Source organism: Phoenix dactylifera, chromosome 13 (genome assembly GCF_009389715.1).
Source record: "Phoenix dactylifera cultivar Barhee BC4 chromosome 13, palm_55x_up_171113_PBpolish2nd_filt_p, whole genome shotgun sequence".
In the NCBI taxonomy this organism is placed as follows: Eukaryota; Viridiplantae; Streptophyta; class Magnoliopsida; order Arecales; family Arecaceae; genus Phoenix; species Phoenix dactylifera.
Window position 1 is genome coordinate 3,341,577 of NC_052404.1, and position 143,316 is coordinate 3,484,892.

Consider the following 143,316-nt stretch of genomic DNA (forward strand, 5'->3'; position numbering starts at 1 on the left):
AGAAACTCTAGTCAAGTCACCTGTCCCATCAACTGATTGATACTTTGAACGACAAAAAACTTTTGTTTCCTCGGTATTATCGTTCATCGAATGCATATTATATTAGTTAAAATATAAGTGCTTAGCAACTAGTCAATATTAATACAAATGGTGTAGAAAATAGATGGTAGAATAATTCAGAGAAGGACCCAGCGTGCTGGAACCCAGCAGGCTGATGTTAATATTCGTGCATTGCTTGAGCTAACCAAAGAGAAGCGTGCTCCTCAAATCTGCTCCTCAAATCTGCTTGCAGAATGCTCAAAGTTATGAAATTTTCTTTCAGGCATTGCTTACAAGCAATCCATCGATCTAGGTCCAGATTGTCTAGCTCACATGGTACCCCAGCATCAACTTTAGTTAATGACTTATACCTTTGGTGCTAGAAATAGCAAAGAGTTTTGTACATAAATACTCTTCTAAAAACTCAAATCTATGTAGATATTCTCTTAAAATTTATATTTATTTTTGTACTCACATAAAATACTGTTTTTCACAAATGCTCTTAATATAATGATTTTTCTAACACCATTAATAAAAATCATATTTATTTTAATTAAAAATAAAATAGAATTTTGAAATTACTTTTTTGTTTTCTATCGCGATCGCCTTATAAATATTTCTTTTTGCATATCTACCCATTGAGGGTATTTTAGTCATTTTAATTTGAAATCGTTAATTTTTTTAACGGGCATTAGTACATATGCAAAAATAAGGAAAAAAAGAGTAGAATAATAAAATAAGTGTTTTATAAGTATATATATATAAATATCAATTTGGAAAGGGTATTCATGCAAAATTTGATATTGAGGAGGGTATTCATACCCAAAACACACAATAACAAAGAAGGCTTTTTTTTAAATTTATACCTATATGGCTCTATGTTGTACTAACCTAGCCAAGAACAAGACTGTGGCTCAAATTAGAAGGATCTGGCCCTGCAGCAGGGCACCCTCTTTTTGTTGGAGAAACCATAGGTTTGCATCTTGCTTGGATGCTCAAAAGTTGTACTTGATGCAAGAAGAGGGATATTAGAGGCATTTATGACATGACCATATGAATGGAGAGCCTTGTGACTTTAGAATAGACTAAGCAACGTCTACAAATTGCCTTTGGATGCAGTTATCTGCCCAGCCACAGCTTTACTACCTATACAAGCATCATCACCACATCAAGCAGCATTCTGTATTGGAGGGATAAAAATTGTTCTCTAGAAAGTGTTAATTAATTATGAAGGCAACTTGAAATTGACATAGTGATTGATTTAAGTATCATAATGGACCCTTTCCTCATCTTGTCTCCTTTTGATGACCCCTACTCCACTTGCATTCTTAATTTTTCACAACATGATTGATACTGTGAACGACAAAAAAATTTTGTTTCCTCAGTATTATCGTTCATCGAATGCATATTATATTAGTTAAAATATAAATGCTTGGCAGCTAGCCAATATTTAATAGAACAATTCAGAGAAGGACCCAGCGTGCTGGAACCCAGCAGGCTGACGTTAATATTCGTGCATTGCTTGGGCTAACTTCGTCTTGTCACTGGGGTGGCAGCCCAGTGGAACGGAACGTTACTTTCAATTAGTTCCAAATTCGAAACACGCAGGCATCGATTAAATTATGAAGACCGGTTGCTTCCTACTCGGACGCGAGGTTTGGAAGGATTACTAGTCCGCTGGTAGTCTCGGTGGCACCAGATGTGACGTACTCACACGGAGAATTCGTATCAGAGCTTAGAGGGGTCACCTAGCCGGGCCCACGGATGAGGAGGATATGAGTAAAATCGGCCGAGGTGCACAACACACGGTCATTTCTGCCTGTATCGAACATTCTCCTGGCATGGTGGAGGCTGCTATCCGGGGGTGGACTTATCCCTTCCTCCCCCTTCCCCTTTTTTTTAAGCAAAAAAAAAAGGCAGTTTTGAAATGTGCTCCTCAAATCTGCTTGCAGAATGCTAGAAGTTATGAAATTTTCTTTCGGGCATTTTTTACAAGCAATCCATCGATCTAGATCCAGATTTTCTAGCTCACATGGTACTCCAGCATCAACTTTAGTTAATGGCTGATGGGGGGCGAAATGGATCGTCCAGCCTACAGCTAAAAGGCCGCCCAGTTTTGGCCCAAAAAACGCCAACCCCGATCGGTTGAATCCTTGGTTCGGCCCAGAATTAGCTCGGCCTCGGACTCCGCCAAAAGCTCCATCGGCTTGGATATTCGCCGACTCTCCCAACCAAGCTCGGAGTGCCTACTTCAGTAGTACGCCCTGACCCTCGAGCTTGGGGCGCTCCACCGAGCACACTTCGAAACCTGGAAAGCCGAGCTATCCTCAACACTCGTCTAGCCAACCTCCCCAAACGCATGATGCGACCTCTCAACGGGCTCGGTCTCGCCAACAACCGCCCCAATGTGCGTGCTTACGCCTTCCTATATGCCCGTACATTACAACACCACCGCACCACGTTTCGATAGCTAGCCCTCGACAGTCAAAAGACGACACCATGACTACTCCGGCCATACCCTGCTGTGACTGTCAACACCTTACCGTTCTCAAGAATGGACAGCACCACATGCCACCAACCAACCTTAGCTGCACGCCATTCGGCTCAGAGCCATTCCCCATCTCATGATGAGGGCGAACAGTGCCTCTGCCACTTGGGCCTTTCCACCGAGACTATAAATAACCCGGTCAGGTAATTTCTAAGAGACTTTTTGGCTGGACCAAATTTACCCCACTCTAACTTGATCGTCGGAGGGCCCTCACCGGAAACACAGGTGAGATTTTGTGCAGGTTTTCCGCCGCCGCTGTGCAGGAGATGGCCCCCATCTTCTTCCTCCCATCATCGATGGCTCCCTCGACTCTTCCGGCGTGGTCACCCTCAGGCCAAATTTGAACCACAACAATGGCTTATACCTTTGGTGCTAGAAATAGCAAAGAATGTTTTATATGAATGTTCTTTTAAAATTTTAAATTTATATAAATATTTTTTTAAAATTTATATTTATTTCTGTACCTCCATAAAATACTATTTTTTTCACAAATGCCTTTAATATAACGATTTTTCTAACACCATTAATAAAAATTATATTTATTTTAATTAAAAATAAAATAAAATTTTGAAATTACTTTTTTGTCTCCTATCGCGATCGCCTTATAAATATTTTTTTTTTTTTTGCATATCTACCCATTAAGAGTCTTTTAGTCATTTTAATTTGAAATCGTTAATTTTTTTAACGGACATTGGTACATATGCAAAAACAAAAATAAAAAAGGATAAAATAGTAAAATAAGTATTTTACGATAATATATATGCAAATATTAATTTTGAAAGAATATTTATGCAAAATTTGATATTTAGGAGGAAATTCGTGCAAAAAAACTCAATAGCAAAGAGGCTTTTTTTTTTTTTTTTCCATGTAGAAACATCTTGGAAGTGACCATATTAAGGGCTGAAAAAACATTTGGAAGAATTAAGATCCAACCTGAAACGAGCCTAAATAGTCCTTATTTGCTATACCAACCTAGCCAAGAACGAGGCTCTGGCTCAAATTAGAAGGATCTGGCCCTGCAGCAGGGCACCCTCTTTTTGTTGGAGAAACCATAGGTCTGCATCTTGCTTAGATGCTCAAAAGTTGTACTTGATGCAAGACGAGGGATATTAGAGGCTTTATGACATGACCGTATGAATGGAGAGCCTTGTGACTTTAGAATGGACAAAGCAACCTCTACAAATTGCCTTTGGATGCGGTTATTTGCCCAGCCACAGCTTTACAACCTATTCAAGCATCATCACCACATCAATCAGCATTCTGCATTGGAGGGATAAAAGATGTTCTCTAGAAAGTGTTAATTAATTATGAAGGCAACTTGAAATTGACATGGTGATTGAATTAAGTATCATAATGGACCCTTTCCTCATCTTGTCTCCTTTTGATGACCCCAACTCCACTTGCATTCTTAATTTTTCACAAGATACTTGATGAGCCAACTTATAAGAGTTTTAAATGGAGTAGCTGATGCGTCATTATTTCTAAAACAACATGCCATTAATACTGTTGCAGCTGAGAATGGACTAGGCCCAAGCACGACGACACTCGGTGGTCAGTTTCTCTAGTTAAAATTGGGGGAGGCAAGGTGCACTCGGTTGCTGCAGCCGAAATTCTGGTCGAATGACAGTTTTTCGACCTAAAACAGAACAGAGCAAAGAAGTCTTCTGGTCGGAATGTATTCGGCAGAAAACTCTCTGATGCCTAAGTCAGTGTGGTAATCAAAAAATAGAAGAAGATTGTCTTTCAGTGCGTTTTTTTTTTCTTATCTCTTCTATCCCTCTTTTTTGTGCATGCCTAATGAAGGAGCCTACCTGCCATCAAAAAATTAAGATATGTACGTGGACTAGAAATAACTGACTTGAGTATAGCTTGAACATCAGACGTGGTCTATATGAATGCTTTGCATGCGGATGATATTCTGTCTGTTATTCGAACGTCGTTGAGTTATTTTTGTTAGAATGCAGCCAACTATAAAAAGCTTCTGATATATAAACTCATCGATACGTTGCCGAGCTTGTCTACATGTTAGCCAAATTAAACTTTTTTATGAATTGTGGCTGATTTGGCAGCGGATCAAATACCAACTGAGATCCATACGTAATGATGCTAAAATATAAATGCAACGTATCAGGCTTACAGTCCGTCCTGCCCGACTCAAACCCCATGACACGACCTGCTCTGGTCCTCGAGCCTTCCGTTCTGGTCCTCTCCAACCTTCCATCTTGACGCGTTGAAGCAGTCCGATTTGTTTGCGGTTGACACGCGGTATCATCGTCGTTTTCATGAGTCCGAGCCGCTCCGCCGAGCCTTCCCCCGCCCAAAAGAAAGAGACAAGCGTGAGAGAGAGAGAGAGAGAGAGAGAGAGAGAGGCGAGAGAGAAGGGAAGAAAAGAAGACAATAACGTCGTCATCATGCAACGCTCCATGTCGCAGTCGGAAGTCTTCTCTCCCTCCTCTCCTCGCGCAAGCATGCCTTCTTGACTCCGTCTTCTCCTCATCTCTCCACCCCACCACTCGCTCCTCCTCTGTATCGTTATCTCTCTTCTCTCCCCTCCAAACCTTCCTCGTAAAATTCCAACCCAAGAAAAGCATGCAGCAGCCCAATTCCGACGCCGCTGAGCTCCTTTCCAACCTTCTGGACTCAGTCGAAGAGACGGTCTGCCTCGCGACGGACCCCGAAGCCGAGACTCTCAACTTGACCTCCGCCCTCCCCGTCTTCGCCGCTTTTGTCGAACGGTTGGCACCAATTCTCCATGGCCTTCCACAGACCGAGGATTCGGCGACGCCGGCGATCCGGAAGGCCGTGGAGGCCCTCGGCACCGAGCTCCGGCGTGCCCGGGCACTGGTCCGGAGCTCCGCCGGCTCGCCGGTGGCCGTGCGGCTGATGGAGGGCTGCGCTCGGGACCTCGGGAGATGCCTCGGCCTTTTTCTTGATGCCTGGGGGGATGCTTTGGATGAGGTTAAGAAGGAGGAGATTGGGGGGCTGCAGAGGGAGATGATGGGTGTGCGATTTGGGGGGTCGAAGGGTCGCGAAGTGGTGGATGTCGAAGATTTGGTGGTGCGGGTAAAGAGCGGCGATGAGGATGAGCTTGGGGTTGTGCTTCTGGAGCTGGGGATTTTGATTACCGATGGATTGGTGACAGAGGAAGGAGTGTGTTTGATTCCAGTTTTGTTGATTCGGTTGGCTTCGGCCAAGAGTGACAATAGGTTGAAGATAATCCTCTTGCTGAGGAGCCTCGCCTTTCACAGTGATGAGAATAAGGTAAAATTTTAGAATCAATTTAAGATCTTGTGCTGTTATTCTTCATTCAATTATGTTTCAGCTAGATTAACACGTATGAAAAAAAAGATATCTTGGATGGCAGTGTTTCCTCATCTGCTAGTATTCATCTTCTTTCCCCATTTACCAATTTAATGTGCACTACACCACAGTCAGATAAATTGTCCTAAATCTCTGCTGCTTTTGTTATTTAATTGGCTTGTTAGGATAGTTGTGATTTAGCTAATGTGATCTTTCAGAATTTTTATTGAATTCTGTTTCTTTTTGGCTTTCTCTGTTTATGTTGTTACTGGTTTTTGCAGGAGAGGATGGCAGGTATCGAGGCTCTTTCGAGTGTTGTGAAGTCTTTGTCGAGGGATGTCGATGAGAGCAGGCAAGCAGTAGGACTGCTTTTGGATCTTTCAGTTGTTGTTAAAGTTCGGCAAAGGCTTGGTAGAATCCAGGGTTGTATCGTGATGCTGGTTGCATTGCTTAATGGAGATGATCCTTCTGCTTCATGTGATGCTAGGAAGTTGTTGTGTGCTTTGTCGAGCAACTCGCAGAATGTGCTTCTCATGGCTGAGGCTGGTTACTTCATGCCATTACTACGCTATTTAAAAGAAGGTACTCCCAAGATGCTCTTAGAGATTTTAGTACGAGGATGGCTATTGTGATCTGTATTCTTTCACCTCACTCTGGCATCAAAACTTCACGTTATTAGTGATTTTGTCTTTGAGGCTATGATATCTTGGTTTACCATCTGAATATATTATGATATTTTGATTATCATACTGACCATAGATGTGTTGAGAAATTCTTTTTCAGACCAATAGGTTGTGATTCTATCTTATACCGGGCAGCTTTGCTTGTATACCCTAATAGGTGTTCATGTTTGAATTTGTTATTCATTAGTGTACATGATGTATCAATAAGATTAAGGTTAGCTATTGCTCATATGGGACCTTAGACCTTATGTTTGGATATTGTTGGAAAGCACTACCTTGTGAGTGATTGCAAATTTTATTTTGTTTCCGATGGTTTGATTACATTCTAAAGGCTTTTTTCGTTGGAGTGAGACCGAATTTATTTCGAACAAGCCCCTAGTCGGTATGAAGTTCCAGATAGTATATATTATCCAGGTAATTCTCCAAACTGTTTTTTTAAGAAACATGAGTATATTGACAAGTTATATTTGCTACCCAAAAATCAGGGTTATAACCAAGGGAAGGGGACATCCCATCATACATATCAAAAGACCCTAATGCTGTAAGATCATGTATAGACCTTTGCACTTAACAATCACAAACTGGTTATGTCACCAGCCTAAACATCAAGCTGGCATTTTGGAGCAATTGAATTTCAGAATTCTTAACCAAAAAATGGCTAAAAAATCACAGGAAATACTCTCCGAGCCATAATCACCTTTTTGCTTAGTTCTAGCATAACAAGAGAAAATAAAACAGAAAAGAAAAGGTGAGCTCTGTCATCAGTCTCTTTAAACCAATTGTTTTGCAGGTGTCTTTACTCTATCTTTGCATGAGAAATATCCATTATTACCAACAACTGCTAAGTTAATTATCTCCATTGCTCATGTATTCTACCTTTCAAAGATGCTATCATCTCTTTCCTTCTGCAAGTTTTCAACTATGATGTGTACTGCTATCTGCAAATCTTATCCTTTTATATATCTGTGAAAAAGTGGCCTCTTCAATGTGTAAAATTGGTCATGAATCATTCCATGATAGGCATCCCATGTCTATAGTAACAATCATCTACATCACACTGTAATGTTATTTCATGGCTTGGTCTACACGTCTACACAGCCTAATAGTTAAATATTTAGGGGTTAATACTAGGGCACATGGATCCCTCAACTCAGGGATATGCAAAGATTATCAAATAATAACATGATATCTCTTGAAAGCAGGTTTAACCGAACTTGTTTTCAGGTAACCCTGCATCCATGTGTTGATGTACAATCACCACTTTAGAAACCAACAAATGTTGCCATCGTTTTACAGTCACCATGTACAGTTGACAACACATGAATGAGTCACCCGCACCTAACCCTCGCTGTGATTGATTCGAGGAACAACGAACAGGACTCTTATTTCTCCCCAGATGCTTGAAGAAATTGACTGAGTTTCTGACAATGTCTTTATGGATTTTAAAGGCGTAATACAACAAATGTACCGAAAAAAAAGACCTCATACAACATAGGTTCTTTCTAGTGTTGCCTCACAACCAATATGCATGGGAAAAAAGTCATCTCCTTAATTCCTCATAAAGCATCCTATAGTTAACAGAGATGGCTTTGTTATGAAGACACTTCCAACACTACAGTTTAACTTTATGTGGAATCAAAGAACTTGGATATCTATAACATAGTTGGTGTTCTTGATTGAAAATTCTTACATGCTTCATGACTTAATCTATGCAATTCTTTAGATATATGCATATTAAGAATGTACAGAAGGCCATCTTTCTACATAGTGAGCAACTTGTCTTGCATGTCACATGTGGTAATTTTGGGCATAAAGAGGCTTTGCATCCCCTATACTGTTTAATAGATCTCATGAAATATTTCTGTGGTTTGACCTAGAATTTGATGCCTTTTTCTTTCTCTTTGTTGTAGTATAACATAATCTGCTCTCTCATTTCGTAGTCTAATTGATGTTCCTCTGCAGGTTCTGATATGCACAAGATTCTCATGGCAACAGCAATTTCAAGGATGGAACTTACAGACCAAATGAAAGCTGTGCTTGGGGAAGAGGGCTCAATTGAACCACTTGTGAAAATGTTCATTTCAGGGAATCTTGAAGCTAAGTTGTCTGCACTGGGAGCCTTGCGTAACCTTTCTAGCTTGGCAGAAAATATTCCACTCTTGATTAGTTCTGGCATTGTAGCACCTCTGCTTCAACTTCTGTTCTCTGTTACATCTGTCCTCATGACTCTTCGAGAACCTGCCTCAGCTATACTTGCAAGCCTAGCTCAATCTGAACTAATTCTTACAAATAAAGATGTGGCTCAGCAAATGCTCTCACTTCTTAATTTATCCAGCCCAACAATCCAGTCTCACCTTTTACATGCTCTTAATAGCATAGCTAGCCATTCAAAAGCTAAAAGAGCCAGAGCTAAAATGAAAGAAAATGGTGCAGTGCAGCTTCTCTTACCATTTCTGACTGAGAGCAATGTTGAAATCAGAAACATTGCCCTGAAACTGCTCTTCAATCTTTCTAAAGATTTTGCAGGAGAGTTAACCGAGCAGCTAGGAGAAACCCAGCTCAACATCTTAGTAAACATCATTTCCGCATCAGCATCAGATAGTGAAAAGGCTGGTGCTGTTGGCATACTAAGTAGCCTACCTGTGAATGACAAAAAGGCAACAGAGATTCTAACAAGGCTGAAATTACTCCCTGTTTTGATCTCTTTACTCGGAGTAAGCATCTCAGCCTCTTCAACTCCTACAAGGAGATGGTTACTCGAGAGCATTGCTGGTGTAATGATTCGGTTTACTGTTCCTTGGGATAAGAAACTCCAAAAAGTGTCAGCAGCCCATGGAGTAATTCCTTGCCTTGTGAAGCTACTTTCAAGTGGATCAGTGATTGCCAAGTCTAGAGCAGCAACATCATTGGCTCAACTATCACAGAATTCACTTGCTTTATGCAAGGTTAAATCATCAAGATGGTTCTGCATTCCTCCTTCCTCTGAAACACTCTGTGAGGTTCATAGAGGTAATTGCATTGTCAAAAACACATTCTGCCTAGTGAAGGCAGGTGCTCTATCACCTTTGGTACAAATTCTGGAAGGCAAAGAGCGTGAAGCTGATGAAGCAGTTCTCAGTGCTCTGGCAACTCTTATGCAGGACGAGCTATGGGAAAATGGAAGCAACACTCTAGATAAAGCAGGAGGAATTCAGGCTCTCATAAGAATTCTTGGAGTGGGTAGTTTAAAATCTCAAGAAAAAGCAATTTGGATGCTAGAGAGGATATTTAGGCTTCCAACTTACAGAGAGCAATATGGCGAAACCGCTCAGAATATGCTTATTGATCTTGCACAAAAGGGTGATCCAACTCTGAAACCAATGATTGCTAAGATATTGGCACACCTCCAGCTCTTGCTGATGCAATCGAGCTACTTCTGAGAGGGTTCAGTTTTGATATTCTGTGGAATCATCTAAATACAATGTAGAGAAAGCTTGAAGCTGTTTGGCGGGCAAAGGTTATGCCAACTAATGGTGTACCATACTTCTTTCATTTGTATATATTTGCAGATGATAGCACAGAGTTGCTTGCCTAATGCTTATCGGTCGTGCCCAAAAGTGATGCAGACTGAAATCAGTCGGAAGAAAGCCCATATTTGGCTCCGGGCAGACTTCAAAAGATTCCTAGTGATCTGCTTATGACACAAGGGAAAAGAAAGCAAAAATGTTTGCCTCTATCAAGCTATCATCAGGAGATTGTTTTCTTTAATTTGTTCTTGTTGGGGGAATGCGGTTTTCCCCCAGAACATAATAACCTCGCCGCTAGAAGACTGCATGTCTGCCGACCTTGGACGACCAAGGTCGGCGCCCGACCTCGGAACGTCCGACCTCAGAACGTCCGACCTAGAGAGTTCCCGACCTCGGAGGTCCATCCTTGTCGCCCACCTACCATAGCCGTACCCTTCCGAGGTCCGGCCGAGGGCCATATCCTGCCACTGCCCCAGCATTTATTACGCATGATCTCCGCAAACCCAAGGTTCACTCAACAATTAATGCGCATCTTCGGCTTATGCGCATGGCTCCTATTATCTACGGATCCTCAGCTCTCCACGGAAAATTAGCTCAGCAGGGTCCTATCAGCCGTGATAAGTCTCTGACCCCGGCCTCACCTCCGACATCAATGCAATGATTCATCCGATCGCGCGCCAGCTCAAGTCGTACGACGGCCTCACCTCCGACATCAATGCAATGATTCACCTGATCGTGTGCCAGTCCAAGCAACATGCCGAGCCGTACGACGGTCTCGCCCAATCACATCACAGATAATCCAACCCCCCTATAAAAAGGGGACCCTTGTTTCTCAAGGGGGTTGAACACAGGAAACTCTGAAAAACTTCTCTCCTTTCTCCTTTAAACACAGTTTTCCCTCTCTGACTTAAGCATTGGAGGGCCGACGCCGGAAAACCCGGCCACCGGCTTTTCTGCAGGCACCCCGATGGAGGACGCCGCTCGCCAACGGACCGCCACTCTCCTGTGTCCACCGACTGCTCCCCCTCCTCAACCGACGACCGTCTCCGGGTCCAATTTCCAGCAACAGTTGGCGCTAGAGGAAGGGCCCGAGTCGCGATCATGAAGTTGAGAAGTAAGGGAGTCTCCAACATCTCTCGGCGTCTCCCGCAGAGTCTTGGACACTCCGTCCAGAATTCGCCTACTCCGGCTGACCCGGTTCCTCAGGTCCAACCGGAGCAATTCAATGCCCTGGTGCAGCAAGTACAGGCCCTGGCCGCTGCCGTCCAAGGCCTGCGGCGCGAGGAGGCCTTACCAACGCTCCCCCCGCAGGCCCAGATCTTGCCGGAGTTTCCTCCCAACGGCCCGATTCTCCAAGGCCAGAATTTTCATGGCTCCTCCAGGGCCAACAACGAAGGGCGGGCCTCCCCCCAGAGAGAGCTGCCGGGGGAAGGTCTCAACAGAAGACCCCAACCCTCTGAAGCCGAGTCAGCCCCAGACCACCGTGAGCCGGAGCAAACCACGGTGACGATTCCTCGGGTTGGGGAGCTCGACAGGAAAGTCGAGCACTTGGAGCGCCAGATCGAAGCGCTCCACAGCAAGAAGGCAAGACAAGAGGGGGATTTTGAATTTACCATCAAGTCCTCCTTCTCCCGCCAGATCGAGGATGAGCCGGTCCCCGCGAGGTTCAAGATGCCTCAAGTGAAGCCCTACAGCGGAGTCACCGACCCCCTCGACCATTTGGAGAGCTACCGGGCTCTCATGGCCCTGTAAGGATCCTCGGAGGTCGTACTTTGTAAGGCCTTTCCGGCGACTCTTCGAGGGACAGCTCGGCTTTGGTTTTCTAGGCTAAAGCCGAGCACGGTATCTTCCTTCGAGCAACTCGGCAGGCAGTTTGCTACCAATTTTGCTGCCAGCCGACGCCAACGGCGGACGTCGGACTCCCTCCTGGATATCAAGCAGAAGGATGGGGAATCCCTCAAGGAGTATCTAGACCGCTTTACCGCCGCCACGTGGGAAGTCCGCGAGCTGGACCAGTCAATAGCCATGTCGGCTCTAAAGACTGGGGCTCGCTCTTATCGATTCCTCTTCTCTATCGAGAAGAGCTTCCCGGCCGACTTCACCGAGATGCTGGCCCGAGCTCGGAAGTACGCTAAGGCCGAGGAGGCTATCGCCTCCAGGCGGGGTGCGATTGAACCTGCCTCAAGGAAGCAGAAGAAACGCCGCGAGGAGCGCGGCCGGCACGACACAGAGGATTGCTTTCAGCTCCGGGACGAGATAGAGGCGCTTATTCGCTGCGGAGTATTCAATCGGTTCGTAAGGAACCGACGTGAGGAAAGGAGGCCAGCGGAAAACGCCACATCGTCCGAAAATCCGGATGACAACAGGCCTATCGCCGGCACCATCAATGTAATTGGAGGAGCCTCGGCAGGAGGATCAGCCCGAGAAGGAATCTTCCCGAAGCGCCCGCGTACTGCTGAAGTCATTTCGTTCTCGGACGAGGACTTGGAAGGGGTTGAGACCCCCCACGATGACGCTGTGGTCATCTCCATGATCGTAAACAAATTTGATGTAAAACGTATCCTAGTTAACAATGAAAGTTTAGCCAACGTTTTGTACTACTATGCCTACTAAAAAATGGGGTTACCAGAAGGATAGCTCCGGAAAATTAATACCCCATTGGTCGGGTTTACCGGAGACTCGGTCCCAGTCGAGGGTGAGGTCAGTCTTCTTGTTACGGTCGGCCTCGCTCCCCAGGAAAGCACTGTGAGGACGGACTTTCTTGTGGTCCGTCTACCCTCAGCCTACAACGCTATCCTTGGGCGGCCAGGGCTAAATGCCCTCCGAGCCGTGGTCTCAACCCGCCACCTACTCATGCGATTCCCCACCGCCCAAGGAGTAGGCGAGGTCCGCGGGGATCAGCTGGTTGCCAAGCAATGCTACATGGCGACTCGCAGAGTGAAGCAACCAACCGAGGCGCCGATTCAGGCAACGGGCCCCTCGCTACCCATAGAAACCCTGGACGCAAGGGACGACCTCTGGAAGAAGCAAGTAAAGCCCGGTGAGCTTCTCGTTCAAGTTTCTCTACGAGAAAAATTTTTCGAGCTAACTGTGCAGGTCGGCTCCGCCTTAGCATCCGCGAGAGGAATCACCTCATCTGCTTCCTGCGGGACAACGCTGATGTCTTCGCCTGGTCGCCCGCCGACGTACCAGGAATTGACCCTGAGGTCATGGTCCATCGACTCCAGGTGAAGCCGACCAGCAGACCTGTAAAGCAGAAAAAAAGGGGTTCTGCCCCGGAACGACAACGAGCTGCAGCCGAGGAAGTGGATAAACTCCTTGAAGCTGGCTTCATTCGGAAGGTCTCCTACCCAGACTGGCTCGCCAACATAGTCCTCGTGAAGAAGGCTAATGGGAAATGGCGCATGTGCGTGGACTACACTGACCTGAACAAGGCCTGCCCGAAGGATAGTTTTCCCCTTCCGAGCATTGACCAGCTCGTCGATTCTACCTCAGGACATCAATTGCTGACCTTCATGGACGCCTTCTCAGGATACAATCAAATCCGAATGGCGCCAGAAGACGAGGAGAAGACGTCCTTCATCACCAACAAGGGCACCTATTGCTACAAGGTGATGCCTTTCGGTCTGAAGAACGCTGGAGCCACATATCAGAGGCTGGTCAGCCAAATTTTTGAGGACCAGATCGGCCGAAATATGGAAGTCTATGTGGATGGCATGCTGGTAAAGAGCCGAGCGGCGGAGCACCATGTAGCTGACCTTAACGAAACATTCTCCAAGCTCAGGAGGTATCGAATGAAGTTCAACCCAGCAAAGTGCGCGTTTGGAGTTACCTCAGGCAAATTCCTGGGTTTCATAGTGACCCAGCGCGGAGTTGAAGCCAACCTCGAGAAAATCCGAGCGCTGCAAGAGATGACGCCTCCAAAGACCGTCAAAGAAGTGCAGCGGCTTACCGGACGGGTTGCCGCCTTAGGGAGATTTGTCTCCCGATCGGCTGAGCGCTGCCTCTCATTCTTCAAGATCCTTAAGCGGCCAAAGGACTTCCTATGGTCAGAAGAATGCCAGCAGGTCTTTGAAGAGCTCAGGCGCCTTCTGGCCTCTCCCCGCTACTCACCAAGCCTCAGCGGAACGAAGTTCTTTACTTATACCTGGCCATCTCCCCGATCGCAGTAAGCTCAGTCCTGGTCCGGGAAGAGGACAAGCTCCAAAAGCCGGTCTACTACATCAGCCGGGTTCTCAGGGATGCTGAGACCCGATATTCTAAACTTGAGAAGACAATTTTTGCCCTTATCATCTCAGCTCGGAGACTCCGACCTTATTTTCAAGCACATACAATAGTCGTACTGACCGACCAACCTATGAAGTAAATATTGCAAAGATCAGATCGTGCGGGGAGGATCGCCAAGTGGGCGGTCGAGCTCAAGGAGTTCGACCTCGAATATCGGCCCAGGCCGGCCATTAAAGCTCAAATACTCGCAGACTTCCTCATGGAATGTACTTTGCCAGACGACCCCGAGCTACCGTCTGCATCTATGGAGGGAACCCCGAGGCTACCATGGGTCCTATATTCGGACGGGTCCTCAACTTCGGGGGGTAGCGGAGCTGGACTCATCCTCACCAGCCCGGATGGAGTGGTGGCCGCAAGCCTTACGCCTCGAGTTCCCGGCCTCAAACAACGAGGCAGAGTATGAGGCGCTCATTGCTGGGCTCAAATTGGCGAAGGAACTGAAAGTGGAAGATCTGAAGGCCTTCAGCGACTCTCAGCTGATAGTGAGCCAGGTCCAGGAAGACTTTGAAGCAAAAGAACCATCGATGCGGAAATATCTCCAAAAAGTGCGGGAACTCACGTCCGCCTTAGGCTCTTTCAGCATCCAGTACATTTCCAGAGCGGAAAATCTCAGAGCGGACCAATTGTCTAAACTGGCGACCTCCCGCATGAGCAAGCTTTCCAAGGAGACAACGCTCGAGTATCTTCGGACACCCAGCATGGAGGAACCCGAACCAACCATGTGTATCGACTTCGAGCCGAGCTGGATCGACGGGTTCGTCCGCTATCTCCAGGACGGAACCCTCCCTCATGATGAGATAGAGGCTCGCCGGATCAGGCGCCAAGCTTCCCGGTATGTCCTATATGAAAACAGGCTCTATCGTCGATCATTCACTTCTCCTCTCCTCATATGTCTCCGCCCCTCGGAGGCGAACTATGCCCTCCGAGAGGTCCATGAAGAAATTTGCGGAAATCACCTGAGAGGTCGGGCGCTAGCCCATAAAATCCTGTGGCAAGGATATTTCTGGCCCACGCTCCAGAAGGATGCGACGGACTTTGTTCGGAAGTGTGACTGGCGCCAACGGAACGCCAACATCCAACGCCGACCTTCGGCCCTGCTAACTTCAATCATCGCCCCCTGGCCGTTTGCCCAGTGGGGGATCGACATTCTGGGGCCCTTTCCTCTGGCCACCGGGCAAAGAAAATTTTTGGTCGTGTTCATCGACTACTTCACCAAATGGGTTGAAGCTGAACCTGTAGCCTGAATTACCGAGCAAACGATGCAGGATTTTGTGTGAAAGTCCATAATCTGCAGATTTGGACTCCCCCGTATCCTTATATCTGACAATAGCCGGCAGTTCGACAACGTCCACTTCAGAGAATTTTGCTCCGAGCTCGGCATGGACCACCGCTTCACCTCGGTCGCCCATCCCCAGACAAACGGAGAAACTGAGGTAACTAATCGTACCATTTTGCAGGGACTCAAGGCTAGGCTTGATCGATCCAAAAGACAGTGGGTCGAGGACTTGTACAACGTCCTCTGGGCATACCGGACTACGTTCCGATTACCCACAGGAGAGACCCCCTTCAACCTAGCATATGGCACAGAGACTGTCATCCCGCTGGAAATTGGCCTCCCTTCTTCAAGGGTGGAGCACTACGACCCCGACTCCAACTCTTCCCGACTCAGAAATAATCTAGATCTCGTTGAAGAGACACGAGAGGTCGCCCGGGTCCGCATGGCAAGGTACCAACAGAAAACGGCCCAATACTACAACACCAGAGTCAAGCCCAAGCTCTTCAAAGTGGGGGACCTCGTCCTCAGGAGAGCCGAGGCTTCTCAGCCAACGGAGCAGGGAAAGCTCGCCCCCAAACTGGGAAGGGCCATATCAAATCGCCCGAGTACAACGACCCGGAGCATACAAGTTGAAATCTCTCGAAGGGACTCCAATTCCGCGAAGCTGGAACTCCGAGAATCTACGGATGTATTACCAATGAAACCCCTAGGGGTCCTAGGCAATCAAAAACATGGACTCAGTCTCCTCTTTATAATGATTCGTCCCTTTTCAATGATTATGATTATCTCTTCTAATGTCGGGTCGTTTGTGATTCTCAGATTCCTCGACTAAGGTCGGGATGCCTCGAGGCTCAACCGTAGAGTCCCAAACTCCCTCGACCTCGGAAAGTGTCGCAGGACGATAAAGCATCGACTTGACGCAAGATTCCTCGACTAAGGTCGGGATTCCCTGAGGTTTGACTGTAGAGTCCCAAACTCCCTCGACCTCGGAAAGCGTCGCAGGTCGATAGAGTGTTCCCAGACCCATCGACCTGGCGCACGATTCCTCGACTAAGGTCGGAATGCCCCGAGGTTCGACCGTAGAGTCCCAAACTCCCTCGATCTCGGGAAGCGTCGCAGGTCGATAGAGCGTTCCCAGACCCATCGACCTGGCGCACGATTCCTCGACTAAGGTCGGGATGCCCCGAGGTTCGACCGTAGAGTCCCAAACTCCCTCGACCTCGGAAAGCGTCGCAGGTCGATAGAGCATTCCCAGACCCATCGACCTGGCGCACGATTCCTCGACTAAGGTCGGGATGCCTCGAGGTTCGACCGTCGAGTTCCAAACTTCCTCGACCTCGGGAAGCATCGCAGGTCGATAGAGCGTTCCCAGACCCATCGATCTGATGCAAGATTCCTCGGCTGAGGTCGGGATGCCCCGAGGTTCGACCGTAGAGTTCCAAACTCCCTCGACCTCGGGAAGCATTGCGGGTCGATAAAGCGTCCCCAGACCCGTCAACCTGGCACACGATTCCTCGACTAAGGTCGGGATGCCCCGAGGGTCGACCGTAGAGTCCCAAACTCCCTCGACCCTGGGAAGTGTCGCAGATTGATGGAGCATCCCCAAACCCCCTCAACCTCGGCGGGCGCCATCGGGTTCATAAGAAGCCCAAGCTCTCCAAAAGTCAAAAAATGACTTCGAAAGCCGGCGAGGAAATAAGGCAACCCACTCCGCTACGAGGTGCGCAATTTCGGAAATGCAAAAGGTACATCCCACTTGATGCTCGCCTTGTTATATTTATCTACGTACTGCCAGCGAAATCCCGATTGAAATTGGGACCTTATTCCGGCCGAAGTCGGATTGCTCCTACAAGTCAGTTTAAGACTAATCTCCCACCGACCTCATGCATGCTCCGTCCACCAATAACCTCCACGACAACTCATGTAAACCCTCATGCATAAGGGCCCAATTCGGCCCCCATACACAGAGACTCCAACGTCGACCTATGAAGATGACCTCGACCGCGGGCGTACTGATCGAGCTCAAGAAGGCCGAGGTATTCTCTACAGATTCCGACCTCGCTCGCCGAAACCTCGGCAGGGTCCGAGGGCGATAACTATGAAAGCCCTGGCGACGATTTGATTATTGGCTCATGCTCCCCTTCGGGGGACAGCACTAACCTTTTTATAGACCTACGGTCCGAAAGCCGAACTCGAAAGCTCGGCTAAACCCCCAGATAGCGGCCTACGCAAGTCTAGCACGGCCCCGCTCGGAGGTCTGAGGCCCGAGCCCGGTGCCTCAAAAATCTAAAAGCCAAACACGGCGACCTCCGCGATCTTCAAGCCCGAGCTACAGGACTTAGAAAAGTTTTCTAGAATCTAAGCTCGGAGCTCCCTCTAGTTAGCGTAATCAGAACTCAGGAAAGCAAAACATAGCCAAAAAACATGCCTCTATTAAGCGGCTCGAAAGCTAGGATACAAAGTTGAAGGTCGGTAAAACAATAAGTTAAAGTTCCGGCCTTGTTTACAACAAAGGAAGATAAAGAGAAAGGTAAATGCAGGATGGCAAAAAGAATTTTTTCATTAATGAAATGCCAAGAGGCTAAGTACAGAGTGGGAGGTCGACCATTCAAAAATTTGAAGGCCGACCTCGATTACAATAAAAAGAAGAAATAAATCTAAGTCCTAAGGGGCGGCGGTCGCGTCGGCGTCACCCTCGGGTCATCTATGGCGATGACCGGAGGGTCTTCAGCGGACGCGGGCTCGGGGTCTGCGGCAGGGGCCTCGGCGGGCGCCATGGAAACGCCCTCGTTGATTTCACGAGGGAGGGGCTCCGCCACCGCCGGCTCGGCTGCATCTAGCTCGGCCGAATCCCCCTCGGACACCAGGGCGGCGGGAACATCGGCGGAGTCGGAGTTATAGCCCAGCCTCAACCTCGGACGAACCGTTGAAAGATCGAGCTGGGGGCAGAACCGGGCCATCTGCCTCCGGAAGTTCCCGAAGCCCCGAAGGAACCCATCAACGATTTCCTCCTCCAGCATGTCGCGAAACTCCTCCGATTCCTTGAAGGAGTCCACGGCATGTTCGGCTCGCTCGAGCGCCCTCCTTTCCCGGGCCTCCAGTTGCTCAACCTTGAGGCGCAAGACCCCACCCTCGTACTTGAGGCCCGCGACCTCGGACTGAACCTCCCCCAGGCGCGCCTCCGAAGCGCGCAGGGCTGACTTGGCCAGGGAATAGGCAGCCCTTTCTTCCTTGAGCACCTCGACCATTGCTAGTCGCCCGGCCTCCGTCGCCTCCCTCCGCGCCTCGGCCTCGGCCAGCGCCAACTCCAACTCGGCAATTCTCTTCTTAGCCGGCTCTAATTGCCGGCTGAGCTGCCACGTCTCTTCTTGACATCCTTGGGCAATGAATACCAGGGTGTCGACTTCGTGGATGTGCTGTAAGAGAAAAAGAGTAAAGTGCGATTACGAGTTGAAAAGCATATAACATATTCGCCAGTAGCCTAAGGAAAATTGGGAAAGTAGCTTACCCGAGCGGTATTGCGGTAGGTACCGTCGACAATTTCTTCCAGCGGCAAGTTCCGGAACTCGGCCCGGTCCGCTGGAAGCATCGCACGCCGGAACACAGCGCGTGCGACATCGGCATCGTGGATGGCCGAGCTCCCCTCGAGGAGTGGGGACCCTGGCTTGGCCGACTCCTCCCTCTGGACCCTTGAAGAGCTCGGCTCGTCCGAGCTAGGGACCTCGGGGCCTCTGACTTCGGGGCCTCTACTCGGCTCAGGCCTCGGGCGCCGCAAGCGGATCACGATCGGCCCCCCCGCTGGGCGACGGGGGCAGGACAGAGAGGGGCCACCGAGCCCGCGTCACCGGCGGCCCGTGTCCGCCCCTGGTCAGCTGCGGAGGCCCCCGCCTCCGGGCCTCCCGTCCCGGCCGACGTGGAAGCGCCGCCCGACCTCGACTTCTTCCGAGGCTGGGGAATAGCCCCCCCGGCCTCGGCCTCCCGTCTCTTTAATCGGGAGAAGAGGGACGTGTTGCTGGTCGGCATGTGAGGAATGTCTGAAACCAAATTTTTTCTTAAGTGTCAGACCAACATTAGTATGAAGAGGAAACAGGTAAAGTCAAAACAAAACAATGCGACTACTCTTACCCTCGGGGCGCGCCGAACTCAAGCCCACGCTCGCCAAGGCGTCCTCCTTTAGGAGCTCGGTCAGGTTGAATTCCTTCCCGAGGCTCCGCAGGAAATCCAAGACCCTCAGCTCCCTCCCCGAAGGCTCGGAGAGTCTGTTGAGAGCTTTCAACCGAGGGTGCCCCCACCTCGGGTTAAACCCCCACGGCACCTCGGACGCAAGAAAGAAAAATTTTTCCTTCCACTCATGAATAGAGGAAGGGGCATCCTGAAAGAGTGACATACCGCCCTGAAAGGCGAAGTATAGCCACCCCGCATCCGCCGGGTTTTTCTTTAACAAAAAACACCGGCAGAAAACACTCACCGAAGTCGGGATCCCATGTGTGAGACACAAGGATAAGAACCCGACTATAGTCCTCCACGAGTTCGGAGCAAGCTGTGCTGGGACGAGTTGATACTCCACCAGTAAGTTGTTCACAAACTCGTGTAGGGGGAACCGCTGACCGGCCCAGAGCGTCTCGCGGTGAATCGCGATTCGACCTGGGGGCGGCCGCGTCGCCCTATCTTCCGGCCCCACAGTTTCGAGACGAAACCCGAGCTGGAAGAAGAACCGGGAGCGGATTAACTCCAACTCCTCCCCCGACAAACTCGACCCCACTTCATCTGGACCAAGACCCATTTTGCAGAAAAATGAAACAAACCAAAGATAAAAGGAGTGAGAAGAAGGAGGAAGAGGAACCCTAGCTAACACAGGGTGGAAACTTACGGAGGAGTCGCCGGAAATCGCTCCGGGTATCGTCGGCAAGATTTTGTCGAGAGGTAGAATGAAGGTGGAAGCAGCGAAAATGAAAGGCAACCCAATAAAACTCCTCTTAGGGCAGATTCGTGGGGTTTATATAGACCCCCTGACGGCCCAGATCGGCGGGTTCGGTTTCCACCCCTCGTCTAGATCGCGCCACGTGTCGGCCTCGGAAGCCGAAGCACCGCATTCATTCCAGATCAATATGTCGGGTACAAAATCGAAGCGCCGTCCCATCGGATCTCACGGCCTCATCATGGGTCCGCAAAACCGGACCGCCTTAAAAGACGAGCGAACGTCACCCACGCTTCCTTCATTTAATAAGCCTCAGGGACGCGTGGAGTGCCGATATAACCTCAGCCTCCCCAGACCGCTATTCCGCCAATACGAGATCAGAAACGTCCGACCTCGGATCATGCCACGTGTCCACTTTGAAGTGCGAAACGGCGTACCTATTTAAGAAGAGGGGCCTCAACCACGAGATCGAGGCGCCGCCCCATCGGGCCCAGGGACCCCATCACGAGTTCGCCGTACGAAGTGATCTCGGAGATCCAAAGGGCGCAATCTCCATTGTAGCTGCTTCAGGATGCGTAAAGACGCGGACCCCGTCATAAGTTCGCCATGTAAAGTGACCTCGAAGGGCCAAAGGGCGCAGTCTCCGTTATAAAAACTTCAAGATACGTAAGGATGCAGACGTGATCCCCCTCGGCCTCAATAACCGCAATAACAACTTCTACTTCCCGCGTCCGAGCTCGCAAGCAGCTCGAACTCGGAAGTCGGGGGTAGTGTTGGGGGAATGCGGTTTTCCCCCAGAACATAGTAACCTCGCCGCTAGAAGACTGTATGTCTGCCGACCTTGGACGACCAAGGTCGGCGCCCGACCTCGGAATGTCCGACCTCAGAACGTCCGACCTAGAGAGTTCTCGACCTCGGAGGTCCATCCTTGTCGCCCACCTACCATAGCCGTACCCTTCCGAGGTCCGGCCGAGGGCCATATCCTGCCACTGCCCCAGCATTTATTACGCATGATCTCCGCAAACCCATGGTTCACTCAACAATTAATGCGCATCTCCGGCTTACTCAACAATTAATGCGCATGGCTCCTATTATCTACAGATCCTCAGCTCTCCATGGCAAATTAGCTCAGCAGGGTCCTGTCAGCCGTGATAAGTCTCTGACCCCGGCCTCACCTCCGACATCAATGCAATGATTCACCCGATCGCGCGCCAGCTCGAGTCGTACGACGGCCTCACCTCCGACATCAATGCAATGATTCACCTGATCGTGTGCCGTACGACGGTCTCGCCCAATCACATCACAGGTAATCCAACCCCCCTATAAAAAGGGGACCCTTGTTTCTCAAGGGGGGTTGAACACAGGAAACTCTGAAAAACTTCTCTCCTTTCTCCTTTAAACACAGTTTTCCCCCTCTGACTTAAGCATCGAAGGGCCGGCGCCGGAAAACCCGGCCACCGGCTTTTTTGCAGGCACCCCGACGGAGGACGCCGCTCGCCGACGGACCGCCACTCTCCTGTGTCCACCGACCGCTCCCCCTCCTCAACCGACGACCGCCCCCGGGTCCAATTTCCAGCAACAGTTCTTTTTGTTTTTTTTATTGTGAAGTATATAGAGATGGAGTGGTTTCTAATTCTTTATGGAGAAAAATGATGCAATTAGTGGGAATACCCAGTTTACAGGTTACTGTTGTTCACTGTTTTTACATGTTATTGTGAATAAGTTTACTTACTAGTAGACCATTACATGTAGATGATATCCAACATCCTTTTATGTTGTGTGGGTGTGTCTGAATATAGTAAGAAGTTTTGAGTTATCATTTTTGTGGAAATTATGGAGTACAATGGCTGATGGAGCCCATTAAACCCCGCGTAGAAGCGATATGTTGTCTAAGTTAACATTTTATCGGATCTTTCATTTTTCCGCATCAATTGGAATTGGAATTCTCATGCATTGTTTCTAACAATAAAAAAATAGACCGACAACTGGCCATCGTGCAATTGCTGGCTCATTTTTCAGAGTGCTTTTTTCTTCATTTTTTCTTTTGGTTGCAACCTGTGCACTTATTAAGCACTTGAGAGTATTCAGAATAATCAAAACGCTCACCACCTTTTGGCAGTTTGAAAAATTAGCTCAATGCATGGATTCCCATATGATAAAGCTGAGACTTTAGATAGGTTTGAGGAAGGAAAAGATGGTTATTTTGGTGCGGTAAAAGGTCACTGTTTGCTAAATAAACTGTAAAAACGTTCTTTCATCTGCTCCACTTAATTAAGATCCAATACATGGTGTGTGGAGAAAGAAAAATCAAAAAAAAAAAAAATGATGGTGATGCACCATTCTGAGAGGTTCATGTCCACCTAATGGCTGGTTGTTGGATGATGGATACTGAGAAAATGATCACATTTTAACACGAAATTCAAAGTCTTGCGTCTGTGGCATTCCCCCATGTAAAAATCATTGTCAATCAACTTGATAGACAGACATAAAGTCCACCCTGTTTTCACTCTTTTTTCTTTTATTTTAGGGTTGTTTCTCGAAATAATATTGTTTTTTAAAATAATCAAATGAATGTGCTTTTTTTTCTTTTCTTTTCTTACTCCACTGTTTGTTGTTGATCTCCAGGCTGTTTCTATATAGACTTGAGTCATGCTCTAATTTCGCACAACCAATGGATCAAGAATGCCAACTTGAACCCAACTCATACATACATACATACATACATACATACATATATATATATATATATATATATATATATATATTGAGAGAGAGGGAGACTCCACATCTTGCATAGGAGAAAGATGAGCCGTTCAGAATTAATAATAAATTATTTAAATTTAAAATACAAACTGTATCATTGTATATGATCTATATCATAAAAACTATTTATAAATATTTATATATTTTAATAATCTCTAACTTAATCAGAAATAATTTTAATAGCATTATGCTATATTTTATTATAATGTCATCATCAAAATCTAATAAATTTAGATTGACACATATTTTAAAATATAAAAATCATGATATATTTTAATTTATTTATTCTATTATGTATTTTATTATATTAGTACTATTGATATTCATTTATGTTGGTACTAACTGGCTAAATAGATTAGTTATTACCAAAATATATGAATTTTAATTTTTAAATATTAATTTCATATAAATTGTATTTAATAATTTAGATCGTCAATTTAAACGACCTATTATTGATTTAAAAATTCCAATCTCGGCACACAGTCAACTTGACAACAAATTCCTTGATCAAGCAATGAACTCCGAGGTGTTGGTCTAATAAGCTATAAATTGGGTCAACCGGGTAGGGTCCGTTTCTATCGGATCCTGCCGGTCTCACCGGGACGCCTGAAATAAATAATAAATAAAAAATATTAAACAAATCATCGGTTACCCGGACAAGAGAAGAATCTTCGCCTATAAACCTCGGAGAAAAACCCTAGTGGCCGGCGTTCTTGGCCATGGCAGCGGTCGCGGCACCGGACGCGTTCAGGCTCGGGTTCGTCGGCGGCGGAAACATGGCGGAGAGCATCGCCAGAGGGGTGGCCAAGTCCGGCGTCCTGCCCCCGTCGAGCATCCGCACCACCCACCGCCGCACCGAGCGCCGGCTGGTATTCCAGTCCTTCGGCGTCAAGATCTTGGAGACCAATGCCCAGGTAACCCGTCCTTCTCATTTCAAAGCCACTCCATTGCCCTTTTCACCGATTGAAGATGTTGGATTGATGGGCGGATTCTTGGGTTGTTTGCTTCCCAGGAATTTTATTGATTTATGAGCTCATAACTTTTGATCGATGGAGTTTCGTTCCGTTGATCGAGAGTTCTCGTTTATATTATCATTTGATAAGGATTTATCATTAGAATTTTGCTTCTTTATTCAGCTAATTGTCTCTTTTTTTGCATCAATTCATGTCTTTCTATGCTTTACTCTTGAATGATGAGGCGGTTTAGGATGAAATTTGATTATTTGTTGAGCCTCTTGTTTTATTTGTGCATCAAGAATGTCATATGATGATTATTATGTGCATTTAATTGAGGATAGTGTGTTATTTACGAATAAATGAATTTTGGTTCAGTGTCAGAATCTAATATTGGACTGACTGACGATTATTGTTAGCTAATGAGGTCAGATAGCTACATTTGTTGATCCAAATTCTAGTGTTTACGTTTTTCCCGAATATTTTTATCTTTTTGATTAAATTAGCATTTGTATGAACGCTCATTCTGGAACCTTTACTCCTTCAGATATTACCCTTACTTTCCATCGGATTCATCTACTTCACATTGCAACTAATCTCATAATGTCTCCTGAAACAGTTCTCGTGATTAACACAGCTTGTAGTAGTAATCAAGGTTCGCTGTACCGATGCATACTACGTTGTACTAGGGTGTACCATATCATATCGATACCAAACCGAGACTCAGCATGGGAGGCGTATCAAGTCTTGGTACGCCGAAGCGACCCCATACTAGGCTTACCAATATTCTAGTGCAATTTTTTTGAAATGAAATCAAACATTAGAACTTTATGTCCTAACTTTTAGGCCATTTTCAAATTCTGAAACCATGCAATGAGTTATATTCTTCATAAAATATAGAAAGGCAAACACAATGATGTGCTCTTCATCAGCCAATTCTCGATGCTTTGAGCCAATATCTTAACTTTTCTTTCTTACATTAAGCATTTTAAGAACCTACAAACCTACATATGACCTGTAAAATGACCAACTAGAATTATGCATTGCAACTGATAACAGTTGTTGAATATGTTTTCAGATCTTCTCTATCAAATATAGCTCTATTAGAATAAAAATGAACATTATTATCATCTGTGTCATAGTGCTAATTATTTTAAAAGTTTCCATTATTATTTTCAACCTATTTTTCTTTTGTTATGTTACTAATTCCCTGTCGTCTTCATGGCTTGGTGTTTTGACACATTCAGAAGGAAAACAAAACATTTTCTTTTGCCAACTAGGATTTCCCTTTCTCATTTTACGTTTATAAATATTAGAATGTATACAAAATTCATATTTGTTTGTTTTAGTTGAATTTTTTTCTCTGTAGTGGTGATATTAAACCTATAATGCATACAATGTTTCTTATAAGCAGGTAGTCGATGACAGCGACATCATTATTCTCTCTGTGAAACCTCAAATTGGTATTTTACTATTCCATAACCTGTACAATAGAGTCTTGCTTTATCATACATGCATTATGAAACAAAAAGCTACTAATGGAAAGCTTTTTGCATTGATATTACCAAATGCGTTGGTATCTCCACTTGGATATTTTCCTTTATGCATGTGAAAACATTGTGTTGCAATGGTTTAAATTATAATGTTGAAATTTCTTGGGTGAATTCAACAGGTAACTTGTACAGTTGGGTTGAATTAAATTTTCAACTTTGTTATGATAATGATTATTTCATGGTTGTCTTCGCTGAACTATGACTTGCTCATTCCTTATGCGAGATCAATTGCATGAGCTATCTTGCATTAATTGGTCCACACACATGGCCTTCCACCTGGGATATGATAAATTATTTAATATAAAGTGTTAAATGCTAGTTAACTTTTCTGGACAAGAGCATTGACATAAGGAGCCTAAGTCATGAGCGCAGTGAGAATTTTAAAGTTCTATAATTGCCTAAACGACTGTGAAGTGTTTGAATTTGTGTTTTGGTCATGTCAAATATTTGATTTGTTTTGATCGTTCATTCATACAAAGTCACACCTTAAATATCTTCATAGTCAGCTTAAATAATCAAATATAATCCTTACCACCAACATTCAATCACTTGCAGAAAGAGTAATCACTTGTCCAATACCTATTCTGCAACAAGAAAGCAATCTGATTTGTGTCTGCAGTAATGCTGCAAGAAAGGACCTCTTACCTTGGGATTTTATTAATAACAAATAGGAATCACACACTTTTGGGGCCATTGTTTTGGTATTTGTTAATTACATTGTTGAAATATTTCTCAGATTATAGGTTGGAACCCCAGTGGCAATATCACATTCTGAATAAAGAATATCCGACAGAAGATGAACAAGTGGGGATGATAAATAATAATGAAAAGGGGTATTGGGTCCTTACATTCAAAGTCTGGTGCTGTCACTTTTAATAAGTATCAAATTTTTTACTCTATTTTTTTGCCACAAGACTCATACAAAATCAAAGCTTTAAGGAGAGGATTGAAAAAGAACTTCCGGAGTATGTATGCATTGGAATGCATGTGCAAGCCAGCCCCTTCAGAGTGATTCCATTGACCTAACATCTGCTGGTTATGAATCTGCATTCAAGACACTTGATGATACACAATTAGTCAGAAAAGTGGTTCTTTTCGAACTTCTTGGGGGTGGTTAGGCTTAACAAAACAATTGCATCAATATAAGGATTGTGGATGGTATCTTTGGTACCGAAGCTGTTCCATGAAAGTCTAAAGTCCCTAGAGGACTGCCGTCTGTTAAGAATCCCGTTCTCATAACCATGGTTTTCAGTACAGGGCCATATTGGTCCATACTGGGTATATCGGCTCATACTGTTAGGAAATTGTTACTCAGTATGCCCCTTTACCGAGTTTTGGTACCAAGAATCAGACTATACCGACACTGTACCAGTTGAGTATTGTTATGGATATCGAAACAGATACTGAAAAACTTTTCATAAGCACAAGTATAATTGTCCAACAGAATTGAAATGTCCACACATCAAACAAAAGTTCTGTGGCCATAAACATTAACCACCTTTGCCATTTATTATCTTGAAAAGTTTGGATCAGTAAATTTATAATTTACATGCTCTAGGCGCCTAATTGCCTATGCCATTTCAATCCTTGATCAATTCATATTTTGAAACATAGACATAGAGATGCAAGGACATAATCTAAGACATAGCGTCTTGTTCTTTCCATGTACTGCTTGACCATTCCAACTTTGCCAATATGGTTTCTCAGCATACCCTATAACTGGTACTTAAATTGCTGCCTAGATACTTCAGTTTTGTTTCAACTATCAACTCTCCATAATGTTTAGTCAAGAAAATATGGAAGATGTCTGCTTTTCTTTTTTTTATCTGAATGTTTTGTTTAATCTCCGTTACATGTTTTGAGTTGATAATGTGATGTATACAGTTAAAAAGGTGCTTTTGGAGCTGAAGCCTTTTTTCTCAGAGGAGAAAGTTCTAGTGTCCATTGCTGCAGGAATCAAGTTAAAGGATCTTCAGGTCCGTACGAAATGCAATCTTCCTTGTACTCTACATTTTTTGTAAAGTAGAATGATTCACTTTTGCATGATCTAATGTTCCTTGCTTCATGTTCTACCATTGTTCTTGTCTACTCTTTTTCCGGAGTTGTACTGCAATGATTGAAATTTAGTTTTTTGGGGGTATAATTGTATTTGAGATAGACTTCTTAGTTTGCAGCTACAATATGAATTAAGTATGAAACTTCAAGGCATATAATCTTTTGCCTTGCAAATCATGTACAACTTATGCTGCATCAATAGATTTAGATTGAAAATAAGTGGTAAGTATTAAAGGGTTACTTTTTGCGATTTAGAAGCCAGAATCGAGGCCAATATCCCATCCAATTCAATAAATTATGCCCTTCTAGTGTTGCATGTGTATGATATGTAGACAAATACTAATAATATATGTATCACCAATATGAACATTTGATATTGCAAGGTGGAAGGCTAAACAAGTAGTATCCACAATTCTAAAGATGCCCATGGTGAAAAGGTTTTCATGCTTCTGAATGATGATTCCTGCTGACTGCAGATTTATGGGATATGGCTTGTATGCTTTTGTGAAAATTAATCAAGACTAACTGCTACAAATGAGCTGAGCTCTTATGAACCTTGACTTCAATTTGATAATATACCTGTTCATTTGGTAAAGGAGTCAAGCTCCAGTGCGCAACCCCACTTTTAGGCTCAGCATGCTGTAGTTGTCACACAAAAGATGAATAGAAGCTCGGGCTTATCTCAAGACCTCATTTACATGGCACAAGAACAAAGCTTGAACAACTTTAGCTTGCTTGTCTGCTGAGCTTGAACACCTTGCTCTTATGACTGGGCTAAGCACTAATAATCCAAACCTAATTTCCTTTTTAAATTGTTTATATTTAAATTATTATTATCGCTCTATTTTAAGATGAATTAAGTGAGAATGTTGGAGTTGATTATTGCTACCTGAATAGGGTTTGTAAATAATTGTTGGGCTGGAGTTTGAGTGTCTTGCTTGAGCTTGCCCTTGCCAAGTTAACCATGGGTAGTCCATTGGCAGCCCTAGGTATCCTGATTCTATTCGTTCATTCATATGACATTCTCTAGCCTTCAAAATCTCATCAGCAAGATCTATGGATGAGGGTTACTAGTTTGTTTGACTATTCTCCATTCTTTTATTGTATTCTACTAATAATTCTATGAACCTAATTTCAAGAATCTCTCATAACTTTCATTATCTTCATTTGTGTACTGTCCCGCACCACATATTTCTGATCTGATTCTGATCAACAGATTCTAAAGTTATTTTTTTTGTTGTTCCCTGATTCCATTGCCCTTCAGAAAATATCTACCACTTTCTAGCTTGAGTTTTGGACCAGTCTACCCTATTAGCCAACTTCTGTTTCAAGATTGACTTTGAGAGATTTGAGGTAAACATTCCTGGCTGATTTGATGTCCTCGATATGTGAAAAACGACTTAAGTAGTACCCTTCTCTTGTTATATATTGATTGTAACTTCTTCGAAAACCTATTTATATTATTTTTTAAATTGCACTAATTAGGTGAAAATTAGAAAAAGAGAATACATTGACCTTGACAGAAGTGAGATTTTTTTTTTTTTTTTTTTGGGGGGGGGGGGGGGGGTGGGGGGGAGATGTAATGGGTAAGGCATGGGATATCGGTAAATTGTCATAATGTCTCACAAGTGCCAAATGCCAACAATTATAAACTAATGTGCCTGTAACATGGTTTTTAGAATTATTCTATATGTTTTAGGTAATCATCTATTTTTTCGCAGTCTTATTGACTAATCATTTTTTCTTAAAACCTGGAACAGCTGCCTCTTTCTTTTTCGCATGTTTCTCAATGTCTGCAATATTTATGCAGGCAATCCTTTCTCATTATTATCCCTTCTATATTATGGTATCCGCATATCCGCTTTCATGGCTAACTTGCCATGTCTGGTTAAGTTGTTTTACAGGAGTGGTCTGGCCAGCGTCGAGTAATAAGGGTGATGCCAAATACTCCTGCTGCTGTTGGTCTAGCAGCATCAGGTGATATTTAACTACTTCATGCTTTTCATTTTCTTTTATTAGAGATATTGTAATATTCTTTATGATGGCATTTGTATTCTGTCACGGCTGGCTTATTAGACAGGCCTAAGGATCTAGATTTACCTCAGAAGGGCCGCATCATATGGTGTGGTCCTGACAGGTGTGTAGAATCTGTTTATCTGCTTCAAGGGACCAAGAAGCATCATAACTGTTCTATTGGTGTAATTTATATAATCAAGATCTGATACTTAATCAAGATATGATATTTTGATTAATAGCTAAATATTTGTTTTGATTGCAAAATCAGAAAATGATAACGCCCTAATCAATTTACCTCAAGTATGTCTCATGTTAGTTAACAGGTTCTATCTAAAACTAACAATGGGTAGAAAACAGGATAGAGATTCATTTGTGTATATAATTCATAAATTACTAGCTTGGTGTAGTTGAACCACCTAGGGGCTTGCCTAGACACCAAGCTTTGTGGATTGCATATGGCCCTTTATAATATTTATAGTGTTTCCTCAAATTCTTGTATGCTTGTTATCCAGCAAGATTAAGCTCCCTTTATATTATTTCTCTTCTAATTCATGTGCAGAATGTACTTAATGTGTTGTATAATGATCAATATAAAACCATATTGTCAGTGAAAAGCTAGTATATATATTACTATTGGAATTCCAATGGTAGGATACTTGTGTAAAAGACCTGTGACAAAATTTGGCATTATGATAGCACATTGAAAGAGGTGAAACCAGAACTTATATTACTGCACAAAAACCTCTTGTGTAAACTGGCATGCTACAGCTCCTGATATCCTGTGTTTATTTAGTCATGTGTGTGGGTGAGATGGCAACTAAGAAAGACGAAGAACGTGTAACCAGTTTGTTCAATGCGATTGGAAAGATATGGACTGCTGATGAAAAATATTTTGATGCTGTAACTAGCTTGAGGTATGTTATAATTATGACTCATAAATTGCCAACTCAGAAGATGCATATATGATACGTTATACTAGCTAGCATGCTTCTCTTTCCAGATTAATATACTTAGAGACTAGCTAATGTATAAAGCTCTTGAACGTTTTTTTCTTTTCCAAGAATAATGTCTTATGTAAGGTTATATATTGCAAATCCCAGTGGTAGCGGCCCTGCTTATATTTATATAGCAATAGAGGCCCTGGCTGATGGTGGGGTGGCTGCTGGTCTTCCTCGAGATCTTGCTCTTGGTCTTGCTTCTCAGACAGTAAGTATAATAATCTTCTTAAATGAAATTTCATTAATACCCTTCTTATATTCGCCTTGAAGTTAAACCACTTCCATTGCATGCGCCACATTTCTAGTTATTATATTTGACCTGTGAATGGTTGCTTGTGGGCTCAGCCTCTGATATGCATTTATTAAAAGGACAAGTAGCATGAATTCTACTTTTTCACATGCAAACCAACTTGCAAGAGTATGCTGTTTATGGCTTTTGCTCTTAGGTTTTCAATTTCCATATTGATTGAGCATCTTCTGTGAAAACAATATGGAGATATTGATTTTTTACAATAGCCATTTTTCCAGAATCTAACATAGATTTAGAATCCCTATTTAGCAATCTAAATCTTGCATAGTGGTCTATCAAACAAATAATATGATAGCAATGCTCAAGATGTGTGACTGTAGTTAAAACAAGCAACTGTGCATGTAAACAGAGTACATGGCTAGGCATTTCTCACCTAAATCCAATTTTACCCAAATTAAAGTTAAATTTGGACCTTTTCTAAAATCAAAGTATAAAACACCACAAACCAACATGTTTTTGCTCCCCATCTGTGAAGGCTTCTGAACATAGTAAATACTTACCCCGTGCCTAAACCAGCATTGGCCTGGCATGGACAAGCACCTAAAATCATGGTCTCAACCCTCGTTTATTTCATGCTCAGAAGGAAAACCATTCTATTTTTGCTTTTTTTTTTTCAGAAAAGCACACACTTGCGCGCACACATTTTTCAGAAAACCCTCATATATATACATTTTTTTGGTATCTCCAGTTTGTGACATTCACGAAATCATAGTTACAGGTGACTTTTGATCATAGCATTATATGAGCAGAGGAAGTTAGTTTCTTTTGTGCCGAACATGGGTGGTCAGCTTGCCATAACGTGTAGTATACATGAACTTTCTGTCTGTAGGTTCTAGGTGCTGCAGCGATGGTTAACGACACTGGGAGACATCCTGGTCAGCTGAAGGATGCAGTTACATCTCCTGCAGGGACCACTATAGCTGGAATTCAGGAATTAGAGAGGGGTTCATTCCGTGGTACCCTGATGAATGCTGTTGTTGCCGCAGCAAAACGGTGCCAAGAACTATCACAAACACAGTAATATCAGGCCGCTTTTCTTTGGCTAGGAGGACATTAGTCTGGATGCCTTTGTAAGGGCAATTGGATCATATGGAATTGTTCAATCAAGTTAATTGCAATGCCCAATTGATTACTGTTTTATTCTTCAGAGAAGGTGAAATCATTTGCTAACATGTTTTGCGGCATCCTTTAATGGATATTGCCAGCACCGATAAATCGGAGTTCTCACTTTCAGCAGATGGATTTTTTTGGTGCATGTATCGCATATATTGTAACTTTTAAAGGAAGAGTTGGGCTTCTTCTTAATTATAATGTTACTGTACTTTGGAAATGATTTTGTTATTACCTTATTCCACCCTTTTCCATGAGAAAATTTTGAAAAAGAAAAAGGATGGAGCACTGGGATTCAAAGAAAAGGTCATTGTGAATGTCTCTGATAAAAATCATCGCAGCATGTTATAAAAAGCTGCACATATTTCTCATGGGTTGTCTAAGATGATGGGGAGTAATTGATTTGCAATTAGGACTAGAAATATTGCTATGCTATTGAAAGATCAACAGCTCATGTACCAACTGCTAAGCCATTTGTGAGGTTGTTAAGATTTTCAATCTTTTTGAAGTTTGCATGGTTCAGCCCATGTGAAGAGGAGAAATCAATCATGATGGACCAATCATGATTGGTCTTTTGAGTAACCCTCTTGATTTGGTACGGCTAACATATATATATATATATATATATATATATATATATATATATATAGCTTGGCGATTCCTCAAAGCATGGCCTAATTAGTGGTTGTAAATTAGGTAAATTACAAAAGTAATCCTAAAGATGGCATTTTCTTTTTCTTCATCTGGGAGCTCCTACCTTCGAGTTTTCTCAAGGTCGATTTTGAAGGCTCTGTCCTAGATGGAGTGTCATCAAAGGTCCGAGTTCGAGTGTGGTGGCAACGCCGGGGGGGGGGGGGGGGGTTAGATTTTCGATACCTCGATTCCAGGAGCGGAGTTACAGGCGGCTTGGATGGGATTGCATTATCCGCGACACATGTTTCAGGCGATCTCCATCCTCTTAGAGGATAATTCGGCCACGGTGATCAGCTGGGTCCGACGGGGCACGAGCAGGGCTAGAGGTATTCATCCTCTGCTTTGTGATATTTAGTTGATGGTGAGGAAGGGTATTACACTTCAGGCTCTACATGTATATCGTGAGGCTAATGGGGCGGCGGACTGGATGGCGGCATATGTAGCAAGCCACTCAAGAGGCACCTTGTGGATTGGGGGTGAGATGCCTGTTGCATTATGAGACCTTTTATTTGCCGATTTTATTGTGTGTATTCGTACTCGTGATATATGAAATGCCCGATTTAGTAAAAAAAATAAATAAATAAATAAATAAATAAATAAATAAATTAAAAAAAAAAAAAAAAAGAAGAAGAAGAAGAAGGAAAGGTGGGGGGGGGGGGGGGGGGGGGGGGGGGAGAGAGAGAGAGAGAAGAAGAAGAAGAAAGAGAGTACCCCCTTGTTTCGTTACTCGTCATGAAATCTCGGTTACATAAAGTGGGTCCCAAGACTTTTGTGGCTTTGGTTGGAACAAGGCTATAAACCAACCATTCTTTTCAGACCGAAGACGATCCAAGAAAAAGAGACGTTTTGCGGTGCTTCTCTCCGACTCTCTCCATGTTTGAACCCCTCTCGACAGCTCCACTGTACACTGAGATCAGTAGAAGCATACTATTTCCTCCACCTCGTCCTCCTACTTGTTTCATGGAAGGAAGAAGAACCAACCGTCGTAATTCAAGACGGCTGAGGTCCAACTGCAAAGGGACAGAGAAAGACTACAGCGGCAGCAGCAGACTGGAAGAAGATTGGATGTCATCGCCGTCGGCCACCCCCTACCAAATCCTCGGCGTGGACTCCACCTCCTGCTCCCCAGCCCAGCTCAAAGCCGCCTTCCGAGCCCGCGTAAGTTCTACACCATCTGCTCTCCAGCTACTGCATTTTTCCCACTGCATTGGTAAGATATATATATATATATATATATATATATATATATATATATATATATATATATATATATATATATATATATATATATATATATATATATATATGCGTTTAGTCCAGCTTTTTGGCAAATTTAATTAATAACTGCACAAGTATGCATGGAAAACTAGATTAGTTGTAAGTTTATTGGTTATAATGGGATTTATTGCATTGAGAATGTTTGAAGATGTCCTGTTACTACGTTATGATTATTATGATATCAAATTCTTTTCATGTTTCAGGTCAAGGAATTTCATCCAGATGTATGTAAAGACATGAAAGATGCAGATGCAATAATCAGACGTGTTATTCAGGCGTACGAGGTACTATGTAGTATGCATGTGTGTCGAGTTACTTGTTTGTTTTTGATAAAGAGAAAATTATAAGACGAAGATATGATACTAGGTCGAGGTACAAAGGGGTCGCTCGATGAGCGGCCAAAATTCGGTCCAGCCATCATTCTTCCTCTGCAACCAGAGTTTATGGAATCACACATGAGCCTTTGCAATATTAGTCTTCGTGCTTGGTGACCGTCATAAGATTTTCTTTAACAATCTTCCCTTTAGTGTATTTTCTTGTTCGTTTCTGTTTAATGGGGGGATTGTGCATGATAAGTTTAATTTTGTTTCCATGGCCATATATAGGACTATCTTTCCTTTGTCATGGAGGAACCTTTTTTGTTTGACCCTTCTCACCTTTTGATGCTGTTGTTCTTGATACGCACTATCTGTTTGTGTATCTGACATCACATTAACAACCAGCTGTATACAAATTAGTGCCCGTAGTTGTAAATGCATGCTCTTATCGACTACTGACTCATTCTGCTTGCAGATACTTTCTGTAAACCAACAAGTGGAGACCACTGAAAGGTAGATGAGGATTTTTATTTCAAACCATTTCTTATATGCATCTGAAAATGCTAGCATTCTTGATATTCCTAATTGAAATTTGTTAGATATAAAAAATTATTAGTTTTCGAGTTTTTTTTCTTTGTTGATGTGTAATACCTTGATAGTCAATCAAATCTTCTTTGTGGGGCTTATATGCATGGCTCTCGACCTTCCATATTAGTGATTTGAAGGATAAAAGAAACTGACAGTAGAACAGGTGAAGTGATATAACTACAAGAGAAACTTAAATTCTAAAAAAATTGCACTAAATAGTCCTTCCACATTGTGACTCGGGTTTCATCTCAATGATCAAACCTCTTTGTTTTAGCAGCCAGAGATTTTAGGTTCAAGTCTTGGTGGTGCTTCCCCAAGTATATGGCCAGGTAGTTATAATGCGGCTGGGTCTCCCTCCCGTTCTCCAAACAAAAAAGAAAAAAAAACTTCTAGATTTGCAGGTCTGCAATGACTTGTATGTAAAGGCTTCCAAGCCTTCTTAAAACAATGTATATTTCAAGGAAACTTACTGGCGTTATTTGAAGTTAGGACTCCTTAGACACACTTTGACTATACACCATGACACCTAATTGACTCGAAACTCCAGATCATTTAGGAAAAAGAGTTACCTATCATCATGACCTTGGACTTACAAAGCCACAAATATCTAGCTAAAAACTATTAAGACTCATAAAATTCATCCTAAAAGTATTGGTGCTCTACCCGTCACTTTTTTGCTCTATGAACGATCACCTACCTTGAAACTCGAAATATGATAATCGAAATCCTAGATCTTTTTTGAAACTGTTCGAGATTACCACTATGATATCAAACATTCTATTTTTATCTTGTCCTATAGCTTTATCACTTTACGAAATGACTCACTTGTCTGAGCATCCTCAAGAAAACAAAAATTATCATCCAGTTTTGTGCTCATTCTTATTATCCATCTTTAGAAACTGATTTCCTCACTTTGAATTTCCTCTAAAACCTCCACTTGCTTCCTAAACATCTTTAGCCTCCAGGGGTCTTCTCATTGAATGCAGACACATTCATCTCATTCCATATATGCCAGACCAGATTATAAACAACTGGATCCCCACCTTAAGACTAACTTTTTCTCCCTTAATGACATTATGGACTTCCTTATTTTTATGGCTTCTATTCAAGGTAGATCTAATTTCATATCTTAAATACTAACTCTCCTATCCAGCTGTTGTGAAGACTTTATAAAGAAGATTGTCAAGAGAATTTTCCAAGAAAAGATGGTAGAAGAAGGGGTTCTAGATTTCCTCCTTGACTCTCTTTCCTTCTTTCTATATCTATTATGTTTCTTTCTTTAACTATGTTTTTCCCTTCAACACCAGGCATGGTTGCCACCTTGCACAGTTGAGCTACCATCATGTTGGGTTTTGTGGCAATCATGTTGTGCATGTATACAACACCAATTTGTGCTTTGACCACACCATCTTCCTATGCATTGATTTGAGTTGTTGTGACCGCAATTTCTCTGTTTGCCATTGTCCTAAGCTTTGTGACTCTGTCAAGCTTTGTCACCCTTTGCCAAATGGTGATGTATTTGTGCCAGGCATCCCTAAGATACCAGCATGAACGTTAACTATAACCAAGAACACCACTTTGAGCCATTTTAAGTAGCATCATCATATGATGGAGCAATTTGTTGCATTGTCATGCGATATCGATACCCACTTTCATGTCTAAGATCATGAAAGGTGGGTCAAGGCGTCTTTAACGAAGCAAACATGCCTTACATGAAATCTCCTCTAGATGCTCTTGCTTGGAAGGTCCTTGTTGGCCTGAAAAATGAAGGTTATTGAAGACCCAAACAAGGCACTATACTTGGTAGAGACTTTAAGACTCGCATCCAATTTGTCTTGATGATCATGATTTGGGTAAGGAAGCATCTAAAAGGATATAATAAGGTCATTGTTGGGAATAAACTGTCCCAGAATTAGTAAAATCTAAAATATTCTACTTCAACAAATAATAGGCAAAAATAGGCTTAGAGAAAATAAATAGAGAAAGTGGAAAAATGGAACCCGAGATGCTGAGGCGTGGTATGTTGGTCACTTTCCTTGAAGTAGATTTCGCCGCCTTACAGTGCACTAGGATTGGATGGCGTTCTACTCCTGAGATACAACAGCCTCTCGCATTGTTCCTTCTGCCTCAATGATTTGCACGGATCAAAGAAGCCTTCGAACCCAGAATCAGTATGCAGCAAGCCCGTTGATTGAAAAAAAAATAGCAGAAAGGGAGAATAGAAGTTCTCTGCTTTCGATAGTATTTCTGTCTAATCCGAAGAGGTCTATTTATAGACTTCTTCAGGACAGACGCGACCAAAAACCGGTCCAACGGTCAAAACTGGTAATAAAGTTTGAAAAAACACTGGGAGTAGGGTCAGCGGATGCGAGGTCGGTTGCGAAGAGATGCAAGCGAGGAAGTGACGTGGCTCTTCGCGCCTTGGGTGCGAGGCACAGCCCACACACCTCTTGGCTTATTGCACCTGTGGTCCGACCTTGACCTTGGCTCCTCTTGGAGGAGCACGGACGAGATATGACCTCGGCTCTTCGTGCTTCGGACGAGTACGCGCACGAGATGGGTCGGACGAGCACAGGCGCAACGAACCTTGGGTCGCACAGGCGCAAGCAACCTCGGACGAGCAGGGCCGAGCGAGCACAGGCTCGGGCACAAAGAACCTAGCGCAAAGAACCTCGGGTCGGACGAGCACAGGCACAGAGAACCGAGCAATATAACCAAGCTGCCTCTCCTTCACGTAAATAAATCCTCCATATGAGAATTTTAAAAAGGAGGGAAGAGAGATTCGAACCAACAACCTCATGCACCTCAAACCGACACACCAACCATCCACACCATACTCCCTTCTTAACCTATATACATAATATATATGTTTTAAGTATGGAAACTTTTAATCATTATTTAATAAAAATCTAACATTCCCTCACCTGATTAAAATATTTTCAAAACTTTATAAAATCAAAAATAGTCAAATCAGGCTTGTTTATGTCACGACTTCAATAAAGATAGCTTGCGGCTTTGAACCTTTACCTAGTGAAAGTATATTTTCATCTGAAAGGTATAGTGGTAGCTAAAAAGCTTTGAACCAAATCCTTTGGTTCAGATTTCTATATACTTCACCCATAACAAATGCAAATACTGGGTTCATCATAGGTGGTGCTTTTTTCTGGCCTCATGCACCAATATCTCAGTTTCATGAGTGCTCTAGGGGTTAAACCCTTATCCCCATAGACTGCGGCCACACAGTCACACTCACATAGGTGAGTCCTCCAAGGGTGCTCGCAGCACAGCACCTTGCCATAGACTCGGACTCATTCAGAGTTTTAAACTCTTCCGTATACCTCTGCTGTATTTAGCACTCACATCATAGGGAGAGACCAAATGACATAAAGTTGATAGTATGCGTGCAGAGGGCTAAGCATGAATTTCAGAAAATTTTTATGCGGAAAGAACGGGTTAAACATTTTAACACATAACATGCTTGATATTTTAGATATTTTAACTCTGGTACCAGTCGAAGACAATCTTCAACTGCACATCACATGTGGCACGGGCTCAGTCCCAATACATAGGGTGACACCCGCACGTGCCTATCAAAGCACTCATCATATGAGCCCCCGGGTGGAGAGCCACGCTTCGTCACACGATCACGCGTGAGAGTTTCCGAGAATCGGATAGTCTCCACTAATCCTTTGCTTTGACACCAAATATCACAAAGCCCTCAGATCCCGAGGATTGTGTGATTCGAATAAATATGCATAAATCACAACTTCTTGTGATTTGAAGATTGAGATCATATCTCAACCGTAAAAGAGATCAGGTCTCTTACCTTTAGAAGGGGGTTCCTTCAAGGATGCTTCGCAGCCGCACAAGCGTCCGGCCTCGATGACTCGTCCACGCGAAACTCCGGAATGATCAGCTCCCGGGGAGTGCTAGCTCGCAGGGAGGCAGAAGGTTGGCTAAAAAGGAGAAGGAAGAAGATGGACCTTCACAGCTCAAGAACTCCTTCTTGGGCTTTCACCTTCAGAGCTACTCTCTCCTCTCACTCTCTTTCTCTGGTGCTCTTTTTTTGTGTAGAGAAGAAGGAAGAGGGGTGAGGTGGCCGGGATGTGGGTCCCACATATAGTATGTGGGTCCCACCTAAGCAGGACATGGGTCCCACATACAGTATGTGGGTCCCACCTAGGCAGGACGTGGGTCCCACATACAGTATGTGGGTCCCACATAGGGAAGGAAGTGCATGTGGGTCCCACATAGGGAAGGAAGTCCTAGTCATACTAGGATCATAATTGATTTTAATCCAATTTGACTCAAGCCAAATCTGATTTGGTTGAGCAAATTAGACATTTTCACCAAACCAATTTTGGTGTCAATTACGGTTTTACTAATTTCAAATCATATTTGAATTTGGTCAAGCCCAATCTCTATTACTCAATCAAATTGAGTCTAATCAGTGATCTAATCACCAATTAACTTCTCCAAGCAACAATTGCTTAGGGCAATCAGTCAATCACATTGACTATTTTACCTCTAGACGATTCTCAATCGTCAATCAGCCATTTGATCAATCCTGAAACTTCTAAGCGTGTGACCTCATAGGTTCGAACCTAAGCCGGTAGTACAAGAACACTTCCTGCACTAATCGAAGTAACCATCTAGCAATGGGACCCGACGACCGAATAGGCCGAATAGATGCAAAGCAACATTCTAGAACCTATGGACCATGGTTACCGCATAATTCATCCTCTTGACCAGAAAATGCCCAGGGTGGGTTCAGAGTCTGTCTACCCTGAAACGATCCATCCGGAAATATGTTTCAATTCAATAAGTCAAGTGATAGAGATTTGACTTTCCCTGGCCAGGGTACTACTTAATTGAAAACACAAGGCATTCACCCTTATTCCTAAGGGAGGTCAATCCCATCTTGATTTGCAACTGACTACCACAAGTACTTGACTGGACCCAGAAACCTTCCGTCGCTGGATTAGAAATCCAGGTAGTCCGGCACCAAAGTACAGTGAGTTGCTTGCAAGCCACCGGTTGCAATCTTAGATCTAAAGGATACATATACCCATATCCACTCGGAACAACTCTTGACAAGAGAGAGTCCGTCAATTGGTCACGTTCAGTGAACGTAGACTACCATTCACCTGTATACCATACTAGTATCTCTATACTCTTTGGTTTGGAAGACAACCAACAAATATGATACACAATGACCTACGCCCGATAATACTATCGTCCTATTAATAGTATATCATACGATCATGAACTTTTAAGGACCTGTGTGACAAAATCATATATCATTACACAAAGCAGTCCTAAGGACTTCATCACATCGGAGTTTGTGAAGATGTTCTGGTGATGAATAAATACCATGTTATTTATAATTGATTCAAATACATTTACAATCAACAATTGATTGGATTTAGGACATAATTCCCAACAACTCCCACTTGACCTAAAGCCAATCAGTACAGTATCGTATACCCATCTTCAAGTAATGATGGTCAAACTCCTTTATACTGAGGGCCTTAGTGAAGGGGTCGGCTAAGTTATCCTTCCCGTCAATCTTTTGAAGATCAACGTCACCTCGTTCTACTATCTCACGAACAAGGTGATACCGGCGCAGAATGTGCTTGGTGCGTTGGTGTGCCTTTGGTTCTTTAGCTTGAGCGATGGCCCCGGTACTATCACAGTATAGTGGGACTGGTCCATCAGCGGAGGGTGCAACTCCGAGCTCAGCAATGAACTTTCGTAACCAGACAGCTTCTTTGGCGGCATCAGATGCAGCAATGTATTCAGCCTCGCATACAGAGTCTGCCACGGTATGCTGCTTGGAACTTTTCCAGCACACGGCCCCACCTAACAGGGTAAACACATAACCAGACACAGACTTGCTATCATCTCGGTCTGATTGAAAACTTGAATCGGTATAACCGACAAGTCTCAACTCAGTATCTCCATAAACAAGCCACTTATCCTTAGTATTTCTCAAATACTTGAGGATAGTCTTTACAACTTTCCAGTGGCTCTCTCCTGGGTCAGATTGGTACCTACTCACTACTCCTAGTGAATACGCCACATCTGGTCTAGTACATGTCATAGCATACATAATAGATCCCACAGCAGAGGCATATGGAATTCTACTCATACGCTCTCTTTCTTGGGGAGTTGTCGGGCAATCTCCTTTAGAAAGAGTGATTCCATGACCTATCGGAAGATAGCCTTTCTTGGAATTTTCCATGCTGAATCGTTTCAGCACAGTATTTATGTACGTGGACTGGGATAACCCAAGCAACCTTTTAGACCTATCCCTATAGATCTTCATCCCTAGGATGTAGGATGCATCTCCCAGATCTTTCATGGAGAACTGTGATGACAGCTAGAATATCATCCACATACAGTACAAGAAACATCACTACTGAACTATTTACCCACTTATATATGCAAGGTTCCTCTCCGTTCCTAACGAAGCCATACGTCTTGATCACCGTATCAAAGCGTATGTTCCAATTTCGAGAAGCCTGCTTCAGTCCGTATAAGGACTTCTGAAGCTTGCATACCTTAGATTTATCTGCAGAAATAAAACCTTCAGGCCGTATCATATACACCTGCTCCTCTAAATCTCCATTCAGAAAAGCGGTTTTAACATCCATCTGCCAAATCTCTAAGTCCAGATGTGCAGCTATTGCAAGCATGATCCGAATGGATTTCAGCATTGCCACAGAAGAAAACGTCTCGTCATAGTCTATGCCATAACGTTGGCGAAATCCCTTGGCAACCAGACGGGCTTTGTAGGTTTCCACATTTCCGTCTGCGCCTCTCTTCCTCTTGAAAATCCATTTACACCCAATGGGTTTGATTCCTTCAGGTGGGTCAACCAATGTCCATACATCATTGACCTCAATGGACTCCAATTCGGATTTCATGGCATTAAACCATTTTTCAGAATCAGACCTTTGCATAGCATCCATGTATGTGACGGGATCCTCTGTGTTCTCATCGAGACCAACCGGTTCGCCGTCCTGGACCAGAAAACCATAGTATCTGTTCGGCTGATGCGGTACTCTACCGGATCGCCTCACGGATGTCTCTATAATGGGTTCTGGATCTGATCTAATCAAATCCGATTCTTTAGTCTGTACTGGTTCTTCTATACGTTGAACTTTCTTAAGTGCAACATCAGAGCTGTTCGCTCCTTCACCAAGGAACTCCTTCTCAAGGAAAACAACCCTATTACTGACAAACAACTTTTGCGTATCAGTATTATAGAAGTAATACCCTAAGGTTTCTTTTGGATATCCGACAAAGAAACAATTATCAGATTTGGATTCCAGCTTATCTGCTTTCAAACGTTTGACATAGGCCTTACACCCCCAAACTCTTAGGTGAGTGATCACTGGCTTACGCCCAGTCCACATCTCATGTGGTGTTTTAATTACAGATTTACTAGGAACCTTATTTAAGATATAGCAGGCAGATTCTAGAGCATATCCCCAAAAGGATAAAGGCAGGCTAGTGAAACCCAAAATGGACCGGACCATGTCTAACAGAGTCCTGTTCCTCCTTTCAGATACACCATTATGTTGAGGTGTTCCAGGAGCGGTCCACTGAGACAGAATCCCATTCTCTTCCAGATAAGTCAAGAAATCACTGGAGAGATATTCCCCTCCTCGATCAGATCGAAGAATTTTAATATACTTTTCAGTTTGTTTCTCTACTTCATTACGGTATAATTTGAACATTTCAAAAGACTCGGACTTATGCCTCATAAGAAACACATGCCCGTACCTAGACAGGTCGTCTATAAACGTAATGAAATAGTTGTACCCTCCTCTGGCACTTGTACTCATAGGTCCACATACATCCGTATGTACGAGTCCTAGAATATCTATGGCTCTCTCACCTTTTCCAGTAAAGGGTGATTTGGTCATTTTACCAAGAAGACAAGACTCACAAGTTGGAAATGATTCAAGATCATTAATATTCAGAATACCCAACTTGGCCAACTTGTTGATCCTATTCTTGTTAATATGTCCTAGCCGACAATGCCATAGGTAGGTATCAGAGACATTATCTATACTGGGTCGCTTACTTGATGTGTACATTACACTAACAGGATGTGATATTGTGTAAATGCCATTTATTAATTGTCCATCAACCATAATAACACCATTCACAATGATATTACAAGAACGATTCTTTATTGATATTTCATAACCGTTTTGGGCTAAAAGCCCTACAGAAATGACGTTCATTAAGAACGACGGGCAAAAGTGACAGTCACTTAAGGCGATTACATGAGAATTGAAAACTAACTTAAGATCTCCCAATGCTAGAACTGGAACAGTCCTTCCATCTCCAACATTCAGAAACCTCTCATTATCCTCAAATCTCTTATTGACATGCAGTCCCTGTAATGAATTGCAAATATTATAAGGACTTCCGGTATCCAATACCCAAATCAATTTATCACATATGGAGAAATTACAAGGAGTTATCATATAAGTACCTTGCCCAGCAACTGTTTGCTCATTTCTCCTGGGCCTGTTTGGATCAAGGGTGGCTACATACAGAGGACAGTTCCTTTTCCAGTGTCCCAGTTTCTGACAGTGGTAGCACACCGCCTTTCTAGGGTCAGCCCGCTTTCTTATCATCTGACAAGATGTCCCGACACTTAGCACCTTTCTCTTCCTTTTATTTTTATTTTTAATTTTATTTTTGTTTTTCCCTTTCCCAAAGGGACGGCGTCCTGCCCCACCACCAACCACATTAACCGGCCCTTTCCTGAGCTGGTTATCCTTCTCAAAGTTCTGCAACAACCCCAAAAGACCATGGAAGTTGAGTACAGGCTTTGTCATTCTATAATGAGTGAGGAATGGTCGGTAGGAATCAGGCAGGGAATTCAAAATCGCGTCCTTTCCCAATTGTTCATGCAGGGAAAAGCCGAGTTTGCTCAGGCGCTCTATCAACTCGATCATGTACAGTACATGGTCCGTAACAGAGGCCCCTTCCCTGAGTTTGGCGTTAAAGATACAGCAACTTGTACTATACCTTTTATCGTCATCAGGGACGCCAAACGATTCATTCAACACTTGAATGATCTCGTTCGGCTGAGCACTCTCGAATCTCCGCGAGAATTCGTCGCTCATCGCCGCTAGCATAATGCACCGGACAGTGATCCGATCACTCGTCCATTTCTGGTAAGCGTCACGGACTGCTACCCGTGCATTAGCAGGAGGCAATTCAGGTGCCGGATCAGTAATTATATACATGGTCCTCTCGTGTTCTAGGACGATCTTAAGCTTTCTAAGCCAGATTGAAAAGTTGGGACCGGTCAACTTATCATTATCTAACAATGACCTAAGTGACAATTGAGTGGCCATTTCTGCAAAGAATGACAACAAAGCCTAATCAGTAAATGAATCAATATAATCAAGAAATTTGGATTTTAGTCCAAAGATCCTTCCACCATTTTGTACAAATCAATAGCCTCTACTTTAATCCGAAGAATTACTCCTAATTCTTTAGTGGGTACCGGAATCCACATAGACTACAGATGGGCCCGAGTGTGTCTCGGCTAACCCATCTGTTTCTAAGGGTAGGTTCATAACCAATTGCTTCACCAAACAACTCCCAGTATTATCCTTTTGCCACAGGCCACTTCAGCAGGTGTGTGTCACCTCCACTGAAAAACCTGGTCAGGTCCAACCATCAACTTGCTGCAATAAGTTTATCACATTAATAGATGACCAAGCCCGAGTGTGTCTCGGCTCACCTGACCACCTATTCAATGGATGCAACCGATTCAACATTAATTGAGTGACAATCCCAATAGCCGATGAGCACCAGGCGTGTATCGCCTCCAATGATCATAAATATATCGGACTGATTATCATTTCAACGCAATGGGAGGCTATGACACGGTCATCTTCCATTAACCGCACCATTTTTAAGAACCTGATAATTTAGAGGATTTGTATGAAACATGAAAAGCTGACTAACCTTGATCCTCCCACTGACTTCTTCAAATCAGAGGTTAATAAGAACAGGTTTGAGTCAGTGCACCTAAATCGGTCCGACCGATTTCCTTACAGGCATGGGTCAATTAGAGTCAATCAGAGATCTGATCAAAAGAGATTCACCAAGATGGCCAGGTAAGTGAGATCAGCGGAAGGGTATGCCATTAACTTGACTGGACCGAAACCCAGCAAGTAGCTCCCAATTAAAAACCTACTGATAACAGTTGCCTTAGACACCAACTGGTTCATCAATTTCAATTCGATCAATATCAAAACTCAGTGCTCAACCGCGGAGCCCAAATCAACATCCATTTGGTCTTATCAAGAGACATGGACTTGATCAACTACAACTATTGCAAAGATCAAGAGTTACCTTGATCGAATCCAAAGTAAACATTTTAAATTAGATTTGACCAGTTATTGTTCCATATTTTGATTTTGACCATTGGGTCTAACCCAACCAGATTTGATTAGATAACCCATTATCCCCATGATTTATGCAATGTCTTAAATGTTTAAATCACATTTAAAATCTAAGATCTACATCAATACTTAATTCACAATTAAGTGTATTGCATTATTCATGTCTTATCTTGGTTTTGCATGCATTACAACTTTGAATCATTAAAACCCCTTTTAATGTTCAAGTTAAATGGTTTCCACATGCATACAAACATGTCTATTCATCATATGAATAACATCATAAAATAATATAATCAGTTTACATCATATGTAAAAGATCACATTTTGCATAGATATTTGATATCACAAAGAACCTGAACGAGCTCTGATACCACTGATAGTATGCGTGCAGAGGGCTAAGCATGAATTTCAGAAAATTTTTATGCGGAAAGAACGGGTTAAACATTTTAACACATAACATGCTTGATATTTTAGATATTTTAACTCTGGTACCAGTCGAAGACAATCTTCAACTGCACATCACATGTGGCACGGGCTCAGTCCCAATACATAGGGTGACACCCGCACGTGCCTATCAAAGCACTCATCATATGAGCCCCCGGGTGGAGAGCCACGCTTCGTCACACGATCACGCGTGAGAGTTCCCGAGAATCGGATAGTCTCCACTAATCCTTTGCTTTGACACCAAATATCACAAAGCCCTCAGATCCCGAGGATTGTGTGATTCGAATAAATATGCATAAATCACAACTTCTTGTGATTTGAAGATTGAGATCATATCTCAACCGTAAAAGAGATCAGGTCTCTTACCTTTAGAAGGGGGTTCCTTCAAGGATGCTTCGCAGCCGCACAAGCGTCCGGCCTCGATGACTCGTCCACGCGAAGCTCCGGAATGATCAGCTCCCGGGGAGTGCTAGCTCGCAGGGAGGCAGAAGGTTGGCTAAAAAGGAGAAGGAAGAAGATGGACCTTCACAGCTCAAGAACTCCTTCTTGGGCTTTCACCTTCAGAGCTACTCTCTCCTCTCACTCTCTTTCTCTGGTGCTCTTTTTTTTGTGTAGAGAAGAAGGAAGAGGGGTGAGGTGGCCGGGATGTGGGTCCCACATATAGTATGTGGGTCCCACCTAAGCAGGACATGGGTCCCACATACAGTATGTGGGTCCCACCTAGGCAGGACGTGGGTCCCACATACAGTATGTGGGTCCCACATAGGGAAGGAAGTGTATGTGGGTCCCACATAGGGAAGGAAGTCCTAGTCATACTAGGATCATAATTGATTTTAATCCAATTTGACTCAAGCCACATCTGATTTGGTTGAGCAAATTAGACATTTTCACCAAACCAATTTTGGTGTCAATTACGGTTTTACTAATTTCAAATCATATTTGAATTTGGTCAAGCCCAATCTCTATTACTCAATCAAATTGAGTCTAATCAGTGATCTAATCACCAATTAACTTCTCCAAGCAACAATTGCTTAGGGCAATCAGTCAATCACATTGACTATTTTACCTCTAGACGATTCTCAATCGTCAATCAGCCATTTGATCAATCCTGAAACTTCTAAGCGTGTGACCTCTTAGGTTCGAACCTAAGCCGGTAGTACAAGAACACTTCCTGCACTAATCGAAGTAACCATCTAGCAATGGGACCCGACGACCGAATAGGCCGAATAGATGCAAAGCAACATTCTAGAACCTATGGACCATGGTTACCGCATAATTCATCCTCTTGACCAGAAAATGCCCAGGGTGGGTTCAGAGTCTGTCTACCCTGAAACGATCCATCCGGAAATATGTTTCAATTCAATAAGTCAAGTGATAGAGATTTGACTTTCCCTGGCCAGGGTACTACTTAATTGAAAACACAAGGCATTCACCCTTATTCCTAAGGGAGGTCAATCCCATCTTGATTTGCAACTGACTACCACAAGTACTTGACTGGACCCAGAAACCTTCCGTCGCTGGATTAGAAATCCAGGTAGTCCGGCACCAAAGTACAGTGAGTTGCTTGCAAGCCACCGGTTGCAATCTTAGATCTAAAGGATACATATACCCATATCCACTCGGAACAACTCTTGACAAGAGAGAGTCCGTCAATTGGTCACGTTCAGTGAACGTAGACTACCATTCACCTGTATACCATACTAGTATCTCTATACTCTTTGGTTTGGAAGACAACCAACAAATATGATACACAATGACCTACGCCCGATAATACTATCGCCCTATTAATAGTATATCATACGATCATGAACTTTTAAGGACCTGTGTGACAAAATCATATATCATTACACAAAGCAGTCCTAAGGACTTCATCACATCGGAGTTTGTGAAGATGTTCTGGTGATGAATAAATACCATGTTATTTATAATTGATTCAAATACATTTACAATCAACAATTGATTGGATTTAGGACATAATTCCCAACAAAAGTCATTTTATAATAGTGCTAACTAATCATTAAACAACTTGTTTTTCCCGTTGAACCTTTCGTCTTGGGATCTCCAGTCAGAATAGGTTGGGTTGCCATTGTCAATGATTCCTTATGGGTTTCAGTCCCATCCTCTTTGATGTTTCTATGACTTTACTTCTAGCCAGTCCTTTAGTTAAAGGATCTGCTAGGTTATCTTTAGATCTAACAAATTCCGAAGTTATAATACCATTTTTAATTAGGTATCTAATAGTCTTATGTCTCACACTAATGTGTCTTCTGTTTCTCTTGTTATACTCAGTATTTCTACAAGTATTAATTGCAGCTTCATTATCACATAACAAAGAGATAGCAGGTATAGGCTTTTCCATAATAGGTATTTCAGACATAAGATTCTTAAACAATTCTGCTTCTTGACTTGCAGAATCTAAGGCTACAATCTCAGCCTCCATAGTGGATCTTGTGATCACAGTTTGTTTGGATGATCTCCAAGCAACAGCTGCACCACCCAACATGAATATGTATCCACTAGTTCCTTTTCGATTCACTGAATCAGTGATCCAACTAGCATCACTGTATCCTTCAAATACAGTGGGAAATCTTGATTAATGTAAACCATAATACATTGTACCTCTCAAGTATCTAAGTACTCTATCCAGTGCTTCCCAGTGACTAAGACTAGGACAACTATTAAACCTACTGAGCTTTCCTATAGCATAAGAAATGTCAGGTGTACTTGTATTTGCAACATACATCAGTGTCCCAATAATTTGAGCATATTTCTCTTGGGCCACTAGATCACCTTTATTGCACTTCAAGTTCAAACCATGCTCATAAGGTGTACTTACTGGTTTACAATTGTACTTATCAAATTTCTTCAATATTTTCTCAATATATTGTGATTGATCAAAGATTATACCATCATGTATTCTGGTAATCCTGTTACCAAGAATTACGTCTGCCTGACCTAAATCTTTTATATCAAAATTATTAGACAATAAAGTTTTGATATCAGTCACCATATTCATATCAGTACCAAAAATTAAAATATCATCAACATATAAACACAAGATAATACATGAATCATTTTCTAACTTAGAATATAAGCACTTATCTGATTCATTTGCTTTAAAGTCATAAGAAACAATTATTTTATCAAATTTTCTATGCCATTGCTTAGGAGCTTGTTTCAAACCATAGAGGGATTTGACTAACCTACAAACTTTTCTTTTCTGTCCTTGAGCCACATATCCCTCTGGCTGATCCATATAGGTCTCTTCCTCTAAATCACCATGATGGAAGGCAGTCTTGACATCCATTTGATGAATTATCAAATTATGGATTGAAGTCAGTGCAATTAAAGTACGAATTGTGGTTATCCTAGTCACAGGAGAATATGTATCAAAGTAGTCAATACCCTCTTTCTGAGAAAAGCCCTTAGCAACTAATCTTGCTTTATATTTTTCAATAGAACTATCAGGTCTTAATTTCTTCTTAAATATCTAATTACAACCTATAGCCTTACTACCAGATGGTAAGTCAGTTAAAAACCATGTTTTATTAGTCATAAGTGAATTCATTTCACTATTAATAGCTTCCTTCCAAAACATAGAATCTAATGAGTTCATAGCATCTTTACAAGTTTTAGGATCATCTTCAACCATAAAAGTATAGAAATCAGATCCAAAATCTTTCTTTTTCCTAATTCCTTTTCCTTTACCAAGTTCATTAATATCATTAAGTTCATTTTCATTTTCATTATTAGGAATAATTAGAGAATTAGATGGCGAACTACAAGATGCATCATTAGATCTATCTATTACATGCTTTTCTATTTTATCCTTAAATGGAAAAACGTCTTCAAAGAAAGAAGCATCTTTAGATTCAATTATAGTATTCTTATCTATGCCATTAATATCAGAACTAATGACTAAGAACCTATAAGTAACACTATTAAGAGAATAACCAAGAAACACAGCATCAAAAGTATTAGGTCCTAATTTTCTTTTCTTAATTAAAGGAATATTAACCTTAGCCAAACAACCCCAAACTTTTAGAAAGTTTAGGTTAGGTTTTCTTCCTTTCCAAAGTTCATAAGGAGATTCATTAGAACCTTTAAATGGAACCCTAATAAGCAGAAAACATGCAGTAAGCATTGCTTCCCCCCACCAAACCTCAGGTAAACCTGAGTTGGCAAGCAAAGATCTTACCATATCTTGCAGTGTCCTATTTTTCCTTTCAGCCACTCCATTAGACTGAGGTGAATAGGGAGGTGTAACTTCATGTAGAATTCCATTAACTCTACAGAATTCATTCAAGTCATTAGAGGTGTATTCTCCTCCTCTATCTGACCTGAGAATCTTTATTCTCTTGTCAAGTTGATTTTCTACTAAAGATTTATAAGTCTTAAACATCTCAAATACTTCATCTTTAGATTTCATTAAATAAACTTGACAATACTTAGAATAATCATCTATGAAGGTAATGAAATACCTTCTACCCCCTTTAGTCAAAGTTCCATTTAGATCACATACATCTGAATGTAATAATTCTAATAAAGTTGAATTTCTATTTACTATTTTAAATGGTTTTCTAGGTTGTTTAGATTGAACACAAATTTGGCACTTTTTCTTTTCATTTAATGAAACATTAGGCAATAAACCAGAGCTAATCATTCTTTTAATAGTATTATTATTCACATGTCCTAATCTAGCATGCCAAAGAGATGAAGAGTATATTGAAAGCACAATTTTATTATTGTTATCAGAAAAAGAATCCAAAGATACATTATTTATTACATACAAGCCATCACACTCATAGCCTTTGCCTACAAATGTTCCATTCTTTGTTATAATCACTTTCTTAGATTGAAATAACAAAGAATAACCACTCCTATTTAGAAGAGATCCACTGATCAGATTCCTCCTTCCATCGGGCACATGGTACACATTAAATAGTGTAAGCACATTCCCAGACGTAAGCCTTAGAAGTACTTTTCCAGTTCCAAGCACTCGTGCCGAGGTGGAGTTCCCCATAGTTACTGTTAGGCCGCTCCGGACCTGATAAGTAGTAAAAAGGGTACGATCAGTACACATATGAACATTCGCACCTGTATCCACTAACCAATCGGTAGAGCAAATTGCCAAATTTAATTCTGGACTTAAAGTTACATACCGATCATCAGTACTAGTAGGACCAGTACTGGATAGCACCATGTTGGTTTGTGGATTTGTAGGTTGAGAAGGCGCATGTTCATAGTTCTGATACTTCTTCCTCTTCATCCGGCATACTCGAGCCATATGACCGAGTTTTCCACAATTGTAGCAAATCGGCTTTCGATCATTCTTATTGATATGGTGTTTTGGCTTCATAGGTCTTCCTTTGTTTCTAGGTCCACTCTTTTCAAATTTGGAGTTCTTGAACTTATGGGTCTTATTCTAGCCTTCCACAAAGTTCACCTTGGTTAGAAGCTCAGGATTCATGAGTTGCTCATTATCTTTCTCAAGGTGTTGTTCTTGGATCTTAATGGCAGACAATAGAGTTTTCATTGTCATATCCTCAGTTTTATGTTTCAGGGATAACCCAAAGTCTTTCCAAGAAGGTGGGAGCTTGTCAATGGTACAAGCAACTTGAAGGCTCTCAATTATACCCATTCCCCTTAAGCCTAATTCATGATAAATCACTGTTAACTCATGGGCTTGGTCAACTACAGGCTTGGTGTCAACCATCTTATAAGACAGAAATTGACTAGCAGTATACTTGTCCATTCCGGCATCTTGGATACCATATTTCTTATTAAGATCATCCCAAATCTCCTTGGAGGTTTTAAAAGTGCAGTAGACATCAAAAAGGGGATCAGTAAGATAGGACAGAATTCTTTCCCTACACAGGTAGTCTTTCTTCTTAAATTCCTCTAAATTACAAGTTCTAACCGGTTCATTCTCTTCCTCATTTGGAGGAGAGTCAAAAATTATAGAAAATAACCCAAGTGTGGTTAAGAAGATTTCCATCTTCTGTCTCCAACGCTTAAAGTTATTTTCATTAAATTTTTCAGGAGGAACCGGGTCACTTGCATTGGCCATTGGGGTAACTCTAAGTACTAGCCTATTATACGTAGGAATCTACTTCAAGAATGTTGGGAATAAACTGTCCCAGAATTAGTAAAATCTAAAATATTCTACTTCAACAAATAATAGGCAGAAATAGGCTTAGAGAAAATAAATAGAGAAAGTGAAAAAATGGAATCCGAGATGCTGAGGCATGGTATGTTGGTCACTTTCCTTGAAGTAGATTTCGCCGCCTTACAGTGCACTAGGCTTGGATGACGTTCTACTCCTGAGATACAACAGCCTCTCGCATTGTTCCTTCTGCCTCAATGATTTGCACGGATCAAAGAAGCCTTCGAACCCAGAATCAGTATGCAGCAAGCCCGTTGATTGAAAAAAAAATAGCAGAAAGGGAGAATAAAAGTTCTCTGCTTTCGATAGTATTTCTGTCTAATCCGAAGAGGTCTATTTATAGACTTCTTCAGGACAGACGCGACCAAAAACCGGTCCAACGGTCAAAACTGGTAATAAAGTTTGAAAAAACACTGGGAGTAGGGTCAGCGGATGCGAGGTCGGTTGCGAAGAGATGCAAGCGAGGAAATGACGTGGCTCTTCGCGCCTTGGGTGCGAGGCACAGCCCACACACCTCTTGGCTCATTGCACCTGTGGTCCAACCTCGGCTCCTCTGGGCTCATCGCACCTGTGGTCCGACCTCGACCTCGGCTCTTGGAGGAGCACGGACGAGATATGACCTCGGCTCTTCGTGCTTCGGACGAGTACGCGCACGAGATGGGTCGGACGAGCACAGGAGCAACGAACCTTGGGTCGCACAGGCGCAAGGAACCTCGGACGAGCAGAGCCGAGCGAGCACAGGCTCGGGCGCAAAGAACCTCGGGTCGGATGAGCACAGGCATAGAGAACCGAGCAATATAACCAAGCTGCCTCTCCTTCACGTAAATAAATCCACCGACACACCAACCATCCACACCATACTCCCTTCTTAACCTATATACATAATATATATGTTTTAAGTATGAAAACTTTTAATCATTATTTAATAAAAATCTAACAGTCATAACATAGTTTGTCGTACCAGCCTGAACCGAGCGGTACCGTACATACTATTTCAGTACCAGTATCCAGTACGGGTGGCGTACCGACACTTGGTATGCTGAAAAGATTCCGTACCATACCGTACTGATGCAGTATTAGTGTGACACCAGTACGGGGTCCGGTACCGAGACGGCTAATCTTGGGTCATAATGATTGGTGATGGCTCCCTCTAGACCTAACTCTTCAATGTTTTAATGTTAAAACAAGATTGATATAAAATCTATGTAAATTGACAAGGATTTTAGCATGGAACTAGCTTCGAGTTAAAGTATATGCGTGAAATCTCAGCATTTGGTCACAATAAGACTCTTGAGCTAATCCACCTTAGCCCCATGTTCATAAGCCCTTGATTTGGGCATAACATTTGTTTGTGGGTAATCCCCATGCTTTGGCCTCTACTTAGAGGAGACCTCCTATTGATATAAAACTATTTAGTACAGTAGAGTAATCACCAAATTCATTAATCTGCTTACAACAGACTCCTCTATTAGTATGAAAAGCCCTGTTCATTAAGCAAATCCTATTCATTCAATGACAAACTACACATATGCCTTAAATGGGTAAGCAGGAAGTCAACCATATGGAGTCGTCAAATTTGTGTCATGAACCTAGCATCTTATATTAACTTCTTTCATTTTGCTGTGGGAATTCTTTCGTGAATGATTTCAGGTTAAATAAATAAATATTAATGTAATTTTTCTTGATATTCTTTATTTTCATAACTTTTCTATCTTTTAGGGTGTGCATGGACCCATTTGAAGAACCAGAATGTGTGGCTTATGACCTCTTTGTCAATGAGATTCGATGTGTCGGCAAAGGTAGACTTCAATCTACTTCTTTTATTTGTTTTCACATTTTGTCTCATTAGTATCAATTTCTTGACCTAGCAAATAGTATCTGGAAAAGATAAACTTGTTAAAACATGTTTTATATACTGATTTTTTTTCTTTTTCTTTTTTCCCTTTTTTTGTAGAGGAAGCTGGGTTTTGGCCTAACTCTGACAGTTAGTTAATGGACAACAATATTAACAAAGTATGGATGTGTAGCCATGTAGTGCAGAATTGTTCTTTTCTGTTGCCAAAATTATAGCATAAAGAGCTCCAAGGTGCTTATATTTAGATAAAAGAAATTTCTATCTTCATGTGAATTAAGACTAGAAACCCAATTGACATCCCTGTTAGCATCCCTCTAGCTATGCTTACAAGACCATGTTATAAATCTTGTCAAGTACAGGACAGAAAATATGGAATCTGATAACTTCAATGTCTGGGAAATTTATATCCACTTTTTACTCATGAAATGTATTTTCAATCCGCTACAGTCCATTCTTCAGCTTATAAACTAATGGTGAATTAGAAGGCCGTGTGATAAGTCTAGGCTTTATTTACTTGATTTCTTCCAACTGAATCTTCAGGATAATTATAAGTGATTATTTGCTTGGTTATGGATGCCTCTTTCAGTTTCCAGCACTGACTTTGGCCATAAAGATGATTTGCCATTGATGGGACACTAAAGAGCAGGAAATGTATTAAAATAGTATACAATTATAAGAATCTATTCCAATTCTCGAGCTGTACCTTGTCTATAGGGTACTTTGAGAGAGTTCTAGAATAATAAAAGCAGAAATTCTGATCAAGAATCTTCAAATGATGCCATAATCAAATTCTAATATATTCCACAGTTTCAATTATTTTTATAAAGTTTTAATAAAGTTTCCACTTTCCTTGAGGAGTTATACGCATGTAATTGGTTATTTGTTGTTAAGCAGTAATATCACAGTTACTCAAACTCTGTACAAGTGACAGCTTAACATAGCTTGAACATTCGAGGGAGATGAAAAATAGTTCAAGTAAAATTTAAGGGTCATAATAAGTTCAAGATAGTTATAAAAATCTAGAGATCTATATATTCACTTGAAAGTGGATTGTGGGGACTGACGAGGAGGAGAAGTCTGTTTTCCTTCCATGTGACCTAATATAAGGCGGATAACCTTAATATCTATTATTGTCATTGTATTTGCAATAAAGGTAAAGGAACTTGATCAAATGGTTTCTCCTTGACTTATTCAGCATCTCGTGCTCAAACATTAGAGCATCTATATAACCTACCTAGTTTGACAATAGATCTTGAAAATACAATTATTTACTTAACACCCATCCTGTTTAAAGATTGTCCATATGTTGTTGCTTGGACGTAGCTAGATTCCATATGTGCTTGCATGCTTTACGCTAATGAAGGTAATGGTTTGCCTTGTGATCTTGTTTGTCTGAGTTTCAATCTTATTGAAATTTACTTGTCTTCACTGTTGGCTATTGACCTTGCTTTGAACAAGGAGAGAAGGAAGCAATTCCTACAGTCCTACATGACCCTAAATATAATATGTTTTGTTCTATTTTTCCTGCATATAGTTACGCATATCAAATGACTTAGATATGTTGAACATGTAACTTTTTTGGGTACAAGTCCTGAGAGTGTTAGGCATCCCTTGAGTTTCTTATGCCCTAATAGATACTCATTTATCTGCAGGATGTCCATATTCTTGTGTTAAAAGGGCACCTCATGCCTTTTCATTCACCGGTGAAAACGGTACTGCTCGTGCAATTTCTCAAGGTTTGCCACATTTTTAATTCCATTTCTAGTGATACACAAGTATTTATTATGGCTTCTCATGAGTGCCTAGATTTATGACTTCTGAATTACTTCTAATGACTAAAAGTTTATCCTATAATGCAATATCTTAAAATTTTGAAATCATTGAAGTTATTAGAGTGAGATAGTACGCATATTTCTTTGTGCATCATTCATTAATACACTGAAACCTCAAAGTTTTTCACGATGTTCTCCGAGCACATTAATGACAAATTATAATTGAATAAGAATCCTGATATGTCTACTCAAATATCTCTCAGGATAGCAGAAGGTTTAAATGACTAATGCTGATGATCTGAAATCATTTTACAAATATTTCTAGCAGCTATCATGCATCACTGACTTGAAAGAAGCACAAATCTTCTTCCTCTCTAAAGATCGTGAGACATACCCTAGTGCCCTGCAGAAAATGAATCTTTCTGAAGATCTATTTCCCTTTTATTAAAAAAAGAAGGTCTTTGCTGATTCTTCACGTCCTTGATACTGAATATTTGGATTCTGTAAAGAGCTCCCATGATCTTTGGACGGTTCAGAATCCTAGAGAGCACATTTGAAACTGAAGAGTCACCAGTCTTTTTTAGCTTGCATATGGTAGGCACACCTTGCAATGGCTACCTGATAGGGATTGACATTAGCTATTCAAAAACCTGTGGTTACGAATATTATATTTTGTCCCTAGGGGAATATTTCGTTGTTTCAGTTATCTTTGTCATCTTACAAGCATGATAGCAAATAAGTTTCTTTTGGACTGGTGGTATTTTGATGTTGTTGCTGCAAAAGTTGAGCTGAAATATGTTACCCTGGTCCCTGGGTTAGCAAGCAGAGCAGGAAACAGATATGAAAGCAATGGAAAAATGCCACAGCTAGAAGTAGTGGATCAGGTGCAAAAAGTTTATTCCAGTTAATCCATGCACCAGTGATGAATAGCATTTGAGGATAATGTGTGCTCCTTGCTCATGCTTCAACTCCCATGGGAGGATAAACTCTCGACTTTAAATTTTGTTTGCCAGGCTAGTTTTCCTATCTTCCACATTTTGTCAGTCCCTTGGTTTGTTAATGCAGGGCATGGTGATGATTATCTCGTTGAGAGTGCTGTTGGGCAGTGCCCAAGGAGATGCATACATTATGTCACACCTTCTCAACGAGTTATTTTGGAGGACATGCTCCGGAGGTTAATGATAATAATTCAGAAGATTATAGTTGTGATTAACAAAAGAGAAATTAGAACTTCTAGATTGGATTATACTAACTCTTGCTGTTTTGATATCGATGCTTGCAGTATCTTAAGTGCACCACATGACTTGGCGGAGGCAGATTTCTTGGACTCTCTCATTATCAAAGCAAATTTTGAAAACAATCGATATCAGCAGCCCAAAAGGAACCCAAAGGCTTCGAGTAAATATGTTGATTGGTCGTGACATCAACAGAGTGATAAGATGTCTATGCTGTGTAAGGAAATACAAATATTGAGGTAGATAGCTAATTGCGTCTTAGGAACAGATGGAAGTTTCTATGTACTTGTTGATTTTTTTTATGGCTGTTTGATCTTAGGCTAATGTACAGTTGGAGTATATTTCCATACATTGACTAATCCTACTTCAAGAGCCTGGCAAACCTCATTGGTGTTGAACCATATCAAGTCATGTTGTTCGAAGGGCTTCGAGGAGATTGAATCCCAGTGCTTTAGCCTTCATGTGGTATGGCCAAGTTAATCCATCAACTTAATGCATGTGGATATCCTCTTGAAATATGCTATCCATGCTTGAATTGGATCCTCTTTTTCCAAGTGGGGAGGCCACATTATAGCAGGCTGGCATGTCCCTTGTTTTTTTCCCTCATTGTATCATATGTGAGGCCTGCAGGCAATTCTTGGATATGGAGCTGCACTAGTAATCCTTCCCCAGTATAACAGTATTGCTGAATTTCACAGCAAGCTTGCAGCACTTTCAATTGAAACATCATCTGTAAGTACAAAAAAACAACTCACTAAGTGGTTGGTCTTTTTCTCTCTATTCTAACAAATATGTCGCTCTAACACTCTAAAATCAAAAGTGACATTGAAATGTTCCACTTCGAGCCTAAACTTAGCAAGCAAGAGAAGGAACAACACATGGATTTTATTCCCAAATCATGATAAGATCTTTTTTCCTGGCTAAACTTAGCAAGCAAGAGAAGGAACAACACATGGATTTTATTCCCAAATCATGACAACATCTTTTTTCATGGCTAATCTCCAGCAATTGCTTCCATTTGTAAAGCATATGAAGCTTCTGTTTTCAGAGGCAAGAGGAGCAATTACCTGCATCAACTATCATGTGTGGCTTAACAAAACGGTCAGCATTATTTCTTTTTTTAAAAAAAAAAAATATGCAAAGCAGGCAACAATGGATGTTGCACTGAGCTCTAATTAGCCTACTCGAGCCATGCAATATAGATTTTCTTATAAGTACCTACTTCCACCACTAGCTAGTGACCTCTCATTTGTCTACTTTGGATCGACAGTCAAATAGAAGTTCAACATATTCTGTCCAGGAAAAACCTAGCATCTGATACCCACAATAAGTTTCAAATAAAACTACCTCAAGTCTTTGATCTGTTTAGTATACCATGTCATAATATCCGCTAGTACATGTGAGGCAAGATGCCAACTGCATGTCAAGTAGCAAGCATCATGATATATGCATGAAGAAGCATATTATATTGATGTCATAGAAGGAAAATAAAATGGCAAATTCAGAAAACAACTATCTTACACAATTGACGCCATTAAATTTTGTCACGATGGCAGTCCCCAGCAAGAAAATATAATATGTTTTTTATATACATGACAGAGGAACTTCCAGCAAACAGCATCACATGTAAGGCGGAGATGCCCATCTATCTTCGAACCTTCCGAGTGAGTACTCCATAGCCGGCACCTCACTTAAGCGCAGAGGATCAGGCTCTATGCCATAATCTGTCAGTGGCCTGTGCTCAAGAACCTTGTCATGCTGTTGCACAAACTCTGGAATTTCAACTTGTCCTTTCTTTATGTCATCCCACAGATACTGCAAACGGCTGATGTATTTGATTTTCCAATACAAGCTGCAAACAATTGAATGTCAAGCAAAATCAGTGCCTCAAGAAAATATGCTGATCATTGCATATAAATGTTTTTACCAAAACAAGCTGAAATTCATCTTTCCTTTCGAATAGCACAAGTGAGGCTCAAGAAAATATGCTGATCATCGCATATAAGCATTTTTACCAAAACAAGCTAAAATTCATCTTTCCTTTCGAATAGCACGACTGATTGGTCAAGCACATATGTATTAAGGAAGTGAGCAATAGATTCTGTTGTAGCAAGGAAGCAGCACTGCACTCGCATGTCTTATACCTTTCTGTTACAACCCTACTCCCCAAGTTCTCATGATTTTACAGAAGATACACCACAAAATATATTCAAGCAAAAGAAACCATATAATATTTCAAAATTTTGGATATTTACTCCAAATTGTTTACACCAATGGCCCAGATATGCTAAAAGATTCCATTATACATATAACAAGATGCAACATAAAACGTACACAGGAAGGGGGATCCATTTCCCCGCCTGGGAAGCATTAGAGCAATAAACAAAGAGACAGCACTGCAATCTGAAGAATTCAGAAGCAGAGGAATGACTAGTTTGGAAGCTCAATCAAAAACTCCATACTTATCAAGGCACAGCATAACATATCCATTTCTCACAGGGTCATTTGACTTTATGGGGAAGATTTTGGAGAAATTTTGTCTCAGGTTTTTCCTTGTGACTTCTCTATGTGCAGCTTTCTCCTGGATCAGGCTTTGAGCTTTTTAGAAATTTTCTCTGAAGTGGCATGATAAGGTGTACCAGAGACTGGAGGGTTGTTAGGAAGAGGTAAATTCTCTTCGTTAAACCCTTTATACAAATATAATGGACCTCTTTCTCCTCTTATGAACAGAGCCAGACAATCGGGTGAAGCACATAAAATTTTGATGTTTTGCCTGCTTGTTTATTTTGATTTTTTCCATTACTTTATTCTGCTGTTCCTGGGGTTATAACAGGTAAACTACCGTCGTAACTAATAATATATGACCAACAAGGGACTAATTTCTTGCTGTTGTTTGTTTAGTAACAAATACAATTAGAATAAGCATAGAAACATACATGACTTCCAACAACTCGTTTTCTTCTCGAACCCTGTCTCCCTCTTCTTCTCTTCTTTTGTTCCCACGAAACAAGATTAAGTTGTCTCTGGATTTCAATATAGATCTAACAAATCTGGTTGATAAAAGAACTCAACCAGTCCACCCTCTACATGAATTATATCTAATTCTGGGATTTGACTTAATAGTAGTTGACACTTCACAGATCGTAACTTAGGTCTCGCAACAGTCATGAGTAGATAATATGTATGATTTAAAATTATGAAACTTAAGCAGAAAGTGTTAGAGCGGACGTTAGTTCACATTATGGCAAGTAGCTAGTATATGCCTATGCATTCACTGATGAACAGTCCACCATCAGATAAGTGCACTGTACAGAAACAATACATTAAATATGTGTACATAATCAATGAGAACAAAAGTGTACAAAAAAACAGCATATGGATCACGTCTAGGTTGTGACTTAAACCAATATGATAGGCTGCTATCATGCAATAAAGCTGGTATGTCTTCATGCAGATGCCCAATTCTTATATACCTAGATGGGTTATACTGGAAAATTAATGATTATGAGTAAAGTACCATCATATTATACTTGCCTTAGCACAATGCCCAAACTGAATGGAACCTTGCAATTTTTCAACTTTGTTCTCTATTACATTATTGTGGATGATTAATAGGAAATTCATTTGACTGAGCCATAAATCTTTATCATTGAATATGAAATTTTAAATAATAGATTTTCTAAGATTTATAGAACCATCGAACAATAAATTAGATGGTCTGATTGAATTATTTGAACAACAAAACATACTTCATTGGTTAATCAAGATAGGAGAGTAAATGCATAGCCATATAACTGGACAATAAAAGACCAACTTACCAACAAAAGGATGACTGTTTTTACAAGGATGTATTTGTAAAACCAATTCCCATGGGCACAAATATGTAACACATCAGATACAGTACTGCAATCCTTACTAACACAATGGAAATTTGTCAGCTGTGACATGTCAAGATTATGCACCAAGAAACCCAGCATCAGTATTGCATGAGCAATAATAGATTTCGTAGTCAACTCCCAGCAACTGAAAGTAGTTTCTGTTCATCTAAGCATTCATGAGGCGAAGATCTTATAATTTTTTTCTCTTTTTTTAAGCAATACCTATGATTTGAACCTTGAACCTCCTCCAAGGGCAAGAACTCAGGGGAGAGGTGCCAGCCAACTGAGCTAGCAGTTGTTGGTGCCTTGGTGGTGATCCTATAGCTCTTTATGCATCATCTTATAGTTCCCAAGTAATGACCTCATAGTTTGTAGAGATCTCCTTGACTGATATGAAATGACACTGATTTTAAGGTTTGAATTTGAAAATTTGTAACAAATATAAGATATGCAAAAGAAATATTGGATATTCAAAAGAGCAGCAGTTTTTCATAAGTTGGGAACAATGACTCCCAGGTCCTCCTGTTTTATGCACCCATCATGTGCATTGGTGGTACACATAATCCTAACACTAATTAAATACTTAATAAACTAAATAGGAAGGATATATTGTTTTTTCCATTTGGTAAGAGGAAGGATATATTTTTAGTCATTTAATCAAACTGTAATCTTTTCATCAGGCTCAAAACACATATGTATTTATAATTCTAATCATCTATCAAAGAGTCAACCAATTCACCAGAACAAATAATTCAAAAGATTTCTAGTTGTATAAAAAATTGTTTAACCATCTCATTCATTAGGAAAAAGTGGATCATAATATACATTATTCAAGAATGGCCTTATGACCACCCCTTGTTTATCACATACCTTCACAAAGTCCACATCATTCAACTCTTTGGTTAGAAAGAAAAGAAACAAAAGCTTATGAAAAATTTTGCATATATTCTAGACCACCAACTACATAATACAATCACATTATTATCACATAAAGGAGGTCACAGTGAAAGAATAATTTAATAATTGATTTGAGCTTTGCAACTAAAACCAGAATCATTAAGCTATGGCATTAGTCGTGAATTGATAGACTTCCATATGAGAGAAATTGAATATTAAAAAACAAAAAAGCGATAATCATAAATGCGCAAAAGTTTTGTATGCAAGATGGTTTTTGTTGGTAGAGTACCAGATAAGCATATGACAGATATTTCAATGAATGAAAAGATTAAAGCATTCAGTCCACTTTTATTTCTTTTTTTTGGATATAATCCATCTCCAAACATTTGAAGATGTCTTAAATTATTAAAAAAATATATAGGAGAAGTTCATTATTTTTTTTAATTTGCAAGTAATTTAGGGTACGTCCTGTCTACGGGTTCTTTCAACATATCTTATATACTTAACAACATAAAAAGTTAAGACAAAAAAATTGCAAAGAGAAATGCCATGAAACTTAAATCACTAGCCACAACTTATCAAACAAAAAGAACAAGCCCTGTACTTGTTCAAATATAAATTCAAAAAGAAGTTATGTAAGTTTAAGGGTAGATTTCATAACAAAAAACATGCCCAGAAAATTCTATGAACATGAGATTTGTTGTTACATTTTACTAAATGGTGAAGAAAACCAAACTGTGGCATCAAGTTACTTGATCATATCTTTCCATTCCACTTACTAGGTTTTGAGACAACATTAAGCTCTAGAAGTTCAAATTTTAATGGACATTCCAGCACAGACATCCCTTAAATAAGCTTTAAAGCAAGGATTATATTAAAGTTTTGAAAATTCTCCCTCTGTTAATAACTTCTTCGATATCACATTACAAGCTACCTAATAATAGTCAGGTGATATACAAGTATATTCACCTAATGCATGAGCATTTGTTTCATAATACTTTCATGTATAAAAGTTACTAAAAAATCCCACTACTCTTGAGACGACCAATTAACTTTTGTAACTAAATGCATGATAAGCAGAGGTTGATACAGCATTTCGATGAGGGTCAATATACCTGTCAACTATCTGAGTAAAGTGATAAGTTCATAATCATATCAATGATAAGATCATCCTAATATTTTGATAATTTGATCCTTAGATTTCAATATCATCTTCAGGCAAAACTCAGGTAAACTAGTGCTAGTTAAGAAATAATGCAAAAACCATGTGGAAATTACTGACCCTCCACTTAAGAAGAGGCGTCCAAGTGTGGCGAAGACCAGCCTAGAGCGGAGCCCTGGGTGCAAAAAGTACACAACCTGCAGCCTTTCCTTGTAGTCTGAACGAAGCTCCTCATATACCCATCTCAAGATGGACATCCCAGGGTTGTTATCCTCCGACTGCACTGTGCTGTGCATGTATACGATGCAGAATGGACCTTCAGGCAGTTCTGTGCTTAGCTTGTAGAACACATACCTCTTCAAACGCTCCCCGCTAATAATTGGAGCTGGAAATTGGCAAAGAAAGCCGCTTTTTAGAATAAAAAAGCCACTAGCAGAACCTAAGCATAATAAAGAAAAGAAAGCAAGCATGAAGACTTTGATATACTCCATAACACCAAAATTTGCACTTGAATTAGGACATTTTAATTGGGTGGTTGGAATCAACGAAAAACCATTAAGCCTATTGAAGTGCAATCTCAGCATGGCTTGATCCAAGAACACTTAAGAGCTCTCCCCTTCCCACCTAAAAGCACCTAAAAAATATATTAAATCAGGAACTAAGCTTTAAAAATATTCTTCTTTAAGGAGGGAAAAAGAAGAGCAAGTGATGTATCTAAAGTCTAAATCTTTCCTCATAGTATCTCAAAATTACTCAATTGAAGCAGAGCCATGGTAAAAATCTCAAAGCAGACATTTTTCAACAAATCCGACTTCCATTCCAAGGGAAAACGTCAAACCTGATTGCTAGAAGAGAAACCGTTTTTAGAGAAGCAATTAAAGCATGTCGAACAATTAGAGTTTCAAACAAGCCGTGGATCCACTTCATAATAAGGAAAAATAAATAAGGTAAGTAAAATAACAACCAAAACCAAGAACCCTAACCCCACTAGGGACCACAGAAGAGAAAGGATGACGACAGGGAAATGGGATGCGATCCAGCGGACCTGGGAAGTACTTTCCGACAATTCGGAGAATGCGGTTGCCGGCCTTGTCCGATCCCTCGACGCGGAAGGCCTGGAGGGCTTCGAGATCGGAGAAATCCTCGTCGCCGGAGGCGATCAAGTTGGGAGGGCAGTCGTGCCACACTTCGTCCTCGTCCTGGGCCTGGCGCTCCGCCGGCAAGAGGAGGCTGCGGGCGTCGACGCCGAGGTCCGACGCCAAGACCACCACCGAGAACTCCTCGCCCGAGCTTCGCGCCATCGCGATCGAATCGTGGCTCCCAGCTGCTTACCTATCCAGTAGCGCGACGCTATTCCTTCCAGGCTAAAATCTCAAGTGTTGTAATATTAACATAATATAGGGGCATTGTTGTAAAAGTCTAATGTAAAGGCTACCCTAGTATCGGGGGGGTTCTATATACACCCCCCCTATTGCTAAGGACACCCCCCAAAAACCAAAAAAAAATACCCAAACTAACCTTTAGTGTAATTACCATATTGCCCTTGAAATTTTCTCAGTACACCCCCCTCCCTTCCTCCTCCTCCGTTTCGTTTTGAAAAGAAAAAAAAAAAAAAACCCCTCAAACCCCCCTTAAACCCCTCGATCCATTTACATCGTTTAGGCGATCTTTGAAGGAGATTTAAGCCCCATTCGAAGCATGGACAAGCAACTAGTGATTTGGGATGAAGAATCGGCCGCAAAGGTACGTGTTCCACCTTGTTTCGAAATTTTTTTTTTTTCACGGTTCGTGCTCCGTTCGGCACTGGATCACCGAACAAAAGGCTTCTGTTCGGCAACCCTCAACCGAACAGAAGCCTTCTGTTCGGCTGCACAGTGCCGAACAGAAGGCTTCTGTCCGGCACTGTGTAGCCGAACAGAAGGGTTCTGTCCGGCTCTGTGCAGCCGAACAGAAGCCTTCTGTTCGGCACTGTGCAGCCGAACAGAAGGCTTCTGGTGCCAAATCGCGTGCCGTGCTGAATTTTGTGCCGAACAGATCCTCTGATTCATTAATTCTTGGTGATAAATTATTTTATATGTAGGGCTATGCTACAACCGAATCGAGTATAATTGGATCAGAATTTGTACTGGATTACACAAGCGAATTTACAACTTACGAGGTATTATAATGTATTGTGCAATTTTGTATTAGTTTAGCGAGCTATTTTTACAACTGTGTACTTACATAAATTGTTTAATGTATAGATCTTCAAGAGTAGAGAGGACTTGTGTAATTGGTGTCGTGAAGCTGGGAGGCGAAATGGTTTTGTTGTTGTAATCAAATCATCCGATGCAGGTACCATTTCTAAGAAACCCAGAATTACGTTAGGTTGTGAGAGGGGTGGGACGTACCGAACCAAAAAAGAAAAGCGAATAAAGACTGCCTGTGGGACAAAGAAGTGTGGATGCCCTTTTGCATTAAGAGGAAAAAAATTGGATACTGCGGATGATTGGATATTACTGGTCGTATGTGGAGTGCACAATCATCCCGCTGCAGAGAATCTGGAGGGGCACTCATATGCAGGGAGATTATCTGAGCAGGAGACGGAATTGTTAGTGGATATGTCGAAGAGTTTGGTTCGTCCAAAGGACATATTATCCACATTGACATGGTCCAACGGACTCATCGTCTTCGCCCCTAGCGGGCATATCATCATGCTCTGACTCAGGAGAGGGCGATGGCATATGAGCAGGCTCGGGAGAAGCAATCCTAGCACGACGTCTCCTAGCTGACGCCGTAGGTCTAACTCTGGAGGGACCGGGATCCATGTCTGAAAATATAGAAATTCAATGTTAGGCTATATCAAAGAAAATAATTCAATTGCATACATAAATGATAAATGATAAAACAAGCCAAAAAAGAAACAAGTTACTTCTTGGAATCTACATGATTGGGTTTTGTGATAAATAATTCAATGTTACTTCAATTGCATACATAAATGATAATTCAAAAGTATACGACTCGTAAACTCAAGACATAACTCAATAATAGACTTTACCTAAAACTATGCCGCAGTTCTTAGTTTTTGTTTTTAGTTTTTGTTCGTTAACTAATGTTGTGGTTTTATTATTTGATAGAGCATTTGATATGAGATAATCATTCCAAGATCAAGAATGACATCGATGAAGGTAACAAGATCATCATATTTGGATGCACCATGTTAATGCTATATGATAATGATTCTAAATTATCTCTACTTCTCAAATTACTATCTAATCTAGTAATGAAAAACTTGTCCTTGATGTTGGGTATCCAATTCACCCTAAGGACGTGATCTAGGCTAAAATTTGGGAATAAAAATAATCCTTAGTCTAGCAACAGAAAAAAAAAAAAAAAAAATTTGGATTCGGCCCCATGGGGACCAAGATACATTGGGTCGGCCCCATGGGGCCGAACCAATGTATTTTGGTCGGCCCCATGGGGCCGACCCAATTGCAGCGGGTCGGCCCCATGGGGCCGAACCGAAGGCACTGGTTCAAAGAACCAGTGCCGAACGATTTGGGGAGGGGGGGGGGGGGGAGCTACCTCGAGGTGGTCGTGGAGGCGCCGGCGAGGTGCTCGTTGCTCGGGAGATGGCCGGGGAGGTGGTTCCGGGAGAAGCCGGCGAGGTGGTCGGAGATCGGGAGAATGCCGGCGACGAGAGGGAGAAGGGGGAACGGGGGGGTTTTGGGCGTTGGCGAGGTGCTTTGGGCGGAACAGTTCAAAGGGAGACGGAGGGGGTTTGGCCGCCGGCGAGGTGCTTGAGGCGAGGTTTTTTGGGCGGAAGGGAGAAGCCGGCGGGTGTTTTGGAGGGGAAGAGCGGGGTGGGGGGGGGGTTGGGGGGTGTAGAGAGCAATTTAGGTGAGGGGGTGGGGAGGGTGGGGGGTAATTTAGGAATTTTTAATTTTTTAGGGGTGTCCTTAGCAAATGGGGGGGGTGTAGAGAGTATTTAATTTTTTTTTTAATTTTGGGGGGGTGTCCTGAGCAATAGGGGGGGTGTATATAGAACCACCCCCTAGTATCGGCGTTTATTTGCCGATACTACTTCGAATCTATCAAGGTGGCAACCTCTGTAGAATATAATATTATAAGTTTCCCCGTAGAAATGTCTTTCATCCTATTAATTGGTAAGTTTCCCTGTAGAAACCAAATAATTGCAGTTTTCATAGCTCTTTTTTGTCTAGTTTGTGCATGAAATTTGGATCCATAATGAGGTCTGATAAAATCAAGCATGAACTAAACCCAACCAGAAATTTCCGACAAATCTTTTTGTTTTTAGGAGGGAGCAGAGCTGTCAAAGAACAAAAAAGCAAAATGCAGTTAAGATGCAACCTAAAACAAAAATTGAAGAGTAAAAAACCAACTCAATCAATTTTTCTTATGATATATTGAACCCAATATTTATGTTTGTTGTTTCAAATGTTTGCACATGCACAAATTTTGACATATTTTATGTGAGTTTGTGTCAAGCTGAATACATACATCTTGGATTTCGAGAGCTCTTTCTTTTCTCGAGACCCCTACAATTAGAATTTCTCACCTAACCTGTTGGACATTTTGCTCAACTTTGAAATGATCTTGGCTTAGCCATCCATCCAGTGTTCTCAAATCTCAATACAAAACACATTCAGAGTAAGGTTTGCTGCTCGAGCCATAACTATTCAGCTCAGCTATTATATATATGTCATGACTTAGAGACCTAACCAACTCTAACTCGGCCGAAAAATTGGACCTTAATTAGACCAAATCTGCCAGCCAAATCTAGTCTGGTCTGTATTGACCGATATCTACCACTCTTTCACCTCATGTCAATTGATAAACGGTAGCAGAGCAAAAGAAGCCCAACACCCCCACAAAGTTTAAAGCAGAGCAACGGCTTTGTTCTCATTCCAACCTCACTTTTTCTTTTCTTTTTTTTCTTTTTTTCTTTTTTTTTAGTAGGAAACTCGTGCGAAGGCACACCGGACTTTTTCCTTATTTATATTTCATTCTGTCAGCCTAACATAGCAAATTTAAACCCACTCTAAAGAGTTGTTGAGGCAAACTAAAATTCTATGCACATCTCAAATTTCAATGTCTTTTTTTCTTCTTTTTTTTGTTAGTAATAGACATGAAAAAACTACTTTTCAAAGCTTTGTATAGTTTTGTGCATCACTTTCACTTTCTATAAAACAAAAAATAAGATTTTTAATTTTAATTTTTTTAAAATATGAATATATTTAGTATAATCAATAATTATAATATTTATAAATGTAAAAAATAAACTTTAGATTCTATTTTTTGATGGTAGTGGCCGTGGCAATAACACCAATAGCAGTGACAATAATGATAGAGATCATGATAATGGTAGTGAAGATGGCAGTGGTGATAACAAGAAAGGATATCATGGAGATGGAGATTTGATTTGAAAATTTAAATTACATATAATTAAAAAAATTAAATCAAGATATTCTACTTTTATTTTTTCAAAATAATAAAAATAATTTTAAAATAGAAATAGTAACGCCAAGCATATTTTTTGTTTTAGTTTTTTTTTTTTAAGCAACATCAAATATGTCTGCAATGTGAATCCTGTATATTGTAAAACTCTAACAAGGCTATCTTAAACATCTCATCTATGTTTGCATTAAATTTGCAATGCTTCAATCTATACCATTTGCTTGAACAATATATACACTTAAAAAAATAAAACACAACCATAAAGTTTTTTTTATAAAAAAACTCCACTGGATTGTGATTTACCGAGCACCAACCCCATCACAAATGTGTGTGTGCGTGTGTTTTTTTTTATGGGAGAAGAACATCACAAATGAATTTGATATGTGAAGAAAGCCAACCCAAATTAAATACGCTCTCCATCCATGTCGGAGATGTGATGTGGATATGATGATTGGTTATCCTATCAGGCCCGACAAAAATCGGCCTAATGACCACCTCAAATCCATTCTAATTACAATGTATAACGAACAATTTTTGCCAAGTCACTTCTCTGTCAAATAAAAAATAAAAAAAAAAAAGGTGTAAATTTACAGCTCTCTTCGTTCTAAGCAGCTTGAACGCACTAGAAATAGTGATTCATGGTTGGGTTTCAAATAAAGGCTCTCTGCAAATCAGATCAGGTGCAGAGCTAGCAAGACTAAATATGATCAAGCTGAAGACTCCAAAAAAGATGGAAGTGCTTTGATCCAAGTCTAGGCCTTTTTCTCCTTTACATCCCATTCTGCCTGCTTCCCTCTTTACCCAATACTTGCCTTCATTGGCTCAAGGTGATCTTTAGAACCACAGACGACAAGCATATCGATGATCAAACGGGACCACTGTGAGCTTAAAGGGACCTTAATCATTCATACCTGCTTCGAACCTTCAAATGAAATTCCCCTCCAAAGGTCCTTACGTGACCACGTCTCCTCAGACATTTCTTCCAATATATATATATATACTAGCTACCAGCTTTACCAAGGACCAGTTTTATGCAAAGCTTGATCAGGGAATAAACTCGCTGCATGCATGTTCACATGCAGTCATTCCCCGATTCCTGAAGTGAGACTGAATCAAAGCCAAAATTCTTGGGCTCATTCATATATCACTCTCTCCTTTATATAGGAGGTGGAAAGCCTCTCTATCCCATGAACTCCTAAGCCAAGCTTCTACTGGAGGATGGCTGAAACTGAGGGAGCCCGAACGGAGGTGCTCGAAAGGAAGAGGGCCCTGATGGAAGAGCTCGCCAAATCCACCACCATATCCAGTTCATGGCCCGTCCCCGTAACAAACGAGACATGCAGCGCTCCCCTGAGAGAATGCAACACAAAAGAATGGCTGATCTCAGTAACAAACGGGACATGCAGCGCTCCCCTGGGAGAATGTAATGCAAAAGAATTGCTGATCTCAATAACAAACCAGTACAAGAACGCCCAGCCTCTGATATGCAGGGCCCCTGAACTCCTCTGCAAGGACGAGAAGAGCGCCAAGTTTTTCTACCCCGAGGTGGTGGCCATCGGACCCTACCACCGCTGCAAGGCCAATCTCAAGCTAGCGGAAGACCACAAGCTAGCCGCAGCACTCAAGTTCACGTCAGGTCGCTGCATCCATGAATTCTACAACAAGGTCAAAAATGTAACCGCCCAAGCAAGAGCATGCTACGCCGACAAATTCGAGCTCACGGACGAGGAGTTCGCCTGCATGTTGTTCTTCGACGGCTGCTTCCTGCTCCACTTCATCGACTGCTGTGTCAAGAAGAAGATGGAGGAGTTCACAATGAGCACCCACCTCCATGGCTTCATCAGGGGAGACATGTTCTTGCTCGAAAACCAGCTCCCCTTCGTCGTGCTCGATGCCCTGATGAGCCTGAAGCAAGTGAAGCTCGATGATTTCTTTCTCAGCGTCATCGAGAAAGCTCGTCCGTACGAAGCCGCGCGAGCACCGTATCACCTCCTCGACCTTCTTCGAACGAAGCTCTTGGGGCCTCCGAACGACGGGCAGCAAGCCGGCCAAGGGGAGCCGAACTTGAATACGTTCCGCTCGGTGAAGGAGCTCCGCGAGGTGGGGATCAAGTTCCGTCTGAGCGAATCCCACCACCTGAGCGACATCAAGTTCCATCCCGGCATCGTGTGCGGGACGCTGTCGCTTCCAAAGATCGTCATCGATGACCTGACTCGGTCGCAGTACTTGAACATGATCGCCCTTGAGATGTGCTCGGGCAGCGCGGGCGACTACGGGATCACGTCCTTCGCGTGGTTTCTCGACTGCCTCATCGACCGGGCGGAAGACGTACGGGAGCTGCGAGAGAAGGAGATCCTGATCAACGCGCTCGGGAGCGACGAGCAAGTGGCGGAGCTCTTCAACGAGATCGCCACCGACTTGGCGCCGGATTACCGGGCCTATGTCCAGGTGCTGACCGGGATCAGCGACCACCGTAAAGCTAAGTTTAAGGTCTCTATTTTCAGGTTCCTAGACACCCATTTCAGTAGCCCATGGACGGCCATTGCCTTCTTTGCTGCACTGGTTCTTCTAGCCCTATCGGTGATACAGACCATCTTCACTGTCTATCCCCGCAGTTGAGATAGATAGAGGGGCTTTATAAACTGTAAGTGTTGCTGGTGTTTGCATCTTAGTGTGACTCCTTTGCTTCCATGTTTGGGTTGAAAGCTTTTTTTTGTGTTGGTAGTGGCCTGACTTTGTTCCTTTGGATTGTGTTGGCGAGTGATTGTTTTGCATTGTTGTGCCGTAATTTGGCTTGAAATTCATGACAAATGGAAATTTTCTTCTGGAATTGTGTGTAAAAATAGGTTCCCTTTGTAGGAGAAAATAGGTTTAAACAACTAAGTATAAAATGGCAGTCAAACAAGGGTGCGTCTTAGATCCTCCATGCAGTTTACGTTTCCATTGCACTTTGATGTGGAATCCATGCAATATTAAGATTCTCATCTAAGGCAGATTTAACTAGAAAAAAGAAACTTCCATAACTATAATAAGTTATTTTAGGATTCTAGAACCTTTCCCATTATGTTTTTTAATAAATCTCTTTTTGTGCAACTTTGAATATTAATTCAATTTCTCAATTTCTATTGGTGTAAAATCAATAAACATGAATAAGGAATAAATCTAGAGGAATGTTGATTTTTCTCTAGCTTTTACATCATCATGACATCAAAGGCGCAAAGTAGATGTTTGGCTTTGTAAATAGCTTTAGATTTCCAAACCTATATAGCAGAGTGGCAAACTCTCTCTACATTTAGTTAATATGTCTTATATATATGTTTTATTCTTATTTTATTTTTTTTTTTTGGGGGGGGGGGGGGGGGGGGGGGGGGGGGCGGCGGGAGGGGCAGACCTATTGATCGATCTAGCTGCTCAACTAGTTAACACTTTCATATTTACATTATATAAAAAAATAAAAAAAATCTAAAAAATATTATTTATTTATATGAAAAACAATGTAATAAACCTAGCAGACTTTCAAAGATCTAACTCTCTGACCATGCGAGGGCACTAGATCACGTCAAAACTATATAATTAAGCAACATGGGCAAGAGTGGTACGGAATAGGACCGTTTTGCTATCGCCCCATTGTCCCAAGGATATCTCCCATCTCAAATATCGTGACGGTGCAGAACTAAGGTACATCTCGTTCCACAGAAAAATTGAGACGGTCCCATCCCATGGAATTTAAAACGAAAGAGATGAAGCTGACCGGTGCTTGATATTCTTTCTTGGTGCAGATGATATTTGTTTCAGAACTAGCAATAACAATTCTTGGTCACATTTAAACTAGGAGCCAGTAGCGTCTTTTGACAGAAGCGACATCAAGCATTCCAGGTTCATTCAGATGAAGAAACAAGCTTTGTTTACATATTGCTCCAATTAGGAAGATAGGAATCTTCCTAACTTTATATTTTTCTTTAAGTTCCCACCATTCTTCTTGAAAATCTCAGTAGTGGGCTCAAGGATTTTAGGTGCCAGTCTTTTTCTTAATTGATAGAAATGGGTCTATAGAAACTTGTTCCGAGGCAGCTCAAGGATTTTAACATTCATACACTAGTTTCCCAAAGCTTGTCGTAGTGAGAAGATAAGTCCTCTTGCACAGGTGACATTCCAGCTGCTTCGACTACACCACATACATCCAATCTACCGGGAGAAAAGAACGATCAGCTCTTTAACATTGTATCAGGGCACCAACATTATATGTTTCCAGTTTTTTGCTTCAAGAGATGCATCTGCAATTTTGATAATATTATAGATCTTTGAAACTTAAATTAATATTTTATAGCAACAAACTCTACAATCCCGGGCAAGAATTCCAGTCTTATACTGCATAAGATGTTCCAGCGAATCCATTTTACCCTCCTAGCTGACAGCTACACAGTGTTCACAGAGCTATTGGGGTGCTGATCCATGAGGAAGTGGTGGTGGTGGTGGTGGTGGAAGCCCCATATTGCCTCCTAGAGCCATGCCAGGAACCCGAACATCCATCATTCCAGGCTGCAATTACCAATTCAACAGCATTAGCTAAGAACAGATTCATCCCTCAAAATAGTTGGCCACAGATGAGGTCATAAGCAATGTTGAATCAACTAATAACTTGGCAAAATTCCATTTACCGAGTTGGAGGAAATAAATGATCGTTTTGTACCTGATAAGCATTTAATCCTGGAATTGGCCCTATTTGCCCAACTTGTGGCCGGTTAAACATGCCACCAAGCGGAAAATTTTGTAGCCCAGCTGCATTCGTTGCACCCTGAATATTTATCCCATTTGCAAAACCTCCCACAGGAGGAATATTGCTGGTAGTAACAGGCCCTGAGTGCATCTGATTAAGGCCCATCATGCTTCCTTGTGGCATTGGGGAGAGCATCTGATTTCCTGAACCTTGCATCAGCTGAAATAGTAATGACAGCAATTAGTACATGCGGACACACAACGTTTATAAGATAACCAACATAAAAATAAATGATGTCTTACTTCCCAAATATTTTCAAAAACCACACAATAAACTCTCTCATCACATACTTTTCATCTACCAGCCAACCATTGCATTGATAAATCACAGACTTGTATATATGTTCTATAATCAGTTGGCTTTCACCTTTCAGATTACAGTAAAAGTAGGAAATTTGTGATGAATTCTAATGCATAAGATGATTTAAGACAAAAGATGTGAATTCTTGCATTACTAAGGAGTTACACTTGACCATTGGATACATGAGCAAAATGTAATGCGGCAGCAAAGGCAAAAAGAACAGGCCGGCAGACACTAAAATCTTGCACAGATATCACATAGCAAATAAGAGTGCAGAACAATGGTTTGAATTTTTATCAGAAAGAAAGAAAAACTGAAATATTTTGGATTCATGCAGAACCAATTCAAAACTGCAGTCACTTTCAATCTGGTCAAGACTAACTCGTGGCCAGATTATTGTACATTGGCCAAACTAAAAGACCTCTTTACATCTTTGAGCTTGCTTTTAGGTGATGAGTTAAGACTGAAGAAAGAATTTTTTTTGAAAATCATGCTCGGGTTTTACAATTATGAGTTGCACGGTGGCTTGGTTGTAAGCTTCCAGGAAAATGCAAAGATTTTGAACTAAGTTATAACCTTGCTGTTTCAAATTGATGCAACTAAAAACAGCTCATAAACTTTCCTTAAATCTTGTAAAATGAAGTAAAATGAATAAAATTTACATCCTTAACAGTTCCGACAGAAGAAGGGAACAACTAAATGGAGGCATGGTTTGTAAAATGCTAACTAAAAATTCATTGAAGTTCACAATAAGATATTTTAATGAAATTCTGACATCAAAAAAATAAAGGATTATAAATAACTTGAGATGTTTAACAGTTAAATAATCATGTAACTAGGATAGGGTAGTACCATTGGATTAGGCAAAGGTAGGGGCAATGATGGAGCCATTGACGAAGGCATGGGCATGGAGCCTGGCATTGATGAGGGAATGGATCCAAGAGGAGGAAGCTGCAGAGGCGGAGGGCGAGGTCCATGAGGATGCTGAAGAAATGGCAAATGTGATTGCGGCGGTAGCTGAGGCAGGTTCGGTGGAGGAAGTGGCAGTGAAACCATTTGCTGTGAAAATGACACTTGTTGCTGCTGTTGAGGTGGGCCTTGCTGGGGAATTTGCTGAAATGCTTGTTGCTGCCCGGATGCCAAAAGGGATGGATGGGGACCTGGTGGAAGAGGAGGTGCACCACTAGGAAGAATACCCGGAATAGGCTGCCTCTGCTCTCCTTGATCTGACCCATCAAGAGATGGAACAGAGAGTGGCATTGCAACTCCAATACCAGGAATAGTTCCTTCATTTCGCGACAATCCAGGAGCAAATGGTCCTGGAGTTTGTGGAGGTTCTGGTACTGGGAAACCACTTATTGTACGACCAGCAAGGATAGCATTTTGATCACAATGACCTAGAAATAAGAAACATAAAGAATCGAGGGTAACTTTTCTGATCTTCAGATAAAAATAAACAGTTATCCATGTGAAAAAAAGAGGTTGTCCTATTTTCAAGGAAAGCTATCAGTATTTTAAATACTGCTAAACTGAAAGTAGAATGGAAGATAGACTGCATGTAAGCAATAGTGACTTGACTCTGACCAATACTATATTTATCACGACTAGTATCTCCAGGCCTGTTTCTGCACCAAAACTTTGTTGTGTGATCATTGCTACCACTGCAGCAAAACGCTTAATTAGTAGCAGATTAACCATAATGAAGATGAGAACATTTGTATAGTTAATAAAAGCAAATAAAAAGATATATTAGAGATCAGACCAAAGATACACAAGAAAACAGTTTAGCATAAGATAGTGTCTGCATTATTATTTGCATGAACTTAGCAAAAGTAATTTTTTGGTAACAAGCAAAAGCTTTTTTCTAAAAGTAGGTTAAATTTTGGTGATAAGATAACGACACTTAAATGGAAAGGAAAGACAAGAAGTGATGATATCTAGCAAAGAATTTATACACACGCACGTGTGTGCACATATTAATAAGGTCAACTATATGTAACTGACAGTAGTTATACGCTCAAATGCGAATGAAGTCATTTAAAAAGAAAAAAGGAAAGAAAATATAGTTAGCAAAAGCTCGCATGAATGAGTCAAACATCTAGAGCTGCACAGACTAGATATGCCACAGCCAACATGGCCTGTGAACATTCACCCAGACCCAATTGTTTAATTACATACATACCATATCATCAACAATCAATCAGTAACAAGAAAAAGGTATATCTCATGGGCATTTATTTCACATACAATAATTGCTCAAGAAAAGAAACAATACTGTAATAAGCAAGGTATGCCGAACCGATACCGGTAGGCGTATCGAACCGGCTCGGCCTGATTTCTGACTCCGCACGCTTCTTTTTTTTTGAATTACCTCTCTTTTCAAATTTTTCTATGAATTTAAATCTAATTTAATGTTTTTTTGTTTTTTTTATTTTTTTCATGTTTTCTAATGTTTCTATGATTCCAATTTAAGCTAAATGATGCATCTTATTGCTTTCAAATGGTACATCTTATTGCTTTCAAATGATACAAATCATAAAATAAACAACATAAAATATCTTCAAATTAAGATACAATCAATTACATACTTTTAAAGCATTCTCGGATATCTAAAATTGGATTAAGTGGCGATGCCTCTCGTAGATATCCGAATCAACATAATCAGAAGGCACATCAACCCACCCCTCTAACCAAGCAGTGTTGTAGTCTTGTATACTCATCCTATAAGAAACAAGCATCAGGTTATAAGCACTCTGGGATCTCTCGCTGAAGCTCTGGCTCTAAGAGGTGTCTTTTAGCTATGGAGGGGCCCATCCAAATATGGATGCAGCAAAATCCGACCCGTGAGATACTCCGGGCTGCATGGGTAGTAGCCATCGGAAAATGACTCCGACGCATCATATCCATATCCGTATAGGTCATAAGCTGCCTGAGGCCGTAAATAATAAGATCCAATATACGACCTAGAACTGGATACGTCTATGGATCCTACTCCACATGCGAGGTCATCTGCAGTCGCATCCTGTCCTCCTGAACGACCTCGAGGAGCCCATCTCTTATATACAATGATATCCTTGCGAGCTCTATCAGATCGTGGACCACGATTCCTATCCTATGTAGCATACGTAAACTGTAACTCATCGGTGTATCAAAGATCAGCCTCCGGCTGTCTCATAAGCAGTACCATACTGTTCTCCACTCTCTCCATGGCTAGCAGATCCATGACCACCAGAACCTTCATCGCTGCTGCTCCAGGTCTCCTTATCGACACTCTCTACTGGGGCCCTTTCTTTTTCTATTTTGGTTTGCTGGACAACTGCCTTCTTACCCTTCGTGCCCCTTTCTGTCTGGCTATGTCGCCCTCCTGACCGAGTTGACCAAGGACCGTAGTGTCCTCGTCTGGTCAAATCAACCACAACGGGCACTGTGGCAAAAAAAATTGGAATCGGTGTGAACTAACGAATTCGCACCAATTCCTAGCCATACCGAACGGAACCGGCCAGTTCCGGACGGTTCAGGCCGATTCCGGCCCGATACCACTTGGTTCCGACGGGGCCAAAACCAATTTTTAAGGCCGAACCGGACCTGTCAGAGATCGAACTAGTTCGGTACGGGATGAACCAGCCGGTACGGGCCGATTCAGCATTCCTTGGTAATAAGTACTAATAAAAGTGAAAACTCCAAGAGAAAAAATACTCAGTGGACATTAAAAAAAAGAGATGGAAGGTATCAGCTATACAAATATGCATAAAAACGAGGACACATGGTTAAACATGCAAATAACAATAACTAAATGCATGCTATTGATAACAAGAGTAACAAAAACCTACACATATAATAACATGAACAGGGATCTCAAGGCAAAAAGTAAAGTGAAAAGTTGATATGCAGAAGAAAACCAATAACATCAGCAAAACCAATCAAATCAATGAGATACCTGCAAAGTAAATAGCCAATGGGATGCCAAGCTAGATCCCAAACACTGTTATCATGTGCACCAGGAATTTCAATCTGAGGAGTTTCATGCCTGCACAGAACAGTCATTAATAATAACAGAAAGCAGAATGCACCAATTTCATACGAGATAACAACAGCTAATTAAGAATTGCAACAGATAATACAGATCAAGAGCAGGTGAATAATAAGAACTGAAGAATGATGGGATGTTTCATACGAGCTTTTGCCTCTAATGAATCATGCAGCAATCACATGTTACATAAGCTGGAATAAGTGTGGTGTAGGCCAAATATATAAGAAGTAAAGAAGAATGATGTCATTGAAGATGGCTTACCCAACAAGCCAATGAAAGATGGATCCATCAAAACTCCCACTGACAAAGTATTCTTCGTGAAATGGATGCCATGCCAGAGCTAGCAAAATACAATTCCAAATGGTGAGTGTATGCTACAGCAACAACATAAAATAAGACAACATATTTTTTCAAGCCTCACTGATGTTGAAGAATAGAAAAACTGCATGGCATCAAATTCTATCTAAACTTCCTGTTTCACATTGAAAAATATGCTTCATGCATCTTAAGATATCTTACGTTTAAATGCATTAATGACTAAAAAACTAAAATCAGACGAACAAAAAATGAGGTGATACCTATCCTTAGCCTCGAGGATGAGAAAAACAAATACATATACAGCAAAAATTGGTTCTACACCTGAAATCAGATTCCACAAAACTACTTTCCAGTAATATACCATTCCATGTACCAGCAAGCTTAAATTTGAGGTTATATTTTGCACTTTAGCAATGTTGTATATACTTGAAAAGGGAAGAAATGATTATAAATGATATTTTATTTGTTTATAGAAAATAAGGAAGGCGTATTGGAGTATATCTGTCACATATGTTGCAGCAACAATAATGTAAATTTCCAAATCCAAATCAAACTATATTTTTGCAAACAACTATGTGCCTGCGTCCCTCCGTGCATGTGCCCTGCAATTATGACAAGATAACAAAATAACAAAAAATATATCTAGAACTATTCACTAACCAGTCACATCCTTGCTGTGTCCACGAAATGATTCAAGCTCTTTCATGGATCTAATATCATAAAGCTGAAATCAATAAAAAAAATTTATAATTAATTAGTGTAAATAATTTAAAATATATATATCCAAAGAAGAGCATGCACAAGATATGGTTTCCTTGAAACATTTCATGTCCCAGAAAACACATAATATAGGAGCTTCGAAAAAACACATCATAACTACAACTAAAAGTCAATCGGGGTTGTGAGAGTTCGAATTCCCATCAAGAATGTAATGCTAAACCAATTACTTAACATGTTGAATAAGCATCATATGATGTTCTTCTTCCCTCATTAAGGTTCTAAAATGTGGCTGTGAGCAACCAGGGAATTATTGCATAGCACCTAGGCAACTTGTATATTGGGTGGAAGAGGAGGACAAGAAGGGACGTAGACAAATAGATGGTCATAGCAGAGTGGGAGGAGGAGAAGCCAAAGGAAAAGGTGGAGGAGAAGAGGCAGGGTAGGAGAGAGAGAAGGAAGATGAGATGAGGTATGGCGTGGTACTCAACTTGCATTTCTACCTGATCCACATATCTGCCCAGGCTGGTTAGGCTTAGGCCAACATAGTACTTGGATAACAATTATTTCTGGTTGCATAGCTTGGCCGCCTAGCCCCTTTGCCAGGCAACCAGGGGATGCATATGTACATCGCCGCATTAATCACTTATTAGAACAATGACTCCAATAGGTCCAGAAACAAGTTTTTTTTTGGTAAAAAAAAGTTTTCATTAATTTCATTTCAGGACCATTGCCAACACACCCTCTTAAAGAATGTGCCAACACTTTTCCCTCATAAAAATTCATTCAATTTTATTTACGTACGTATAGACACATTTGTAAACTCGTCAGAACTTATTTATGCATAGTTTTTTCCTTTCATGCACTTCTGTTTGTGTTGATTCATTGGTGTTGAGGTGTCCAGGGGTTCCTTAATTGCATCTTAAACTTCTTAACATTTTATTTATGTCTTGAACCTTTTGATACAGATAAAAACACCTTTTTTGATGAATAAAACAAGGATTCCTGGGTGGTTATCATAAATCACAACTATGGAGCCGTCAATAAACTAAAGTCGATGTTTGTTATATATAGAATTATTATGTAAAGATATATTTTAAATATTGTTGTATCCCCACTATATCTGTACCTTTTAAAAAATTGTCTTATCAGCATATTCTTATGTACCATATCCATATTTCGTATATGTGTCCGTGCTTCGTAGTAAAGGCCCGGAACGTTGAAAGGATGGAATCAACAAATTCAAAAGGTGACGAAGATGCACTTAATTATCTGATCATTAGAAGCAGTCATAAATCACAACTATAGAGCGTCAATAAACTAAAGTCGATGTTTGTTATATATAGAATTATTATGTAAAGATATATTTTAAATATTGTTGTATCCCCACTATATCTGTACCTTTTAAAAAAAATAGTCTTCTCAGCATATTCTTATGTACCATATCCATATTTCGTATATGTGTCCATGTTTCGTAGTAAAGGCCCCGAATGTTGAAAGGATGGAATCAACAAATTCAAAAGGAAACGAAGATGCACTTAATTATCTGATCATTGGAAGCAGTCAGCACTCAGTTACCATGTTGATTGTATTTTATTTATGTCTTGAACCCTTTGATACAGTGTACAGGTAAAAATATCTTTTTTGAAGAGTAAATCAAGGATTCCTGCATGATTATCATAAATCACAACTGTAGAACCAACAATAAAGTAAAGTAAATGTTAGCTGTATATATCTAGAATTATTTATGCATAGAAATCTATTCTATATTGTTGCATCCCTACTATATTTGTACCATTTTAAAAAAAATTACTTATCAACATATTCTTATGGATCAAATCCATATTTCATCAATGTGTCCATGCTTTGTAGTAAAGGGCCAGAATGTTGCAAGGATGGAATCAACAAATTCAAAAGAAGGTGACGAAGATGCACCTTAATTATCTGATCTTTAGAAGCAGTCAGCACCCAGTTGCCATTTTGATTCCATTTGACACAAAGTACTGTATTTTTGTGACCATGGCTGCAAATCAAATGTATCATTAACCAGAACGCATACTTTTCATATATAAAAAGCAAGACGATAACAAAACTATACTAACAATGAACAGAGCTCTCTTCCTGTTTTTGCATCCCATAGTTTCACAAGATTGTCTTTGCCACCTGTTGTAGCACATGCAAGCACAGAAAAATAAATAACGTGGAAAATCTTGGAAGATGAGAAAATCATTACAAACAGAACAAAGATATAATAACACACCTGAAACCAGTAAAGATTTTGTTGGATGCCAATCAACACTCTTGACATCCCAACCATGGCCTGTCTGAGTTCAAAGCACATATAAAGGAATCTTAGGTTACTTATGCAAGTTCCAATCACATAATTAGTCGTCTCATTTACTAGCAAAAGAACAAAACATCATGATGGTTTTAAAAGTAAAATGGCCCATAAAATTGAGAGAAGTTTGATGAAAAATGTAGACAACAAACCCAAAAAAGGGTACTCCATGTACAATTGATATTGCCAAAATATGGGAAGTACAGTATATAATTTTCTTGGTGAAGCTCAAACTCAGGAAGTCGACCAAAAAAAAATTAAGAGGAGGAGGATCCTCTTTGCAATTTAAGGATAATCAGAAGTAAAATGGCCCATAAAATTGAGAGAAGTTTAATGAAAAATGTAAACAACACAAAAAAAGGTACTCCATGTACAATTGATATTGCCAAATATGGAAACTACAGTATATAATTTTCTTGGTGAAGCTCAAACTCAGGAAGTAGGCCAAAAAAAAAAAGAAAAGAGGAGGATCCTCTTTGCAATTTAAGGATGATCAGAAAATGTAACTACAATTATATTGGTTTGAGTAGGAAAGAAATTTCTAGATAACAGTATCTAGACAAGTCTGCCAAAAACTCCAACTGAGACCAAATTCATAGGCTACTTAATATATTTTTTCCATGTCCAAAAGTTATATGGTAATCTGATCGGCAGAGAAAGATACATAAAAGTGTATGTACATGTAAGGGTTGAAACGTGGCCAGACCCGGTCAGGTCCCCATGCAACCCGGTCCCAGCCAAGACAAACTAGGCCACGCACATGCCTGAAAATTTTTTGTAGGGTCAAGCTGAAGCCCAACCCAAGCCCAATCCAGCCCAAAGCCCAAATAGGCCCACCCAGCCCAACTCATAAAATCTTTTCAAGCTTTAGGCTATGCCTATGCATAAAAATATTTGGTAGGATCACGCCCAAGCCCAATGCGAGCCCGAGTCTGGCTCAAAGCCCAAATAAGCACTATCTAAATCGAGCTTGAGTAGGCCCAACCTGAGTTCGAGCCCCACGTGGTGGAGGATGGAGGGAGGAGAAGAACAAGGTCGAGGAGGGGCAAAGGAGGATATGAAAGCAGAGAGGAAAGGTTGGGGGAAGGGGATGTGCAAGAGGAAGGGGAGGGCTAGGGCACAAGGAGGGGGAGAGCGAGAGATAGAGGAGGTTTTAGAAAACCTCAAACCCTAATCATTCTAATCTAAAGGTACCCAAACCCAGAAAGAAAGATTAAAGCATCTAATCATATGAAGAAGATTAAGAAACCCTAGCAAGATGCCGCTTAGAAAATTTTAAAAATCAAAGGGGAAAAACAAACGAAGTAGATGAACACATTAGGGACCCAAGCCGCCGTCAAAGTTGAGCAAATCGAAGTCTGGGCCAGCAAGGAGGTTGTTGGGCTAGATAGGCAGCCACCTCCCAAAACCCACAGCCCAAGTCTTCTTGGAGCTAGGAGATGGATCATAGTAGGTGACAGAGTGGAGCTTGGAGCAGGGAGAGGAGGCATTAACATTGGCTTTGCCATCCTCATCCATAAGATCGTCACCCTGCGGCTCGAAGTCCACCACCTCCATGTCTGTGGCCTTCACCACCATCAAGAGGGAGGAGATAGAGGGGAAGAGGAAGGGTGGGGGAATGGGGATGGGCTAGAGGAGGGAGAAAAAGGATAAGGCACAGGGGGGAGAGAGAATGGAGAGGAAGGGTGGTTTGAGGGGGATGGACATGAGGGAGGGGAGGGCTAGGGCATGAAGAGAGGGAGAGGGAGAGGGAGAGAGAGAGGCGAAAATGGGACGCATAGGGGGCAGGGGGAGGTAAGGATGGAAGCATGGGGGCGGGGGTAATGGGTTAGGGTTAGCGGGTGGGCCATGCTAGGCTTGGGCTACGTTGGATCTTAATTTGGCTCTACAATTGAGCTCGAACACTCTCAGTCTAGTACCAAAGTCCGGCTGGAAGTTGGCCCGGCTGACGGGCCTCGGGCTAGCCCAGGCCTATTTCCAACCTAGTCTGTGTGCATGTTTCCTCCCTTCTTGTGCTTCCTTCGCAAGACTAGTAATGCCACTACAACATAACGGCCATAGATGCCCCTTTGTTGATGCGTTGAAGTAGAAAGTCTGAGTTTTCTACTTACATATTGCGATGTAAGGGAAGAAAGTAAAGATCATAGTTGCATGCAACACAAAAATAATAAAAAAAGCTTTCTTTCATTTAGGGGAGGTAAGCAATCACACAGATCGGTCAAAAGCTAAAACTAGATCTACTAAATCAGCCTTATAGTATTATTTAACAATGATAAGATATGTTTCTCTTGTTGAAATCAGCATTTTGCTGTATCATCTAACGGAGAAGGATGCATGCATGTATGGACTAACAAAAGCCAATGTGAAAAAAAAAAATTACAGATATATACGCAGTTTCAACAAAAGCCAACATCGAAAGAAGCTGCAATATGAGTAGTCAAGTAACAACTTTAACTCAAAGTTGCATACGGAATAAATTTGCAACATTACCAGTTAAGGATCTCTCCTCTTGGCACCTTGCAAAATCCCAGACCTTAACAGTAGTGTCATCAGAGCAGGAACAGAATTTTAAATCTGTTCTAGAAAAACTGTTGAACAAGTGTTAGCTTTACATGACTTGATCCTCTTTGTACAGAATAGCCAAAAATAAAAAGCCAAGGAATATGCACCTTAAGTCCCGGATTGATTCTTTATGGGCAGATTTATTTGCCTTGACATTGTTCATGTTATTTTGCCAATACCTAAACAACAGTTGACAAGCAAAAGATATCTGATGCATGAGAAATAAAACAGGCTTCAAGAATATACTGAGCGATGGTAGAGTAACAGCAGTCAGATCTATCATACAGGAAACTTACTTGATTGAACCCCCATCATCACCAGTGACCATCCAATTCTCATTGTGACTCCAAACCATGGACCTAATAGCATGATCATGAGCCTGAAGCATAAATGAGACTACTAAAATAAGTCAAGCTTACTCATGAGAAATGGATAGCTTTCAAGGGAAAAAACAGATGTCATTAAATACCTGAAGGATCATTTCAAAGTTAAAAGATTGTCCATTCCAAAGAGTAAATTCGCCACTTTGTGACCCGGTTATAAGACGCCGCCCTGTAGGGGTCCACTTTATACCCAAAAAAGGGGTTACAAAGTCAAATGAAAAAAATATATCTTATTTATTGTAGACAAAGAAACCAAAAAGACAGAATTCATATCTGAAAGCGATGTCTAAAATGGAAATCAGGATTTTAGAAGCACGGTCATGTTAGTGTTTATGTACCGAATTTAGAAAACCTAAAGTCAACTCCTTAATATGAAAGGGATGCAACAGGCTCGGCAAAGGAATCCATAACTCAAGAGACTGCAAGGGTATAGCTGTCTAACTAGGGTAAAGAAGAAATAGAACCACAAGCAAGGTTTCAAATACTGGCAGAACAGGACAATATGAGTGGCACCGTACCATTCCTGCAGATTTCCTGAACCAGTACACTGTGTGTTTCATATGGTATGCAATCCTATACCATATGTTGGTACCTGGAACCATATCGTTCCAGCAAAAAATCGGTATGAGATCCAATACCAATATTTGAAACCTTAACCACAAGTAAATGAAACAGGAAATAAAGGTAACTGAAATTCAATGTTACGCTAAAACTAACAGAATCTGCTTAATTTCAAATATTTCAACTTCTTTAACAGTGTAAACATTAATACCTATTAGAAAATACGACTATATCAAACTCGAAACAGAACACTGATTTATCCATCCTAATTGAACGGTCTAATCCACCAAAACTTCCATGATCTGAAGGAATTTACCGTCTACATATGCATCCTGGATGTTTTACAGTTATTTATTTAGTACTGCTTCTGCAATATAGATCTTATTTTAAAAAAACAAGAATTATGTTCCTGCTCATACAGGGCTCAATTAAGCCACTCCAAGCCAAGTAGTAGGCTGTTCAGGCTTCACTCTTTATGCAAAAGGGGCAATCAAGCTCGAGTGAGTTTTACAGGATGTCTTCAAGCTTGGCTCAGGAAGCCTTCAAGCTTGCCTCGGTTGTTATGTGACCCAAGCTTGACTGAGTGTGCATGTAGTTTAGCAATCATAATGAAGAAAATAGATAAAATTTATCAAACTTACCAAGACTCGATTAATTGAACATCTGTTTTTGTTTGTAGAGGCATGAACAAATTTTGCAGCAAAGCTTGTTGATGGATTATCAGCATATGCAACTGTGGGTAACATCTGCACCCATAAAAAACTTCAGCAAAGTAAATAAATCCTAAAAACCATCAACATAGCAATAAGTCTTCACAACTAATAATTGTAACCAGAGCCTTCAAGTAGTGTGATCTACCCATTTCTTAGTGCCTCCAAGTTTTTTTCTTCCTTGCATTCAAATCTGATATTAAGATCAGTGGTTGAACTATGTTACCTGCACACCCATGTCCACATCCTAGAATCCATGTATAATACATATACGAATTGGAAACTCATCAGATACTTGAATATTTATCATTTTTCTAATCGCAGCTTCTGAAAATTGGTAAGCAGGTGGACCCTCCAATAATCAGTTCACCTACTGTGATAATGTTAAAAGTGAGATTTGTTCTTTACAGGGATGAGAATTCTGCATTAAAAACCACCTAATTATTGATTCTGCGAGAAAAGATCAGATTTTTTTTGGCAGGGTGATACACATTTAAGAGTCCCTGGATGATTTTGTCCCAAGCCTAAGTATGAAATCAGTGAAACACATTTATTCAATGTCTGAGATACAATTTGAATATATGATACAATTGTTTAGACTGTGACCCAACTCATCATCCAGAGGCAAAATCATTGGAGACCCCCAAATGTGTATCGTACTGCAAAAAACTAAAAAAAATAAAATCCAACCTTTTCTTGCAAAACCAACAATTAATTGTACTTTTTTAATACAACATCTACCATAGAGATTGGTTTAAAATGTGGGTATAAAAAAATAATTGCAAAATGTCTTTTTTTCAAAAATTCTTAAGCTAATTGCAAAGTTTGGATGAGAATATTAGAAGACCTTAATAGGCAGCATATTTTAATATTTTCTTTTAAGCAATATGTGAGTAAATATTTTTGAATTATTTTCTACACTTTCTTGTATTGCCTTTTTTATCATGTCAAATCAAACACTTGGACATGTATCTAAATCCAATTCTCATGCCTGCGTCCATGGAATTCGTATGGAACATGTAACTATTTGTTGCGTCTCTTAGGATATCTTACAACTTAAAATTAAGCAGCTTATGCATACATTGAAGGTCCATTTTACACTAAAGTAAAATCCACCATGTCACATCCCAATTCAAATAATATACTCAAAACTTAACTCCACCAAGCAAGCCATCATGAAACTTGTGTTAGAAGTTGCTTCATTCACCCATGAAATAAGAGGGAGATTTAAGGGGGGCAAATCACCATAATTAACAAAAACAATTCTAAAACTTAGGCATTAACCACGATGATAAGACCATAAAAGCAAGATTCATGCATTGAAAAAATGACATCAAACTATGCCTGGCATATATCTCTTAATCAGCAATTTATAGGAAAATTAAATTACTGACATCCAAGACTGCAGCTGGAGTAGGTTGTAACACAGTTCTGTCCCTCACATCCCGCTGCCACATACGAACCTGCTTATCATTTACATGACCCATGAAATAAGTAAGCTGCTCTGGGAACAATAATGCCAGGAAAAGTAACAATTGAGACCAAATTAGAAGGTCTAATAAAAAACAATCAATGGATCATGCTGACATCCTCCAAAAATTATCAAAGCTAATTCACTTTTTGGTTATAGGAGTTACTAAGAAATAGACAATGATAGAAGTCAATGCTTCGGCTTTCTAAACATAGTGGACAGTGGCAACAAGCATGAGTTTTGCATGGGTACAGGTCAAGTTTGGCAACTACTCATATGATTATATTACTTCCATTTTTGTTTTCAAAGCAAAATGGACCGATTGTTTGACCTAGTACAACATAAACAGGCCCTTGTCACTCCAGTATCATAAAAAAGATTGGAGAGTTGGTTAAAAACTTTAAGATGAAGAACCAAAAAAATACAAACAGTTCTCTACAGGTTGTTCAATGTTATCCTCTTTACAAAACCCTAGTTTCCACCATCTATAATATTAAATTATCAAGTATGGCCAAATTTAAACAGAAGTTTAAACAGGAAGCCGTTGAACCACAGGTTTTCCAGAACATTGAATTAACTACTGAACGATACATTTGGTTAACAAAAAATACAAGAAAAAAAGGTGGTTTAAAGAGTTCAAGTTCCTGATTTGTTGCTAGCATAAGGGAAGCAACAACAAGTTGAAAATCTATTAAATCATACAGATCGCCCTCTCATTGAAATTATTCTAGAAATAAGAGTTGATGCTTGACAAGACCAGAATATGGCAGCGAAAAGAGACATGAGAAAAACAAAGGCTGATGTCCTGAGAGCGAGTCAAAATCAACAAGGATCTGATGGAAGGTGCTTAGCAAGAAGACATCAACCACAAAAATGGCTGAACATTTGAAACACTCTTATTGTTGATTTTGCCAACTGGTCACAGAAGCAGAAGTTGTAAAGAAAGTTATCCCTCATCAAGGAAATTGCTCTGGAAAAATATTTATAGGAAGATAAAAGATTAAATCATAACAACATCATCTTTATCCCTTGGTCATCCAACAAACTAAGTCAAAGAGATGTTTATTTGCTGATTATTGAACTTGGTCAGCTTGTAAAACAGTTCAAATTCAGAAACAGAGGCATCACTGATCAGGGATAGGGATAGAACCTATGGGAAGAGCTTCATCAAATTCAATCTAGTATTTGTATAAATAAATACATTCTTGAGCAATATCTATATAATCTGAGATACCTCATTGCATCTGCAAATATCGGAATCATCAAAATGCCTTTATATATCACTCTTGTATGGGTGGCATTAAAAGGCAGGTAAGCAACTCAGATTCTTGAGAGACATCCACTACACGGTCAAGAGGGTATGTTGGCTATATGAGGCAGAGTTTTAGATCAAGTTTGAAAAAACAAGGATTGAACTGTGGATCTCTGATAAATTAGTCAGATGTGATGTGAAGTTTGACAGTTGACAAAATTCAAAAAGACCTGGAAGCTTGTGAAAAGGGAGCAAAAACTATGGCCAAGACCAAAGAACAAAATGATTGGACCTTGGGAAAAACATGTCCCACCACCATGGGAAACACTGACTCCCCAAGGAGGCTCAAAAAGAGGAAGAAAGCTGTCAAAGAAGCACATATTTCACAACCCGATCAAGAGCTCACCTCGATGCGCACAATGGTATCCTGTTCTGCCCCCTTTTTTCTGCCTTTAAATTGGGGATCCTTGTCTGTCCAACTCCTCCGTTATCCGAAATTAGAATTGGTGGGTGGCTAGCACAAAAGTGTTACAGATAATCCAGGTTTAAAATTATAGGAGTGCCTATACTTTTTGCCACTTGGACCAAAATATAAACAGCATGACATGACATGGCCCCAAAATCAAGCAATGCATCAGGTTTCCCACCAAAGAGTATAAATAAGAAGTTTGATCACTGTATCTTTCATGACCAGTAATCATATCATACCAATTCCCACTGGTACATGAAATTGGATTGGTTTCAACAATTATTATACCAATCGGTATGTGATGGACATGTTTTTGAGCAATTATGTAAATCAAAACTAATTTTTACAACAAAATAATAGTTAAAAGTTAAATAAAATTATACCTTTGTCAATGACTTGGCAACATGTGACTTTTCAATCGTTACACTTGTATGTTCATAATTAGTAGAATGATTTAATTAAAGTAGTACAGAAAAAGCATAAACATATTGTAAGTAAACCTCATTTCTTCAACACCAACACGTTTTATTCTTCTTTTGATGTCGGAATTGGAAAAAGAAAAAAATGATCTAAGCACCATTCTATCACCAAAAAAAAAAGCTTAAAAACTCGAGATAACACTTAATATTAAGCCTTAAAGATCATTGGCAGCCTAGACTAGCTTGGAGTGAACCATATCAGCATATATTTGGTTTAACCTGTTGGATAAGAGGCCAGTTCAGCCAGTATAACAGATCCATGGGGAAACCAGCCAAAAATCAGTTACCTGGGAAATCTAATACCAGCACAAATCAGTATAGACAAAACAGAATTCATCCACATCCCCCCCCCCCCCCCCCCCCTCCTTTCCCTCCTCTCAACCTTTAAAGTGGAAATCACTTTCTCTGTCATAAACCCCTAACCTACCAACCAAATTCAGTAGGTGGGAAGCTTGTGAAGTGTTACATAGACCCTTCAACTTTCAGGATTTTCACAGCACCAGACATGTTGACATTTGGATAAGCTTTACTACCTCAGAAAACTGCATACCCAACAATGGACTAAAACCCCAGGTTCAATGCCCATTCTAGTCATAATATATATTGTAATATGAAATACAAGAACAGATTTTTATAGCATCACTCTATGAACCTTTTAAATAATAGAAAATCAATTTTTGAGGAGCAAGCTTAAAGTTTCTCACTCAAATAAGACCATGCTAAGTCAAGAAAGATTCATGTCATCATGAAAATCCACTAAATTAGGTTGCTAAAGTTGCCATCATGATTTAACAGCAGAAATTCCTAAAGCCTGAAACAAAAACAATTGGCTCCTAAATAAAAGTTGATGAATTTAACTTCCTTTGGCAAATAATGGACCATTAATCCCTTGAAGAATGGAAGAAATCCATATGATAAAAATATATAAGTATATGAAGCAATATATGATAGAGAATGTGAGCAACAATGCAAACCATCAAATTCTAAGAGTTGATGATCAAAATTCGTATAACTCTATAAGTTCGAAAAGAAAAAAAACAATTAGAAGATACTACCTGCATATATCGAACAACTGTGCTGGTGTAGTCCACAGCACGCCGTTGAACAAGCTTTCGCATTCTTTTAGCGGCAAAACTGTCTCCATGGGCTGCAAATATAAACACAGAGCACACCATATGATAGCAAGAAAAAGGAAAATCTTAATTTAGCAAAAACTGGGACAACACTATACAAACATCACAAAAAGCAACAAAATTTACAATTGGCAATTTGGCATACTCATCCCGATACAAAAGAAATTAACTGCTTTAGAGAAGGAAGTTTTACTTACAGTGAATAACTAACTGAATAGTCATTGAAGATAAGAACACTCTTAGGACACCCTAGGGAAGTTATACACGAGCTTATTTTGCTTACAACCAAGTCCAACGTCTAGACATTCATGGTGATTAAAATGTATGCATTTGAATGACAAAAGTAACGAAAAAGTGAATGAAGACTTTATGTTTGGTAATTAGGTGAAACCATTAACATTATGGAAATAGCTTACATCAATTCCCCATTGCTCAGTTTTCATCTTCTCGCCCTTCTCTCGCAAATGAACAGAATTTCCTGCCTTCTAAATTGCCAGATTCCATGGTTAGTCTCCTATCAATAGGTGATGTTGTTCAATTTGCAATAGAGTAACCTCCTAATTATCAAAAACTTGGTAGTAAGTCATGCTTCTTTACCCTAAAGAGAGCAAAAATATTGAACCCAAGGGTGTTTCTGTTGATGAAGCAAGTGTTTATAGAGGAGACGGTTGGGCTTATTTAGGGGTCAGGTGATGTGTACTACCAAGGCATGATAGAGTACAGAGACTGCTGCCCACAGGCTTTAGATGCCATGAGAGGCCTTTCCTATTACAGAAAAGATTTATCAATGGGTTTATGGGGAAAAAATCTAGGGAAAGCAGGCAAAAAAAGTATCATATGAAGACAAGACAATTTGGACTGCATAAGAGAAGCCCCAAGAAAATAAATGTTCAATTATCAGGCTGTATCCAACATCAGACTATTCTATGTGCCATTGAATGATAAGCAATGTCCATGACCTCATGTAGCACTAGTATTGGTCCATTTTAGAGCATATAAGTAGAGTGCACTTCAATACTAACGATCCAATTGCTTTTAGCTTTCTGTTTGTCATGTATTATTTGTTAAGTCGTGCTCAGGGATAATGTTAACAGGACAGTGATATTTCCCAAACAGCACGTGGAGCACTTGCATAGAAATTCCTTATGCGATTCCAAACAGATGCCTTTCAATAAGCTGAAAATACTAGTAGATTAGATTGTTCTGCAACAAGGACATTTTTTAATATGTGTATTTATCTCTATAGAGCTGGATAGCAAGCTTTGGAGTGTCAAAATGAAACTCCTAGGCCAAGAATAAACCAGAAGAACTAAGCCTTCGTTGAGACGACTGATAAGATCTCAAGCCCAAGTCCAATAACCTACCTAAACCCTCCACATCCACACATTAAAACAGCCAGCAGTTTCTACCTCCCAATACGACCATCCTAACCACCATCTCTGCACTCTCTCCATCTAACTTCAACACATTCAGTAGAAAAATACTGACGAATCTCCATGATTTCATGCAATTACGAGGCTACAACGCTCAATCGACAAATTTTCCTTCCAGTGCAGCAAGTGCCGCACAATTATGAGTTCCCAACATTTTAGTTAATCAACTCACCTCATCCCAAGATCAATTTTTTCTTTCTATTTCGAAAAAACAAAAAAAAATCGAAAATTCACATCAAAGGACTTGTAAAACATGCAAATAATAACAAAGAAACATACAAGAGTACAGCAGATAAAACACACATCCAGAAACGAACCTAATGCTCCAAAAAAAACGTTTAAGCAAAGCAGGATCAAAATGAAGAGCAAAAAATAACAAAAAAAAAAACCTTCTCCCATATCGTACCTTCGTAGGGGGGCGGATGGTGGGGGTACTCGGGAGCGAGATTAGTAGAAGACGCCGAGGGTTGACGCATGGGCGGCCCTCTAGGGAAATCCCCGCCCGACTGCTGCTCCCCGTACATCATTGCTCCGCTGGGAGCGGCCTCCAAACCCTAACCCTAAACCCTAGAAATATCTACGGGAGGGTGGGTTGAGGTCTTGAGGAGACCCCGGCTCCGCTGGAAGAGGCGCCGCCGCCGGCTGCTTTGCCGATTAGCAGGAGCAAGGTTTTGGTCGGATGAAATCTACGGAGAAAAGCACGTGATTCTAGAGTTTTGGAGAGGGTGGGGGGTGTTCACGTCGCCGAGGGGGTCGGCAAATATCAAGCGAGCCGATCTAATTTTTTAATTAAACATCAAGATTGTCTCGTAATCGAGCCGGCTTGAGCCAGCCCATTCGGTTTTGGGCCAAACTCGAGCGGATCCACTGAGATCTACAGATTTTCCAAGTCCTTCATTTAATAGTTTTAATTAATTACAAACAAAATAACCCAGCAATGCAGGAGAGATTAAAGAGATATACCAATGAAAATAAAATATAATTTTAAATTTCTATATAAAGGAGTATATTTACAATAGTGTTGTACCTAATAATAGGTTTTAGTGTTTATGGGAAAAAACTTGATAAACCCTAATGGAGGAGATCTCGCGTCGAAGCTTGGTCTTTTTTCTTTCTTTTTTTTTTGAGAGAGAGAGATTCATGTTGATTTAAGATTTTTATTTTGTTTGAGCTGATGAATGCTAGGTATTAAACATCTAAGTGGTCTAGGTTGTTTTCTAAAACTGGATGTGGGGTAGAGATGCTAAAGATCTTAGCAGCCAAAATATTTTGCCTTAATAGTTTTTTAAGCTATATATAATGTGGTAGAGTATTGTCATACAATTATAAATTACATGGCTCCCTTAATGACATTGCATGATCATTTATTAATCATTAATATTCTCTATAAAAATGATATTATGTCTAGTTTAGAAATAATACAGTCTTCATTAATTAGCAACAATAATTAAAAAAATACATCATCTAAATGCTTAAGTAAAGAGTAATAAACTTGAGGCAAGGATTGGGGTAATCTGCAGATGAAGGAGAAGATTGAGGCACAAAATAGCTAATAGTGTAAAAAAGAAGTGCCAATTCATAAGCTTGCGGGAAAATGAATTTTTTAACTTTAGGACTCTAAAATTAGAAATTTAAGAAGCAGGTATGTGGGGGGAGCAAGTAGTATTGCTTTATGAACCCCAAATGGCCATTGTCAGCTAGTCCTAGAAATGTGTTATTTTAGGAGGCAACAGAGGAAGAGCAGATGTTGGATTGGTTGCCGGGAGTAATCAAATAAGAGATGACGAAGAATACTTATAGATCTCTCTCTTTCCTACACACCCAAGCCCCTCCAATAATCCTCTTAAAATATAACCATATACCTACATTTTTTTATTTTTTTTTTTGCTAAAACCGGTGTTTCATACTATACGGGTACGAATACACCTAGAAGAGTCTGCATACAAAATATCCCGGAATGCACCAGGCAAATCATCCTCACCAACTCATAAAGAGCCGCCTGAGTGGCTCGCAACATACGCTGCCACCCAGTCCGCCGCCCCATTGGCCTCCCGATATACATGCACAGCTCGAAAGAGTATCCCCTCCCTTACCATCAACCATATGTCTCGGAGCAATGGGTGAACTCCCCTATCGCTATAAGGGCCCTTCCGGACCCAGCTGATCACAGCGGCCGAGTCTCCCTCCAAGAGGATGGAGCTTGCCCGAAGAACGGATCGTGCATATCGCAACCCCATCCAAGCCGCTCGCAGCTCTGCCCCTGGGACCGAGATGTCGAAGATCTGACAGCCTCCTGCTGCCACCGTGCTGGAATCCGGACCCCTGATGACAAACCCAGCTCCTCCCCTCCTACCTCCATCCTAGACTGAGCCATCAAAATTGACCTTGAGGAAGCTCGGGGGTGGGGGCTCCCAGGTGAAAAACACCACATAAGGAGCTGCCGAAGCAAAGTGGGGGCCCCAGGTATCCCGAGCTGTCAAAGGTCCATAGTCTGAATCTACGTGAAAGAACTCCGCTGCCTGTGCCCGAGCCCGCTCCATCACAAACCACGGGGACAGACTAATATCACCAAAAATGCGACCGTTTCTGGCCAACCAAACCTGATAAGCTATGCATGACGCTCTAATGGCCGTAAAACGCATCGGTGGGGATCTAGACCAGCCCCGAACCTCCTCCAGAAAGCAATCCCTCCGGCTCCAAGAGCCCTCCGGGAGCCCTGACAGCCTCCAAGTCCTCCTCGCCCAACCACACTGGAAGAGTACATGATCCACTGACTCGTCCACCTCGCAGAGCGTGCACAAGGGAGAAATGCTAACCCCCCGTCGGCTCAACTCTGAGCTAGTCGGCAGGCGATCCCAGGCCACCTTCCAAAGGAATAGTGCCACCCTCTGGTGTAGGCCAAACCTCCATACCCGACCACAGTCCCTACCCAGCTCAGACTCCTGCAGAAGAACCCTAGAAACATCACCAACGCTGACTCTGGTGCTGCAGGTGGTACTCCAGACCCTGACATCCGGACCTGCTGATCCCGGGATGGGAAGAGCCCGAATGCGCTCCACTAAGTGCTCCCCAAATAACTGGCCCAGTCTGTCCGCATCCCACTCCATCTCCCCTGGTACGAGGAGATCGCATACCCGGAGTCCCACAGCCCTCTCAACTCTGATCATCGTCGGCCACAAGCTCAGCGGGAGAGCGTCCACCCATGGATCCTCCATCACGTCAATGGTCCGGCCATCGCCAGTCAACCACCTGGAATGTGCCTGGGCCATAGGCAAATACCTCCCAACCTCCCGCCACATAAAGGATCTCCTCCGGCTACCCACTACCTGGCCCACTAAGCCTGCTCGACCATATCTCGCTATCATGACCTGACTCCAGAGTCCATGTGGCTCTAGAACAATCTGCACCGCCCGCCTCGCCAGGAGTGCCTCTCGCCTCGCCAGGAGAGACTGTACCCCCAGGCCACCCTCACTCAAAAGCAGGCAAACTCTCTCCCAGGCCACCAGATGCACCCCATGGCCCCTCCCCAAGGAGCCCCACAGGAAGCTACGCATAAGCCGCTCAATCCCCACCAGCACTGTCTTCGACACAACTGTGTGGGCCATAATGTAAACCGGCATGGAGCAGAGCACTGACCTGACCAGCATCAGCCTGCCCATCATAGAGAGCGATGAGGCCCTCCAACCCTCAAGCCTACTCTATACTCTCTGCACCAATGTGGAGCACTCCGCCACCCGCAACCTCCTCCTAGTAATGGGGACTCCAAGATAGTCTAGTGCCCCCTCCTGCTCCTGCATCCCCAATATCACCCTAATCTCCCGTCGCACCCTCCGCTCTGTGCTCGGACTAAAATGTATAGATGACTTTTGGAGATTAATCCTCTGCCCAGACGCCGCACAGTACTCAGTCAGCACTCTCTGGAAGGCTCGGGCATCCCTAGCTCTCGCCCTAGCAAGCAGCAGGCAATCGTCTGCAAACAACAAATGAGAAATGGGGCGAGCGCCAGGGGCTGGACTATAGGCAGCCAACCCCTGGTCCTCGCAAGCTACATGTAGGCAACGAGAAAGTACATCAGAGCAAATAATGAACAGATATAGGGATAGAGGACATCCCTGGCGAAGCCCCATAGTAGCTCGAAAGAAGGGGGATGGCGTACCATTGACCAAGATGGAGAAAGTAGGCCCTTGCACACAGCCAAGGACCCAGTCAATCCAGATCTGATGGAATCCAAAGCTCTCCAATGCACGTCTGAGGAAATCCCAGCGGATCCGGTCATAAGCACGCTCCATATCCAGTTTCACAGCCATCAAATATCGCCTCCTCGAAGCTCGCTGTAAGTCTCCCATCATCTCCTGGGCTAGCAATATATTATCCGATATACTCCTTCCCCCCACAAACGCCCCCTGCTCCATACTAATCATGCTAGGCAACAAAGCCCTCATTCTCCCAACCATGATCTTCGCTACTACTTTGTACAAAGTGGTGCACAAACTAATGGGCCGATAATGACCCGGCTCCGCCGCATCCTGACGCTTCGAGACCAAGGTGATATAAGTGACCTGCCAGGCATCAGCCATCACCGTCCGAGTGAAGTATAACTGCACTGCCTCCACTACTGACCTCCGAATGATACTCCAATACCTCCGAAAAAAGAATGGCGGAAATCCATCCGGACTTGGTGCCTTGTCCTCCCCCAGGGCCCAAACTGCCTCCTGCACTTCTCTATCTGAAACTGGCTGGATTAATGCTTCATTCTCTGACTCCTCAACCCGGACTGCCGGCCTGGGGAGCTGGTTCAACACATAGGGCCCATCTACCTCCGTCCACCTGGATTTGAAAAAATCAAACAACACCTGTCTCACTGCAATGTCCTCCACCACCCGCTGGCCCGCCCCAACCCTCAACGACCGAATCATATTCCTTTACCTTCTAATGACCGTCGATCGATGGAAGAAGCTAGTGTTCCGATCCCCCTCCTTGACCCACTGGATCCTCGACTTCTGCCGCCAAATTGTCTCCTGTTGATGCAGCAAGGAGTGATGTGAAGCCAAGTAGCGTCGCAAGTCCGCCATCTCACCCTCCTCCAACTCCCCACCTCGGTCCTCCCTCCCCTGAAGATCTGCAATCCTGCCCTCCACCTCCTCTAGTCTCCGGAATATGTTACCCACTACCTCCCGGTTCCATCTGCGAAGATGACGCTTGGTGAGCTCCAAACTCCGCGACACTCTCTGCATGGCATCTCCCTGTACTGGCATGCCCCAAGCCTCTCTAACTATTTTCCAAGATTGGGGGTAAGACAACCACAGCTTCTCAAAACGGAAAGGACTATGGTAAATGGAGCTCGAAGCTGTAGAGATCAGAATAGGACAGTGATCTGAGGCAATCCGAGCAAGATGACTAACCTGATAGGAGGGGAACCGCTGAATCCAATCCGGGGAGGCAATGGCCCTGTCAAGCCGCTCCCACACCCTCGGGCGTCCAGACTGATTGTTACACCAAGTGAAGCGCGGTCCAGTGAAGCCAAGATCCACTAAGCCAGCCACATCCAGAAACTCTCGAAACTCCCTCCTGTCCACTGAATCAGAATAGACTCTGCCTCCTCGTTTCTCAGAGGGGCCAAGAATGCAGTTAAAGTCTCCCACCACCATAGTCGGCACCCCCTGGGTCAACAAACATGACAGCTCACCCCAGAGAACTCTCCCAGTACGGTAATCAGTGCTAGCATAGACCCCACACAGGACCCATGGGGATTCATTCGGTTCCGAGATGACCATCACAACCTGCTGCGGGCAATTGCAAAAGACATCTATAGAGGCCACTCCTCGTCTCCACAACATCACAATACCACCAGACAAGCCCTGAGACTCTATTACAAAAGACTCCCAGTCAACGGCCAACCGCCGCATCACCCGGCGCAACCCTTCTCCAGACACTCGTGTTTCACAAATAAAACAAACCTCGGGGCAATGAAGTTGAACTAGTCTCTTGAACGACGTCAAGAATAAAGGCTTGGCCGCCCCCCTACAATTCCAAGCTAGTATTTTCATTTAACACTATGGGATGAAGATGAGGCTCGCCCCTGACTTGGGCTGACCGCACCCTGTAAGGTCCTTGTGTCTTCCCCGGACTCCACCCCACCACCCTGAATCACCGCACGCAACAGGTCCACCACCATCCCGTGGGTTTGAATGGGGGAGCTGGACCCATGACCGGAACTGCTTGGGATGCCTCTCAACACCACCTTCGCTGATGCACCAAGAGAGGGCTCCGCCGGCACCCAAGAGCTTGAGAGGTCCTCCACTTCTCCCGACGCTGGCCTCCCCCCTGTTTGCAGATCCGCGGGCATCACCCCACTCTGCACCGTCGGAACAGGAAGCCCCTCCATCAACTTAACCTCCAGGGACATCCTTGTGGCTGGTGTCATCCCACCGCCTCCTGCCACGGCTGCCCGCGGCTGAGGGACCAGATCCACCACCACCGGATCGCACGCCGTAGATGTGACCTCCGTCGCTGGCTCCACAGCTCCCTCAACTATTGGGCCACCACCAGTCGCCGGCCGGCTGGGGGCCCTCACCGGCGGCAGCGAGGCACTCCGGAAATGCCTCCTTCCTTCCTCCCTCAGTCGGAGCTTCGGATCATCGAAGGAAGACGATGAAGATGACCGACGGATCTGAGTCGGCACGTTCCGTCTCGCCTCCAGTCCCTTGGAAGCCTTGGCCGGGCTGCGAGCCCGCTTCATTGGGCTTGGGCCCTGTCCACGGGCCCGCCCGGAAGCGCTAGCCTGGCCCATTCTCGCCTGGCCTAGTCCATCCTTGGGTAGGCTTGATGATGGGCCAGGATCCAGCCCGACCGCCTCGACTCGCCCGGGTACCACTCGGCCCGCAGCGGACGCCAAGTTCAACCCGGACCCCGGTCCAAGTGTAGTTGACTCAGTGTCCATCACCACACCCGCCGCTACCTTCTCCGGCGACCTCCTCCTTGCCAGCTTGGATGGCTTTTGCCAACCATCCGTGTCCGTGGGCGACTCGGAGAGGGACTTCGCCGCTATAGGGGACCTCGGCCTCGACCCGGAGGCCTCCTGCACCGGCGTATGATCCCCTTTCGACACAGCAGCCTGCTTTCCCTTCGGCTTGCTCCCCTTCGGCTGCCACAGCTTGGATGTAGTCAGCCACGGACCGAAGGGCAGCCGGCTTCCCAGACTGTCCCCCTCCTTCAACTCCGCCCCCGGCTCCTGAGAAAGAGAATCACCCTGTACGCCGGGCATCGCCGGAGTTGTGGAAGGAAACGGGCAAGCACCCTCTCCATGCCCAAGCCTAGCACACCTGTAGCAGAAGCCAGGCAAGTTCTCATAGCGGAACGCCTGCCAGTGAGAATCTGCTCCAACCTGGATGAAGGTCCCTGGCCGGAGCGGTTCGCACACATCCATCTCGACCTTGACGCGGGCAAACCCCAGTTTCCGGCCTTGGTCGGTGACCTTGTCCAGCGCCAGTGGCCGACCCGCCTTCTCCGCAATGCTCCAAATAAGCTCCTTTGTCCAGTATTCCGTCGGCAAGCTCGGGAGCCGTAGCCAAATAACCGCCCGACTCAACCGATTGGCCCCCGGAACGAAGTTAGGCCGCCATCGCTCCATCGCCAGGAGTTGCCCTGCCACCAGCTAGGGTCCGGCCTCCATGGCAGCCTCCCGATCCCTCTCACACCGGAACCGGAAGACAAAAGTCTCTTCCGCCATCATGAAGTCCTCGACATCGTAGTCGAGTTTCCCGACCACCCGCAGCTCCCGGCAGATCCATTCCACCGGAACTCGATGCCCTAGGCTGCGCATAATAACAGCGGTGTCACGCCAAGCCGCCCTAGCCAGCTCCATCTTCTCCGGCGGGATTTCTACCACATCCGTGAACCGCTGTTTCAGGGTTTTCAGCTCCGCGGACGAGATCTGATGGTTGGACCAGGTCGGCGTCTTCGAATGGCCCTTCGCCATATCCGCCCACGACCGGTTCTTCTCGCCCGCTCGCAGCTGTTGCTACACCCCCTTGTCGCCCCTGCCCGCCTCTGTTTTCTCAGGACCAGGTGTCCCACATCCGCCTCTGTTTTCCAACCCCCCCCCCCCCCCCCCCCCCCCCCCCCCCCCCCCCTCCCGCGTCACTCCTTCTCTCACCTCCCTACCCGTCCCTTCGCCAACAGCACTCCTCCTTGACAGTGTCACACCTAAAGAAGAAGGATCTGATTTCAAGGACGTCCAAAATAAATACCTTTAACTTGTATTATTTTCGTCCATATACATCCACCAAACTTAAAGCGAATGCTTTAAGACCTGGCAAGAGGAGAGGCATCTCGTCCAGTTCCTATAAAAAAATAAGATTAGGTCGAGACTTCTAAAGCCATTCATGCAAGAAATAAGAAAAAAGAGGAAAAAAATAATAGGAATAAAAAAAAGAAAAGAAGAAAATAAGAGAAAGAAAGGAAAGAGGGGATATAAAAGAAAAGGAAAGAAGAGAGAGAGAGAAAGGGGAGAAGAAAAAGAAAGACAAGAAAGAAGAAACAAGGAAAAGAAAGAAGATAATGGAAAAAAAGAAATGAAAGAATGATTAAAAGTGAGGAAGAAAATAAGGAGGGAAGAAAGAAAAATAAAGAAAGAAAGAAGAGTATAGAGACGGAGGGCATTTATTGGAGTGCTCGATTGTGATAGCCTGGGATGAAGTGGAATAGTGGAGTTTCTTATTCCATAGGGAGAAACTGAGAACCGGATCTAAAATTTTGCTCATAAATTTATAAAACCACGAGTTACCAACTTAAGATTATATATATATATATAAAAAAGTTGAACTATATGGAAAACAGCCACAATGAGAATAACTAAAGATTCTTATTTTCAAACCACTGGTTACCAACTTAAGATTATAAAAAAAAAAAAAACTTGAGCCATATGGAAAACAGCCACAATGAGAAGAACTAAAGATTCTTATTCTAAGTGGACATCATCCTTAGCATATAGCTCCCAATACCAATAGAGATTATTGGAGCGATCTTGATTGTTCTTTATTTACATGTTAAATTGATAACATATTAAAAATGAAAAATTCAAAATATATCTCCTAAGTATGAAACTACAATCAATGGTGCACTACAAAATGGGAAGGCAATTCATAAAAGAGAATGCAATTCACCTTAAGGCCCTGTTTGGGGGAGCTGTTAGTAGTAGAGCTTTTGGAAGTAGAACTGTTGGAAGTAGAGCGTCTGAAGCAAAGCGTTTATAAAAAGCTGTTTGCTGTTTGGTAGTTACATTTCTAAAGTGCTGTGGTACTTTAACATGTATTTAGTAAACAGATTGAGAAAGTACTTCTGTGTGACAAAATGACCATAAAGGACATCATCAGTATTATACAACAAAGCATAATAAAATATAATATATATTTATACATAAATATATGATATAATATAATATTAATGTAATGTAATATAATATTATTATAATATAGTATTATAATATTATGTATTATAGAATAATAATTTAATATAATATTAAATTATTTAACATAACATATCAATGTATTATGATATAATGTAATATAATATTATATTTATAGTATAATACAATAATAAATATATATAATATTATAATTATTAGTGTAAATTAATTTTTCATCCTTCTAATGACTATTTATCTCTCTAACAAATTTTCTAGCTAGATAATAAAATTGGTTAAATAATTACTAATATTTTTATTTATTTATTTATTTAGATCAGATTATTTGCCACTCACTCATTATTTTTTTTATTTATTTTATTTAGTTATTTATTTATTATTTTATTTCATTGAATTATAGAAGGGTCGTCGGCTATGGGTGGTAGCCGGCATGGTGGCTGCCACCGTGGGCAGCCACGAGCTCCCAAAACAAAAAAAAAAAAAAAAAAAAGAAGAGGAAGAAGGAACAGAGGCGGCAGCGTTGAGAGGAAGAAGAAGATAGAGAAGGAGAGGGAGAGCATGGGTGAGAGAGGAAGAGATGGGATGAGGGTTTTGGGAAAAAAAAGTGAGATTTAAATGGGGGTAATTTGGTCCAAAAAACAGCTTCCCGACAAAGTTGAAAACAACATTTTCGGAAAGCTCCAAATTGGAGCTTCTCCCCAAAAGCTGTTTTCAGCTTCCCGCAAAAGCTGAAACAACTTTTCGAAAATTTTATCAAACACTATTTTTTATCTAAAAGTACTTTTGGAGGGCCAGAAAGTGCTTTTTGGCCCTCCAAAAGCTCCCCCAAACAGGGCCTAAAAATCAAAGGAAAAAGAAAGAACATTGTTATGTTTCCCAAAAATATTCTAGTATTGAATTCCTTGTATGTGCATCATAATGCTGGACTCAGGTATATTTATAAGCATTTCATGGGAAACACATAACATATGGCTTCAATAACATCCATCTTGAACGCATGCCTACAAGAGTTCCAATTAAGATCTCTCTCTATAGTCCTCCCAATACCATTTCCAATGCTTTGCATGTCTAGATTTAGCAATCAGTGAGTCATGTTGAGTTAAGATCATACATTAGAGGTTAATGGCTTTGACATAAACCTAAATCAACCTGCTTGCAGGCTAAGAATGCATGACCCAGAGGGTGACAATTCATGACCAACCTAACAAATCGTGACAATTTATGTTTTCATTTGACTCGAACTAGCTCTATCTAAATAAAACTCTGCTATTACAAAACATCTCAGGTCAAAAGCTTTGATTCATTCAAATCAAAGTAAAAGAGACAAGAAATCCCAGCCCAAAGAGGGTGAGGTCAGGTTCTTAGAACGGGTCAATCTTTTTACTACCCTTATTCATAAGAGCTGCTGAAGAAAATAGTGTTGCCCTGAGGTTTGATACAATACTAATTCTTCGACGAAATACGGGCATACAATTTGGAAATATGTAGAACACAAGTAGATGATAAGTTTTATTTAATACATATTCTTTTTTTGTATCATCATGCATGAACAATGATGCATGCTCTATGGCCCCCCCTAATAAAACTTGGTGTAGCTTAAAAGCTTAGCATGCTTCCTTTCCTTTTCTTGCCCCCTCCGCCATTTATTCTGTTTCAATTAAATTAATACGCCACAAGCTACCTCAAATCCCAGCGTAAAGCTGACGCAACCGCGTCGCCTCTCTTTCTTCATTCGGCCGCGCTCCCCCCCCTTCTCTCTGTTTCTAACTACTTCCTTCTTCGCGGAAAACGCCGAGTCCGCATCTCTCAGTCTCCTTCCCTTCCAAAGCACACATTCCACGTTCCATTTACGGCAACCCCACTCCCTCCCTCCCTCCCTCCAAACCGAGGATTAAATTCGTATTAACACTAAAACGGTATTAAAACGAGCTAAAATAATCCAAAAAAATCCGCCGCAAAAACCAACTAAAAAGCACCCCACCGGTCCCCTTCTATGGGCTGTGCCTCCTCTCGCGATCGCTGCATCGCCTTCTCTCCAACGCCGCCGCCGCCTCCTCTCTCTCTTCCTCAGCCTCCGCCGCCGCCTCCGCCTCCACCGCCGGCGCTTTTGTTAGGGAGAACCCCCACTCTCTCCTCTCCTATCGTGGTCCATCACGCATCCCTCCACCAGGGGGACTCCACCCACCTCGTCTCTCTCACCTCCACCACCTACGGTTCCCTCAAAACCCTAGACGATCCCGATCCCTCCCTCTCCGTGGCCTTCGCCTCCCCCACTGCTGTTATCAACGCCTGGGACCTCATGGATGGCCTCGACGACCTCGCCGCCTCCGCCTCCGCCGCCAAGAAGCCCTACCTCCTCCCCCGATCCCTCACCTACCACCACCATCATCGCCCGATCAAGGCTAAGGACGAGCATCCCGCTGTCAAACCCCTCTGGAAGCACCTCGCCGACGAGCCCAAGCGCCCCAAGGTCGTCCTCTTCTCCACCTCCCTCCGTGGCATCCGCCGGACCCACGAGGACTGCTGCACCGTCCGCGCCATACTTCGCGGCTTCCGCGTCGCCGTCGACGAGCGGGACGTTTCCATGGACGCCGCCTACCGGCGGGAGCTGCAGGCGCTGCTGGGAAAGGGTCGGCCTTTCTCGCTCCCCCAGGTGTTCGTTGGCGGGCGGTGCCTTGGCGGCGCGGAGGAAATCCGGCAGCTCCACGAGGCCGGGGAGCTGGGGCGGCTTCTCGAAGGGGTCGCCGCGCAGGATCCTGCGTTCGTGTGCAGCGGCTGCGGCGGAGTTCGGTTCGTTCCGTGCACCAATTGCAGCGGCAGCCGCAAGGTGTTCGTCGAGGTGGACGGGAGGATGCGTCGCTGCGAGGAGTGCAACGAGAATGGATTGGTACGCTGCCCTAACTGCTGTTCTTGCTGATGCTCCCGCATGAAAGAAAATGGAAAAATCGTTCCTGAAATTAGATATGAAGAAATGAGAAGGAAGGAGAACGAAAAAAGATTATTTTTTGTAATTTTCTTTCTTCTTTTTGGGCCAATTTGGATGCATTTTAATTGCAGTTGATTGATTCTTGAAGGGGGTGGGAATCAATTGAGATGTGTATGGAAGTAGTGCTTTTCTTGGTATATAAGAAATGTGGGCTATAAATGAAGGGATTATTGGTAACGGGGATTGTTGGATACTTGGTACCTGTGAAGGGGGGAACATCCGGGTTCTTGTCTGTATGCTTGTAATAATGGAAATAAAATTGTTTGTATAAAACTACGGCAATCAATTCGTCTATGTAAATAGGAAGCATGGGTTGCTTACTTTTATTAGTGTATTTTGGAAGAACTGCGGTTGTTTGCTCTAATCTTGGCACATGGAAGCTGTGATTTGTTTTCCAGTTTAGTTACCAGATGAACGATCTACTTCATGTTATAGGATTAGTTTTTCTTGTTTCTTTGGTATGGAACTGTTCATGGATCTTCTTTTTGGGCTAATACTAATGATTAGCTTCTGTCAATATCTTAGTGTGCCCAAGCTGGTTCGTATTAAGCAAATCAGAACAGTGCTGGAAAGCCCTTTTTCTTTGGGTATACCTACACATGCATAGGCCTATGATTTGAGCTATGCATGCATGCCTGAAAATATTTATGTATGTAGGATCGGTTTGGGGCATTTTTATTTCACAGGAACTGGTCAGGATCAGATAGGGAATGGGTTTATTAGGGGATCATGATGTAAGCCGTATGGTGTGCAAACTGAATACGTTAAAAGATAGTAATAGCCTCTTAGGTAGTGGAGGGAGGTTGCTTTTAGGGAGTTAGGGGAGAACTGTCAAGTCAGGCATTTTGGAGCTGATTCATGATATCAATTGAAAGCAAGAGGATAATGATATGAAGGTTTTCAGAATAAGAAGCATCTAAAGCATTATTTTTAAGAAACTGGATAGGTGCTATAGGCTATAAGAATGTAATGTAACTGCTGGAGTGCTTCTCAAAATGGGAATAGAAAAATAAATTTAATTACATATTGAGGACTGAAGCCAGTAGAAGTGTTTAAAGGAGCAATGAATAGAATGTTAGAAACCCAAGAAACTCTTCACAAATTTTTTGGAGGTGAGAAGTGATGTGGCCGAAACTGACTGGTTTAGAGTCAGGGCAACCATATTGCCTCTCTCAATTCTAAATGATTATTGTGAATGTTCTAATGGGTATTTTCAAATAATTATACCAATACAGTCTAGAGAGGATTCTAGTAACACGCCTCTCACTCCTAAGAAAGAAGCTACCCAGAAACTCAAGACTATGGTGGTTTGTCAAATAAGGTGCATAAGATCATATAGTAATCTTTTGGCCCAAGGACTGAAGGGGGATCTTGGTTTATTGTAATTGTGAATGGAGATTAACTTTTGCTTGCATATAAATGTATTATGCACGTCATACTTGCAAAGAGCAACATTGCTAAGAAAGTTGAGTGCAGAAATGGTTATTGTATCTTTTTGTGGGATTTCTTGTCTTCTTTTGTATAGCTTGGAGGCACTTTGTGCTTTAAAATAACCTATTATGTCACAGATGTCACTTGTTAAGGTCTTAGCATTGTTGCTGGCTAGGATGAAGTAGAGGTGACCTAGGCAAGCTGCCCTCTGTGGTAAAAGAGGGCTGGTGGGAGACTTTTTGAGGTTTTTAGTCTAACCTATGCAGGTATCAGATCCATATAATCTTAAAGAAAGTCTTGTTATGAACCCATACCCAAGTGTCATATCCATGCCCATATCAATGTGTCCTATGTGGATACCACTAGGCAAATCAAGAGGTCCTGGTAACATGGATTCTAAGGCCTTTGGCAGCCCAATTTGTATGTAGGTATGTGCTGTTTCTGGGAGGAGCATATCAAATATTTTAGTTTTGGAGTTGTGGTAAAAGTTGAATCCTACCTTTGAGTAGAGTAGCTTGTGGCTGTCTTTGCATGAAAAGGGTGAAACTGGACATAAAGATTCAGTTGTCTTGTCAGAACAGCTTAGGTGTTCTTTCCTCATCATCCTTGCAAATTCACTAAGATATGCTATTCTGTTCTTTATGCATCTGATCATCTTTTCTTAGTGACTCAATGCTTGGTTTATTTCATGGAATTGGCTTCTCTGAACAATGATAAGCGCGAATGCTGGAATTTCTTTTCATGTGGATGGTAGAGTTGAGACCTATATCCCCCATGCATTATTATCATTATTGAATGTCTATTGCCTGTGTCCCCTGATTGGTATTGATATGGTCTTTAGATATGTTCAGCTGGGGAATTGGCCCTTCTTTTGACTTCCTCCTACTTTGTCGATTTAGTGTTGCTGATGGCCACTTACTCTTCTGATATCTAGTTTGATCTTCTTTTGTTTCTTTTTGTAATCTTTGTTCTTTTTGGATTATGATGGACTTAGAAAGCTTTTTAAGTTAGAATTTTGGTCCATTTTTCTTTATCTCAAACACTCGCACCTGATTTCATCTTAAGTCTGTTGCAATCATCCTTGCTTATAGGTTTTCTAATTTGATTGATGTATCCATGGACTTGTGGTGGTTTTAATTTATTTGGTAAGACATTTTGATGTTCTACATGTGATGGTTCAGTTGAGACTTACTTTTTGACTTAGATTTTGTTGATTGCTTATTAACCTTAATTAGTAAGGTTAGCTGCAGCTTTATGTTCTCGGTCATTGGCAACATCCTGAAGTTATCCTTATCTTTGCATGGTTTTGGTTTGTGTCTTCTATATCCTTCTGCTTCCATATACCTTGAGATGACGCTGTGTCAATTACTTGACATATATAAATATGAATAGAATTCGTTCTTTCTCTTAATTATTTAGGAGTTGAAATGGACTTTATGTTAGTAAGCATATTTTTGATGTGTTTTTTGGCATCACAAGTTTACATGCATTTTCTTTTGGGAAACTGTTGAGCAGCTATATATGCATATACTCGAAAAGAGCTGGTCCCTATCATCTAGAAGTTGTTAGAGAAGAGTGGATTTTTCAGAGAGGTGCATGAGCTTCTAGTCTATGTCTATTTATTTTATATAATGTTGCTATTCGGATAGATGGAGCTTTACCATTGTAGTCTCTGGATTGTTTGATATCGCATTATGCAGGAGTGACAATTGCTTTTTTTTTTGTCTATTTTTTTCTGTGAGTTTATTTGTTCATGTAATTGGGAGCAGTGCTTATTTCAGTGTTTATGCCAGTGAGATAAAGTTGTGACATGATCTCAAGGTTCTACATCTTATTGCGGAAATGTGCATTGGTTCTTGCTTTTGTTTATACCTTGTGCCTTTGCTATGGATGAAAGCCTTCTTTTCTCAGCCAGAAAAGGCCTATTCTTTTTTTGACACGATAACAGGTTGGTTTGACATACATATGAGTGGAAGTGTAAGATTAGCACATCAACTTTTTGGTTCCAGTGCCTCATCAAAAGGGGGAAAAGAAAAAACTTTGTGGCTCCAATGGTACCCTGACTCGTGTTTTTTTTTTTTGATAGAATTTTGCATTTATAACCTTCAAAAAGTGTATGCATGTGTGTATATATATATCTATACACTCCCCTCTAGAAACATTCGAACTTATATGTATGAACCTCTGAAATGTGAAATAGACACAAATACATGCACACTAAATGACATCACATTAAAAAGAATGATGCTACAACATTATTCTACCTTTTTATCTCTCTGGAATTTTTTATATATTGTTTTCATAAAATGCTAATTAATTCCCTTCTTTCCTAGTTTAAGAGCCTTAGTTTTTCAAGAGTCACATAGTCTCCCCTCTTAGCTGAGCCTAACCAAATTCCAACACTTTATTGCCTCCCTTCATCTTATATAATTGAATCAAAGCCATACCCTCTGAAAATTTGCCATGTTCTCTGTACCAGTTCATCCATGAACTCTTTTTTCATTACATATCTTTTTAACTATGCACTGCTCCAACCTTATAACCCTAAGAGAGGCCTTGAACCCTTCTACATGTCATCTACTCTCATTCCCTTTAGGTAAACCTAAGCTAAAAGTCACCATTCTATCATCTCCCCTAATCATGCATAATCTAATCCTCCTCCATTTAATTCAGTTTCAAATTTCCCCCCTCTAGCTAAGACTTTCACAATTAGTGAGCCTACCTTATGAAATTCTCCGCGTTTAATCCCCTTTTATTCATGAAGCCTGGGCAATTCTTCCGAGCAATAGAAGCCTGGGCAATTCTTCCCAGCAATAGAAGCCATATAAGGCATAGGAGTCCATAATAAGAGCTTAAGTACGGCTATTCATTTTTCATGAAAAGAAATCAATAGGTATATTTTTTTTATCTTTTTTAAAGAGATTATTTGATGAAAATTAAAAGTGAAACGAAGATGTGCCAAGCTTTTGGATGGCAAAAAATTTTCACGAAGCTTGCTCAAATAATGGGGATGAGATATATTGAATAGGGTTTTCTTTCTTTTTTTCCCTTTTTAACAACTAAAAAAAATTACCTGGATTTGTGATTTGCATCTATACTAGTAATTCTGCAAATTCTCTGTGCTGCAGAACTTTAAAAAATTTGATTAATCTCTTCAAAAGACAATTGCATTTCAGTTAACTCTCTTTGGATGCAAAGCATTGTCCTTTGCCTGGGATAATCATTGGCCATGCTCATGAGAGTGATGTTTATCTTGTCATATTACACCTGAAGAAATATAGGTTGCATATATTGGAGGTGAATTATTACCGATCCTCAACATTAATCCATTAGGACAACTAGTTTGTGAGCTGAAGAACTGAAGTTTTCACCGTGGTAGATTTACTTTTTGAGAAAGAAGAGGAAGAGGGGAAATAAAAGAATGGCAAAGGGGGCCTATTCTTTTCTCTTTGGTAGGGATTCGGTTCAAGTGATATACAAGTAGCTTTGTAGTGTGATTGGTGCCTTGTCATTTGAGTTGGATGAATGATGAGAAATGTTCATAAAATATTTTTCGGATTCATAGGATCTGGTGGCCCATCGTCTTCGTGTGAGTGCATTTCCTTCTCTCTCTATTTTAGGTGGAGGGTGGAAAATGGTAGAGAAGTGTGATTGATTAAGTGGTTCAAAAGGTGTTTCTGTTCTTTATTTGTTTTGGATAAGTGAATGAAAGCATGCGTTCCTAACCAAGCAAAGTCTTGATAGCACGGTTGATATCCATACAATGGTTACGACCTGAAACTGATATCTACAGCAGAACATTATATTGAGCTTTTATTAGGCCATCGATCGTCCAGAATTTTCTGTAAAAAATTATTTTATTTATTTGCAGGTCACCGTATGGTAATTAAGGTGCCGAAAAACTGTTAAAATAGCTGTCATTTACAGTCATGCTGCTGGGTGCTGCTGTTAGTTGCTATTGCTGTAACTTTGGAAATTTGCCGATGTCAGAATAAATGCGATAGATGAAGATTGGAAGTAACATTCCTACTTGTTTGGAAGTAACATTTCTATTTGTTTGTTTTGTTTTGAACTTTCTGATAATTTCTTTCTGGATACAGCTAATTATATTGGTTTTGCTGACCCTTGAGTTGTCCAGAATTGCCAATTTGTACCATGGGGCCATTGCTGATCCAAAAATTACATAGCTCTTAGTAGGGCTTAAGCAACATAGAGTTAGCGATCTCCAGTATTCATCTCAATGATGTTTTGTCATCATGCTGCTGTTAGGACTTTCTTTCACAGCAAAAATCTAGTTCAACCTGTTATCTAGACAAGTGCTCACCATCATGATCATATGGCTTGAGAAAAGCGATCATGATAATAGGAGACTCCACATCAGATTTCATCATTGCCATTGTAAGTGGATGACCACTTGATGGGTACTTATAAACTCATTTAGTGGCATCCTGAGATGCCGAGTAGGTCGAAATGAGTGGTTAAGAAGAGGCATAACCTGTTTTCTGTGGAAGTATGATGTTTTCCATCATTAATGACAGCTAAAAGGTTCTGTTGCATTATATAATCAGATAATAAAGCACATGGGAGTAAAGCTACGATTCCCACAAGTCATGTATCACGAAATGAAAGGCCAGAGTTTATATTACAGTACTTTGTACCCCTCCGGTGATTATTGACTTAGGGGTACACATTCGAGTTCAATCTCTAATTCACCACGTTCAACGTTTTGAAGTCTGAGTGTGATCTCCTGCTTTACCTTGCCATTATCGAGTGAAATAATACTGTCTTTGACCAACGTATTGTCGTCACTGGCCAGCCATTTCCCAAGCTGCATGGGCTCAGAAATGGTAGAGCTTTCATAAGCTTTGGCTGCTGAGACCAGCGGCTGGATATCTATTTCAGCCTCCCCCATGCGATCATCTGTTGAGAATGTATCCTTATCGTATACTTGCTGCCAAAAGATATAAAGAAGATACACAGTTCATGCTTTGTGACAACCAAATATCTGCAACATACTTAAGCTTAACACATTTTATGGCATGGACAAATTCAGGACCAGCTTGGATTCAAAAATCTAAGTATATTCTAAGAATAAAAAGAAAATCGATGTATTTTTGTGGTGGATGTGCATTATGTGTTTTTTGATTTTTATTTAATTTCCAATAGTCCGGTTGAATTATATCGTAATTTGTTTTGAATTAAAAATTTCACCAATATTCTCTTTGTTTGGCCGCAACCTCAAGCAAGATCTTTTGTGCGTGTGCGTGAGAGAGTGAGTGAGTGAGAGAGAGAGAGAGAGAGAGAGACATGATTGTCTAGGTTGAGTCACGATTGATTGTCTATGTTTCAGGACCCACTTGGAACAACCAAAATCATGACTTCAGAATTGGATTGAGATTACAGTCATGAGAATTCAATCATATAACAAAATGTGGCAGAGGAGACAGCTCAACCACTTCTAGTCGCATATAGAAGGCACTTGCTTTTGGAGAGAAAAACCCCTTGTATTCTCCTATTCTTTTGGGCTCACAAGAATGGGACCACTGTGTGAATGGGGCATTCATGAACAATCAACATTTTGGTACAAGTAGATTCAACTTCCAACTACACAAAAGGGTGATCCAATTCGTTTTGAATTATTTGGATAATGCCAAAACTATAAATTGGGAATTATGATATCTGAAATTTTTATAAAGTGGAACATAATTCACAAAAATAGGATCGTTTCGAAAACAATTGATTGCAACAAAAAATGCATTTGTTTTCAGCAAGTTATGGTTATGAAGCATCAAGAAAATCTTGTATCCTAGGTCCTTGTAAAGGTGAGAAGTCAACAAGTCTTTTCCAAGATGATCAAATGATGTAAATGCAAGTGTGGTTTTCAAGATCAATAAACATCATAGTTTGGTACATGTTACTTTACAAGATCAATAAAATGAAAATACCTATTTTAAATAAAAACAAAACGAAGCCTAGCATTTAGCTCCTTATAGAAGGCAAAAAACAAAAGATGACCTTCATATCTTTAATTTCCTGCACCTCTTTCAAGAAAATTGATCTGAGTAGATACTGCGGTTATTTCACTAGACCAATTTGGAATGTTTGACAACCACCTAATCTACAAAATCCAATAGAGATATTTTAAATGCAAAATGTTCTATCCTATGATCAGTCTGAAACTATTCCCATCCTGGCTGATAAAGGGTTGCCACTAATAATTTGTGAAGATTAAAAAGATTTATAAAACATAGTTCGATCTTCCAGTTGCAATTTTTAATGGGTGAAACAATTTAATCCCCCTGCCATTCAAGGGTCATTTCAGTTGTTTCAGAACTGTTACATAAAGAATGACCTTGTCTTGGCTGGAATGTCACGAGACATATCACCATCCTTTTGATTCTCACGAAACAACTTTTGAAAAGGTTTTAGCCAGTTGCTCATCATGAAATATTGGCAAAAATTGGCTTTTACACCTTAACATCAGAGAATATTGAGTATAATTAAACATAATTGGATACATTCGCCATCACTATTTACATCTATGCTTTTATATTTAACAGAAAATGGATTTTGGTCTTTTAATCCATTCACCACATAGAAGATATGAATTTTCTAGATTTTGGTCTTTTAGTCTATTGAGGTAATAGACCACTAGGGATTGTATTTATGTTACAGTAATAAAATCATGTCTGATTATGCTCTTTTCTTTCAGCTGAGAACAACAATAAAATACCCGGAAAGAATAGACAACTAGAGAAATAGGATGAAGAAAGAGTAATTCAGAGACGCAGAAAGCCGAATGAGAAGAGAGGGAAAGAGATAATAAAAATTAAAAAACATTAACTGAAACATAAAAAACTAAGTCCCCACTTTATATCTGATTCGCCAATTTCCGGCCTCTCCTTTTAACAGGATAGAGGAGCAGACCACTTATCGGGAAGGACTTCTTAAAAGCAAAGAAAATAAAATATAAAAAAATTACATTGTACCTTTTAGAGGAAATAATTCCTGCACCAACAAAGCTGATAAAGATTAATAATATTTTTCCTAAAGTTCCCAATGGAGGAGCAAATAAAAGAAGAGTAGATTCCAAGAAGAACTGATAAATGTCATTTAAAATAATATATTAGCAATAAATTTCAACAAGTTTCTACCTCGGCATTTTAATTTTTAAAGAAAGCAATAAGTATCATCTTGATCATGTCAGTTGTCCATTGAGTTCCAAATGGCCTTTAATAAAATACAAGCACTAGGTCCGCTTAACTATATTTTCAGTTTAAGCAAAATACAGTCGGATATTTTTAGTCAGCAGAAACTTATTGTTGAAGAATGTGCTCTGTTGGTTTAACAAATATTGTACCAGACAGATGGAATAGCTCAGTTGGTCAGAGCATGTAGCTGTTAGCCACAAGGCTGAAGGTTGAAGCACTTTCTCCAGTGTTTCTCAAAATTAGAGAGAGAGAGAGAGAGAGAGAGAGAGAGAGAGAAACAAAGATTATGCTGCTATGACCAAGGTCTGCTGAACCGACCTGTACCGGTCGGTTCAGCCCGTGCCGGACCGGTACCGAGCCGCACCGGTCCGGTACAGGGGTATAAAACGGTTCCGACCCAATATGGGTCGGAACCGTTTGGTTTGAGCCTCGTACCGGTGCGAACCGGTGCGGTTCGCACCGGTATGAGCTCGAACCGGTGCGAACCGAGCCGGTTCGCACCGGTTCGCTTCTGAAAAATAGTGCCAGCGCTGTGGCACTTTGAAAATGCCACAGCGCTGGCCAGAGGCTGGCACTTTCAAAACTGCCATACTGGGGCACTTTTCAAAGTGCCACTCAACCCGATTTTAGATATTCGAGAGTGCTTTAAATGTATGTAATTGATTGTATCTTAATTTAAAAATATTTTATGTTCTTCATCTCATTATTTGAATCATTTGGAAGTAATAAGTTGCATCATCTACTTTTAACCTTAAACCTAAACATAAAAACATCAAAAAAATATCCAAAAGTGAAAGAACTCCAAAAAAAAAAATGACTATGGGGTCGAAACCAGGCCGAATGTGCCCCATCGGTACGGTATCGGTTCGGCTCGGTTCGGCACCGGTACCGTACCGTTACCGGAGCCAACCGGTACGTCGGTACCATCGGTACCGCGAACCTTGGCTATGACTAACCAAATGTACTAGTAAGATGTTTAAGACACAAAATTAACTTCTGATGAAGACTATAGAGGGCATTTCTAAGAAGATAAATAGAAAATCTGGGAGTGCTTGAGTATATGAAAAACTGTAATATTTCAATCATAAGCATGTGAAAGGAACCATCAGCCTGAATATTAAAAGTGAACAAGCAAACTTTTGTGGAAGCTACAAATTATATGCTTCAGAAGATATGGTTGTGTACTAGAGTAGTTGAGAAATGACTGATATCATTCTGGTACCTAATTACAGCACTGTTCCTGTAGCAATAAAGACCAACTTACCAGCTTCAGAGGTGGGATGGGATCTGGGATTGACAACATCAGTCTTTCATTCCATACGGGATTCAAATTGCTTTTTATCACCCGTGTTTTCATTGTCTGCCATCATGAATAGAAAACTTGCGCCATTTCAGATATGCATAAAGTATAAGATTCAGCATGTGAAGACTTGATTATGTTAAAAGTTCTTTACTTGGTGTCCCATATTGAGGATAACATAAGGATCACTAGTCATCACATCTCGAACAGCTAAATTGGTACCTCTTATGATGTTGACCTTGATCAAACCGAGAAATTCAACCATACCCATCTACAAAATTAAGTTTGATTAGAAGATTCAAGAGGAGTTTGGTTAGCAGATTCGAAAGCAGTCACATACAAATGCAAACTAAATAATATGGACCAAGGCAAACTCCATAAGTTTAATAAGTTTGGATCGTGTGAACCACACCGTTTTTTTTATTGCCTTCTGCTCAGACTCCTTCCTTCTCCAGCTATTTCGGAATGCATGACCTAGTCCATGACGGAGGCCAGTGTGTTGTTTCTCGAAGCTTTTGCTGGAAACAGTCTTCTGCAAAGTTTTGCTCAAACTACCAGGTGTTGTAGATATAATCAATCCATTAGAGTTTGAAAATTGTTGCAGCTCATATTTTCTCCTGAATATTCAAGAAATGGAATTAAAATTTAAAATATTATGAGAACGTTGTAGACAAATTTGAAAATTGCAGCAGTAGAATATACTTGATAAAATCAGAGCGTTCCTCGATAGAAGAATCTGGTCTTGGCTTTTTGAAATTTTCAGGCAAGAAAGCTTCATATCTCATATTTACTGCAGCATTACCACCCCCATCACTCAAAGAATCAACCTGTTCATCTGTCCACTCATCTAGCTTCACTGATAAGACCTGGAGCAGAAAGCAGGTAAACTTAATTTATATCATGATGGTAATGGTGCCAAGCTCAGCATCATATATGCATATTTCTAAACAGTGCAGGTTACTCTGAGACCCAATATGGCTTTCAGGGGTCTTGTTTACATAGGGATTGCCCCTTTAAATTTTATAATATCCATTAACCACCTTGCTATGAAGGATCTTGATTCTGTATTTTGTAATATGTTTCTTTCTTACCTTAAAAATATTCTCATTGCTGTTTCAACATAGGTATGAAGCACATGTATATAAAAGGCTATAACAAAGTGTAACAGTATAGTGCTTTCCCTACTTTCAACTTCAAACTAAACTAACGAATAAGAAAATTATTGGTGGGAACCCTAAAGCTGATTCAAAACCCATATTAGCAAAAGCTCTCTCAAATAGGTTAGTTACGTTGAACAAAATAATATATAATATCATTTCATCATTTCTTCATTCTTTCTAGATTCATTCTTCTAATGTGTTGTATTATTAAAAATTACTTAAATTTCATGCAAACTTCTCCTAGGTACATGTTTTTCGTCAATGTACTCCAGTAGAATTTTGTTTTGAGTTTTTTGATGCTTGCAATTTGACATATGCATTCCTTTTAGTCTCGCACAACAAACAAGAATTATTTGCACGAGAAATTCTTGATATATTTTAAAGAATAAATGCAACAAATCAAAACAATGCACTTTCAGATCCTGCCGTGTACTTCTATTCTACGTAATAATGGTTACATTCACTGAAATGAAATACCAAATAGTCAATCAGAATGTTTTTTGATAAGTCATATAAAAAGCTGTTTAGATTTGATACCTTTGATATATGCGCTCCAAGGCTTCTGTGAACCCCAGAACACTTGATACAAATAAATACTCCAAGACTCAATGACCTGGTTAGAGTAATTTGGTCTAATGAGATACATACTTGTTGAATAAAATACCAAAAATCATCAAGAGATACAAATAATGTGCCGAGAATATAATAGGTATCTTATTATTCTTGAATAAAACATAAATAATTTCACATAGCAAAGCCCAGAAATATGAAGCCAATTTTCAAATCAGCATGCTATAGAGTGCCAACATATCTGCTAGAGAATGCTAAAACATCTGCATGTCAAGAGTGAGTGATGCATAACGCTACAAATCAGGTTCTATCTTTCTGATGTGATGTACCAATCACAGTACAAGCAAGGAACAAAGCAAACTCAAATCCAAATACCAATCAAGTCGACAGGTTTATAAAGACATTCTTATTAAATTATTTGATAATTCAAATGAGTCCACATTTTTCACCAAGGAAAATGGGCATCTAAAAGATGGCAACAAACGCAAAGGGCCACAAATTTTGCAAAAATATAAAATTCCAGATTGACTGCATCTTTTATGGAAGATAAAAATATCCAATCTGAAATCCAAATGCTACATCTAACTAGTCTTGTACGATTTACTTTCAGGATCTTCTAATGATCAATGATATTTGAAGCTCATAGGACATGAAACTTCTTCAACATTCATTTCTAATCACCCATTTTTGCATATGAAATATTGGCACTTCCTGCAAAGGTATTGTATACTTTGGATGAGCTGATATCAGGTATTATAATTTACATATTGACAAAGGTACTTGGTTATAGTGAACGAACATTAAAGTCAAGATGCTTTCAATATAAAATTCTATACAGATTATAGCTACTTAACATTGTACTTGTACTGTCACTGGAGAGTATAAGGGAGAAATGATGAGAATGATCAATAGTTGTGGCCACGTAGATGAACTACTAAATGCAGTAGACCTTCACAAATAAGTGGCCTTAGGTTTTCATATCATAATAATTATCACAAGAATATTTACCATTCAGGTTCATAGGGACGCCCTGTGATGATTGATGGTAACTTATTAGATGACAGTGTGGCTCAGTGAATGATGTTACTATAATGAGAAGAAAAACATTAGGAGCAGATCTAAGGAAGCATATAGCATACAATTTCTAGTGAGAACAAATAATGGTGGGATAGATTGATGCCCCCACCCCACGACGCCCCCAGCAAAAAAAAAATCAATAAAAAAGAAATAGATGCATGCATTTTCACAGAAAATGGAGCAGGAGGGAAGTAGGAAGGCAATACATGTTCAGCATTATGTAATTGTGATATGCCTTGATTGGAAATTACATGATCCAACTGAAAGGTTGGCAACGCAGTCTAAGAAGGCTGGCCTACCAAAAAGAGCCTAAGCTTATAGGATGAGCGTTGTAATTATAATAACGACAAAGTAAATGCAAGACAAAGCTAAAAACAACATCATGTTAGAAATGTGAACTTAAGAAGGATAAGATATTGCACCACAAAACAACATTCTAATGGAAAAGTAGTTGAGATAAAATAAGTATTAAGCATTTGAAAAAAAAAAAATAGTAGGTTCTATGAAGGAAACGGGGAAAGATATGCGAGAAATTTGGGCTTTCGAGACTTAGTTGGAAACTGTGAGAAAGTATATGCAAGCTTGGATTAGAAAAAAATGCGGTAGTTAATGTGTCAGGTTACTTGTTGACCCATAACCCAGTTAGACTGTTTTCTGGGGCAGTGGAGGGTCAGCATTATTCAGTCCTCCACTACTGTTTGACATCATCATAACTCTTCAGTATCCTCTATCAGTCTCTCTATAGGAGGAGAAGTTAGTTTCCAACACATCTCTCTCACTCTTCCTCTTTCTCGTGCAACCTTCATATCTATTTATCTTACTTCCTAATTATATTTTATATATTTAATAAACTCCATAACATATAGAAAATCTTTCACCTGATTCAAGAATATAAAGGAAAAAACTCTTTGCCAAATAATTTGCACATAGTAAACTGTGATATGGTATTCATCAACCACTACAAAGTACTATTTACTGTGACTATAAGATCAACAAAATTTACTGTTTATGGCATACATAAACATGGTCTAAGTGCTTTTTACTGAATAGAAGAGATATGTGGATTTGATCTAGTCATGTGCCATCTACCTCTCTATTCATGCCAATTATAATTCTTTAAGGAATAGATCGACCAACAGATGGTTCATTTCATTGAGGTAGTTGCGAGTTCATTACATCACACACCATATTGAAATAAGATCTATGTAACGTTGAAGATCGTTATAGACGTGTGCACATGTATGTGTTTGACTTAGTTTTGAACTAGGAACTGCCATGGCAAACACCCCTCCTTGCACGAAGAAAAGGTCTAATTTCAAGTGTTGGGTTTTGCATCCCCTAGCAAGTTGATTGATCAAGCATTTTTTTTTCAAAAATAAATTATATTTGATTTACATTTTTTTACTAGCAATTTGGCATGTCCAATGCATGTAAGAAAACAAATAACTTGCAATAGCATTAAATTATAAATTCATAAAATAGAAAACTTAAAATGAAAAGATAAAAATTAGAATACAAAAATTAAAATAGAAGCTGATATGATTAAAATGAAAAAAAATATACATAATACAAAGCATACACAAATTTTGATTTTTCATAACCATCGACATCATCAGGTTTATAGCCCATTCTTGAAGATGCTGCCATTGCTAATTATCCACTCTCTATTATAACAACTTAGGAGATCATACGGTGTCCACTATTTCCTTCCTGACTCCCTTGTTTTTAAGGGATTAAAAGTAGAATTTGTTCAGAAAGAACTCAAAGAAGATAATAGCTGGCAACAGGCACTGATTGTTTAGGAAATAAAGATAGGGATCTATTTGTTTCCAAATTAGATTTTTTTTTTTTGTACATTGCAAAGATATTTTATGATTAACTGAAATCATTTTGGTCAGAAAAGATAATATACAGAGTCCTATAGGGAGTATTTCGAAAATAAAGCTTTCTTTTTTGTAATATAGTATGGATTATATTATAGAAGGAAGAAAAAGTCTGTGCTTCCAGACCAAGAACGGTAGACAGTTGAAATGCCAAAATGGTTGTGTACCCTATAGTATAACATTCTAGTAATCAGAACAAGAATAGTGCCATTTTGGAATGCAAACGATTTTTCCTACCATGCTGTCATGTCAATGTATCCAAAAGTCTCCATCATCCAAAAGCCTAAAAGATAGAGAGGTTTGGACACCGCTGCTTCCCAACAATTTCCTTCAATCCAAATTTTTAATTGATATTATACAAATTTTTCTAGAGGGAACCTTCAGAATTTTTTTGTATCAACTACCTTGGCACACTTGAACCCCTGTTGTCAAACCTCAGTCATTCTAGATACCGTTTGCTGGAAGTTATTATTATACAATTCAACTCTCCAGAACAAAAGTTGGCCAACAAAAGTTCTTCCAACACTACATTTAAAGCTATATCTAACCTGCCAACTGGCGTGGTCCTAATACATATGCAATATCAAATCTATTTGGAGCTACCTATACATTGTTTCGATTAATATTTTTGGCCAGATCATTTGTCATTGCTATTTTTCTACAATTCTTTTAAAAAAAGGATGAAAACAGCATAAATACGCAAATGCAAACATTTTTCTCCTGGAAGAAGTTCAGTGAAGATGCAGTTTACACTCATTATCACAAGTCAAGAGTAACATATTCCAGGTAGCCAGAAAATGCAACAGCTTAAGTGCATCACCACAGCTTTTGCATTTGAATACAGCCTGTGATGTAGCAATTGAAGAAAAACAGCAAGCATCAAATACAGTATTTCTTCTGCTTGAAGGTGGCAGGTACCATGAAGTGCATCAACGCAACTGAAGTTCATTGGACTAGCAATTGATTACAGAAAGGGAACTCCAGATATAACAATTATATCAGAACAAGGCACCAAATCAAAGAGGTACACAATATTTTAAAGAATATGTTTAGCTGTCTCACTAAAAAAGATGTTTCTCCGACTACAAACCATACCGAAGATTCAGAGAATAACTATACATATAAAAAAAATTCTTAGATTGTCATAGGGTCGAGATCATCCCTAACTTCACCAGGGAATTCTTCAAGCCAAATATGGTTCACCAACGAAAATCACAGATCTCTTTAAAGAGCAGATAAAGTTGAAAAGACACATAAAATGAAAAGGTACATTACTATATAAGTATTTACGTAGGAGTTCAATGTTAGATAACTGCATAACATCAGTAACTATCTAACAAAATAGAACTTCAGTATTAACTTTAAAACTTTATTAAGAATACCAAATATGAAAATGGAAGAAGATTAACAAGTAGCAGGCAAAAATACATGATAATAAATTCGGGTGACAATTGATACACGAGGAAATCTAGCACAACTTGAAAGCCAAGTTGGAATGCTCTACAAAGTTAAATACATACACCCATTTTGGATCTGGAGAGCCACAGTCAGCACAAAATCTGTTAGCTGGTTGACTCAACAGATTTTCCAGCCTTCCCAGTGGGCCTGAGGGACCTACAAAATGGAAACAAGCTGAACGTAGAAATAGTTTCAAGTCGTGGACAACCAAACTCATTGCATCATATATACATTCTCTTGTATTGCATATTTTCATAATCATACAATGAATATGATGGAAGCATCCCAGAAATTAAAATTATAAAATTAAGTTTGGTCATCCAAAGACTATTATTCATTTATTTGTATGTATTACGCCGGTGACATAGAATTTTGGACATAACAAGGTATACTAAATTACAGATACAAAATGATTAAATTGAAAAATAGTCACTATTTTGGTGTTTAGGAGGAGTTTGGCTATGTGTAAAGATCCAGAATTTGGAAAAGAATGCAAGACAATTTGCCAAAATTTGGAAAACAATTTGGCTAACAAAGGTTATAAGAAAATTTAACAAAAAATAATGTAATATTTTTGATATATTTATATATTTATTGATGTAAGAAAAGCATGAAAGAGGCAATAACAAGAAATAGAATAGTCATCACCAGTGCCAGCAACACATAGCATCATTATAAGGCTTTCTTAAATTATTCATGAATGTTATCAGTAAGTTGTTAATAACTGAATAGTTTTTTGTTAATTCAAATTACTCAAGAATAATTTTGCCAAGTAATATTTTACTAATACTTTGAGACTTTTTAATAAATTTGATAATATGTTGCTATGGGTAGAAATAGTTCTCACACCAGTAGGATGTGAAAGATGCCTAGCTCCTTGGAGCTTCCTACTACGTGTATGTAGCAACATCCAAGATTTGTGGTTTGGAAGTGTTTGGTGGTTTTTGCAGGAGAAGGGGGTGTGTGTGGGGGGGAAGGTCGTGGCTTAATTTTGTTGATAAAGTATCTAGCTTTGGTCCTGAAAATGTTCAAAAGATTATTTCAGAAAGGGCCTTAATTATATAAATCATGTCAATCATCCTGTTTCAATTATATAAATACTACCGGTCGCATTACGTTAGCAATATTTGCCAATAATATATTAATGATTAGCAAGAATGGAACAAACTTAGAAACTATGGGTTTTCTCAGGAAACATTTTCCAACCAAAAGTTTGGCAAAACCATCCTCCCACCCCCACCCATCGGCATCAGAGCGACACATTCACAAATAGGCATTTTTCTATCCAATTACGAACCTCTAGATTCTAGACACTATAGTGAGATGAAATATAAAGCTTTAATGGATTATGCGAAAGTGGTATATGGTTGAAGAGGCGAACAAGCTTATACATTTAGCAATTAGTAGACTTGTTATTGCATTTTTTATGAGTTTTACGGGTCAGTTTAACCTATATGGTCTTACCTAGAGGCAGTGGTTGGAATATTAAAGCACTTCAGTGGTTTGCTAGTAAGAGGACTCTTGTATAGATATATGCATATTGGTTAGAATATACTCCAGAAGAGAGGAAATTCACCTACTAAATGTTAGATCTTTGTTGGAGCCAATTTAGTGACTTTAAGCAAAATCATAGTGTTATGAATCCTCCAAGTAAGAAAATGCCAAGCTGACTCCTGTCATATGACTCGATGTAATGCTTGCTAAATGGAACTAAAGTGAAGCAGCCAATGACATAATGTTTTGATAATCAAGAAACCCTACAGGTAGCAAGTCAACCCACTAATTTCATTTATAATTAAATGAGGATAGGTCCACTGCCACTCCATTAGAGAAATTTGAACGGAAGGAAATATGCATAACATTTGTCAACAGAGATGAAGACTCATATTTGTTCATTAAAACACTGGAACGAGCAAAACTGTACAAGTAACTCAAGCTAGGGAGCAGGGACATTCTGTCTTAGGTCAGCAGAAGGTGTTGAATGATGCAAGTGATTAACATAGTGACAGTATTATCTGAATTTATAGAAAGATTAACAAAATATTGTTTGATTTGTACTCAGCAAATTATCCTTTTGATTATTTTTGGCATAAATGAATTTAAAAAATATATTTATTCACGAGTGTTCACAACCTATTCGTGGATTACAAATTGGCTACTCATTCTACTGTTCTTTCTGTGGTGACGTCACAAGTATTATTTTGCCTTTCTCCATACATACATACATACATATATTGTTAATTATTTGCTTTTGTCACTTTCCTTCTAATATTTGGTAATCTGAGTGCCATCCATTGATAGATTCTTCGCATTATCCAAATGCCAAATCTTTTCCCGTAGCCAGTTGTTGCCAAATGCTGAACTTGCTGCTATTATTCTCAAGGTTTATTTAACTCTTCCTGCATAAGCAGTCTCATTTGGGTTGATTATGTTATAACCCAAAAAAACTTAATTCAGTGTTAAGAATCAACAATGATGGAGGATCTTTTCAACTTTTTATATCCATTGGTGCTCACTGCTGTCTTCCACTTTCTTCACCTACTTTTCATTTTTCACTCTAACGAAGAAAAAGAGATACTTTGTTGCTTGGATGCTGAGCAGCAAATGCCTAGAAATGAATAGTTGGCGATTTTATGTCAAAGAAAACTTTTTTGCCATTTTGTTTAAAGCGAAAAGATTGATATTGCAAAGTTGTGCTTTAAATGCACCTTCAAGCCAACAATTCCTTTCTTTTTGTCAACCTTAGGGCAAAAAATTGGCATCATCATTCCAAAAGCTACATAAAATTTTCATCCAATTGATTTTTGATGTCAAAGGAAACCTCCTCAATTTAGAGTGCATTCAATGCAAAGTATTTCCAAGTAACTAACAAACCAAACATCCCAAATTCAAGTATACTCTGCATTTGAGACTGAGGAACTACTAAGAAATAGAGCTATGATCCAAATAAATGCAGCTCTGGTCATTTATTTTGTTGCAGCATCAGTTACCAACAATCCCCCAACCCTCCAATCCACTTCTTAAAATTATCATATGACAACAATGACGAAGATACCTGGATGGTCGTCGGGGCCGCGATTTTCTTGATGAGTAGTCATTTGCATAGCATGCCCCCGAATCACAGCAATCTTCTTCTGATAATAATCATCTCCCCGTGCTTCTATCTCTCCCCCCTTCAATCCAAAAAAAGAAACAACAAATAAATGGCATGATAAAATTGCATAATTATTACAAATTAAACATAAAGGTCGATAGATCTCAACAAAACAAAAGGGAAATTAACTAACAAAAAAGAGAGAAGAAAAGGGATCGCAACCTTCCGGAGAAGACCAAAGGAATCATCACCTTCGAAGGACATAAGGATCATCCATTGGATCTAAGTAACAACTTACGGAATAACATCGAAACAAGGAAATTATAATTTTCTCTATAGATTAGGGAGAGAAGAATATCGATATGAATGCTTTTTTTTATTTGTTCATAAGAAAAAAGAGGGAAAAGGGAGAAATGGATGGGGGCTTGTGGCCATAAAGTCAAAGCCGAAGGGTTGACGCAATTGAAGGCTGGTGGACGGTTTGCGGAATAGCCAATGACCCGAGTTTTGTCTTTTCTGGGTACAGACCGGCTTTCGTTTTCGTGAGCGACTTCGCCAACTGGTCGAATTACAGCCGTCGGATTGACGTAGTTCGCCACCCGAGAAAAGACAAATCTGATGCCTGATTTGCCTACACAAGGGAGCCATAAGAAACCATTGGCGACCTTAGCGAGGAAATTCTTGTAAGCGGAGTTGATTAAATAAATTTTTTACTAACCTCAGGCCATTATTGATTAAGCACCCTTGAGATTAAGCATCACACGGGAGAGAAGAAGAAGAGACAGAGAGAGGAGATCTGGAGCTTCTAACCTATGCAGGATTTTAGTGCTTTAGGTGATGGATCCACAGGCTTATTTATAGTGCTAGATTAGGGATCCGGATCCTTATCTTCAAGGTATATCTCTCGTTAGTTTCTATCCATCACATAAGCTACCAAATAAGATAAACCCTCAATAACCTCTAATCAGATTGAATTAAGTCACAATTTAAACGAGGTTTATCTTGATGTCGGATAAGCTTGATCAAGTGGGCCATATTTCCTAAAATTAGGAGACATGCTAACAATTCTTTGACCCTGTATAAAAGCGATACACATAGTATACGTTTTCATCGATCTAAGTTCAAATCTATTGAATTCTAACCACCAACATCACGATTGATCTATAATCAATTCCTACAGTAAATATTATTTAGATTCTTTGATTCTGTATAAATACCTAAAATCTATCCACCGAATAATCGATATGAGACTAAACATATATACGTAGGGATCCTCACAAAAATATTGTCTGCTTGTTTTTTGTTTTTTTTTTTTGGCTCAATTGGCTCCTGCCTCTCCGCCCTTGTTTTAGCACACTACCATCTCCCACCACCTCAGCAGGATGATGCAGTTCGGTCCTTGGTAGATGGATTAGATAAAGAACGGTAGGTGAGGATTGGTACCTTTTAATCTCGACGACGACAACAACAACAATGAAAAAAAATATATTGAAGTTCTGCACTTAAGATGGATGGGGAGAAATGCACCTTGTTCTGATTTTTTTAAAAATATTATAAAAATAATTTTTGTTTATAGTGCTATTTTTATTTATAGATCTTTCTAATAAAACAATAATTTTAGTTGAAAAAAAAATTCTGTATCTATAAGAATTGTAGTATTTTTTATTTTTTGGTGAGAAATGAAGAAAAGAACCTAAAGCAACATTCCATCCATTTTAGTTTTATTTTATTGATTGGAGTCCTTAGATGGTGCTAACACACAATACGCAACATTTTCAATACACGTTACCAAGTAACCCGGTCTGGGTAATATCAAACAAGTTTGAGACCTCTTAAAAATGTAGGAAATGATAAAAAAATATGGGAGAAGATGGCATTGGCCAGGTGGCACGCGGCCATGGCTTGCTTGAGGCACACAGTTTGAGTTGTTCCAACGCGCGGTATGGCGTTGGCATATGCCATACGGTATGGCCCTTGTCAGTAGGCATGGTTGGGGCAGTAAGGCGTAGTCCTTTGTTGACGTGTCTTGGCGTAGTCATCAAGCGAAGTAGAGTTGGGCAACGGGCCGTGCCGGGCCGGCCCGGCCCAGGCTCCCCGGGCCCAAATTCTAAGCGGGCCGTGCCATACGGAAGGCCAGCCCGGCCCGGCCCCCGGCCCCTCTATTGGTGGGCCGTGCCTTAATATACAAGGGGGATTTATACAAAAAAAGACATCAAGGGGGATGCATGGCTCAAATTTATACAAGGCTCAAAAATATTGTCTTTTTGATTTAAAAAGACATCAAGAGAGTCATAGGATGCATGATTCTCATGCTCAAACTCAAAGTAGCCTTAATATACAAGGGGGATTACTTGTAGGTAATTTTGCATATAATCATGAAAATCAAAGAAAAGCACTTGTAAAATGGATAGTTAAGGATGAATTACCTTTTAGTTTATGTGAATCTTTTAATTTTGAAGAATATGTTCAATTAAACCTACAACCTGCTTACAAAAGAACTAGTAGGCGTACATTTAGAAGAGTAGCTATGACCAATTTTTTAGCAATGAAACAAAATTTAATTGAAACACTTTCTACTTTAAATGTAAAAATTTCATTAACTTCTGATATTTGGTCAGCATCTGTAGGTAGTAATTGTTTTATTGCCATTACTGCTCATTATATTGATAATGATTGGCAATTAAATAAACGTATTCTTGCTTTTCGTGCTTTTGATTTTCCACATTCTGGGCAACAAATTTCAAATATAATTTATCAAACTGCATGTTCATATAATATTAATGATAAAATTATGTCTATTACTTTTGATAATGTATCTAATAATAATTCTGCTATTGTATTATTAAAAGACTCATTGCATCCCATATTAGATGGAAATTTACTGCATATTAGATGTGCATGTCATATCTTAAATCTTTCTGTTCAAGCTGGCATGGGCATGATTCAAGATGTGATTTCAAAAATTAGAAATGCAGTTTCTTTTATTCATGCTTCTAGATCAAGACTTCAAGAATTTAAGGAATTATGCATAAATCATGGTAAACGTTTTAAAAAATTTAAACTTGATGTAATTACTCGTTGGAACTCTACATATAGCATGATACATGATGCATACCCATATAAAAATTTATTAAGTGCATATATTAATGATCGTGGATTAGGATTTACATTGACTGAAACTGATTGGAATAAAGGAAAAATTTTGGAAGATTTTTTGCTTAGTTTTTATAATGCTACCAATGTTCTTTCTGGTATTTATTACCCTACTTCATGTTCATTTTTACAACAAGCATATATAATTAGTCAAAAATTTGCAGAACATAGATATGATGATGTTTTAATGCCTATTATTCACCTAATGGAATCTAAATGGAATGAGTATTGGGACAGGATATGTCCTATGCATAACTTAGCTGCTGTATTTGATCCTAGAGTTAAATTAAATGGCGTGCTAATTTTACTTGATGCATACGCTGAAAATATGAATCAAGATGCTGAATCTGCTAAAGATGAGGTAAGACAACTTCTTTATGATATTTATGCTATATATGATGAAAAAATTCGTGGATCTAGAACACAAATACAAACCTCTATTCCTCCTTCTAGTAGTTCTCGTTCGTCATCTATTTTTTCATTCATTGCACAGAGAAGACACACACATGCTTCAAGTTCCTCTTCATCTTCTTCATCTTTAAGTAGTGAACTAGAATTTTATTTACGAAATGATCTTCAGTCTGCATATGATGAAAATCAAATAGAGAATCTAGATGTATTATCTTGGTGGAAGAGTGTTAGAAATCAATATCCTGTTATGTCTGCAATTGCACGCGATATTTTAGCTGTGCCGATGTCCACGGTAGCATCGGAATCCGCTTTTAGTGCAGGTCGGCGTGTTCTTGACGAAAAGAGAAGTAGGATGACGGGCGAAACGGTGGAGATGCTTCTCTGCTTCAAGGATTGGCTGGATGCTGAGGCAAGACTTCAAGATAAAGGTGGACATAATACAACATCCTCTGATGATGATGATACAAACACTACTGAAGACTGAAGACTGAAGACTGAAGACTGAAGACTGAAGAGTGAATACTGATTCACTGAATCACTGATGATTAGTAAGATTTCTTAATTTTTTATAATTGTACATTTTTATTGTATTCTGGAGGTCAGACCAAGGTCCAAACCTCGGCCCTTTCTTAGTTTCTTATTGTATTCTAGAATCTAGAGGTCAGACCAAGGTCCAAACCTCTCTTCATGTACCATTTTGATTTAAATTAATAAACTGGTAGGGGTCTATGCCAAACCCCCCACCATTAAGGTGGCTTTATATTCATAAATCAAGATTTCTTAGTGTTCAATATTTATTAATTTATTAAAAAAAATTTATCGGGCCGAGCCGGGCCCAGGCCCGGACCGTGCCAGGCTCGCGTGCCAGCCCGGCCCAGGCCCTTATGGGCCGTGCCGTGCTTGGCCCGCGGGCCTAGACCGGGCAGTGCCGGCCCAGGCCCGAAGCGGGCCGTGCCTGGCACGGCCCGCTTGCCAGGAACCTCTAGCCCAGCACGGCCCTATCAAAGGGGCCGTGCCAGGCACGGCCCGGCACTGTAGCTGGCGGGCCGTGCCAGGCACGGCCCGCTTCATGCCGTGCCGTGCCGGGCCGTGGGCGGCCCGGCCCAGTGCCCATCTCTAAAGCGAAGCATGGTGCGGTAAGGTTACCGCAGGGCATGGCCGCGGCGCGTACTGGGCGAGATTAGCTCAGCCTTTGGTGGGGATCGAGGTCAGCTAGGTCTTCGACGGGGGCCGGGGTCGGCCTTGCCCACTTGGCAAGGCGCTGAAGTCGGTCCGACTTAAGAGCCACGATATATGTTTGATGAGGTCGGCTCGGCGGGCTCTGAGGTCAGTTTAGTTTTCTTGACTTTAAGGTCTGCTCAGCAGAGCGCCCTGAGCTCGGGTCGGGGTGCGTCGTCGCATGGGGCGCACCGAACTTGACCGGGCACGTCATCATTGTAGACTCTAGAGGAAGTTGCTGCATGTCGTAGCAGCGGAGAGATCTGATTGAGGTCAGCTTGGCCTTTGGTGAGATCCGAGGTAGGACTGGCTCTCAGCGGATCAAGGTCTAGCTTGGTCGGCGCCGAGGTCTGCTTGGTTATGTCATCTAGCTCTTAATTCAGTATCGATGCAGTCCATGCCTACCATAACAGCAGAGTCACAACCTGCAGCCACAAAGTTTTAATGTCGATTTTGGTTGACTTATCTGATGCAAATTAATGTTTTGCTGCAACCAAAATGCTGCTTCTTGGGTCAAGTAATATCAGCACCAAGTCTTGAGTATTAAACAGAAATTAAGGATGTGAGGTGCAAGTATCCCGCATTAGAATACTAAACAAAAATCGACACGAACGCGAGACACCTGGATTAGCCTGAGAACGATCTTGATATAAGAAAGCTCTATGGTTGAATACAGAATTTTTATTTCGATTATCTGATGTAGTATCTTGTCGATGCAAAAATAAGTTAAGCTTTTCCATGATTTATTTGTGCCTTACAGAGGTTGAAATATTTATAGTTCAGAAAGAAATATTAAGATAATTCCGGAATAATATTCTCTCAGAATGAAAAGTAATTTACGCAAGAGATGTCCATTACCAGCATGTAAATTCTCTCATAAAAAAGTTAGCTTCTCAATTTTTTGCTAGTAATTTTCAAGAACTTGTGGACCAGTCTTGCATTTAAATATGCAACTCGGAGAATTAGTATATACACCTGCACCAATTTTGTTATTTAACCTTCGATTTCTTTGCAAACAATTTTTTTGAAAAAAATGTAACAAAGTAGCTAGGCAGCACGGGGCACAAGATCAGATAGACGGCCTTGTGGTTGTGGCACAACACTCACTGGTTTCAAACTGAGACAATAAAAAATCATCAAGACAAAACAATCTTGCTGTGCCAAAAAGAACAAAGAAATGTTAAAAATTATCATCCTACATGTGATTCAACTTGCTCTCAAAAGCCATTCAGTCAGAACACATAATCTATGTTATATTAGACCTTTCAATAAAGCATCAAGTAACACAAACTTTACCCTTATGCACAGCCATCGGTAGAATACATGGATGTGGATCGGTATGAATAAATTATTAGGGATTAGAAAAATAAAATACGCATACAACCTAAATGCACCAAAATCCATGGAAAGGAACATAGATAGTGTATATCAATGAAACAACTAAACAAGCCATTACATTGAACTTCAGGCCGGAGATCAAATATATCCATGAGCTCTCAAACGAACCGCCATGAGGCTTTAAAAGCTCTATGAATTATTGCTCTAATTCAAAGATCGAATAAAATTTCAAGATAGAATTACCTTGCCACAGGGCTACTAAAACAGAAAGTTACACATATGATGGCTGATTCAACAGACGGCACCAAAGTTCTCTATATCTGGCATTTACACAACAAAAGAATATGTTTCATGCTTTTCCAGTCCAGTTTGAGCATCATTCTTAGCAAAGAGAGTTTGCCTTAAATACATGATCTACCTCAAAATATATATAGGATCTGAAGAGACATAAATAGAGATCATCTAGGGACCACAAAAGAAGTGAAGCTGAACTGGAGATGGAGAGCGGGAAGGGTTTTCATTGTTCCTTCCAAATCCTCCCAGTTACCCTCAGCTTTAGCTCCTTCCGATCCCCACCTGAGAAAAACAAGGCCATATTCCGTTGGATGATAAGCCCATCATAACTGTCCCTCACCTTCCGATGGCTATCTCTTATGCTTCGGGGAACCCCTTGCCAGATCATCTTGCGTCCATTACCTCCAACCTCGAGACTATAGCTATAGTTTTTCGCTTCAGTGTCATCCCCCATGAATCGCAAGAAAGCTATGTACACAGGTGCCATGCCCAGCTGAAATGCCTCAAAATGCAGGCAGAAGTATTGCCCAAAACAACTGAAGACCTAAAGATACAACACATTCTTATATTATGGCCCAATATGATTGCATATACAAACTTATATAAACAATTACGAAGTCAAACTTGAGATACAAACAAGAGAGATGCTCTAAAGCAAATATAGAACAATTACAGAAATAAATACAAGATACATCCTCAGAATTTACTGCATAAATCGTATTAATACCACCATCACATCGAAACCACCACAAAGCAACAAATCTGCATGGCATTCTAACATCCTGGAAGAAGATCCCAGCTTTCAACAGAACAGTTTTATTAGTGATGATGAAAATAAATTTGCATGAAAAATGGCTTCAATTTATCATGATTGCATTATCAAACATGGTGGAGCATCAGCTTTGCCTGGCTAATTGGCACTTTGCGCAAGCTCAAGTCTCATATTTACCAGGACAGTAGGCATAGCTTCCAACTGTTCAGATGTCTTTTAAGGAGTACTCTGGAAAACTACAGAATCTGACACAGTTGAACTTCTTTAGAAAATTCCAGCCTAACAAAAATGTGACATATGAAGGAGAGCGAAATAAAAAAGGATTATCAAAAACAAACCTAGTAATTGAACATTTGAGTTAGTAAAAGGTCTTCAGATTAGGTCTTGCACCACCAAATCAGATGAATTCAATCCTCAGTTATGCATGTTCATTCAAGATATATGTACAAATATATATTGTGCATGTTCACCAATAAACCAAGCTAAAGCTGCAAACTGAATCCAAACTATAGTTTTGATCAATATTAGTACTAGGCATTACTATATTTGAAATGCCTGCAAAGTGCATGAGCTGAAAATGCTAGAACCGAGCTTGGCTTATATGCATCAAGCATGCAGCTAACTAAACTATTTTAGCTCATTGACAATCCTAGAAATCAAAACACACAGGTTATCATAATTTTGTACTTGCAGAATACTACAATTTTAAATCATAATCCATTTTAAAGCTCGCTCGTCGACTGAAAGCTGAAGGAAATCACCACAATTTTTTGTAATTTAGCAAGTCCATTTAAAGTCAAAAGTTGTCATGGCCCAAGAAAAGGAACAGAAGTATGACATTACACAGTCTTTCTCATCTAAATAGATGAGGAAAACATTGTTTTAAACCCAAAAAAGAGGAAAAGGAAAAAGTAGGAACAGTACCGTTAGCATCCATGTTGCATTCTCAACCTCATGTGGATTTGATTTGACGTATCGATGATTAAACGTGCTTCCATTGTGCATGTCAACCTTGTGATCATCTTTTAAGTGAGTCACCAAATAAGGAATGTCACCTACAACAGTGCACTCTGATCCAGCATAGGGACAATTATAGGGTCTATAGGCACATTGTGATTCATGTTTCAACTTGCAGTAGTAAGGATGTATGCCCATACACCCAAAGCTCTGGTATTTGCAAGGCAGTTCAAGAGAAGCAGCCACCTTCTCCAGTGCAAGACATCTTATATTGCCCAGCTCATGCCTGCAAGTGGGACACCGATTGTGAACTCTAGGCTTGCATCCAGAACACAATGTATGGCCATTTGAACACTGCACACAGAAAGGGCAAAATAGATAAATCACAAAGAACTGCATATAGTGGAAAATTCACTTTTAATTGGCTATAATATGCTCTGGAATGATATCCAGTTCTGAGACCAACCCATCACATGATAAAGAACATAAAAGTATGAACAGGATTTTTAACAAAACATATTTTATAGCCCCCATAATGTATGAATGCCAGGCACGGGGCCGGGGGTGGGGTGGGGGTGGAGGGAAGGAGGGAGAGAGAGGTAATGCAAAAGCAAAACTGAAAAGACGCCATCGCATTGGAAACCAATGAAACAGCAACAGTTATATAGCTAAGAAAAAAAAGTGCAAGGGAGAAACTAGAAGCATGCATGCAGATGTATGTACATGCATATATAAATATAATATATGGAACACACTTGTTGCTGCTACCATATAAAATGGAAGACAGCCACAAAAAATAAACATAAAATGCATGGAAAAGTATTTACCACAGAGTTAAAATCCAGAACGAAAATATATAGATTTAAGATAGCAATGGTTCTTAATAATGGGGAGAAAGAGCAAAAGCAAAGGGAAAAATAATGAAGTAAGATCTAAGTGAATGATATACAAAATGATGAAAGCTAAAATTCTTGGTCATATTGGACTATATCAGCTAGTTGCAAGGAGATATGTAAGCAGAGAGTACCTAAATGCCACTTTAGTTGCCATGCATCACTTATGATCATAACCAACTAGCCATACCCCCTATATTGAGGGTTGTCTTTATGAATTCTTCATCTAACCTGTTACTTTGTATTAACCTGATACCATGATTTCCAAATAAAATTGTATATGAAATTTCGTAATTATAATAAATTTGATCTATCATAAAAATTCTGTTAATTAACTGCATCATTGAAACATTGTTATGGGATCAAGCACGTAAAATTAAATTGTTGCATGTTCAATTGTAAGACTCAAGAGTGGCATTGAAAAGAAGATATATATATATATATATATATATATATATATATATATATATATATATATATATATATACATATATATATGTAGGTATGTACGTACGTACGTACATACGTATGCATCACCTGACTCTCAGCATGACTACATATAGATCCAGAATATGATTATGTGACCCAGACCACAAGGGTTAAATATGGCCATGTGACTGAGGACCACAAGGATTAAACGTGAAGTGACCTAAGCCACTGAGGTTAAGAGCAGTCTTAAATCACTATTCCTGGAATTTGATTACTAATGATCCAGACCACATGGGTTAAATATAGAGTGCTCTATCCGCAGCAAGTGCGACCGGAGTCATTGGTTGTAGAGCGAGAACTGGAAATTGGATACCCAGTATATTATGCGTACAAGTATATAAATGTAAGTATAGTTGATTATGAGATTAGATACTTTACATTACTCCGATTGTATGTATCCTTTTGTTTTGTTAATTCTATTGAGAGATGAAATGCCTTGTTAAATTAGCATGTGGATATTATTGAAAGAAAATGATATAAATTTTACTTGTATGGATGTATCATGCTTGGTATAATTTAATTGAGCTAAATGACTTGATATGGCTTGATCCAATTCTATAAAGTGTACTTGTTACTTACTGAGTTATGAAGCTCATAATCTTCACCTTTTTTTTTCCAGATCCAACTAGACTAGTAACATAATTTTGGAGGTATTAGAGGTGAGGCCATTTCTGACAGTTAGTAGATCTAGTTTGATCGGTGTATGTATATTATAATATTTTCTGGATTATGTATAAATAACTTTAACACTAGAAGTTTTGGATTATAAAATTTAGAAGAACTCTATGTTATGGCTTGTGGTGGTGTGCATGATATATGTGATATTTTGGTTCGATAGTTTAGTTGTTCTGATATTTACTATTATCTATAGATGAATTGTATAATTTTCAAGTTATATAAAATACATTGACAGGAGGAATGCCTTGCATGCTTATAGCGCCAGACAATGTAAGTGCAGTGGCTGCCCATGCCCTTGAATTGTGATTCTGGGATTGAGGGCATGGCACATTCTTTTCTTAAATCATCTTTAGAACTTGAGCAATGAATAGCTTGCCTTTACATACTCCAAGAACGAGGAACTTATTTCAAACATCCAACACCTAAATCTTAGGCATCTTTAAGCAATTTTTCTTCAAATTTAAATTATTTAACAGAAAAAATAAAGATTGAGTATAATCAAGCATAGTAATAAAGTGATGGGTAGGACTTGATTCACATCACGACAAAATAGGAGGAATTTCTTGATTGAATTTAATAAATCATAATGTTAGCAGCTTTCTGCCTACCGACATCATAGGGTTTTAATCTCTGCAATGTGAAAACTTACATTAAAACATTGGGGATTCGGCTGGTTATCTTGCTAGAAAAATTACATTAGTAATGATCTTTAAGGCATTCAGCTGGTTATCTTGCTAGAAAGCTGGTTTCTTCTCGCATAAATTCTATTTATTCTTGCTTAATTATTATTAACTAAACATCTTGAAATTAGTTCAATTCATACAAACCTTTTACATAAACCCGTCAAAATTTCTTGGGTCGTGATATACTAGAACATCTGGAATCAATTAGATTGAAACATTTGATGGATTTACACATACTGATGGAAATCTACGGTATATATAAACTAATACCCATGTAAAAATATAGAGAACTAAAATCATAAAACAGCTTGTAGACAAATAAGAATCACTTAATGAAACATTTTCTTTTTGCAGCAAAGATTGGGCAAACCCAACTCATTTAAGTTACATTTAGTACAATATAACCCATTTGTGCAGTAAATCACATTATAGATGCATAATGACATTCATCTATATGAGGCACCTCAAAGCATGAAAAATATGTGTAAAACAAAAACAGCCAATAAACTTGAATGGCTAATTAAGTCCTTAAAAGTTACTAATAGGATAAGTTAGAACATCAAAAGTGAACATTTAGACATAATCAATGTGGTAGTAGAACAATCCAAGTGCCATTTGCAGGAGGGGTTATACAAAATGCAGACCTGATGAATGGGTGGATACATGGCATTTAAGCACACAGGGCACTCCAGGAGTTCAAGTACATTACTAGCAACAGCATTTGGCTTCGCTGAATGCTGAATATGGTCATTCGCATGTTCATTGAGTTCCATCATATCTTCATTTTTAGGGGGGTCAATAACCTCAGGACTGACTCTCATTTCATCAAGATAAGGACTACCAGATGCCATAAGTAAATAGCGAAGACAGTGGTAGGGTCCTGTCACAAGCCAACAACAATAAAATTATTCTCCATTTCAGGTCCTAGGATACCTATTATGCGATTAGTAGTATTTAACAAGCTTCTGTCATCTAAATTAAAGAAGACAATCAAAACTCAAGTGTCATTTGGCCCAACAGATAAATCAGCTCCATAGTTGTTGAACTTACAGTTTTCTCATAAAATTTTTGGTTTGTTGCTCTCAGGCAAATGTGTAGGCCCAACAGATATATTAGCACCACAATTTTAAAACTTGGAGCTCATCACCTAAAATTTGAGGATCAACCATTGTTCTCATGCAAATGTGTAGTTTCTATGGTGAAAGAATGAAAAGGTGACATTTTGAGCTACGATTTTAACAACATTGTCTTGCAAAAAAAGAAAAAAAAAATCATATTGGGTTTATTATTGGTCTAATTTGGATATGAGGCCCAACATACTATCCAAGATTATGTTCACAAAAGTAGCAACAATAGTAAGTTCACAAAACTTACTAAATTGTTGTTGTGAAAGAATTCTGCATCAGTATTATAGCACTCAAGTATAACATGAAAGCACATATATAAAACAAGTAGATAATAGGATTTTCAGCCTAAGATCAAGATGCATGGAACACTGACCAAAAAGCTCTATCCCCCAGCCTGTGCAACGAGTGAAGCAACAAATCTCCAAGATACAAATATCACCACATAAATCACCCAGCAGGGAAAGTGGGGAAAAAGACTAAGGAAGCAAAATATTTGAACCTAAAAGAAGGAATGAACCTAAGATTTAAAGTTTATGGCTTGTTGTTGTTGAGTTTGAGTATTTGAAGAAACAATTGAGAAAAATAAGAATAAGGCTTGTTGAGTCTGAGAAGAAGTGCCGCTTTTTCTCTTTCCCGGCCCATATACAACTGAGCCAAGTCTTGCTGAGCTGGCAGATGTCACCCATGACCTCAATGGCTAGCAGTAATCAAGATCAGAATAGCAGCCACTATAATGTTATAAAACCTGTTTCCACAGTCTCAAAGGCCTACTGAGATACACATACATAAAGATATACATACTTGTATACACCAATACATTACAGGATTCTAGTAACAACTGCTATTTAACTGTTGGCCCATTTTAACACTTGTTATAAATCAGGGATGACAACCATTAGTTCATAAATTTACTGTTCATCTAAATAAAATATTTTTTATTTGATGAGAGCAGTGACTTCAGAAAATCAAGTTGTTACTTGTTCTTTATAACAGCCATGACAACTGTCTTTACTTATTTTCTAACAAACCTTGTACGAGAATAATCTAGGTGAAAAACAACCATTACTTCCATGCTAAGGAAAAACAATGGTTTCAAAGGTGTTTTGTTGTCTGTGTATGTCATTGCTATTGAAACCTTGGCAGGCCCAGTAATTAGCCCAACTGCTAGTGCCAATAGTAGCTAGCTGACTAGTTACAGCTAGCTCAATGACTAGCTGGGCTTAGAAAAAAGGAGGCCCATAACAGGTAATAATGCAAGACACAATAATCAAAGAAAAAGGAAAAGAGAGAGGCCAGAAAACATATGAACCCACAGCTCTTCGATTCCTTTCTTCTGCCAACTCTTTAAGGCTTTGCTTTTTTATTCAATCTACAAGTTTTCTTTATTGGGCAAGGAGTGTTCACATCACAAGTTAATTTGCCACTAACATGCTCATTGATAGAGATGCCAGAAAGCATTGAGTTTGGTTATGCCTCCAGAGCTTCAACACAGTGCTACTTGTGAACCGAGTTGATAGCAAGGTTTTATATCCTACGGGATAAAGGTGCCCTCGTTTCTCCACAGAATGGATGCCCTGCCATCCCATCCCGAGCATCCAATTAGGTACCCTCCTCTCTCCCCTTCTTCTTTCCTTTCCTTCTTTCTTTTTTTTATTTGTTTATTTTTCTTTTTTCTTTATTTCTTCCGTCTTTCCTTCCTTTCTTTCCTTTTCTTCTTCCTTTCTCTCCTTCCTTGGTTTTTTGTTTTTCTTCTTCTTTCCTTTGTATCTTTCTTTCCTCTTTCTTCTTTTCTCTCATGTGGATGGATTTTGGAGTCCTGCACTATCCTGGCCCCATTTTTTCATAGAGATTGATGGGACGGCCAGGATGACACCGTCACTCCAGGATTTAAAACATTGGTTGATAAAACTCGTAGGGCAGTGTTTCGTGCATCTCAATGTTAGACCAAATTTCTTATTTTGCTTGTTTTCCTACTCTACTCTTTCATACTATGCTTACCTACTTTAATATTGATTTTCAAGTTTTCTGAAAAACAACAGCTTAGCAATTTTCCAAGTTAATTTACCCATTTTATTTCGTAATCACAACCTTTTCCACACAATTGTTGTCATTTCTGATAATTTTTAATCCATGATTTCTACTATTCAAAAGGATCATTCTAGGTGATCAGAATTGCCTCACACTTAAGGGTTGATCTACATGAAGTACATGCTACATATGATGGTGGCCCAATAGTCAGGAAGACAGAACTTTTGTGGCTCTAAAGCATAGGTTACCATGATGGCAGGGCCTTGGTTATCACAAGCTTGCTATCTTTCAAGGATGCATGTGCTCAACCTCATCGGTCCTAAGAATACATTATTATAAGAATGATGTTAAAGTAACATTCCTTGAGCTCAAGGAAATTACATGTTACCCAAAAATATTAAGTATCGGACCATCCTGAGTTAAGTCAATCGGGCTCTCTTATTATGTTTATAATTAGTTAAGCACCATCTGACCACCAAATGCATAAAAAGATTAATTCAATCTTACAACTTGAAATTTAAATGTTTGGATTTGGAAGAGAGTTGTAGTTAATTTCGCTGTGAAAGTCAGAAAGTCAAGCGCTAGCCACTAAACACATAATCTACTGATGTTATTACTATAGACTAATAGCAATTTTTATTCTGTAATTTTGTTATACATATGATATCTGTATCAAAAAGATAATAAAAAATGCATGACACATTTACTGTTCAGCTGTCGTTTATTCTTCACAGATGTGGTAGCAATAACTGAAATATGATTTGGAGCATGGTTGGAGCAGTGGAGATTGAATGATTCATAAGTGTGTGGCATTTCAAGTAGAAGATTCCTAATGTTGAGGATCAAATGAGTCATCTAAAAAAAGTAAAAAAAAGGTTTAAAACTCTGATGCTTAAGTACATACACAAAAATAACCCATGCTTCTCTTCATGTCACACAATATTTAAAGTTTTAAACTATTAGAACTCTGATGCTTAGATACATAGACAAAAATAGCCCATGCTTCTCTTCATGTCACACAATATTTAAAGTTTTAAACCATTAGCTTTACATGAATTCCTTTCCGACTGTAAGTCCTGGACTCCACATACAAAGCAATTCAAAAAACTAGCACGAACTGCAAAGATCTACTGCCATGTATATTCATGAAAATAAAAATAAACAGAACAAAAGGCTAGCTACAGCATTTAAATCAACATTTTCGAATTTCAGGTAAAGAAGAAGTAAACTTGGCAATAGATAGCCCATACCCATGAAAAAGCAAGTACTTTTTGGAGTCAATTGGCACTAATAAGCATCATTTCATTACAAAAGGCATCAGATCAAGCCACATAAACGCAAAAGAGCCATTCAGTGAGGTTCCAAACATACCACATTCTCTGTGGATCCAATCGGAATCAAACAAAACATGAACAAGTACAGCAGACTCGTCGATTGACCCCATTGTGGAACCCCCAAAACAGATCTTTCCCCCTTCTTTCACAGAAATTTCTTATAAAAATTTAAAAAAGAAATTTTTAACACATACAACGCATCAAAACCCCCAAAGATTTAAACTTAAGAGAACAAAATAAGGAACAGGAATGAAGCGAAAACCCAGGAACAAATCCAGCAACATTACCTTAAAAATCACACAGAATCAAAAGAAAACACCCCGAAAGATCCAAATAGAACATTCGTGAGAATCTGGATAGGAAAACAACCAGAAAAAAAAAAAAGGCTTCTTGCTGTGATTTCCAACCATACCTCTCGGGAGAAGAAGGACGAGAAAAAGGAGAAGAAAGCCAACGCAGTCAAAACAACTTGTGAGGAATTTATACTGAGGATTAATAAAGCCGAAGGGAAGAAGAGAGTCAGAGAATTCGAAATAAAGCCGTTGATCTCTCTCTCTCTCTCTCTCTGATTTGTTTTTATCTTTCTTGTCTCGGGGACGGACAAAGGAGAGGGGAGTGCGGTGTGCTGTCCCTCCGGAATCTCGGAATACGCAAAGCGGTGCCGCTGGTGACTGTGAGGGAACAATTTAAAGGCAAGTGCAGTTTGAAGTGGGGAAGCGGGGAACGCGCATTGAAGGGCGGAGGCCGCGTCTGTCGTCTATAACTGCGTGTATTCATGGGCCCCACATCAAAAACGGATGGATATTTTCAAAATATAAAAAATTGGTCACCTTTTTTTCATTCCTTTTACCAGCTTTTGCCGCTCCGAACACATACTATTTATTAGATGAGTAAATTGGTCACCTTGCAGCCAGCGGAATGAAGAGATACAACTCAACAACTATGGAGGAGGGGTTTCCTGATGTGTCATAGAACCTTTTCGGAATCCATCCTCTCTTGCCTCTCTCTCGTATCTAATCGATCATCGTGGTCAAGTCTCCCTCGAGGATAATACGCTCCGCCCCCATCTCCTTCTTATATAGAAGATGCCTTCCCATGCCGCTCTGAGTTTTTTCCCAAGACTGTCTGTCAACCCATAAGTGCATCTCCCACCCGCAGCTATAATTTGTGAGTCGTGATCCCTAATCACAAAATTCACTCCTGCTCTGTTTTCATCACCGACAACACTACTGTTAAAGTCCACCTTAAGATGGTCGAGGAGTGGGGGCTCCCAGAAAACAAGGATGAACTCGAGCACTAAAACAGTGTAGCGGAAGTTTCAGATGTCCCTAACCATCCTAGCTGGAAGAGTCACAGTAGCATATGAAATCTTATTTTGAACCAATTTTATTTAATAATCGTGACCTGGCTAGACAACTAGAAGCTCTATCTAATTCCGAGCCAATCTAACCTAACATTTTAACCATCATCCTCAAAAAATTCTAAATGAAACAAGTAACATTAAAAATGGTCAATTATTTATAATAATACTATTTAGTTATTATGATATATCTTCACTTAAATAGATCTTTATTGGCATATGAAACTTCAAAAGCTCTAACATGCAATTTCTTTTTCAATTGAAATATGTGCCAACAAACTTAGTATTTTGTCTTTTCTCATTAATTTTTTTATCCAAATCTTTAAAAAAATTAAGTTGGGCATTGATTTTATCAAGGTCAAACTTTGCTACCTCTTGTATGCTACCAATTTAGCATTAATCGGTTCAAATGTATCGAGTGGTCATAATTTTTCATTATAAATTGAAGATTTGACTTGATTTTTTTGGACCTAGTTAATTATAATATGGATTAGATTCTCTCCCTATCTTGAAATAAACAAATAAATATTTTGTGCTAATGCTTGCTTTCCTTTGAATCATGAACCCTAGAGAGGGTCTGCGTTGTGACAAATCGGCGGTGCATTTATTGTGCCCACCAACTCTATTCATTGCTTTGTTAAGCAACTCGGTCACCAACGGCTTCTGATGCCGGCCTTGCGGAAATTTATTCTAACCGCCGATCACTCGTCCTTTCTCACGATGGCCATCGCGAGGAGCTGGAAATCGTTCCCACCCGTACTTGTATCGATAGCAGCCGTACTTTATTTTTAATTAGATTTTGAGTTCCCCGTCCCAACGGGATTCCAAATTTGAAAGTCTACGGTGTCGGCATCCACCGACGGATCCCGCGTAAACGGGGGTGTTATAGTAGATTGGGGGGGATTTCCGTAATCTTGCAAACGTTTAAGTGCCTCCAAGTTGTCAAAGTGGAAAGATTCCTCTAAAATTCTTAAGATAAACTTCCCACTAAGGCAGCAGCTAGTGGAATACTGCTGCTCCACGATATCTGCAGTATTTTGGATGAGTATATTTTTTATTGGACTACATTTACTTACAGAGAGACGAATAGTGCTGCAGACTAGGTAACATCTTATGCAGCCCATCATTTAGAAAATTTTATTTAGAAGAACCACGTGACTGTTACTTCTTTCTTGCACTCTATATTTTTTTTCTGATCTCATGGGCTACACCCACACACGTAATGTGTGAGTCCCCGTTATACCCCCCCCCCCCCCCCCCCAAAAAAAAAAGAGTATGACGCATGAAAAAATTTGGCAATCTGTTAGTAGCTTGTGTTCTAATCCAGATCTAGGGGTTGATCATACTCGAGATGGATTGCACATGTTATGAGCTTGTCGGCTTATTGTTTTTGGGCAACAGATCATTCTAGGATCATGTTAGTTGCATCCAATGTTTGGTGGGTAGTTAGTTTCCGGTTACTAATTGATTAGCTTTGTCTCTTAGATCCCTTGCAACCTAAGATATATAAACGCTGGACCCTAATGAAAGCCATCTACCCTACTGCTTGGCATATTCTTGATGTACCTGTGAAGCCCAAGATCAGGGTTTTTTTTTTTTTTTTTTTTTTTGAGCAGGTTACTCTCTGATTAAAAACTACAGAAAAGGAAGAACAATTGCTGGGAGATCAAATATTCACCAAAAGGGCATGCATGCAAGCCAGATATGAACAGAATCGGGTTGCAACATTTACCATTACAAAATGATTAAGGAGACGATATTTGCTAGGGTAAAAGATTGAACATTCTAAATTTACTTCATTGCGCATTTACAAGAACGCAATGGCACTTCAACTCGATATGAAAAGTGGACCATTAAACACAAGAAACTCAAAATGATAGTAGCTTTGAGCTACTCTCCAACAGCACTGCAACTAGGATGGCATCAGAGAAAAATCTTTATCTGAAAAGATGATCTACACAGATGATCCCAAATATTGCAAGTGGCATAAGATACACAAACAGATCTTATAGCTTGTTTTTTTTTTTAATGAGGTTTGCCGGTCAATAACCAAAGCAATCATGTTTAAGGTCGAAAACAAGCTCTTTATAAGTGAATCATCATCAATCTATACATTAGGCGCCATTGTAACAAATAGAAGGCGAACAGAAACAGAAACTACTTGTACATCATGCCTTAGCAGATACTTGCTGTTCGCCAACTTCAAACCAGAAAAAGATTGAAGTTCGCGAATAAATGGCACGCACATGCTGCAACACCAGATTCCCACTGGTTCGAACTGCCTTAGCACCGCCTTCAATTCTTGTCCGAGCGACTGTGACGCTGTCTCCATGTCCCTTCACTGAAGGGGCAAATGCACTACATCCGCTGGCTGTGCTCACTATTGGGAAGGAGAGATGATCCAAAGGGTTTTCTTCACACTGAAGTATGCACCCCTCAATGGTTAATTTCCCACTTCGGTGAAGCAAGCAACACCCCAGCTCTGCTCTGATTGTCAAGTTTGCAACCTTGCAAGTGGAAAGAAACTCCAATGCACTGCTTGGGCATTTTTATACACAGGGTTTCAGTTGACATTTTAAAGACCCATAAATTGGCCAAAGCTACAATTATACTTAACATGTTGGCTAAATATAGTTATCAGCTTGATATTTTGGTTCCATTGCTGCAATTAGTTGATGACGAATGCAGCCAAATTTATACTATAAGCTGGCTAGTGAAATCATCTCATAAAACAAATGAAATGAAATCAGCAAACCTGTCAGAGCCACGAGAACAGGTCAATATGGTATCATCTGGAATTTCGCCACCACCCATCTGAACAAAATAGAAAATGACATGATGAGCTTATGATACGTGGAAGCATGAAAATTTTGGAAAAAGAACTGTGTACTACCAACAGGCAATTAGAAATCTGCCTTTTAGAATAAATCTTCTCTCAATAAGACATTAATCAGCCCACGGTTAAGCCTTTCTCTCCGACTACACCGCTATGTAATGGAAAGAAGAAAAGGAAACATATCTTATGATTGATTTGTTCAGCTTTTCTGTGGCATATACAAGAAATGCCTAAGACACAACAGGTTCCCCTGGTGTCTCCAGCTATCAGTCATAATGATCAGTGATCTAATTACCAAGTCAGTGTTAAAGCAAGGCACGTTAAAGAGAGATATATTCCCAAACATTAACCAATATAAAAATTGAGGAATAAGCCATTCAACTTTCACAAGCGTTCTGATGATAACACATACTCATTCATGTGCTTGTTTGAAAGGTATTTGACGATAAAAAATCCAATGCCAAAGTAAATGGGTCAACTTACAATGCAAAGAGGCTTTTGAATCTGGATGTTAGAAGCAACATGATCCCCACCAGCAGCAATCAGGATGGTATCACCAGGCCTTCAAAAAGATTTAAATTATTATGTATTCATTCCCTTCTTTTCTACCAAGAACTCAGACAGAACGAACTACAACTCGCTAACCTTGCAGCAGATATTGCAGCCTCAAGATTGATGAATACTCCAGGCTCAGCTATGTTTTTCATGGGTTTCTC

The 143,316-nt window shown here is 40.5% G+C and overlaps 10 protein-coding genes and 1 long non-coding RNA gene across 14 annotated transcripts in view; 5 read left to right on the forward strand and 6 right to left on the reverse strand.

Moving 5' to 3' along the window:
• Positions 1-4,772: 4,772 nt before the first annotated feature.
• On the forward strand, positions 4,773-10,247 carry LOC103714653 (U-box domain-containing protein 44-like). The gene is made up of 3 exons (XM_008801979.4): positions 4,773-5,848; positions 6,169-6,469; positions 8,533-10,247. The coding sequence occupies exons 1-3, from the start codon at positions 5,177-5,179 to the stop codon at positions 9,987-9,989; spliced, it is 2,430 nt and encodes an 809-aa protein (XP_008800201.1). The 5' UTR covers positions 4,773-5,176; the 3' UTR covers positions 9,990-10,247.
• Positions 10,248-23,956: 13,709 nt separating this feature from the next.
• LOC103714652 (pyrroline-5-carboxylate reductase-like) lies at positions 23,957-32,538 on the forward strand. The gene is made up of 7 exons (XM_008801978.3): positions 23,957-24,234; positions 25,688-25,736; positions 27,711-27,802; positions 29,786-29,858; positions 30,691-30,811; positions 30,998-31,103; positions 32,035-32,538. The coding sequence occupies exons 1-7, from the start codon at positions 24,040-24,042 to the stop codon at positions 32,224-32,226; spliced, it is 828 nt and encodes a 275-aa protein (XP_008800200.2). The 5' UTR covers positions 23,957-24,039; the 3' UTR covers positions 32,227-32,538.
• A 1,269-nt stretch (positions 32,539-33,807) lies between these two features.
• Positions 33,808-57,626, forward strand: LOC103714688. 2 transcript variants are annotated; one of them, XM_039132815.1, is made up of 7 exons: positions 33,808-34,166; positions 34,490-34,570; positions 35,079-35,116; positions 53,966-54,045; positions 55,754-55,804; positions 56,939-57,047; positions 57,156-57,626. In XM_039132815.1, exons 1-7 carry the CDS (start codon positions 33,882-33,884, stop codon positions 57,292-57,294), a joined length of 783 nt encoding a protein of 260 aa, XP_038988743.1. In that variant the 5' UTR covers positions 33,808-33,881; the 3' UTR covers positions 57,295-57,626. The 2 variants fall into 2 exon arrangements, with proteins under 2 accessions (XP_038988743.1, XP_038988742.1); XM_039132814.1 differs by having other exon boundaries at positions 33,809-34,166; positions 55,754-55,837.
• Positions 57,627-58,551: 925 nt separating this feature from the next.
• LOC103714651 (ganglioside-induced differentiation-associated protein 2) lies at positions 58,552-64,413 on the reverse strand. The gene is made up of 3 exons (XM_008801976.4): positions 64,091-64,413; positions 63,166-63,430; positions 58,552-58,960 (listed from the first exon to the last, which is right to left on the reverse strand). Exons 1-3 carry the CDS (start codon positions 64,344-64,346, stop codon positions 58,729-58,731), a joined length of 753 nt encoding a protein of 250 aa, XP_008800198.1. The 5' UTR covers positions 64,347-64,413; the 3' UTR covers positions 58,552-58,728.
• Positions 59,325-63,159, reverse strand: LOC113463217. Its single transcript, XR_003387080.2, has 2 exons — positions 61,209-63,159; positions 59,325-61,131 (listed from the first exon to the last, which is right to left on the reverse strand). It is a non-coding gene; the product is annotated as an uncharacterized LOC113463217 (long non-coding RNA).
• A 5,289-nt stretch (positions 64,414-69,702) lies between the features above and the next one.
• On the forward strand, positions 69,703-71,332 carry LOC103714687 (UPF0481 protein At3g47200-like). Its single transcript, XM_008802044.3, has one exon. It carries the CDS (start codon positions 69,721-69,723, stop codon positions 71,119-71,121), a length of 1,401 nt encoding a protein of 466 aa, XP_008800266.1. The 5' UTR covers positions 69,703-69,720; the 3' UTR covers positions 71,122-71,332.
• A 1,364-nt stretch (positions 71,333-72,696) lies between these two features.
• Positions 72,697-92,195, reverse strand: LOC103714650 (flowering time control protein FY). Its single transcript, XM_008801974.3, has 18 exons — positions 91,842-92,195; positions 89,925-90,016; positions 86,593-86,661; positions 85,130-85,234; positions 84,014-84,109; positions 83,841-83,923; positions 83,652-83,723; positions 83,473-83,570; positions 80,905-80,964; positions 80,747-80,807; positions 80,580-80,667; positions 78,588-78,651; positions 77,871-77,949; positions 77,517-77,606; positions 75,164-75,240; positions 74,432-74,976; positions 73,193-73,438; positions 72,697-73,041 (listed from the first exon to the last, which is right to left on the reverse strand). Exons 1-18 carry the CDS (start codon positions 91,960-91,962, stop codon positions 72,937-72,939), a joined length of 2,151 nt encoding a protein of 716 aa, XP_008800196.1. The 5' UTR covers positions 91,963-92,195; the 3' UTR covers positions 72,697-72,936.
• Positions 92,196-102,604: 10,409 nt separating this feature from the next.
• On the forward strand, positions 102,605-104,187 carry LOC103724059 (uncharacterized protein At5g39865). The gene has a single exon (XM_008815207.4). It carries the CDS (start codon positions 102,853-102,855, stop codon positions 103,774-103,776), a length of 924 nt encoding a protein of 307 aa, XP_008813429.1. The 5' UTR covers positions 102,605-102,852; the 3' UTR covers positions 103,777-104,187.
• A 5,587-nt stretch (positions 104,188-109,774) lies between these two features.
• LOC103724055 (probable ADP-ribosylation factor GTPase-activating protein AGD11) lies at positions 109,775-123,507 on the reverse strand. 2 transcript variants are annotated; one of them, XM_008815200.4, is made up of 9 exons: positions 123,252-123,507; positions 122,991-123,108; positions 119,998-120,109; positions 115,485-115,560; positions 114,490-114,653; positions 114,200-114,404; positions 113,942-114,058; positions 113,752-113,847; positions 109,775-110,227 (listed from the first exon to the last, which is right to left on the reverse strand). In XM_008815200.4, the coding sequence occupies exons 1-9, from the start codon at positions 123,300-123,302 to the stop codon at positions 109,946-109,948; spliced, it is 1,221 nt and encodes a 406-aa protein (XP_008813422.1). In that variant the 5' UTR covers positions 123,303-123,507; the 3' UTR covers positions 109,775-109,945. The 2 variants fall into 2 exon arrangements, with proteins under 2 accessions (XP_008813422.1, XP_008813423.1); XM_008815201.4 differs by having other exon boundaries at positions 119,998-120,091; positions 123,252-123,504.
• Positions 123,508-129,370: 5,863 nt separating this feature from the next.
• On the reverse strand, positions 129,371-139,066 carry LOC103724054 (E3 ubiquitin-protein ligase DIS1). 2 transcript variants are annotated; one of them, XM_039132816.1, is made up of 4 exons: positions 138,692-139,066; positions 134,560-134,795; positions 131,140-131,526; positions 129,371-129,987 (listed from the first exon to the last, which is right to left on the reverse strand). In XM_039132816.1, the coding sequence occupies exons 2-4, from the start codon at positions 134,764-134,766 to the stop codon at positions 129,667-129,669; spliced, it is 915 nt and encodes a 304-aa protein (XP_038988744.1). In that variant the 5' UTR covers positions 134,767-134,795; positions 138,692-139,066; the 3' UTR covers positions 129,371-129,666. The 2 variants fall into 2 exon arrangements, with proteins under 2 accessions (XP_038988744.1, XP_008813421.1); XM_008815199.3 differs by having other exon boundaries at positions 138,817-139,065.
• A 2,685-nt stretch (positions 139,067-141,751) lies between these two features.
• Positions 141,752-143,316, reverse strand: part of LOC103724053 (F-box protein SKIP5) — a 6,712-nt gene continuing 5,147 nt past the window's right edge. The window contains exons 2-5 of the mRNA XM_008815198.4: positions 143,246-143,316; positions 143,084-143,162; positions 142,520-142,578; positions 141,752-142,299 (exon numbers count right to left, since the gene is read on the reverse strand). The exon at positions 143,246-143,316 is cut by the window's right edge and continues 74 nt beyond it. Coding sequence (XP_008813420.1) covers positions 141,933-142,299; positions 142,520-142,578; positions 143,084-143,162; positions 143,246-143,316 — 576 coding nt within the window. The 3' untranslated portion in view covers positions 141,752-141,932. The remainder of the gene's footprint in view (positions 142,300-142,519; positions 142,579-143,083; positions 143,163-143,245) is intronic.

What these genes read in the sequence shown, in the direction of transcription:
- LOC103714652 (XM_008801978.3), top strand. Translation starts at nt 24,040, where the DNA reads ATGGCAGCGGTCGCGGCACCGGACGCGTTCAGGCTCGGGTTCGTCGGC. An exon ending in CTCTGTGAAACCTCAAATTG is followed by an intron (nt 25,737 to 27,710) that starts GTATTTTACTAT and finishes TGATGTATACAG; the next exon opens with TTAAAAAGGTGCTTTTGGAG. An exon ending in TTGGTCTTGCTTCTCAGACA is followed by an intron (nt 31,104 to 32,034) that starts GTAAGTATAATA and finishes TTCTGTCTGTAG; the next exon opens with GTTCTAGGTGCTGCAGCGAT.
- LOC103714651 (XM_008801976.4), bottom strand. Translation starts at nt 64,346, where the DNA reads ATGGCGCGAAGCTCGGGCGAGGAGTTCTCGGTGGTGGTCTTGGCGTCG. An exon ending in TGTCGGAAAGTACTTCCCAG is followed by an intron (nt 63,431 to 64,090) that starts GTCCGCTGGATC and finishes GCCAATTTCCAG; the next exon opens with CTCCAATTATTAGCGGGGAG. An exon ending in CGCCTCTTCTTAAGTGGAGG is followed by an intron (nt 58,961 to 63,165) that starts GTCAGTAATTTC and finishes AATTGTTTGCAG; the next exon opens with CTTGTATTGGAAAATCAAAT.
- LOC103714688 (XM_039132814.1), top strand. Translation starts at nt 33,882, where the DNA reads ATGTTTGAACCCCTCTCGACAGCTCCACTGTACACTGAGATCAGTAGA. An exon ending in CAAGTGGAGACCACTGAAAG is followed by an intron (nt 35,117 to 53,965) that starts GTAGATGAGGAT and finishes TCTATCTTTTAG; the next exon opens with GGTGTGCATGGACCCATTTG. An exon ending in TTGGAGGACATGCTCCGGAG is followed by an intron (nt 57,048 to 57,155) that starts GTTAATGATAAT and finishes CGATGCTTGCAG; the next exon opens with TATCTTAAGTGCACCACATG.
- LOC103724055 (XM_008815200.4), bottom strand. Translation starts at nt 123,302, where the DNA reads ATGATCCTTATGTCCTTCGAAGGTGATGATTCCTTTGGTCTTCTCCGG. An exon ending in TCTCCAGATCCAAAATGGGT is followed by an intron (nt 115,561 to 119,997) that starts GTATGTATTTAA and finishes TACTCTAACCAG; the next exon opens with GTCATTGAGTCTTGGAGTAT. An exon ending in GAACGCTCTGATTTTATCAA is followed by an intron (nt 114,405 to 114,489) that starts GTATATTCTACT and finishes TTGAATATTCAG; the next exon opens with GAGAAAATATGAGCTGCAAC.
- LOC103714687 (XM_008802044.3), top strand. Translation starts at nt 69,721, where the DNA reads ATGGCTGAAACTGAGGGAGCCCGAACGGAGGTGCTCGAAAGGAAGAGG.
- LOC103714650 (XM_008801974.3), bottom strand. Translation starts at nt 91,962, where the DNA reads ATGATGTACGGGGAGCAGCAGTCGGGCGGGGATTTCCCTAGAGGGCCG. An exon ending in CAGTTGTTCGATATATGCAG is followed by an intron (nt 86,662 to 89,924) that starts GTAGTATCTTCT and finishes AATGATAAGCAG; the next exon opens with GTTCGTATGTGGCAGCGGGA. An exon ending in ATTGGCTATTTACTTTGCAG is followed by an intron (nt 75,241 to 77,516) that starts GTATCTCATTGA and finishes GTTTTGCTGCAG; the next exon opens with TGGTAGCAATGATCACACAA.
- LOC103724059 (XM_008815207.4), top strand. Translation starts at nt 102,853, where the DNA reads ATGGGCTGTGCCTCCTCTCGCGATCGCTGCATCGCCTTCTCTCCAACG.
- LOC103724054 (XM_039132816.1), bottom strand. Translation starts at nt 134,766, where the DNA reads ATGGCATCTGGTAGTCCTTATCTTGATGAAATGAGAGTCAGTCCTGAG. An exon ending in TGTATCCACCCATTCATCAG is followed by an intron (nt 131,527 to 134,559) that starts GTCTGCATTTTG and finishes TTCTGTGTGCAG; the next exon opens with TGTTCAAATGGCCATACATT. An exon ending in ATGCAACATGGATGCTAACG is followed by an intron (nt 129,988 to 131,139) that starts GTACTGTTCCTA and finishes TTGTATCTTTAG; the next exon opens with GTCTTCAGTTGTTTTGGGCA.
- LOC103714653 (XM_008801979.4), top strand. Translation starts at nt 5,177, where the DNA reads ATGCAGCAGCCCAATTCCGACGCCGCTGAGCTCCTTTCCAACCTTCTG. An exon ending in TTCACAGTGATGAGAATAAG is followed by an intron (nt 5,849 to 6,168) that starts GTAAAATTTTAG and finishes TGGTTTTTGCAG; the next exon opens with GAGAGGATGGCAGGTATCGA. An exon ending in ACTACGCTATTTAAAAGAAG is followed by an intron (nt 6,470 to 8,532) that starts GTACTCCCAAGA and finishes GTTCCTCTGCAG; the next exon opens with GTTCTGATATGCACAAGATT.